Raw genomic sequence first — 144179 nt, 5'->3', positions numbered from 1 at the left:
GGACCCCACACTCATTTTCTGGTTGCTGCGGGCCCCGCTCGACGCTGCAAATACTTCGTTTCATACGGGGCTGTCAACTCCTCGCGGAGGTGAAGCGATTGTAATGGGCAATTATTCAACAAACGCAATAAACAGAGGAACAGATACCATGGTCGCTCAGGACACGTCTACCTGCCTACTTGGAAGAGAGATTAGGGTTTGCTTTTTTTTTTTTTTTTTTTGATGACGCTTCTTTCTTTTGCCGCACCTGCACGCATGCGCGTTATTCTCTAAGTTATTCTTCGGCATTGCTGGAGACTCCAATGAGTCAGATTGTGAGTGCAGCGCCCCTGGTGTTTGATCCTGTGTCGCTCACGTTATTCTTTTCTTTTTTTTATATTTGCGCTACGATGGCTTCCCCAAGCATCAACCGACTTGAGCACGAACAAGTGATATTGCCATTCGGAGGCAAGATAGACTTCCCTCCCGGATCGCGTTCGCGCCACCTAAAGAATCAATGGTGCACAACAAGGGAAAGAAAACTATACGTGATTGAGTCCGAGATCACAAAGCGTTCCTTTCGTAAGTGCTTCTGCCATTGGGCTGTCTTAGCTAATAATTTGTCAAGCATCGGGACTGTCTGCAATTTTCTTTTGTGAACCATTTTAGCGCAATACCTTTTCTTTTGCGAATACGGGCCCAAATGCTCTGTTTACCGTTAAAAGAATTCCTTTTTTTTATCCCTATATGGCTTATAGCATACACCTAGTCATTGAGCTGAGTGGCCTAAAGAGACAGACATTACTTCCACAAGAAATCAAAACGAACAATTTACAAAATCGAAATTTTTCATTGATCAAAACTTAAACCGTTCACTTTAACGAACCTACGTATAGCTATTTATTAATGGAAGCCAGTAATTTCACAGGGCATGTCCACAGGAAACATATTTTGAAATTGGCACCAATTTTGAGGTAAGCGCTGTTAAACTTGGCTTAAGAAAAAGGCACCATTGGTCCAGTTTCATTATTTTAAACAAATCGTATTTTTAAGCACGGGAGTTGAAATATAGCTGGGATACCAGTGGATTTTGTTTCACACTTTGGGAGCTGCGTATCGTTAACGAGGTGTACGTCAGCCTCATAATTCGTTCTATGTGGATCAGTCTTGTGGACTCACCGGCTACTATTCGCAAATTGCAACACGTGCTATCAAGTAGTAAGTTGAAATGTTAATTAGAGGATCTTCGGTAATCACAAGACAATGCATTTAGATTTTTCGTGAAGATAATCTTCGCCCTTTGCAGTTATGGAGCTCAAGACGTACAATTGTGCTACGTGCCCCGTGCGATATAAATGAAATTCTGTTGAAGGTACCAATGAGCCCATAAATTGAAGAAATATGAAAGAAATGCTACATCATCTAAAAGTGATATGCACGCACTCGATGCACTCTGGCTACTGCCGGAATCTGAGCAGAGTAACGCTTCACTCTCTGCCATCACATTGAGAATGGAGGAAGCGAAAAGGGGACTCGCTGATCGTCAGCATAACAGACGGTTCATTACATTCTAATAAGGTTCCTGTCCGAGAAACTACACAATTAAACGTGTTTTAATTCTATTCCACGCCTACACTGTGCCCCCCCCCCCCCCCCGCACCTCGATGGTGTTACTCTATTTTCTTTTATCTATTATCTTCGCTTTTCCTCTTTCCCCTTTGCAGAGTTGCAAACCACTTATTGCACAATTGATTAACCTTCCTGCATTTCTGTTTATTAAGGCAAATGTCTGAAGCGGCTCGTTGCAATGGCTGATACCCGAAAAAAAGCGGCGTCTAGTCCAATGATGCAAAAAATATGATGCAAGAAATATCAGCATCAGGAATGGCTCGTACCCCCGTAAGCAAGCAAAGATGCGATAGCTGATTATGAATGAAGAAACGAAAGAAAAAAAATGGCTGTGGCTCAGCTAATGTTAAGCCCAGGATGCGAAGCATACTAGCCTTTATTTTAGTTGTTGAACCACTGTTTAGCCTGGTGAACTGCTGTTGCTTGGCTATATTTGGTTCGGCTAGACGAAGAAACAACTCATGCGTTACTCTGCTTCGCCTTCAAGAGTGGAACGCGACAGCGTTCCCGTCGACCCGCCAAGGGGTGTAAGACAATGGGCTACGGCGCAGCGACTACGCGCCCCGCATTGGACGCGGTGAGCGTCGAGCAACGCAGCGTTCGGCGCGGCAACGAAATGTGCGCCTGAGCAAGCGACGCACGCCTGAGCCTTACCCCCGTATTCATAAACGCACCTTAACTTGAAACCACGACTTGACTTGATCAATTCCGTCATAAGGCAGCGCCTGACTTGAACGCGAACGAGACGGGCATTGCGTTTCATAGACGCTCCAGGTGCCTTCTTTCGTCAAGTCGTCGCCAAGTCACGGTGCGGCGCATCTGGGAGCGAGAGTACAATACTAACTCGAACAGAATATCTTTACTGCAGTCACAGAAAATTACGCTAACCAAAAAGCGTTTGAAGTGCGCGTTTTGACCACCCAGAAACTCGAAAAGAAAAAAATAACCTCAGAGAAAGTTTATTCCAACGTGCGCAAATGGACGCTAGCATCCTAGCCAATCCACAGCAGCTCCCGCAAGCAGAGAAGCAAGCATGGAGTCAGAACTCGACGTTGCGTTCCATGCCTCTCGAAAACCGGCGCCGCGATTCACGGCAGAAGAAAAATCAATGTTGATAAGCTTCGTTAATAAGTACAAGAAAGTGATAGAGTGCAAGAAAACAGATGTCGCGTCTCTGAGTGCGAAGACACAAGCATGGAAACGGTTGTGCACGGAGTACAACGCCCAGCACGGCGTAACTGCTCACCACTTCAAACAATTGAAGAAGTGCTGGGGAAACCTAAAACAGAAGTGGAAGGAAGAAAAGTCAGAAAAGAAGCGGAAGATGTTGAAGACAGGTAAGCGTTCTCAAAGCTAAATACTACACAGTTATTGCATAATTTTTTTAAGTGAAAATCCACAACAGCTTTTGTACGGCGACTTCATTGAGCGTATCAAACGCCGGCAAGCAACGCGTTCTGCGTCGGAGTCCCGAAGCGGCAGTATGACGGCGTTCGTAGGCAACGCGCTGTTGGACGTGTGTGTGTGTGTGTAATGATTATTAGGTGAAGGGAAGAGAGAAGTGCAGTGCCGTAACTGTCTCTCAAAGGAGGACACCTCAACAGCACTGCACAGGGTAGGGGAAGTGGGGAGAAAAAGATTAAAGAGAGAATGAAAGAGAGCGGGAAAAAAAAAAGACAAGAGGGTTGAAAAAGAAGAAGCAATGCGGGGCTTATCGCCGCGCTCTCAGTTGTTTTTCGACAAAAAAGTCGAGAAGGGCAGCAAACGGCCTCTTGGCGATGGAGGCGTGGGCTGCGGGAAATAGGAGTTCTGTCTCCGTGGTGCAGGGTAGACCCACACGACGATAGGATGTACAGAGCGCGGTGCGCTCAGCGTCGAACGATGGGCATCGCAGCAGGAGATGTGCGAGAGTCTCATCCTCGCCGCATTCCGCACATGCGGGGCTGCCAGTTCCGCGCAGTCTGTACGATCGGGCGGCCGTGCTGTAGCAGCCGACGCGGAGACGGAGAAGAAAGGAGCGGTCCCAGCGGGAGAGGCCGGCGCCAGGGAGGAGGCGAGGGGGTGTCCCCGCCGCAACACGTGAGTCAGGGTGATGCGCGCGGAGGGTGCGCGTGATATTCGTCCTGGCCACGTCGAAGCGGGAGACAGAGGTGGCGAGGGGGAAGCGAGCCGCGAGAGCTTGCTTCGCGAGGGCGTCAGCTGCTTCATTTCCGGGCAGGCCAATGTGCGCGGGGACCCACTGCAAAACCAAGTCGCAGCCCTGATTAACGACATGGCGCAGTTTCGATCCCACGCGCTGCACAAGTGGGAGACCGGCATAGTCTTTCCGCAGCATGTACAGAGCCGCGCGCGAGTCCGTGAGGATCGCAGCAGACGAAGCACCGCACTCGTAAAGAAGGTCAGCCGCGAGGTCAATGGCCGCGAGTTCGGCGACTGTTGATGAGGCAGGGAAACGGAGGCGGCACTGACGCGACGCAGGGATGTCCGGTGCCGTGCACGCGGCAGCAGCGGAACCATCACTGGAGACAGAGCCGTCAGTGAAGACCAGGAGGCGATCACGTAGGTGTTCGTGAAGCAATGCAGCCGTCTCCTGTTGCATGGCACACAGTGCTGTTCGGCGCTTGCTCTTGACGCCCGGGACGCTGGTGTTAACGTCAAGGAGCGGGGAGGCGTGCGGCGATGGCGGCAAGGGGAGCAGTTGCGGCAGAGACGCGATGCGGGCGCTGAAGTCGGTGGCATGCTGACCCATGCCCGAGCCCTCGAGGGTGTGGAGGCGGCACACGAGAGACTGGCCCTGTGGCGACCGTTGCAGGTGCTCGATGTGGTGAAGCGCCTGTTTCCTCGCACGAAGTGAGGGCGGCCAGTTTCCCGCTTCGGCGAGAGTTGCCCCCACTTGCGAGAAGCGGGGAAGCGCGTACATCTGGCGAACTGCAGTGCGGTGTTCGACGTCAACGGCCCTCCAGTTGGCTGCACTGGCGTTGGTGAGCGGGAGCGCGTAGAGCGCTCGCGAAGTAGCGATCGAGTTATAAACTCGGAGCGCAAGATGCGGTGTGCAGCCGCGGCCACGGGCGAGCAGGGAGCGTGCGGCGCCTGTAACTTTCCTGGCGTCCCTGCAGAGCTGTGTGGTTGCCGCATTAAAGTTCAGGCGGCAGTCGATGTGAAGGCCCAGGTAGCGAACTTTTCTCTGCCACGGGAGGGGGCTTCCGCGCAGCGAGAGCGTGGGTACTTCGGAGCGAGCACGGCTAGCACGGGGGTGGATCATTAGCGCCTCGGTTTTAGACGCCGAGAGCTGAAGCCCCACGCTGGTGAGGTATTCGTCCACGGCGTTGATAGCAGACTGCAGTGATTGCCGCACTTGGTAGCCATAGTCCGTGGGCCCGGAAGCGGAAAGAGCGATGTCGTCGGCGTAAATCGCCACGCGGACGTCGAAGGCTGTCAGCTTCGGGATGAAATCGGGGAGCCCTGCAAGCGCCAAGTTGAATAGAAAGGGGCTAAGAACACTGCCCTGAGGAACACCAGCGGTCACGCTGCGGGGGGTGCTGAGCGCGTTGCCAACACGCACTCTGAGTGTTCGGTCGCTAAGAAAGGCCGACACATAGTCCAGTAGGCGGCCGGTGATGCGCAGCTCGCGAAGCGCTTGGATGATGGTGCCGTGCGGGAGGCCGTCAAACGCGCGTTCGACATCGAGCAGCACCAGGTATGCGGCTTCGTGGCGGCTTGCAGCGTGCTCGAGAGTGGCGACAACGTCCGCGATGGAATCAGCTGTCGAGCGGAGTCGGCGGAAGCCACTCTGTTCCGGGGCAAGAGCGTCGAGGGCGGAGGCGATCCATTCGAGTCGGTTCAAAGCCATCGACTCCATAGTTTTGCCGGGTACCGAGGTCAGCGATACTGGGCGATAGGAGCTGATGTTCGAGGCTGGTTTGCCGCGCTTCAGAATGGGAACGACGATCGCCTCTTTCCAGTTGGCGGGGATGATGCCGCTGCGCCAGACGGAGTTGAAAACCTCGAGAAGTCAGGGAAGTTGAGCTGCGTCGATGTTCCTGAGCACTTGATGAGTAACGCCGCCGGAACCGGGAGCGGAGCGGCGTTTGTGCTTGTTCAAGACGATGCGCAACTCGCTGATCGTGAACTCAGCAGAACACAGCACTTCTACATGCTCCATAATTGCGCTCGTTGGGAAGTAGCGCATAGGAGCGAGGCGTTCAACCATGTTGTGCGGCGGAAGTTCGACGCCGGCTGTGACAGGGCACACAGACGGCGGGGCGAACGTATCCGCGAACAGTTCGGCCAACTGCTCGGCACTCAAGCCCTGAGCCACAGCGATGGAGAGTGCAGGGCGGCGGGGGATCTTGGGACTGAGCAGGGCGGCGAGGATGCGCCGGGGCGGGCTTTATCGCGAGTGTCCTCCAAGGAGAGGCAGAGACTTTGCCAGCTCTGATTGCGGCGCTGCCTGGCATGACGACGGCACGCGGCGTCAAGGCGGTTGTAAAGAGTCCAGTGCTCCACCTTGTCGCTTTTGATGGCGCGGCGTTTGGCGCGTCGACGTACCGCGCGTAAGTTCAAAAGTTTCATGTCGGGCGCCGGCGTTCCAGCGGGCACCGTACATGACTTGGTCGCGGCGGCAACGCAGCTTGAGATGTGCGAAAGGAAGTCAGTGTTGACAGGAGGAGGCGTGGCACACAGCGTCCTGAAGAGAGACCAGTCCGTGATGCGGTAGGTGCGGATCCGGTCGCGGCAGAGGCCGAGAGGGTCAAGCGAGATCGGATAATGATCCGATCCTTGCGTGTCAGGGCTGCGTACCCACTCGTAATGGCACCGTTCGCTCACCAGCGATAAGTCTATCACACTCCCGCGCACATTCCGACGCACGAAAGTGGGACTGCCGAAGTTGATGATCAGCAGACCAGAGGAGTTGATAGAGTTCAGCAGGTTCCTGCCGTTAGGCTCACAGCGGCTGCTGCCCCATGCCGTGTGGTGAGAGTTAAAGTCGCCGCACACAACACAGTCACCGTCGATGCGCGTGGCGAGGCTCTCCACGAAATAGGTATCCCATCGCTGCACGGGCTGGACGTACACGCTGGCGACACAAGTGTCGACCCCCCCAACGCGCACAGTCACAGCCACGCACTCCACGGAGGTGGGAACGATGTCGGACACAGAGACGGCGGCTTGACCAAGGCGCGCACGCACATAAACAGACGCTCGAGAGCGGCCGGGTGGGTGGAGTGGATCGCGGCACGGAACGTCGGCACAAGACTGAAGTTCGCACGTGACGGCACTGTGGTAGGCGACGAAGCCCGGAAGGTTGCACTCCCCGTGGCGTACATGTGTCTCCTGCAACGCGAGCACATCGTACTCGTGCAGGAGAAGAAGCTGGCAAAGCTCCGGGTGCCGGCGGCGCATCGAGCGGACATTCCACTGCAGTATGCGCGGCCGACGTTTCGCTGCTCGGCTAGCCATGACGAGGCAGGGACTGCTGTGCGGCCAGGGCCGCGGTGCACATCTGTCGCACCGTGTCGTCCATGTGCGGGGCGGTCTCCATGAGCGCCCGCAGAGCTGCGGCGAGCGCCGCGATCAGGGCGTCCCTCGGGTCGCCAACAGGGGCAACTGCGGGAGGCGGCGTGGTTTCCGGCGCGGCGGGATTGACGCTGCGGCCACGTAAAGCATCGCTGAACGACACGCCAGCTTGTACCGTCGCTGAAGGGCGGGGCACGTTCTGCTGATGCTGACGATGCTCAGGTTGCGCGACGCGAGCTTTGGCCAGCTCGAGCGCCTTCTTCCGAGTCATGGGCTGCTCGGAGGAGGCTAGCAGGATGGCTGCTTTCCTTTCGAGCTGCCAGTGTGGGCAGCGCGGCTCGGTTGCTGCATAGCGGCCTTTGCAGTTTACGCACGCGGGGTGCTGCGCGGCGCAGTCGCTTGTCGCGTGACCACCTCCGCAGCGGAGGCAACGGGCGTCGTAGGAGCAAGTGGCGCCGGCATGGCCGTACACACCGCAGCGATCGCACTGGAGTGGGCGTGGCAGACGAGGTCGCACGAGCCGTCGTTGCTTGAAGAGAAGTACGTCCGTGGGGACGACGTTGCCGGCAAAGGTGACGCTCACGTTTGCGCCGTTGCGGGAACAGGAGAGAACGGGAACGGGAGCCTCTATGTTGTCCCTCAGTGTGTAGTTGTCAAAGGAGCTGTCAACGCCGAAAAGGACGCCGACGCAAGAGTGCTTGCCGAGAGCTTTCGCCTTCACTGGTATGTCCGCGATGGCCCGTACATCCAGCAAGCGGGACAGGTCCGCACCGGGCACAGAGTCTGCCGCAACCACGTTACGGCGAAAGTTGACTCGCACGCGTTTGACGCCATCATTGCGGCAAAGTTGGGCGGCGATAAGGTCACTAGACAGCTTCAAAAAGTTGTTTTTGCGGCCGATGGGACGGAAGAGCACAGTGTCGGCGGCATTGTCAGGGGAGGCATGTGCGTTTTGCGACGCATCCGTGATGAGCTCGGCAAACTGGCGGAAGCGTCGCTTCCTTTTTCGGCCGGGCTTAGTAGGGGCTGAACGCTCAGAGAGCACTGCGGCGGCGTTTTCGTCTGCGGCAGCTGGCGTCTGTGACAGTTGGGGTGCAACGACGGGGAGTGGTGCATTAGAGACGGCGGCTGTTACACGGGTGGCAGGGCCGGATGGAAGTTGGAGCTCGGAGACGGCGCAGGGGGGAACGCTGGGCGGCTGCTTGCGTGGCCCGGCAGGTTCGTCATCCTCGCTCTCGCGGGCGCGTTTCCGAGAACTGGTCAAGTCCATTTCTTCGTCTTCCGAGAGGGGAAGCGACACCTCAGCGTGGGTTTCCTGCACGCAAGGGCCGTTCTCGGATGGCGCCGAAGTTGCCGCTGGGGCTGCCGGTGCGGTCGTAGGCACGGGGGGAACTGCAGGGATCTTCAACGAGGGGGCCTGTACACGTAGCCACTCGCCCAGCATGCGAGTGGCGCGACGCTTGAGGTCCTCCCTTGCCCGGAGCTCATCGAGGGTCGCGGGGCCGAGTGTCAACCGGCTCAAGCTGGCATGGCGTCGATGGCGGACGCGTGGCGGCGGCTCGCCGGGTGGCCGAAACTCCATATTGTGCTGCCGAGGCCTCTTCTCGCGTGCGGGAAGAAAGCCAAAAGCAGCGAAAAGCGCGGCAACGTGCTCCTAAGCGGGCGCAAACATGTGCGACGCCGAAACACGTGGTGGCAATCGAGGCGAAGTCGTCAGAGCGAGGAGCAACGTGACCTTCTCCGATCGCAGCTCAGACGCGACTGCGCTGTTGGACGCATGGCGTCGTAGAGTTGTATACACTCCAGGTGTTATGAAAACCTCGCAGATGATATAGTGAAGCTTTTGAGAAGTCTTGTGTGTATTTAAAACGGTGCATAGCAGGCCCCTGGGACTTCGGAAGCATAGGAAGGAAGGAAAAAGTAGAGAAGGAAAGGCAGGGAGGTTAACCAGTTTAGCGTAACCGGCTTGCTACCCTACACATGGGAGAGGGATGGGGGCGATGAAAGATGGGGAAGGGGGAGAGAGAGAGAGAGCACATAGCACAGCACACAAACATCGTCCGGTAGAGTCCATCAATCTGGCATTGTACGTGATAACACTGTCAGAGCCGCTTGTCCAATCCCGTCTCTTTCAAAAACTGAAGTAGTCCCTTCGTCGCCTTCACCTGCGATGTCTTCTGTCGGCGGCATGTGAAAATCGTGTCGAGGGACAATGGTCTAGTGTCAAGGTGCGCGAGAACGGATGCCAGGGACTGTCGCTGAACATTATATTCAGGACAGTCGCACAGAATGTGTTGCAGCGTCTCCTCGCAAAGACAGGCATTGCAGAGAGCGTTGTCGGCCATTCCAATGCGGAATGAGTAAGATTTCGTGAAAGCCACCCCTAACCATAAGCGATAAAGCAGAGTCGCCTCGCTTCGGCGGAGTCCAGTTGGCATATAGAGATGCATCAAAGAGGGCAGGTGGTATTGACGGTTGCTCTGGTTGGTCTGGCTGTTTGGTGTGCACCATGAAGAGAGCGTCATCTCCTGTGCAAGCACTCGAAGTCTGCTAGCTGCGTCGGATCGTGAAAGCGGTATGGCCTCTTCTTGTGCGTCTTCAAGAGCTGCCCGAGCGGCATTATCGGCGTCTTCGTTTCCAGTGACGCCGCAGTGACTTGGCAGCCACTGAAACGTCACGTGGTGTCCTTTCTCCTGTGATGTATGGAGTAGGCATCTAATATCGAATACGAGCTGTTCGAATGGCCCGCGACGCAGAGCTGATAGTATAGATTGTAGGGCTGCCTTTGAGTCGCTGAAGATGGACCATTGTCGAGGTGGCTCCCGACTGACGAAACGGAGTGCAGCGCGAAGAGCAGCTAGTTCAGCAGATGTCGACGTTGTCGGGTGGTCAGTCCTGAAGCTGATGGTAATAGCTTTTGCTGGGACAACCACAGCACCGGACGAACACTGGGTGTTTGTGGAACCATCAGTATAAATGTGTTCACTGTCCGCGTACCTCTCGTGCAGAAGAAGCAGAGACAGTTGTTTGAGGACAGGCGACGACAGTTCAGACTTTTTTCCGATTCCTGGTACACTGAGATGTACTGTGGGGCTGATAAGACACCAAGGGGGTATCGATGGTTTAGATGCAGCGGTGAAGCCCGAGGGAAGTTTGTCGTTATACTTGACGATAGTTTTTGAGAATGATGCCTGGTGCCTGTCTGAAGGCAGAGCTGCAAGGTGGTGACAGGGGGCCCGTGCCAAATGTCTGATATGCGTTCTCAGGGCTTCCACCGTAATCGGAAGCATAGAGTTTCCTACAAACATTACTAGAGGGAACTCTGGCGCTGCAGTCGTTGTCCTACCATGGGAATGATGGGAAGTACATGGATTTGTCTCATCTTCGTGCTTGTGGATTCAGACGTTCTTGTGGCTTTGTATATTACGCTATATAAATGTTATTGTATATTTCAGCGCAATCTATATTCTTCGAAGTGCAGAAGACGCTGGGAACGCGTAGAATTGCTATTGAGCTTGTCCAGGTGGCCAAATCGAAACGCGCCAAGCGTGTCAAAGCACTGGCATGCCCACGATAAATTCATGGGGGTGTTTCATTCGCTTGTCGATACATGCGTCTGCGGCTTAATTGTTTCAATATCAGGCTTTTGTGCTAGAGTCCCTGTGCTGTAATCCTGTGTAGGGCAATTCTAATGATGTTTATTTCATTATTTATTACGCTGCACACTGCTGAAAATGACGAGTTTACAAAGTCACAAGGCCGTTTGAGGCCACAGGGACGAAGTTTAGGCAAATTCATGTATTTCCATAATTCCTATGCTGGTACAGCCGCTCCCATTGCAGCTCCCGTAGACACTAGCGCCAGAGTTCCCTCTAGTAATTCTTGTAGGAAACTCTATGTTCAGAAGGGTGTGAGAATCCCCTCATAGCACCTCAATGTCGTTGTTGTATGAGTCGCACAAACATGTAAAGATTTATTCCATAATGACGTGTATCTGTACTAAAGGAACACGTTTATGTTTAGGAGGAGGACCAGCCCCTGCCGGCAGGACTACAACGTCGGTTTTGGTGGGAGCTGTTGCAAGTCATATGGCCACCAGAATACGAAATGACGACGACTCGGACGGAGCAGTGTACCTGCCGCCGGTTCAAAGCGAACCAGTCATCCGGCTGCTACAGCTGATGATTACTGGCAACGACGTGCCTGTTTCGCAATACTACGGTACAGTAATACCTACGTTGTGTCATTACGCATTTGAGTCATCACATTCCTGAGCCCAATGTTAGGTGGTTGCGATGAGCAAAAAGCATAAAGAAATTCACTCAATTTTGCCTGGCATATGTCGCATACTCTGCTTCTGTTATCTGACCAGTGTACTGTAGTTCTAATTGCTTTTTCAATTAAAAAGAATGTGCACCAAAGAGCCAGTACTCGTACCATATTTACGTACCCATCTGAATGTTTCAGAAATATTACATCAACTGGAAATCTCTTTATTAGTGATTTGGAATGCAAGCACTTGTCATATGATTATGTGCCGCACTTTCCAGAGAGAGAATTACGAGCTTTGAAACACGTGCAGCTTGGTGAACATTTCATTTTTATTGCCTTATCCTTACGCTTAGCTACCACTTCTTTACAGAAGAGCTGAGCAATCCTGACAGCCGGCTGCAAGATGCAGTAATGGAAACAGGAAATGACGGCACAACCACCCCGCAGCCTCCTGATTCAAATGAAATGCTTGGTGCGTGCGCAGCCAATGATGCCTCAAGCCAGCCACCCCATGCTCCTTGTAGTGCTGGTGCAAACTCCACCAGAAAAGACAGTGCGCCACTCGACGCTGTGCAGATTCCGGTTGCTACTACAAGACCATCTAGTAGCAGAATGGCGCTACTGGAAAAGACACTTTCGGAGGAAAACGACATTCGCGTCAATTTAATGCGCGAGGAGCATGAACTCCGAATGAGGATTTTGCAGGAGGACCACGATGACATATTAAAAAAAAGAAATGACAAGCATAAATTAGAAATGGAGATTTTGCAAGCGCGAAAAGAAGCAGAATTGCGTAAAGTGATGGTATTACGCGAGTAATAGACGTGGAGTGAAGCGAGTGGCGTGCAAGGAATACGGGGGGGGGGGGGGGGGGGGGATGCACTCACGCTACCTCGGGAGGAGAGGGGAGCAAGCAGGTGCTGGCGCGAGTCTTTCATGCCAGATCGCGAAGCACACAGAAATTACTCTGGGCTAGATGCGCTCCTGCGTCGCAGTTCTTACTTTCGAGGCCGTGTGCCGAAGCGCAATCAATCCAGCGAAAACACGGGGAACGCGGTAGGTGGAAATTTAAGACGATGAGCAAAACGAAAATAAGCTAAAAAAGGATTGCGGGGGAGGGGGGGGGGGGGAGTTATACTGTAGAGAATCCCGCACTCCCCGCGTTGTTCATGCCTCTTTCACGAAAAGGGAAACCTACAGCGACACGTGAACCGGATAACACCCACGGCGCTACCTTACATTCCTCCACAGAGTACAGTAGCGCTACCTTACATTCCTCCACAGTAGCACACCCATCTTTTCAATTCTGCAAACTCGCCGCTAACAGACTCTCGATTGTTGCCTCGCCCACACGCCTTACCCCCTGTCCATTTTGAAAGAACCATACCTATGTGCACTGTGTCAAGAGAGCATATGTCGCCTTGAAAAATATAAGTCCACTTGTCGGAACGTTGGCTCCTGTTGTTATGCTGTTACCGAGTTGTTTGGGTCGTTGAAGACAATGAAGCTTTTCATGCTATTTTTTTATTGGAGGAGATCACTGCGTTTTTACATTTCTTTAGCAGAGGTACCTTGGCGGATGGCACAGTGTACTACCTGTTCTCTCGATTTACTTTTACTGCAATAAAGATAAAATATGATATACGACTATTTCTTGAGCAAAAGTACGCTCATTTGTGCCAGTTATTACACGTTGCGTGGGACAGAATGAAAGAAGGACCAACGAAGTGCTTCGTTTTCCTTCCTCTCTCTCTCATCCAATCCCACGCACTGTTACTCAGCTTGCTTCTGTAGGTTCGGAAATAGCTGCAGTGAAGCGTATGCCCTTTGCTGCATACACAAGGTGCACTTATAATCTTCCTGCTGCACGAGAGTGGAGAGCTGGACTAGTTCATACCATGAATATGTGCGGCACACCTAGCCTGCACTATATTAGGTTTACTAAATGTTTCAAAATATACTAGCACGAAACACATGTTTCTGTAAATCGTCACAGCGTGCACCATACTTCAGGAAAAGCTTCTCTGTATAAGAAGCTGCCGCGCCCTCATGCCGGACACATCGACTGCCACACGATCAATAGGTGGGAAATGTTCTCCACAGGTGTTTCGTCCCATGCGTCTGCATCGACTGGTTGACGGATGATGCTCCGGAGGTTCGACTGGCTCGGGTTCTCTTCGAGCCAGTGCCAAATTATGTAGAGCAGCACAAGCGGTAATGATGCTTGTAGCACTGCATGGCCTGTGTTGCAGTTTCATGTCCAAGCATGGGAAGCGTCGTTTCCAAACACCAAAAGCCCTCTCCACTGAGTTGCGCGTCTTGATGTGGGCCTTGTTGTACCTGTAATAAAAAAAATAATGCAATTGCCTACTTGCACAGTGTGCGTGCTCAACACAATCAGCAACTTAATTAGTATACCTCTGTTTGTATTTGCTGCGTCAATATTGAGAGAATAGCAGTGTAGATTAGCTTTCTGATTCAGTTAACAAACGTGCTCTAATTTTAAAAGCAGCTTTTGCATTAGGGACAATTTGGATTTAGTTACTTGCCTTCCTTCTGGAGTATTGGCTGAACCTGGGTCTGCAAGGGGGGTCATTAGGAATGGGAAACACGCATAGCCCATATCTCCAAGAAGAATTCCTGGCACCCGATGTTCTTCATAAAGAACTCGCACCCGGGAGTTGTCAAATATCCGGCTGTCATGTACAGACCCTGGCCAGCTTGCCACAACGTTGAAGAACTGTAGCTGTGGGCCCCCCACAACCTGCAGGAATGTTGCGCTATTATAAGAAACACCAACAGTTGGAAGTACCGCCATCATATACCATGCACCAATGAACATAAAATCACGTATAAAACCTTAGACAGTTGCACATTTAACATACTTGAAGTTAGGCTATCTGTACAATATCGTTCGCAGTTCCCACACTAACTACAGCGAGCAAAAATAATAGGAAATTGGTAGCTATTTGAGCTGGTAGCATATGAAATTGGTTGCTATTTATTATAATACTGTAGCGCTAACAAAACAAATGAGGACAGAAGTCAAAGGTAACACACAGGCGCTGTGTGTTAGCTTGCATATACAGAGTTTCATAAATAAAGGCAAGAGCTTTGACCGACATCGAATAATCACAGCCCTATCTATAGTGAAGCTGTTCCTTTAGAGCTGTTTGAGAATTTCATTTGCCTATATATGGCCTCTGTAACCTTCGCGACATAAATTTCTTTACCGCTTTGGTTCTTGTAGTGAAGCTCGAAAACTGAGCAAGTGCTCATTTTTCCAGCATTTTTCCGGGTGCGAGTTCTTTATGAAGAACATCGGGTGCCAGGAATTCTTCTTGGAGATATGAGCTATGCGTGTTTCCCATACGGGCACATAACGAGTGTTTAGCAATTAGTGTTCGGCCCCTACTAAACTCACACGCTTACAATTTTTTCTGCGCATCACCCCTACGATGTCCTACATTTCTTCTAAAGGTCAGCTTTGCGAATGATTTCTTTTTAGTTTTTTTCACAGCACCGTGACAAATGCATGAAATGTTTTTAAAAACTTGTAGTCGCACTAACAGTGTTGATGTAAAGTGTTCTCTTCCAAAGTAGGAGCGGTATTAGGCAAACAATCTTTATTCATGTAATTGCTACCTTTCACGTTTACTCATGGCCTCCGTAAAAGTTATGTGCTATTTAGGTAAAGTATCCGCCAGCCGCGGCCGACCAGATAAAGTAGCAACGGCGCGCATCCAGCTGTCCGGTGACGGCAGTGGATACCTATTGTGCGGACGACGCCACTTGAAAATACACGCGAGAGCTTGTGCATACAACGAACGCGCGATAAACACAAGCAACCACACAACAGCATCTGCAAGCGGCGTCGCGTCGCCGTATCTGCTTTGTCGAAGCCGATAGCCTGTTCGCCACGCTCTACCCTCACCACGGTGACCTGCATGTCACTCAATCATTTCGTATTTCCCGCGGAGCGTCGGCCGATGTATCAAGGGCAGATAATCTTTTCTGTCTCGAAATTGCGTCGTGCCGCCCATAGGTAGCCGCTGCCATCACTGGATCGAGGGACGTGCATCGTTGCTAATTTACCTGGTCGATCGCGCCTCGAAAGCAAGCTGAGAACTGTCCCCGCCGAAAGAGCATATGTATCATGCTCAGGCTCAGACGCGTCTGGAACGCGGAGATCGTTGTTATCGGCCACTCGACGTACGGCGTCCGAGTATAGGGCCGGAGGAAACGAGAAAACGCTGACGGAATGTATCGCGGAAAAAATCTTACATAACGCCGGTTACTGTACTTTTTCCTCCACATTTATATTTCTGCGCAGTGCACATTCATTCTACTCGCGAAACTTCGATACTGCAATCGTTGTTGTGAAGCACATGTTTAGTTGACACAAAACTATTATATTATTAGAATGAATCGCTTGCCGCCAAAAAGCAGTGCACTTACCTGAACATTCACAGAAAACACACCCTTGCGGTTGCGGTGCACTTCAGCATCGTCACCACCGGGGCTTTTGATTCTCACATGTGTGCAATCAATACACCCGGTCACTCCGGGGAAGTGAGCAATCTCGTAAAAGTCCCGCATCACGCTGGACATTTGAGAGGCTCCTGGGAAACGAACAACCGCTCTGAACAGATGTCTGGCGATAAGCCGAGTCACTTTTTTCACGATGCGACAAACTGTGGGCTGCCACACGTTTACCAAGTTTCCAGCGACAATTTGGAAAGTACCAGCACCGTAAAACCGCAGGGTGACCAACAATTGCAGCATTGGTGGCAGCGGTAGTCCCCTATAGTCGTCGTTCGCTCCAATCGGCAGAAATGCCAATACTTCTCGGACTGTTCCCTTCGTGAAACGCTATCGTGCGAAAAACATGTCGTCTTCATAGAATTCCATTGGGTTTCCTCTGTCGCACAACGATGGCCTTGGTACACACGGAAAAAAATACGCAGCCCCGAATACAGCATCACAAGCTCTGCACGCAAACTGAAAGGCTGATAGTCTCTCCATAAGGCCGCGTCTCCTGAAGTACGCTGCGTCTCTGCGGAACGCTGCCATGCTTACGCCTTCGAAGACCGATTCAAGACTGCTTTCGACCAGGCTTGATGTTTTTGTCGACTTAACCGAGTCAAGCTCACCGCAAGGGCGCGTTTCTAGTTAAGGAGGATCTCTGAAACGCGTTTGCGCTGTCTTGAGTCAATCGCAAGTCAAGTTCAAGTTAAGGCGCGTTTATGGATACGGGGCACAAACAGCTCGTTTCTAAGGCAACACCGCATTCACTAGAGGCGCTTTTGTACCGCTTTGAAGCATCGTACTATTGGCTCAGTCGTAGCGTCTCCGTCTCACACTCCGGAGACCCTGGTTCGATTCCCACCCAGCCCATCTTGCAAGAGTTGAGCCAAAGCCACCTAGAAACAAGCGCAGCTGCTTATATACCGCCGCGACGCCGCGAGCGACGGCGCGAGTTGGAGCCCCGTTTCTCCTCTGTCGTGACGTCACGGTGTCACGTGCTCAGCCTTGAAGGTGACGTCGCGAACTCCGGCGCGAGTTGGAGCCCCGTTTCTCCTCTGTCGTGACGTCACGGTGTCACGTGGTATGGCATAGGGTCACTAAAGGTCATTGAAGGCGACACCGCCACGCCTGAGGAGCTGGGTTGAGCTCTAGTAGTATGCTTCGCATAAAAAGAACGCAAGAAAGAAGGAAAGAGACTACGAAAGAACCTTTAGGTAGTGTACTAGGTTCTCGCATGTGTCGCTGAGGAGTTCGAGCTACAGCACCGTAAGTTTACTTCACGCAGCGGTTCATTATGTCTTGCAATGTATCAATGTATGATGCATCACAATAAGACGCCGCATACGCGAGTGCGGGGCATCAGACGCGTTTTTTATATTTCGGCACATCGAGAACACGTTGCCAAAGTCGACATCAGGTACTTGAATGTGTGTCTCTTGCTTAAACACGTGTAAACGTGGGGGATGCTTCTGTTGTTCGGGCCGGAAGAAGTGCAGCGTTGAAGCCAAGGCAAGTATGACGACGCTCTCGGCAAAGGTCACGCAGAGCCCTTTTGTAACCCAGGATAAATTTTTGACGTCTTACAAAATCTGCGTTAATATTTTGCCACAATAGCAACGCTCAAATTGTTGGCAAACCTTTCCGGTTGCTGCTGCAATCTTTATCCGCAATAACATCACTTCGCGCAGAGAACGTATTTTGGGACGGTTGCATTTGGCGTGATCACTTTCAGTGCGCGCTGATTGCCTGGTCTTGAGCGCAACATGGCGCGAAAGCGACAGTGTTGCCGAATGTGATCGTCCAAAGTTACGTCCCGAGGACAGCTAAAACCGCGCTTTTTCAGAACTCCAAGTTCCTGTAGCAGTTACAGTGGTGCATTGAAACAAAGCTCTCTAAAACAATTTACGGCTATTTGATTTTCAGCCAGACTATAAAGGGTATACCATCGGAAAAGCCAAAGCAGCCTCAAGCATATTTTCAAGTATATGACGCTGTATATCGGCCTAAGTATTATCGGCGCTGGCACAAACTTTTCAGCAAATTCAACCGCTTTCCGCGGGCTCCACATTCCGTAAGAGACAGAATAACTTTATTGAACTGGGGAAATGGGGATAGGGGATTAGGAGCTTGATGGGTGGTGCCCCAAGTCCAGGGCTCCACTGGCTTCTGCCGCTAGCCGAACGTGACCAAGAAGAGCCTTCTGCACCTTCGGGTCTGAGCTGGCGAGTTGTGCCTCCCATTGCTCCAGTGTGTTGGTTAGATTATACCTAACTAAGTAGGCATTTAAATTCGGCGGTCTATTTTGGCATCCCCATGAGATGTGGTACAAAGACGGTGGTGAGTCGCTACACCACGGACAGGCACGCCCGTACATCGTTGGGAAAATTTTGCTCAATCTTAATAAATTTGGGTAGACCCCCGTTTGAATCCTGCGGAGATCTATTGCGTCTTCCCCTTGCAAAGATGTGTGGGAGGCGCCGTATTTTTGCCGCATGCCGCGCTGGTGAGCAAGAATATCGCGTGGTGCCATACGTGCCAGATCGTTATTCTCCTCCGCGCGACGGCTTCCCTGTGAAGCGGCGGGTTGTGAATGGGAATGCGATGGTTGCTCCGCTCGGTTCGTGAGCTCTCGAGCTAGAGCGTCAGCCCTCTCATTCCCCTCCAGGCCTGCGTGTCGTGGACACCAGACAAGTCTGTATGTATTCTTGAGTTCCTGTCCCAGGAGGTGGCTAACATTGAAAGGGAGACGGCCGTTCATAAAGAAGCGGCACGCCTCCTGAGAGTCCGAAATGATGGTGTTGTACGACGGCCCCGTCCGTTCCCGGTCCTTGATTGCCAAGGCGATGGCGAAGCATTCTGCCTTGGAAATAGAGGACGTGATCAGGGAGGCGCTTGAGATTAGGCTAGTCTTGTCATTGCCTATGACAGTAACTACTGCACGCTTCCAGTTGTACTGAGAGGCGTCAACATAAACGGTGTTCCCACATTCCGTAAACTTCCGACTGTGCGCGACAAGACGTCATCTGGGAGGATGGCGACGCTTGACGCATTCGCAAGGCCTGGTGCATTGCGGAAGTGCCATGTCCTGTCAAAGGCTCATCACGTGATGCATGCATCTGGAACTTATGGTGAATTCCACTGTAGCCCGTTTTCTTGCTTCGTGGCAAAGAAATTGAATTACTGAGCTCGATTTAGTGCAAGTTCGCGTTTTCCACTGGTCGATAGGGAACGACCGGGTCCGTTATGGAGCGCTTCTCGTTGATCCGCTGAACAGAGAAGAATTTTACCGGAACTCCGACGACGTGTTGGCGTCCCTTTCGGATTGTTCATGTGGCTTGGCTCTTTTCAGCCTTTTTCGAGGCTACGTTTGGAAACATTGTGGAGTTGTTTACGTTTTCGAAATGGCGTCGTTCAATCCTGCGGCAGTGCTTCTTGCCTTGAGCGATTCTGACAGCAGCTCTAGTTCCTCTGAAAGTAGCGGCAGCAGCGACGACGAGTTCTACGTGCTTTACGAAATGGTATTCATGGTGCAAATGATGAAATCGCGATATGGATGGCGGTTATGGGGGGCGCCCACCTTCCGCTGCACTCGCGCTGCCGGAGCACGTTTATATTTCGCTGGTCAATCTGGATTAGGTCGCTCCGTGACGGATTTTCTTGACCTCTCGTGGATACAACGCCTGGCATTAGATCTACCAGTGGAATTCCCCATTACACGAAGGCGTTGATCTCAGCGATGCATACGACTATCCGAAACATGAGTGAATGAAAGCTCTAGTAGGTATCCCAGATTGACACACGTACGGGAACTTTCGAATAATGAAGGGGCTGTTCTTCTACGCTAATCGATCCCCGAATCGAATAGTTAGCAATCGCCAATTCGAATCTTTACGGGGGTGGTTTTCGAGTTATTTGCTTCGTCAACTGTGCGTGATCAACATAAGAATAACGTGGAAATTGCACCAACCTCCACGCTTGTAGTGAAGCACGAGAAGCTGCTTAGCAGAAAACGCTGCGTCACTCAGGCAACACCTTTATCTAAGAGTGAAGCAACTAGTCCTGTTTCCACTTTTGGGTGGTGCGCAACGCGTGCTATCTGGACTGGCTTGGCGCAGCTGCACGAGCATACTTGCAGAATTGTGATCGTATGTGTGAGTTTCCCATGCCGTGTGGAGTCAACAGGCGCGATAGGGCATGTTTGCCCCGCGTTTCGCTAAATGCCACAAATAGCAAATATTTTCAATTTAAAATGAAAGGAATAAGGTGAGCACTGTGCCCTCCGTACAGTGTACGGCTCAAAACAGCCCGCTTAATCTGCGCTTGCAGGTTATTTACCCTAGAAAAAGCAGCCTAAATATGCGCACTGCCTAGTCATCATAGATTGCTTTCCCTTGAACTTCGACGCGCCCTTGGCCCGCATACTAGCGCTGCCAGTGCAAATCCCGCACCAAAAGAACATCTAAAATTCCTCAGAGACACTGCCCATAATACGGACTTCAGTTAGTTGCGAGCTGTTGTGTGTTCTGTATAGGTCGTATAACCTTCATGCATGGGCTTATTGTTTAATTTTTGTCATCCCACTCATGTCGAGTAGCTAGGTATAAGCGTGGCCGCACGGCAAACCTACGCGCGATTTATTAAAGAGATTCTCTCTCTCTCTCTCTCTCTCTCTCTCTCTCTCTCTCTCTCTATCTATCTATCTATCTATCTATCTATCTATCTATCTATCTATCTATCTATCTATCTATCTATCTATCCATCTTCTTCAGTTTCTCTCTGTCTCGCGAACTTGAACTTTTCCGGCTAATGCGCGATCATTCCAGCACAAATCTCGCTCAGTCGTGGCACTTGACAGTGCGTAATATATGGCACTATCTATAAACGTCGCATTGCGCTCCGCCGCTTGGTCTACTGCTTCACGGTCGCAGGCCAACACGCTTTGCCAGCGGTCTGTCCGTCCTTGCTGCAGCGGTTGCACAACTTCGTCAGCAACGGGATATGACACGCGCTTCTATTCCAATTAAAACGCTGAAAGCGCTTCGTCTGTGGTCAGAGGGGTGCGTCACCAGCGGAGCAACACGAATGACATCTAAATTAAAGCTGACCGGACGGCTTTTGTTGCTTCAATAACGAAGGCCACGAAACGGGCCGAATGTTTCCGCAATTCAGCATACCGCTTGCCAGCGTTCGGCGGCAAGCTACGTTGCGCATTTCGCAGCCCTTCTTTCTCTCTCTCTCTCTCTGTCTTTCGCGAAACGCGCGCGCTCGTGTAACCCGCGTGACGTCGTTTGTCGCGCAAGGTGCGGCCTGCGGGCGGCCCGCCATACACGCGCACACAGTTCGACACGTGACCGCGATATGAGCGCGACAGTGCAGGGATGAGGGCACAGCCACGGCTCCGAGAGGCGATTGTAGTCTCCGTTTCATGCTGAGCGAGTCTTTTGCAGACATGGTACAAGTATGTCCCACGTGTACAGTGTTTCATCTCTACGGCTTTTCCATTTTTCAGTATATTCAGGCTTGTCCGTTTTCTACACTGAGAGTTCCTGCAATTGCCCAATAGAAATCGCTCCTTTTTCTTTCTAAATTCCAAGCACCATTATATTGTACGGAACAAATATTTCTGTCACCATGTATCTTGCCTGTTTTGTGGGAAATTGCGGTTGAGAATTCTGACAGCGCAGTTCGGAAACATCCATACAGCAAACTGAATAAAAACAGGCAACCATCAATATGGATTGCATGTAGTAGCATGCTTAAAGGTATTGCAAATCGGCTAGTAACCATAGGCCTCAATAAGCGCCAGTGTTCGATCCCAATTTCCGCATTTCCTTTTTTTTATTATACCGTGCTTATCCAACAGAAAGGATTGCATGCAACAGCACGCTTAAAGGTATTGCAAACGTACTAATAACGACAGGCTTCGATAAACGCAACTTCTTCATCAAATTATCCCAATTTTTGTTTATTATACCTCGCTTATCGGGTAAGAATATTTGGCAAGCTTTATTTACTCATTTTTTCACTCCCGGTAGCGTCAGCCGCATCAACTGGCGGGCGCAGGGACAGCACTTGCGTTCCAATACAGCCAGTGAATGCTGACGTAGCTGACGCTATGTCACGTGACGCGCAGGTCAGCAACTTGTCTAGTGGGTGTTGGCGTGGCGGTGCGCCCACTTGGCTTCGCCGTTGTTGCTGACAAACGCAATGCACTATCGCGCTAGCATTAGGCGCCGCAACGCGAGACGTCAGGACGAAGCGTTAGTACATCTATGGAGACCTTCTACCCATCCATTTGCTTACCGGGCATGCACCGTTTCTGCCAGCACAGCACGACGGTCCCGATGGCGGCGCCAACGGTGACGTTGCAAAAGCGCCTCGAGTGTGCTGATATGATCCAATGCGACGAAAAGACGCACACTTGAGTTTGGTGAATCAGACGGGCTTCGAATATTTCAGCACATCAAGTGGACCTTGCGAAAGTCGAGTTCGGGACTCGAATCCATCTCCCATACTTAAATATCTTCTGGTGCCTGAGTGTTCAACCTCTTTGAAATAAATTGGATGTGCATCATTGCAGCCTCAACCTCTTTGAAATAAATTGGATGTGCATTATTGCAGCCTACATGCAGAAGGACGCTTCCCATAAAGGCCATTCAGAGCCTCACTGTTACTCAAGCCAAGTGGCTGACGTGTTACAAAATTTGCGTCCATCTTTTGTCACAGTTGCAACAATGCAACACGGATAAAGCTTTTCACTTGCTGCGGCAACCTTCATACACGGAAACCCTATTCCTTGCAGCACAGGATCAAACTACGATTTTACAAAATTCTGAATTGCACTGTTTCATGAACCAAGCTATAATGGGGCAGCCACTGAGTACAGCTTCAGAAAAGGGAAAGTGGTCACAAGTCGGTTTTGAAGTATAAGGCATAGTATAATCAGCACAAGGCTCATGGTCGATGGGACAAATTGTGTAGGATATTCATCCTTTCTCCTTTCTTTTTCTTTTTTTTTTTGCGGAATCCACGTTCCGTCAACTTCTGACGGTACGTGGCATGGCGTCATCTGTGAGAACGGCTAAAAATGACGCATTCGCAACGCGTAGTGCTGTATAGAAGCGCCGTATTCTCACGAAGAATCGTCACGTGACCCACATAGCAGGGCGTTATGTATAACGAAGTGTTGATCTCAACAGTGCATCCGACTATCTGAAGCATGAAGGAATTAAAGTGCTACACTGACGGACAACTCTCTGTGGCCGTGAAGGAAAACCTACGGAGGCAAAGCGCGTACTAGTGAGAATGCTTCTGAAGAAAGCCCCGCCTGTTTATCCCCGTTAGTTTAGGCTGGGGAAGACAAAATATGAACACACCTTATTAGCAAGAGTTGAATAAGACGGAATACAACGCCGAGTGTAAAGGCTTACTTATTTTACTCGTTTTACCTTTTGCGTCTGAGGAAACGCGAAATCGGTCGCACGTGAAAGCTGCATTAATTCAGCGTCTGTTCCGAGCAGCCAAAAGAACTCAAACGCTGCCGGACCGCATGGTGCGGTAACACATCTGCAGCAGCCCATAGCTTTCCCCTCTTATCCTCAAAAAGTTGTCCGTGAGTATAGTAGGTTGATATCAACATGGCATATTTTCGATATAATCAAGCGGTTGTTGTTCTGTGCGATTCCGTCCTCGAATCGAATAGTTAAAATTCGCAAATTAGAATCCTTATGGGAATGGTTCTCGAGTACCTTTACGTCATCGACTACGCAATGTCCATCATAAAAATGACGTGAAATGGCAGAAGCATTGATTATAGCAGCGGTGCACTAGAAGCTGCTTAGTAGGCCAAGTTGCATTAATCAGACCTTATAATTTATATAGAAGTGAATAATCGGCTCCTGTGTCCTCTTTTGCCTGGCGCACGCTGCCTGCCATCTGGACCGACTTGGCACAGCTGTACAAACCTATTTGCACTTGCGGACTTAACGTGCGAGTTTCGCGCACTGTGTGGAATAACAGGCGTCACGGGGCATGTCTACCCCGCATTGGGGTCAATTGCCGCAAGTATCAATTATTTTCAATTTATTATCAAAGGAATGAGGTCACCAAAGTGCTGTGCGTAGACTGTACGGAAAGCGTAGCCCACTTATTCTGCGCTTGCAGGCTATTTACGCAAGAAGAAAAACAGGCTTAACATATGTGCGCACTGAACATACACCACAGGTTGCTATCCCTTGAGCTAAGACACGTCCTTGGCCCACGGACATCAGAGTTCGTGTGAGTACGCAACAGGCGTCATAGGAAAGCTGCCACACGAAGGATAGACTTACAGCTCAACTGCCGGACCATTCGTGAAGTGACCCAAATGAAAGAGCTTGGCGTACTTATCTAAGAGAACGGCAGCGTGAATGCCACAATTCGAAGCTTAAAACCAACCGCTAAGAGCGTGACACGTATTATATGGTGAGTGGGACGCAGATGGAACAGGCTCGCGGAAGAAGAAACTGTTAGGCTGGTGCAAGCATTTGCGATAAGGCGCATCACTTACGGCCTCCCATTCAAAAATTTAACCAAACTAAAATGAAGAAGGCAGATGCCCTTATCAGAACGGAACACAAATCTGCTCTGGGACTCCCGAACACGGTCAGCACAGAACGCCTGGAACGGTTGGATATTTACGACAAATATGAAGGACATGCCGCTTCAGTTCTGATATCGCAGAAAGAACGGCTGAGCTCTACACCCCAGAGCCTCTCTATTCTGCGAAGGCTGGAATACAACACTCGACCCCTGTTCCGCGAAGAGAGAAATAGTGTTGTTGTCTCGAGTTTGAGGGAGCACGTCCACATGTGTCACCCATATCAAGAAATATTTGTACCAGGTACCACGCAGGCCTTAGACAGGCCAGGACGAAGAGTCTGCCGAAGCGATTCGGCAAGGATCTGGCCGCCTACCACACGGACGCGAGTGCAACCACTCGCATGGACTTGCACGCGATCGCCGTAACCAACAGAGTTACCACGATAGCCGCTACGGCCAAGACTATTTCTGTGTGCACAACAGGGGCTGCGGTAATAGTGCTGGCGATACGAGACGCCAACATTAAGGGTCAGTCGCCGCATGTGCTTACAGACTCTCAGGTAGCGTGCTGACTCTTCAAGAGGGGAATGCTACTGCGTAGCGCCCAAAGGCTCACGCCTGAACTTGGACCACGGTATTACGTGATGCCCCCCACACAACGGACCTGCACGGGAACGAAAGAGCAGACCGTATAGCTCGAGGAAGCAACGACCCAGCGGCGGCCAGAACCCTAGAGAAACCTACGTCTGCACTGCGCGACATATCAGAGAATCAGAGGAGGGAGAGACGGACCCAGGGCACTCCGCACTCCAAACAAAACAGAAGGCAAGCACAGGACTGGCTTCGCATACAGACCAATTCATACCGACAAGTAAACCTCTGGCACGAGAAGCACCCGACATATTACACAGACACCTGCTTGTCGTGCGTCGCAAAAGCCACGCTGGCCCACATAAGGTAGGAATGTACGACTAGGACAAGAAACCTCAGCTGACCTTTTCTAAAGGTCACGGACTTTGTACGGCAGTGGGAGGCACTGCTCGCAAGCGATGAATGGAGGAGCCAATCAGCCCTCCTGGATCAACCTCGGCGAGCCGCAAGAGTCCGTGCGGCCCTGTACTTAGGGCCCCACCCAGACCGGACATAACTCCAATTGACTGCTCAATAAAGTGTTTTTTCCACCTCCTCGCTTAAATCTGCATAAGCGTGGAGTTGTGCTTGAGTTGTTTCTCAGCATTAGGACCATACCAAGTGCAACGTTGAAGCCAAAGTAAGTATAACGACGCTCTCGATGAAGGTCACGCAGAGCCCAGCAGTAACTCAAGCCAAATAGTTGACGTGTTACAAAATCTGCGTTCATCATTTTGCCACAATTGCTACGGTGGAACATTGTTGATAAATCCTTTCGCTTGCTTCGTCAGTTTTTATTCGCATAAACGCTATTCCCTGCAGGGGACGTCTTCTAGGACGGTCGCTTCCGGCGATATCCCTTTGAATGCGCGCTCAGTGAGCACAGCATCGCTCGAGAGCGACAGTATCGCCGAAAGTGAGCGTCCAAACATACGCCTCGAGCACAGGTACAAACCGTGATTTTGAAACAAAACAAAGAGTGATGCTTTGAAAAAAAAAAAGCGTTTCAAAAAAGGTTAGGGCTATTTAGTTTTTCAACCAAACAATAAAGAGGCTGCCCCTGCGCATACCTTTGGGAAAACCAAAGTAGACACAAGTGGGTTTTGAACTGCATGACGCTGTATATCGGCCTAGGTATAATCGGAGCTGGCACAAACTGTTCAGCGAATTGAACCGTTTTTCTCGCGCTCCACATTTCGTAGATTTCCGACTGTATGCGACATGACGTGATATGGGAGGATGGCGGGCGACGCTAGACGCATTTCCAAGACGTGGTGCATTGCGGAAGTGCTATGTCCTGTCTAAGGCTGATCACTTGATGCATGCATCTGGAAATAATATACGAAGTGTGGATCGCAGCAATGTATACGACCAGCCAAAGCATGAGTGAATGAACGTACTAGTATACCATATGGTTGTCAATGTGGGTTACCACATTGACACCCATATGGAATACATTCGAATAAATAAAGGGCTGCTTCTGTACGTGACTCAGTTCGCGAATCGAATTGTTAGCATTCGCGAATTCGAATCTTCATAGGAATGGTTTTCGAGTATTTTGCATCGTCAACTGCACATGATCAAACATAAGAATGACGTGAAAACTGCCGGAACATCCATGCTGGTAGTGAAGCACGAGAACCTGTTTAGCAGAACACGCTGCATCACTCAGACAATACCTTTATCTATTAGTGGAGGATCGACTCCTGTCTCCTCTTCTGCGTGGTGCTCAACGCGTGCTGTCTGGACCGACTTGGCGCTGCTGTACGAACATACTTGCACTTGTAAGCGTATGTGTGAGTTTTCCATGCCGTGTGGAGTTAACAGGCGCGATAGGGCATGTCTTCTCCAAATTCGGTTAAGTGCCTCAAATAGCAGTTATTTTCAATTTTAAAATCAAAGGAATGAGGCGACCATTGTACCCTGCGTACAACATACGGGACAACGCAGCCCGCTTAATCTGCACTTGCAGGTTATTTGCACTAGACAAAAAACTGCCTACATTAGGCGCACCGAACATTCATCAACCATTGCAATCCCTTGACGTCCTTGGCCGACAGACCAGCGCTGCATGTGCAAATCGCGCGATGAAGACGCTTCTAAACTTTCTCAGAGACAGTGGTCGGAATCGGGCAGTTTATTTGTGAGTTGTGGTGTGTTTTAGGTAGGTCGCACGAACGTAATTCACAGTGCATGTTGTTTCATTTTTTCATCACACCGATGTGAATGATGATCATATGTTGTGTTTAATGGCGCAAGGGCCAGCTAGGGCCTGTGAGCGCCATGAGATATGGCAACAAATTTTCTATTTCGCATGAACTGAAATAATAAGTGGCAAGTGGAAGATGTACCATGGCTGTATAAGGGCGTAAAAACAATCCGCTATAAATTGCGTAAAATATATGACTATTAAAATCACTACAATGGCTAATGATCTGAGCTATGTGCATAAAAGTTCCGTTAGGAAGACCTAATATAAGAAGAGCTATACAATAGCATTAGTGCCTCAATAGTCCTTGAAGTTAAAAACTGAGAGGCACGTGTTGTGAAGACATTGCACTGCAGCTTCAGCCTATGAGGCGAGGCTGAGCTACAGATAACCAGGCTAAACGATTTGCTTAGTGTCTACGTCTGCTAGAAGCTTTAGTACTGTTTCAAAATCAAAAAGTGGCTCGTGGCTCAGAAATAGTGCTGGGTGAAGGGGAATTGGCTCACGACAAGCTGGAAAAAAGTACTTTTTTTACGGTGGGATTCTATTGCTGGGCACTGGAGAAGAACATGGAGGAAAGTGAGAACGTCACCGCACCTATGACAAGTCGGAGGATTACTTCCAGTAATGAGGTAAGAGTGTGTTCCATAGGTATGTTTAACCTACAAAAAAGCACTTCTTTGTGTCTTGCTGTTTTCTCGTATATCCATTTCCCCATTCTTGGTTTGATCACATGGACCTTATTTGAAACTTCAGCGTCCCACTGCGTTGGCCGATATCTCCTAAACTCATGGCGCAAGAAAGGCTTTAAGGTCAGTGGGCGGGATAGCTATGGGTTTATCAGTATATAGAAAAACTACCAAAGCAGCACTTTCATCGGCAGCCGCATCGCCTTTTATGCCCCTATTGCCAGGTACCCAGCATACTATGATCAATTCGTTGCCCGTGTAGGCTGAGTATAATAAGGCGTAGAGTTCATTGTAAACACAATTCTTGTGTTTTCGTAAACTCATTAGAGCTCCAACGATGCTCAATGAGTCCGTGAACACGATTGCTTTTGTAATATTCATTTTCTTCATGTGTTTAGTTGCCGGAAGGATTGCATATGCTTCCGCGATAAAAATACTTGTATGCGGATGTCGTGCACCGGACGTTGAAAAAGCCGGTCCCAGAGCTGCGTAAGCAACACCAATAGGAGACTTCGAAGCGTCCATTTAAAATTCTGTACAGGAATACTTGTCCCGAAGTTCAAGAAAACGCGAATGTAGACGCGCATCAGATGTCAGTTTTGATAGTTCCGCGAAAGAGATGTCAGATCGTATGGTCTGCCACTACCACCAGTAGGAGCCATTGGGACATTCTCTAGAAGCGGGATGCCTGTTTCTTCTGACAGTGCTTCCAACATGAAGGACACAGAAGGTCTAGGGGCTGGGTGGTGAGGGAACAGAATGGCCGTGGTCAAATCGTGAATAATTGAACGACACGAATGGTCTACAGCTGATTTTACGTTCAAGGCGTAGGAAAAGCTGAAATATGTCCTTTGGAAGTATAAGGACCATTCGTAAGACTCAACGTACAGGCTTTGCATAGGACAAGTCCTGAAGGCGCCTGAAGCAAGGCGGATGCCTAACTGGAGGATAGGACATAGAAAAAGATAAAAAAGTTAAGAGTGGACACTCCCCTACACCCCAGCGGCCCAATCGGCCCTAGCGCGCCTGGCGGTTGGTGAGAGCAACTGGCCTGCACTTCCTGTTTTGGTTTCATGGTGCGAAATTTGGATTACCCCGCGTAACCGACGTTAGGCTGTAGCGGCCGCTTGTCATTTCAGACCACGTTTCATCACCCAAATGGCAACGCTTTTATTTGCCGTTTTGGTTTAGCGATTCCCTATTTGGTCTAGTTCAATATTTGGTGTGAATTGAGGTCATGACGCAATTTTTATTTCGATTAAGTTATAACAGATGGAGATAGAGGTAATCACAATTGACTACGGATTTATCCATTGCGCATGTCTTCTGTGTTTTTTGTACAAGTGGTCATGGGCATCAAAGCGACAGAGTTTCCGCAATGTTTTTATTCCAAGGCAACATAGGCTTCTTCTGTGTTCTGTCATTGTTAAAGCACCACGATACACAGCAGTAGCTGCCGTAGCTTGGACCACTGGACGGCATGGCATCAGCACGGTCTGAAAATGTCAAGAAGTGCACGCTTCGTTAATTACCAAAAACACATGTACACGTCTTAACTGTACCAGGAAACCGCTTTGAATGAATAGCGAACCGATGCACAATATAAAACCACTGGCACATTCTCACCTCTGACCCATAAAACTCAGACTTACAAGGATTATTGTTAAAACCCCGTACAGGGGCGTTCAAAAGTTCCCAGGCCGCTATCCTATGTAATCCCGTGACATCGCGGCCTGTGAACTTTTGGACAAACCTGTATGTACTCAGTATAAGGAGTACATTGATAGGCAAAATAGCAGTTCACCTAAGCGTGGTAAAGATAAATTCGGAACGTCCAAATACGAAGCCTTTGTTCAAATGCGCGCCATTCCACGCCTACGCGCCAATACGTTGTGAAATGTATTCCGCCACGAAAAAATGCTAAGGAACCGAAAGTTACTAGAATGCGCAGTACTTCAGAACACGGCCGCCACAATAAGTACATGCACTAGTCATCGGGGAATTTTCCCCACCGTTACTTTTCTGTATAAACAATCCGCGCGGACGTATGGACCACCGTCCATCCGTGCGCCGTAGATACACACCTCGCTGCAGTAGAAAACGCAATAAACTACGCTCGCTGTTTATGTCACATGCCATTGTTTGCAAGCAATATTAATAAAATTTTCCGGAGCCCTTACTCTACAGGGGGAAACAAGGGCAAGCAAAGCTTGGCTACAGCGTGCCTAACGTCCTGCTTTTCTCCATTTAGGTAGCGCCCGTCCCCGGAACGCCCTTTTCGGTCTGAATCGGCGTGGCGTATTTTGTGTTTTTTCCAGCTTTCGTCAGCCTCTACAACGGGCCAACGAAAAGACCGTCAACCATCACGCGATCACGTAAACGCGGGTTAGGAATTCAATTTTCTCGAAACCGGAGTTTTCCTGAAATGTGCAATTCCTGATATTGACCTTGAGCGTTGTTCAGCAGATCGTTTTTAGTCCGCCAACACTAACTATTTCAATGGCACGCCGATACCGTGGTTACCGCAAACAGCGCTGCGCAAGAATGGTTTACCCTCGCAAACCGAGACGCAGCGTTTCGATGGCGTCTGACAAGCTGCGAGTCGCAGTGCAGTGCACAGCCGTGAACCGGTGCAAGTTAATGGCAGCTTCGCGTTGTTTGACGATTTTCACGGAGCGCAACCAACAAAGATTAGTCTGTTCTCGGCGGGGGTAGCAAGAAAGCACATGGTACAGCCCTCTCGCTATGCGTTTCTTGAGGGGGCATGCTTTTCGCGTTGTTCGCGTCTAGCCGCCTCATATAGAGCCGCAAACTGGTATTTTTAGCGAAACTCGTCGCCCTCACAAGTCAGTTGCTCTAAGCTTCGCTTGAAAACGTGACTCACCTGTCTCAAACACGAAAACACCGCCGCAGCCAACGTTCACGAAACCTTCCCGCTAGCACACCGCTGGTACACGAATCGTTGATTTCTTCTCGATGGACGAATGGTGATTGGTGTTGATGGCAGTACGGATGAAGAACAAAAATCACGGAAGGTGTCTTGGATAAGTTCTGTTTTTATGTATAAAAAACACTTCGAGTTTGGGCGTATAATTATTATTTTGTAGAACGATGGAGCAGAACTCATTACAACATTTTATTTTTTTGCGCCTGCATCCTCTGGCGTTTGGTAAGAGCACTAGTTCGTTACGTAGCCGTGACGTAGTTCCTGAGGCCAGAGTTCTTAGAGTGTCCGCTCTTAGTCTTTTTCTTTCTCTATGGATAGAATCGAACATTTTCAAAGTACTAGGCGTAGCAGAATTCCGTAGTCAATATGGTGATATTTTATTTTGTACAAGCCTATAAGGCATTTCCTGCCGCTTCGCCAGGATGTGCGTGACAAGAGTTTCGGCAGATTCATTGCCTTAAGGCACTTTGTCTCAATACACTTTAGATGTGGCACAAGAATTAGCTTGTCGTCTAAAAGGATCCCTAAAAATTTGTGTTCATGGCTCACAGATTCCCGTTCTCCATTGAGATTTACTACGAGGTCGGCCAGCATACCTCTCTTGTTAGAGAACAGGACGCACGTACTTTTTTGAGCGTTTAATTTAAAGCCGTTTTCGTCCCCCACTTAGACAATTTATTTAAGCAAAGCTGTGCGCGTCGTTCGCACATACTTAGATTACATGATTTGTAACCTATCTGGATGTCATCCATGCGTATACAAAATAAAACATTTGACGTAGTAGTTGTGCGGAAACCCGCAAGGCGGCGAGAAGCGGGTTTCCGCTGAACTACTATGTCAAACTCTTGCCTTTGCTTCGTGTTGTCGACAAGTTCGACTTCGCCCTGCCGTCTGCTAGCCGCCTGGTTAGCTCAGATGGTAGAGCGGCTGCCCCGGAAAGGCGGTGGTCCCGGGTTCGAGTCCCGGACCAGGACGAATTTTTCTTCAACTCTGAGGCTTTTCTTTCGAGGAACCCGTTTGGGTTTCCTTTGTAGCAACTGCTACGAACAGGTGGATGTCTGATTTTCCCTTTATTCAAAGTAAAACATAGTACGTGGTATGGGAGTCTGGATCGAATTCATATTAACCATAAAAAGAGTGCAGCACTGCCCACCACCTAGTAGAAGACCAGACTCCTTCGTAAAGGGACGAGACAAAACGTTGCCAACTCTAACACGGGACAAGCGATCGGAAAGTAACTCTGAGTCACGTTCAGCAAGTTGCCTCGAACTCCCATTTCAGACAGATCACGGATTATTCCAAAGCGCCAGGTTGTGTCGTATGCCTTCTCCACACCTAAAAATACTGACAAGAAAAGTGTTTGTGGACAAAGGCCTCAACGATATTTGTCTCGATGCAGGACAAGTTGATCTGTTGTGCTCCTACCTCTCCTGAAACTGCATTGTAAGGACCGAGTATCTTGTTGCTTTCAACAAAATGGATGAGGTGCCGGTTCATCATTTTCTCAAATAGTTTGCATAGACAACTTGTAGAGCTATAGGCCTATAACTACCGGGTGAGGACGGATCCTTGCCCTCTTCGAGAATAGGAATTACGCTTCCTTCTATCCACGCAGACGGAATGAATGTGTTGAATGAATGAGTTAAAGAGTGACAGTGGTGTTCCGTGGGTTTCAAGGTCTAAGTGCTTGATCATTTTATACAGTATTCTGTCACTTCCTGGAGTGGACTTGTCACAATAATTAGGCGAAACCCCGAGTCCCGCCAATCTAAATGGACGATTGTAATACCCATCTGGAGAAGCTGGGTATAAGAGTGGCCGCAAGACGAACCTCTCCGCGATTAATTAAAGAGCTTCTCTTTCTCCCTTCCTAAGTTTCTCTATGTGTCGCGCTGCTGAACTTTCCCTAGTATGGTATGGTAAAACTTTAATAATTAAAGTCCTGCAGATCGTGAGTCTTCACGAAGCGGGCCGCTCCCACGTGGAAACCGGAAGGCCGAGCCTCTCGGCCGCATCGTGGGCCTGCTGGACAGCCCAGAGTTGGTCAGCCAGAAGAGGACTGCGGAGAACCGCCTCCCATCTGGCCGAGCTGTTAGCGATGATAGAGCGTGACCGAGCACACCGCCAGAGCATATGGTCTAACGTGGCTATATCTCCACAATCGTGGCAGGTAGCGTCGGTGTAAGTATCCGGATAGATTTTATTTAAGAGCGATGGATGAAACTTTCTCGGGTAATCCGTGGTCATTCGAACACAAGTTTCACTCATGCGTGGCAGCTGGTTGTGTGTAATATGTGATACTACTTATGAATGTTGCGTACCGCTTTGCAAGTTCGTCCACGGCTTCACGGTCGCAGGCCGTCACGCTTTGCCAGCGGTATGCCCGTCCTCGTTGCAGCGGGGCTCCACAACTTCGCCGGCAACGGCACATGAAACGCAATTCTATTCCAATTGAAACGCTTTTCGCGCTTCGTCAGTGGCGAGAGTGGCACTCCACCCGCGTTACCAACACGAATGCCATGTAAATTAAAGCTGGCCGAACAGCTTTCGTTGTTTTCCAACGCAGGCCAGAGAAAACGGACCTAAACAATTCAGCAAAACACTTCCCGGAGTTCGGCCACAGACTACGTTACGCATTTTACAACTATTTTTTTCCTCTCTTTTCGCGAAACTAACACGCGCGCTCGTGTAAACCACGCGACCTCGTTCGTCGCCCAATATGTCGCTGGGAGTGTGCCACCATACATACGCGCACAACTTGACACGTGACCGCGATATAAGCGCGACAGCGCAGGAGTGAGGCCACGGCCATGGCTCTATTATAGGCTCCATTTATTCATGCTGAGCGAGACTTTTGCGAGACTTTTGCAAACATAATACAACTACGTACCATGTGTACAGTGTTTCATCTCACGGCTTTCTTTTCTCTTTCTTTTTCAGTGCGAGAGTTAATACCTGAGGGCATACAGGGGTATGGGATGCGGGCGAATTAGCATGATAAAATGAATGAAAAAAAGTTTGCGGATCTAATAAAGTCCAGGAGGGAGCGATAATGGGGTCCCTGCGTCCAAGCAGTGTAATGGCTAGGATTATGCGGCGAAAGTCCCACTGCTGCGAGGGGCCGGAGCCTGTACGGCTTTTCCATTTTTCTGTAGAGTGACGCTTGTCTGTTTTCTGCACTTGTAGTTTCTGCAAATACTCTATGGGAATTGCTGCTTTTCTTCTGAGAACGCGGCTCTGATATATCTATACGTCAAGGCGAATAAAAAAGCCACCCAAAGAAGAATAAGGATTGCATGTAGTAGCACGCCTAGAAGTATTGCAAATTTACTGATAACTACAGGCTTCAATAGACGCCAGTGTTCTATCACAACATCCCAATTTCCTTTTTCTTATTATATCGTGCTTATCTGGTAAAAATATTTGGCGAGTTGTATTTTTCTTCATTTTTTATATTTTCTCTCGCGCTAGCGCGAGCCGCACCGTCTGACGGGTGTGGCACAGCGCTAGCATTTAGCTTTCCAATAGAGGCGGTGAATACTGAGATAGCTGATACTATGTCACACGACGTGCAAATCAACAACTTGTCTAGGGGGTGTTGGCCTGGCGGTGCGTCCACTGGGCTTCGCAGTTGTTGCTGACAAATGAAGTGCACTGTCACGCTAGAATGCGCTACAACGCGGGACCTCATGACGAAGTAATTGTAAACGTCTGGAGACCAGCAACTCATCCACTTTCGGACCGGGCTTGTAGCATTGAAAACCAGCGCGGTACGACGGTTCCGACGGCGCCGGCAACGGTGTGGTTGCAAAATCGCCTCGATCTAATACAATGAAAAGCCGCAGACGTGAGTTCAGTGCCCCAGACTGGCTTCTAATATTTGAGCACACCAAGGGCGCGATCTTGTACGCGTTCCAAAATAGAACGGACCGCCTCCGTTCTAAACGTCATGAAATAGGCGGTTCGCAGTGTTCGCGAGAACGAGAGGAAGCAAACAGCCAATGAGCGAAGTGGAAGCCTGCGTCACGCTTTTGACGTCTGCTTGGGGACCGTATAATATGTTGAGAAGCGTTTGCAACATGTTAAGAAATATTTTGCTATTATGAGTGAGTAGCAAGATGTGTTGGTGTTGCTTTTCAAAAATTCAATTTGGAATGCAAAACGACTGAAACAAAATATTGCGGTTAACGTCTTCAAATGGCGCTAGGTGGTGTCGCAGTTTTGCGAAACGTTTAGTGATGGCGCTAGCTACCACCCCGTTTCAAGCACACGGCGCGAATTTCGAAGCAGTTGGTTCAGTCGTTCAGTTGAAGCCATGGCGCTTAACGTAGAAGCACCGGCAAAGGGGCCGCGCGTGTCGGAGGCTCAGAAGGAGACGGCGGTCGCATTCATGCAAGAGCATCCCCAGCTGGCTATAAGATCCAGCGAGCTGGGGCCGCGCTTCACTGCTGGCGACCGCCGACGGCTGTGGCAGCAGCTAGCCGACCAGCTGAACACGCAAGGCCCCGTCGCGAAAACCACCGAGCAGTGGCAAGAGTGGTGGCGGAAGCAAGTGTTCGAGGCCCGCCGCAACGCTGCCGCACTTGCCCAAGAACAAAGGTGAGTGACCGTCCAATGGCCTGGGCGATTTGTCCTTCGACATTGGCGTGTATTTTCAGAAGCACAGGAGGGGGGCGGCTACATGGCTTCCATGGCAGAGTACTGCAGCTCACCGGGACGGTCCGCCTCCACGGCGTGACCGACCTCCCCTACCAAGAGGTAAGCACACTGCCGCCGTAATATCATGGGTTCCTGAATGGTGCCGGTTTAGAGTTTGCCATTATCTGTAAGTGCTACCTTTAGCAGAACGCGACACCGTTGGTGAACAGGAAAATAGCGTAGGAGAGAATGGAAAAGCAGGTAGGTTAATCAACTAGAATCTCAGTTGCCTGCGTTTTCGGGAAAAGGGGGGTTAAGTGATTAACACAGAATTCAAATGCTTTCACGGAAGTGCACGAGGACGGTAACACATGGGATCATTAAGCACTCAATCATTGCACAATATTTTCGCAAATTAGTACGAAAACTTTTAACATAGGCATTGTAACGAATAGCCACGCTTATGACATTTTCCAGCAGGCTGACGTCCCCACCTACGCGATGGAAGTCGTCGTCCAAGACGAGGCTGCGGGCGTGAGCACAGCGACACGTAAGCATCAGAGGAATGAGTGTTTTAATTATCGCCAAGTGTGTGTGCAGTTCGTAAACATTAATGTGTTTACTCTACAGCGGCAGAGGATCCACCGCGCGGCGCGGCGCCTGCCGATAGGGTGGCCGATGCACATGGTAAGTTATTGATCCTCAAGCTGTTAAATAAAATGAGCTCTTGTATTTTATTGAACTAGCCCAATAAGCCATAACATGGCCATAGCCACTTTTATTCGTACCATAAAATGCAGTGCAACTGTAGAAAATGCTGTATGCTTTCAGTGTTGCAGCACCCTGTTCGGCCACCACGTCGACAGCGACCGCGACGGGTGGATACCTTGACGACGATGTCGTCGCAGTGCGCCCGCAGCCTGGAACAGGGCGACGAGGTGCTGCAGGTTGGTAGGCCCTTTGGTGTCATTTCACATGAAGGACATAAATATTCTTTATGCTTTGTTATAAGTAAATCATGAATCTGAAAAACAAATCAGCTTGGGATGTAAAAAGAAATATGCGTTGTATAGAGGGCTCGGTAACGTATCTTGCCAACGATCAGCCGCCGGACGAAAGGTTGGTTAGCCCTGAAAAGGGCTGTTTCGTGGTGAGAGATGCCTTAGAATAGATGACGGAAGAGTAGTTCCAGCATGTCTTTGTCTGTCCAAACGAAGAGGGTATAGCTTGTACGCGACGCTTGACACTGCCAAAGAATGCCATCAGGCCAGTGGCTCTTCAGCAGAGAGGGAATCGTTGTGCACGTTGCAATTCTTCACAACAGCAGCTTGCAGCCGTGAGCTGGTTGCGAGTAATCAGCAACTGATGCGAGCAGTTCCACCATGATTATTCATTCCAGGTGCTGCGCAGAACCGAGGCCTCCACAACCCGCCTCGCTGTCGCGGCAGAGCGGACGGCAGCAGCCCAGGAGGGGATCCTGGAGCAGGTGCGCGCCATAGCGCAGGACATCGCTGAGCACCTGCAGCAAGCGAGAAGTTAATTTATCATTTTATTCATTTGTTTCACCAGTTCCGTTTGTTTTGTTTATTTATTGTTTGAGTTTCCTTTGAGTAATAGAGGAGGATTTTTTGGTTGAGAGGTGCAATGCGCGCACCCATTTTTGTTCTGTTGTTTGAGTTTCCTTTGAGTAATAGAGGAGGATTTTTTGGTTGAGAGGTGCAATGCGCGCACCCATTTTTGTTCTGTTGTATTTGCCTCTTTCTATTTATGCTTATCCAGCTGCAATGCCAGCGTGCTTTTTTTATTTACACATTTCGAAGGCGCCTAGTCATTCACACTGGAATCGTTACAAATAGTTGTCGATTTCTGTGTATGGGTTTTGTACTGCGATATTTATATTGCTTCACTGTGTTGTAGCTTGCTGCACTCATTATGAAGCGTTACCGCATAGTGTTTGCACTGTGATATTTTCATTTCGGCACAGTGAGGCTAAGGTGCAACGACTACAATGTCGTCTTTTTTTCAGAGCACCAAACTAGTCACTCTTTAAGTTGCATAGTTTCACAAATGAAAATGACCATCATCATTGCACCACACCAGTGATTGGTTTCCTCTAGTCTTCGTTCCAAGGGAGTCATTGCAAGAATAACTTTCACGCGTGACACTTTCTGGGTGCTGTGAGATTGTAGAGCCAATTATTCATGTTTTATGTAACATGTTTCATCACAGCTGGCAAGTGCACTCACCTTTTTACAATTATGATTCACCTGTTGTCTAGCATCGCACTACAATTGCTGCCGAGAAATGAATGCTTCTAGTCAGTGACTCATAACACTGACAAGGGAATGGACATACCTGGGATAGTCATACTTTCTTGCAAGGTCACGTAAATGTGACTGCAAGTTTTACATGCTGTGGTGAAAACGAATTGTGTGATGCTGATGTTGCAATGTTGTCACATGCTTTGCTACCTGAAGCATGTTGTACTACAAGGTTTGTGATGTACTTGTCATCATAGAGTGTGATAAAGTTGACCTATCTATTTTTTGCGCTTTTACGTTAATTTACATCTACCCATTTGGACATGATGTGACGAGTGTAATGCTGTCACTACACTCGGCGTTACATTTTGTTTGTGTTTGAATCCGCATTCATTACGCGTTACTTGCTTGCCTCGCCTGCATATTCATGCTTGCACACAGGTTTTGATACACCTAGCACAAGAGATATTGCCTCACTCCTACCAACGTACACTGAGCGTCAAAATGCACAGGATGCGGCGGTTGCGTTCATTCTGATGTGTTTTATGAACATTTTTCGCACCTTTTGCTAATGGTGACCATGAGTACAGAGTGCCAATCATATGTATTGCTTCCATCAAGTCTGTCATGACTATGATGGGTCAAGCGATGTTTTTATTTCGTATTTCATGTGATATTTAAAGAAAAGGCTGCACTTTCACGTTGCTACCGCGTTTCATGTTCCACTAGGAAAGAAGTACTTTGTGATGTGCATATTGCATAAGACAATGCTGGCTTGGGAGCAGCAGCGAATGCAGTTCTTCACAGATGAAGGGGCATGAAGCATTGCCTTACGACTGCTTCGCGAGTACTACTGTTAATAAGTGGCAGCCTTGGAGACTCTTGCATAGTGACGAGGGTACAATTGTTTCCACGGCCGTGGCATTCTATTTAAAGGATTCTTTGTATAAGTGTACTTCATCATCATCATCCTGGTTACGCCCACTGCAGGGCAAAGGCCTCTCCCATACTTCTCCAACTACCCCGGTCATGTAGTCCCTGCAAACTTCGTAATCTCATCCGCCCACCTAACTTTCTGCCACCCCCTGCTACGCTTCCCTTCCCTTGGAATCCATTCCGTAACTCTTAATGACCATCGGTTATCTTCCCTCCTCATTACGTGTCCTGCCCATGCCCATTTGTTTTTCTTGATTTCAACTAAGATATCATTAACTCGTGATTGTTCCCTCACCCAATCAGCTCTTTCCTTATCCCTTAACGCTACACCTATCATTGTTCTTTCCATAGCTCGTTGCGTCGTCCTCAATTTAAGTAGAACCCTTTTCGTAAGCCTCCAGGTTTCTGCCCCGTACGTGAGTACTGGTAAGACACAGCTGCTATAAACTTTTCTCTTGAGGGATAATGACAACCTGCTGTTCATGATCTGAGAATGCCTGCCAAACGCGCCCCAGCCCATTCTAATTCTTCTGATTATTTCAGTCTCGTGATCTGGATCCACAGTCACTACCTGTCCTAAGTAGATGTATTCCCTTGCCAATTCCAGTGCCTCACTACCTATCGTAAACTGCTGTTCTCTTCCGAGACTGTTAAACATTACTTTAGTTTTCTGCAGATTAATTTTTAGATGCACCTTTCTGCTTTGCCTCTCCAGGTCAGTGAGCATGCGTTGCAGCTGCTCCCCTGAGTTACTAAGCAAGGCAATATCATCATCGAATCGCAAGTTACTAAGGTATTCTCCATTAACTCTTATCCCCAATTCTTCCCAATCCAGGTCTCTGAATACCTCCCGTAAACTTGCTGTGAATAGCATTGGAGAGATCATATCTCCCTGCCTGACGCCTTTCTTTATTGGGATTTTGTTGCTTTCTTTATGGAGGACTACGGTGGCTGTGGAGCCGCTATAGATATCTTTCAGTATTTTTACATACGGCTCCTCTACACCTTAATTCCGCATTGCCTCCATGACTGCTGAGGTTTCGACTGAATCAAACGCTTTCTCGTAATCAATGAAAGCTATACATAAAGGTTGGTTATATTCCGCACATTTTTCTATCACCTGATTGATAGTGTGAATATGGTCTATTGTTGAGTAGCCTTTACGGAATCTTGCCTGGTCCTTTGGTTGACGGAAGTCTAAGGTGTTCCTGATTCTATTTGCAATTACCTTAGTAAATACTTTGTAGGCAACGGACAGTAAGCTGATCGGTCTATAATTTTTCAAGTCTTTGGCGAAACGAAGTGTACTTCGTTTGTGTTTAAATTATCATAATCTATCGGATGTGTGGATTGGGAACATTGACCATCCTTATGGAGGTGCGCCACCCCCCCCTTATGTGGACGCCTATGATTCGCACTAATTGATAGCTAAATGAAAACTCGAGGCTTGATATTGCGCAAGAACCCCCATACGAGCCAAAGCCAGCCCATGCAATGGTTGTAAGTACTTCCGTGTTCAAAATGCTTCCATCGTGTCTTCCCTACAGTGTATCCATTTCTGCTACGACGGCTGCCCATTTAAAACACAATTTTGGAACGGCAGACTGATTATGCACAACACATGGCACTCATCATTACTCCCGACTTGTCAGATTTCAACGAGCTCGTAAACAGTTCCCCGCATGTCCTCTTTTAATCGTTACATTACTTGTTATGCCAGCTTGGGCATTAAACCGAACAATTGCAACTATGGGCGAGTAAAAATGGCAACCACAGTTTGAAGTAAAACATTCCAACGGTACTTACGACCATGACGTTTAGGGCGTAATAACCCTTCCTCGACATGAAGCTCGCCGTGTCAGCCGGGCTGAGTCCCTCTGGCTTCATAATGGCGATCAATGTGCCATCGACGCACGCTAGCACGCCTGGAATGGCGCCGCGTCGCGCAAACGCCGCCTTTGCCTCATCCTTGGCAGCCGGTGTCAATGGAAAGTCCACCAACTTTCGCCGAACAGACACGGAAATGATGGCCTCCGTCACCTCGTGAATGGTGCTGCTCACGGCCGACTGTGCCATGCCTACGTGTTCCTCGCGACCAACGCTCCTCTGGAATCTTCCGGTGCCGAAGAATCGCAGCGCGCACAACACTTTCCTTTCTGTGGAAAGGCCACTGGCTCGCTGGCATCCAATGATAGGGTCAAGCTCGTCGCACAAGCTACGCACTGTTCGTTTGGACAGACGAAAATACTGCCTGAACTCTTCTTCCGTCAAGTCTTCAAATGCATCATCTACCTCGGGTCGTCGTCTCTGCGCGACTACACCAGCCGCACAGGCGACACGAAAAGGCACGGCAGAGAAAAACGCCATGTTCTCCAACTGTTGGGAGCGCGGAGTCGGATTGAACCGGATACGAAAGATGCTAACTGTCCCAAGTACTTACGTTCTAATCCAATCCAAGCCGTCTGGTAGCCGTTCTAATCCGTTCTATCGCTCCGGACGGACTCTCCGTCCGTTCCGTGGCGTTCGTCCGTTAGCAGACGACACGGAATAATTATGAGCAGCAAGACGTCACGGCTCACGTGACAATTGACGCCATGGCATTCGTTGCGGTTCAAATTGACCAATCGTGTGCGGCTCGATGGAACGGACCACCTCCGTTCTATTTTCGAACGCGTACAAGATCGCACCCCAAGTGTACCTTACGATAGTCGAGTTGGATACTCGAATTTGTTTCCCATACACAAATATGCTGTGATGCCTGAGTGGTTCACCGCTGACGGCCACTTACCATATGTACCGATGGAGCCAAGGTATGCAGAAGGACGCTCCCAATAAAGGCCATTCAGATCCGCGCTGTTGCTCAAGCCAAATGGCTGACATGTTACAAAATCTGCGTTCATCTTTTCTCACAGTTGTAACACTGGAACTTTAGGGATAAAGCTTTTCATTTGCTGCGGCAACCTTAATACACGAAAACGCTATTCCTCGCAGCACAGGGTAAAATTGCGATTTTACAGAATTTTGAGTTGCCGCACGGCTTCTGAACCAGGCTATGATGGTGCAGCCTCTGAGTATAGCATCAGAAAGTGGTCGCAAGTAGGTTTTCATGTATAAGGCCCAGTATAATCAGCAAAAGTTTCGGCGGCGCTGGCGCACGAACTGCTCAGCAGATTCGCCCCCCCTCCCCCTATTTCTTTCGCGGTGTCCACGTTCCGTCAACTTCTGACTGCACGCGACATGACGTCATCCGTGCGAATGGCGAAGCTTGATGCATTCGCACCGCCTAGTGCAGTGCGGAAGCTCTTTGTTCCGTCGAAGAACTAGCATACATCTAGCAGTTATATAATGAAGTGTTGATCTCAACAGTGTATACGGCTATCTGAAGCATGAGTGAATGAATGTACTATACTCGTGGACAACTTTCGTTGCGAACGAAGAGAAAGCTACAGGCGCGTGCTGCTGCACAAGTGTTACGGCGCCAAGTAGTCCGCCAACGTTTGACAGTGCTTTTGGTTGCTCGTAACAGGCGCTGAATCCACGCAGCTTCCACCTGCAACGGTTTCGCGTTTGCCCAGACGCAGAAGGAAAGAGCCGCAAAATAAGTAAATCTTTGCACTCGGAGGAGTGCCCTGTTTTAATTAACTGTTACTAATAAAGTGTTTATGGTTTAATTCTCTTCCCCAGCGTAAGCTAGCGTTGATTAAAACGCCAGACTCATGTCGGAAGCGCTCTCAGTTGTGCGCGCTTTGCCTCCGTAGCTTTCCCTTCCTCGCCACAGTTTCGCACACCATGTGGAATGACAGGTGCCATGGGGCGTGTGTATACACCGCATTCGGGCTAAATTACGGAAATAGCAATTACATATTTTCAATTTGCGACCTTGTTTCCCCCTCTTTTTCGCGAAACTAAAGCGCGCGCGGGCGCTGGAGCAAACTACGTGTCGTCGCTTGTCGCACAAGATGTCACTGCGGGTGGGCCGCCATACGCGTGCGCACAACTTGACACGTGACCGCGATATAAGCGCGACAGCGAAAGGACGAGGGCACGGCCACGACGCTAAGAGGCAATTGCAGTCTCCATTTGTGCATGCTGAGCGAGCACTTTGCGAAAGAGATAGCGGTTCGTTGTAGCAAGCGCGTCGGATAAAACACGTACGCAGGGGAGAAATGAGGAGAAAACTGCTCAGGAAAATGAAGTCGAAGAAGGTTTGCAAAGCGCCTTGCTATCGTGACTTCTTTTTCCCCCCTCGATATTCTTGACGAACAAGCAAGCACCATTAATCAGCATGCGCGGCGGCTACATGAACAAACTATGTCATTAGCATAAGCAGCTAGCTGACCACGGCTCGAGCCATTTAACTGACGCTTGGGGTACGACGCGAATGATTCGGAAGTGCTTACCGGCTCCTGGAAAGGAGTTATTTTTCTGCAGAATCGCTAATGAAAGCGCAAACTATAATAGCAATTTGATTACGGCAGTGGTAGTGGCAGGATCCTTTTGAACGCGTCACAGATAGTCATATTTCATAATGGCGCGTATAGTTTGCTATTTTTCTGGGGAAAAAATGGTAGTGCCCCGATAACCATAAAAAAAACAATAGAAAGGAATTTATCCTAAGTTGATTTTGGCAATTTAGTTAGGCAATATCAGGTTATTTCTATCGTTAAGGGAAGTTTAGAAATAGTAGCGTAAATTTCGAGGAAAGAAAAAAAGAATTTTAATACTCTTTAACCCAAGGTTTTCTGCACACGGCAGACATCTTTTGTGATCAAGCGAAAGGGAATTTTGCGCATGCTCACAGAAGTGTAGAAGCCCCATACCGTTATTGACAATGGCATAACACTATTTTATTATTCAACGTTATGAACTTATATATAATCCACAACACTTGTTCATATGCGACATTCGTCTGGTTAACTTTATTTTGTTTTGATTTAGAGGTCTTTTGTAATCCACGTGCGTTTGCATCTCTGTAGTACGCGCACGTGTGTTAAATAGATAAATGGACAACGTGAGTATTTGTTGAGTGCGCCTTGGGGTAGCCAGCTCCTGCATGTAGCACCCCTTACTGCTTTTTTAAAGTTATTTAGCATCAGCTTACTGAATAAGAAACCCAAGTAAAAACTTGTTTAGAAACCAAAAAAAGAAACTACTAAACACAACAAGCGGAAGAGAAAGAAAGAAAGCGATGATTGTTCTGTATAGCCCTTCACTTTTTGAATTTAGAGATTATGATACAACTTGGTATACGGCCCAACGTGAAACACTCGTAACTTAGAAAACATAAACAGGCTCTGTGTCATAACACGTTACAAAACGAAGTGTTGACCTTAAACTAAAGAAAGTAGCCCCGGGGAGAACCGTGATATAGAAAGCGAACTGAGACCGTGAACTAAGCCTTGCGCTTACATCTCCTGCCGTCGCTTCGATTACGGCAATATCCCCCGTATTCATAAATGCATCTTGAAGCCCGTGCTTGACTTGATTTAAAGGACGCCTGTCGTGAACGCACCAAAAGAAACGCAATGAGCGTCTTGGGCGCGTTCGCACCAGGCGTCGTTTATATCACGCCAAGCACGGGCTCCAAGTTAAGTTGCATTTCTGAATACGGGGGTAAAAATTAGTGTTTCATTCGCGCTTTCTTTCACATCGGTACTTAGCGCAAAGCGAAGGTTTTAGTAGGCGGACTTGCTCTCGGTCGCTCAAAAGTGGTCAAGCGCTTTAAGAAATATAAAAACCGAACATGATATAAAATTTTTGCAGCATGCAAGTACTCCTAACAGAAGAGTTAGGAATAAGGAGCTACTTGAAAAGCCATTATGGCTCTAACCTAATAGTGGGCCCCAAGAGAATACTTTGTTATATAGATTACTTCGCAACACTGCCCGCTTTCATGAGAGATCATAGCAGGAAGGTCGTGCACAGAAGCATTCTCTAGCTCAGGATTTTGCGAAAAAGAAAAGAAAAAAACAAATCATATGTCAATATTTTGAACAGTTATGAGGTGTGCACGTAACATGAATGCAATTGCTGCAATATATTAACCACTGTGGCAGCCCTAACACCTGTCTAGCGCGCCTGGGCGACTACACAAATCAAATGAAAAAAACTTTCGCAGCCCATTTGAATACAAGCGTACGATCACAAACGCGAAAAGCACAAAAAAGCGAGGTAAAGACAAAGAGTAAGAAAAGAAAGGGGCAGGTGGAGTGGGTAAAAAAAAAACAGATTAACTTGTGTCATATGCACTAAAGCCTAATTGCAATGTACGTCAAACTACGAATGCACCACGAATAACACGCTATCAAATAACTTAACGAACGATCAAACAAACGTTCAAGATCATCTAGAAATAGACTGGTCGTTACCTTAACTGAGCTGGATATAGTTTCTTTTTTTTTTTTTTTACAAGCAATGCCAGAAAAGCACCTAATGACGCGGAATTCTTTACATGCGGTTTTGCGTTGTTCCGTTCAGCAGTCACAAAATGAAAGTATGCGTTTTGAAAACACCTTGAACTGGTAGAGAACTTGGGAAGCCTTTGTGAGCGGTCTGCCGCGTTGGCCGTGGGTTAGCGATAGAGCGGAACCGCGAAATCCTGTGGCACGAATCGAGGCCACAGGTTTTCCTTACTCCCAGTCAGGACTAGTTTGCTGCGGTGCCAGTATCGGGGGAAGAAAAGAGCGTGTAGTTCCATTTCGCGCGTTTCGATGCCGGTCTTTTGCCCATTTGCGGCTGGCTGGTCTCCATTCCGGAGGGGCGCCAAGCGAGAACAACGAGTTGCCGGCGGCGAAATATTCTCCACGCCCACTTAGGTTGTTGTGCGTGAGCTAGTGTACCAGTCGACGCAAACAGCACTCTCCGAGGAAGCCAGCTCAATCATTTACCGAATGGTCTAGGCGGAATCCCGGCCCTTGCGCCGTTGTATATAATTTGCAAGTACATGGTTCTTGTCTTTTTCCCCGTTAAAAATGAATGCTCCCTTACTGTTACGTTATTGCGGGACATTTCTTTTTTTGTGCGTGTTGGCACTTTGATCTCGTTTATTTTATTCCAGATTCTCTTATTCAGAGGCATGCCTGGCAGCCGCGAGGCCCAGCAATCATAGGCGATGCAAGAAAAACACTACGAGGCAGAAGTAAACCAGGCGTTCGCACGGACGGTGTCTTCTTGTCGGCCTCACTCTCTCTCTCTCTCTCTCTTTGTATATATGTATATATATATATATATATATATATATATATATATATATATATATATATATATATATATATATATATATATATATATATATATATATATATATATATATATGTATATGTATATATATATACTGCCCTAGCTAATACAGACGTAGTTTCTAATATACGCGGACTGTTTTCCGGGAATAAGACAAGTGACTGTTTTTTATAGCCTTGTTAAGAAACCGCCAACACACTTTTTAGTCGCTGAGAAGCAGTGAGACAACATAATCAAGATCTATCTTGACTATTTTGTTACAATTGTCGAGATGTGAATTATGAGGTTCTAGAGAGTTGTTAGAGAGGTCAAGAATGAGGCGTTTCCAGCAATCTGCATGCGTGCTTACTTTTTTTCTAGCTAATTAAAAACAGCCCGCGAAGTTTGAAAAGAAAAAAGTACCAAGTGACTGCACACAACGCGCGCAGCGGATAGCAGCTCCAGCTGGACGGACAGCCGCAGTGAGATAGCAACGAACTGTTCATCTGTCACTGGGCCAAGTGGGGCCGATAATATATCACGATCATGCTCTTTCTACGACGCGAGAACAGATCCCAGGGTTTATTGTGCATCAAGATAAAAAAAAAAGAAATGATGTGGCACCCTGAACGGCGATTCCGAAATGAGCAGCTTGCTGTCCCACCGAGGCTGTTTAGCGGGCACAGCTTTTCAGAGGGGCATGGGTGCACAGTCACGTGGTATTTTCCATATCTCGTGGGCTTTGTCGATTTGCTGGAACAATTAAAACGCCCCACCTGTATACTTTGGTAAAAACAAACCATTGTGTACGTGTCTTACGATTCTCCACAAGCGCTTAATTGACGTCTGAACTATCATATAAAAAGTTGAATAATTACTTTCAATCAAATCTCGTGGTGTCGCGGACTACAACGTTACTAGGAGGGTTTCTCAGCAAGGCTGTAAACGACTTTAAACAACTCTAGGCGCATTTTGCTCAGCAAGAGAGAGAGAGAGAGAAAGGACTATTCAGGTTATGCACTGAGACTGCGACGAAGAAAGCGTGCCTGTGCACGCTTTCTTCAAGGGGAACGATCACCACGGGGAACAATCAACAAGGGGAACGATCACCATGTCGACACCGGTGACTTTCGTCGACTCGCGCATATGGTCCGCACGCGCTTGATTCTCGGTGGTTGCTTAAGAAGCTGCGCCGTGAAGGAGACCGTTCGAAGCCGCTCGAACACGTACACACACACGTGGTCGCGACTCGAGTTTCACGCAATCCTCCAGTAATGACGGACAGCAGCGTCACTCACTTACGTGCGCGTGACGTGTACTTTACTGTGTAGTGTTTCAAGGTCCCGGTCGTCGTTAAGCCTTTCGTGCAGAGACGTCTTCAGGGCACAACCTCTCCGTACACGAACACTTTTTTTTTCTTGTCATCGCCCCGCTTTATTTTTTTAGTTCCTAGAAGCCGGGCATGCGAGCGAAACGCCGTAAAAAATACGTACGTGGACACGCAGATGGCGTTGCCGTATCGACGCTATACACACACACAAAAAAAAAAACGCACAGCGTCATGGCAGTTACGGGTGATGTGTGTAGGTGAACGAAGAAACGAATCGAAAAGGTCGTCTTAACGGCCCTTTCTTTCGGCGGTTGCCCAGCTCTTTGCGCTGCACTCTTAAACAAAATTACACCCTTTGGACCGTATATTGACACGCAACGATAATCGTCATCTGTCTTGCCCGCATTTCCTATTTTTAACGCTGCGAACCCTATGCTTTCAAGTTACGAACGGCATGCGCGTTATTAGCGTGACACAGGAAAGTAACGAGCGCGGCGTTTTCAAGAAAAGAAACGCAAGCAAGACAGATGACGAGCGTTGTGGGGCAAATGTACATCCCAAAGGGTGTACATTTGTTTAAGAGTGTGGGTAATTTATGTGATCTTTCAACTACGACAGCATATTTAAGTGCTCGAAATTGAATTTGTTTTGCCCGTGCTTCGCTGCCAACGACGACGACCGTTGTCGTCATCAGTGACGCGCACCGTCGATTTATGTGGTGTAGCTGGTCACCTAGTGGTCCCTATAGCGTCGCTATTTCCACGAAGTGATGAGAAAAAAAGAGAGCACCCCACTAGAACATTCACGGGAATTTTCACCGATGTCAGTGAAACAGAGGGCATTTGGGAGCCGAGCACGCTGACCAGTGGGCTATCGCATAACATTTCTTTTTTTACTTCAGTGCATAAAAATTGTGTATCTAACGCACGGCGAACACTATTTTCATTGCATTAGCACACACGTACATACACACAGAAAAAGAAAGCTGACACAATGATAAATAGTCGAATGAAACTTCAAAATTCGGGCGTGGGAGGAAGCGCGTGTCCAGAAGCGCAAGCCGCTCAGCAACTGAAACAAAGGTTTCGACAACGGTTAAGCGCTTGCGTAGCAACAGTGCTGGGCAATCGGCGCAAATGATCGGCGCTCCAGACAGACTCTGAGAGCAGTGGCATCTGTGCGCGTATTTCGGAGGCCAACACGAGCAACGGTGCCGAGGACGAAGATTACGTGGCATCGTTGACATGCAGCTCTGCTGTTTGACTCTGTTAACTCACTGCGGTCAAGTAGACAACAATACAGTCGTCATAGGATTGCTTAGGAGACCGAGGTGTGGTCATACAAAAACTGTAATAATGTAAATTAAGAAAGAATGTCGGCCAAACCAAGGCGCTCTACTGATCGGTTTCAGCGAAGCTTTTATTGGCGTTTGTGAAGACGCGGCTGTTCCTGCTTAGATGCCATTTGTGAGTAGAGACCGCATAACCGTGTTGGACACATTTTCTCTAGGAACGACCTCGCTCAACGCAAGCTTGTCGCGCTCGAGCATTCGCATGCCGTGCACGACGGCAAAGGAATGCCGGTGATGTAACGACCGCTACAACACCACCACGATGGCATGAAGACGACCGTGTGACCACGACGCGACGACACCGACGCACTGGCGGCGACGGCGCGAAGACAACGGCATGACGGCGCTAGAATCATTATGGAGAACTCAAGAGGATGGAACGAGCCCGAAGGCACGATGTATACACGACGACGATGCTAAGATTACTATGACACGATGACGACGACATGACGACGTTGTAGGGATGGCGACGGCGTGGCGACAACACAATGCGGTTGCTAGGATGACGTCGATTGTACGACGACATCACTCGAACGGTCTGTGACGAAGGAAATCGTTCAGTCGTCGAGCATGAAAGAAAGAAGCCTTCAACACGGTCGACTACCCGCTCACCTCCTGCTTAAAGATTGATTTGCACGAAAGCCATTGAAAAAAATAGTGTAAGGGGACCAAATAACTCGAGGTCATCTCAAATGCCAAGCTGCAGTCATGTCCGCTAGGAAGGTGCCAGGACATGCCCCTCCCCTCCCCTTCCACCTCGACGATAGAAAAAGTATTTACACAACTCCTCGAAGCATGTTGCACTGATTACTACGCCACGCAACCTTAATACCACAAAATAGAAACGCAAATAAACATGATGCACCACAATTATTGAAATTATGTATAACAAAACAGTAAAGTGACCCCCGTAAAGAAATAGAAGTAGCATACGCCTCTGGCCCAACAGGTGCGAAAAGAGGTTGAATAAAGGTATGCTTTTTTACTAAATAATGCCATAGACTATTCTACAGGGGCAGTATGAGTGCTAAAGTCTGTCTACATATGTAGAACTCTACAACCTGCATTACAATGCCCTCACATAGGAAGTTGGGTACATCATAAAATAAAAAGTTAAAACCTATTTGTTTTTTTCCACGCTACTCATTCTCTACACCTACGCAACTATATCTATATTTAAAATATTATATCAAGCGTTTTTTTCTTTCAATTCCTATACTGAAATATTACATTTTAATACGTCTGCACTCCGCCCACCCGACCCGACCCGATCCCTAAATATTCGCCCTATAACCACTTGGTTGTTCTACAGTTACACGTAGTGTTTGAACATAATCATTTGAGCAAAAAACCAGGCGTGTGAAAATAAAATGGTGGTCTCCACTGCGGGAGAACACGCATGCGGTGTAAATGAGCTGAAAGCCAATGAAACGGCGTAAATTTGCAGTTATTCTGTACTTTTTACATTTCCATCTTTTATTTCATTTTTTCATTCGGTCTTATCTCACGCACGATTCAGGTGCAACACCTTGACAGTCGATGGAACCGCTCGGCTCCACGCCATCATTCTGAGACGCCTGCAGCGTAATGCTAGACATTGCTATGGCACTGAAAGCTTCGTTTTCGGGATGAACTGACTTTTATGCGAAGCATACTAGCTGCACAACCACGCTCTTCCTTGCTGCGCCGCGCGCGGCCGCGTAGCTACCATATGACGTCATAACAGCTGCAAAAGCGGAGGCTCAACTCGTGCGCTCGCTTGCGGCCGCGTAGCTACATAGCCAGGTCTCAGCTCGTGCGCTCCCCTACGGTCGCACAGATGATACTGCGGCCTAACTCCCGCTAGGGCACTGACGTCACAACAGCTGCAAGCCGGGCTCAACTCTTGCAAGATGGGCTGGGTGGGAATCGAACCAGGGTCTCCGGAGTGTGAGACGGAGACGCTACCACTGAGCCACGAGTACGATGCGGTACAAAAGCGCCTCTCGTGAATGCGATGTTGCCTTAGAAACGAGCTGTTTCTAAGGCTCAGGCGTGCGTCGCTTGCTCAGGCGCACATTTCGTTGCCGCGCCGAACGCTGCGTTGCTCGACGCTCACCGCGTCCAATGCGGGGCGCGTAGTCGCTGCGCCGTAGCCCATTGTCTTACACCCCTTGGCGGGTCGACGGGAACGCTGTCGCGTTCCACTCTTGAAGGCGAAGCAGAGTAACGCATGAGTTGTTTCTTCGTCTAGCCGAACCAAATATAGCCAAGCAACAGCAGTTCACCAGGCTAAACAGTGGTTCAACAACTAAAATAAAGGCTAGTATGCTTCGCATCCTGGGCTTAACATTAGCTAAGCCACAGCCACTTTTTTTTTTTCTCGTAACGGTACAAGCTTGAGCCACAGCAAGCCTCGTGTGGTGTTAGTCAATACAAGGAACAGAAAGGAGAAAGATAAGATCTTCGCCGTAAATTTAATTACTGGGATCCAACCAAGTTTCTTAGAAAAAGTCCCGGAGGCACCAGTTTAGCTGGACCGACCCGTCAGAAGGCTTAAAAATGGCAAGAAGTGCGTATTTCAACACAATGAATTGCTGACACGAACGATATATATGTGTGAAACGGTTATGAATGAAGCGGTGATAATTGAGCATACACTCGGCTTGGCAAGCTAACCCTAAAACATTAATTAAAGGCGCGGTGCTACTGTTCGAATGTAGTTTCATGATTTTAGGACCAGTGTCATATTTGCAAGTTGCGCGACAATAGAAGTAAAAGGGTAATCGGGAACCTTGTGCAACTCGTACGGCTTAACCGAAAGAGAACAACATTTAAAATACATGACATTTCGGCATTTAACGAAATATCAAAAATGGAAACTTGTCCGTGTGTGCGAACACAAACTTGGATTTCGGCACATGAAAGAAGCTATCTCGTCCACGATTCTTCCCAAAGACAGGAACGGCGGAAGAGGAGGTGCTGTGAAGGTGGCCAACAGAAGCGACGGTCAGCCATCTTTGGTTACCGTGGAGACCCCGCTCGAACTCGTATGGGTGATGACGCAATTTCTGGACGTTGCCTGTGATTTCGATGCTTCCTAGCACCTTCCGAGAAACCCTACTTGCTTCAGGGTTAATTTCTAGCAATTACTTTAGTGCACATTTGAAAACATCTAAACTGTATCATAATTTTCAGCGGTGATCTTTAACTACTCCGGTAATAACTGGGAAACGCGGTCCGTCAACTCCTCGAAAAAAATGTACGTGAGTGTTGCAGATTGCTACATATATTGAGTGTGCATCGGCAAAATTATCAGGTAGTCAAGTCCCACGCCTGCGCGGCACAGCGGAAGCTGGAGAGTCGCAGCGTAAGCTGGAGAAGCGGCATTATAGGAGTTCTATTTTTGGCACCACGCACTGCACGGCCTTCGCGTCGTCTTCACGAAAATTATCTGGACTGTCCGCCCGGTGTCGACGGCGAGTCGCGGCTTGTCCTGCTCTCTGCACAGCGGTCTGCTTAGCCCGATGCTGCCCGGCTGCAGGCGCGCGCGTAGCTCTACGACTCGCCTCCACAGCAGCGGTCCGTACCTTGCCAGGAGGCGCCGTAACGTGTGTCGAGGAGTAAACGCAGGTATGCAGACTACGTGGCGCACGCGTTCCATCACAGCGCGGCCGGTAGTTCAATATTCTGAAAGGCGCCAAACACGGCGACACACACGTACTGCATCCTTTGATTCCCTGCCCTAGTCGGGGCGATCGAGGGAGGTTCCTCCGAACCTCAACGAGTCTGCCCACGAGGCTGCGCGTGGCTTTATTGACCGCGTTGCATTTGAAGACCAAATCCTGGCCGCCCAGGGCGGCCGCGATCGGGCCGGCCGGCTAGACCTGTCGGTCCCGTCGTGGGATTAACCGGGTGTTCGTTCTGTCGCGTTTTGCTGGACCCAGTAAACGTTTATTTACTCACTCACTCACTCACTCACTCATTCACTCTCACCCACTCACTCACTCACTCACTCACAGCGCGTGACCAGGCACGCTGCGATGGTAATGAAGAGGAAGATGATGATGATGAAGAGCAGGATGAGGAGGATTTATCGGCATCCCCTTTCAACCAAGGCAGTGACAAAGAGCCACCCTTACTACTTCATTTATTCAGGTATGCCACACATGTTTTTTATTACAGCAATATTTATATATCTCCACAATCTTCTTTTTCTTCCGCAACACCTCACCATCTACCTTGTACCGCTAACTATGCCACTCCTACATGGCGTGCCGCCTGGCGTAATAATATGCAACTGCGATGTAAAGGCCGCCAGTACAGATGCTACGCGGCGCGCATCTGACATGGCAAGACGTGAAGGAAGGGAAGACTAACTTAAGCACTTCTTATTTTCATCTTCCACTATAGAAGACGCAGTCGCTCACTATTCATCGTAAGCGAAATGGTTACCATGTGACACGGCTAGCGCACAACTATCTGTAAGCGCTGGTTAGAACGAGGGGAAAATTTTAAGGATGTTTTTACTCTGGTTTGCAAGCATGGCGTTCGAGCGAGACCGTGAGGCGGCAAACACACTCCTAGTATTGCAGATAGGCATGAGAACTCAATTATACACCTTTGGTACCTTTGATGTACCTGTTGCAATGGCCTCGATGGAACGGTAGCATGCTTCTGGGCCTGTTCTATCCTTTTCTCTCTCCTGCGCTGCAACAGACGTGGGGGCGCTGAAGACCGAACTCAGGTCTGGAATGTAAATTGTAAAGACCGAATGTAAATTGGCCATTTAAATTAAACGGACATTTAAAGGCGAGTTGCACTCCGACTAATTAACACGCGCGAGATAACCTTCTTCCACTCGTTTCATCTACACCAAGTTCAGTCTTTCACAAACGCCACCACTTCCACACACGCACACACGAGTGCATACGACAGTCGATAGAGCAGGTTGCTCGCCATATTTAGAGTGATTGCAGTGAACCAAAGTTTATTTTCCTTTGGGAGAAGGTTCTTTTTTTTTTTATTGTAACAGTCCGCTAATACGGCGCGCACGAGATCCACTGTCCCTTGTTAAGCGTTCCTCGCTCGCTACTTTGGTCGGGTTCCTGCGTACGTGAAGAGACTAAGAAAAAAATTTAATGGCGCATGCAATCGCCCTTCGTAAACCTCTGTCGGATCAGGCTTCAAATGTTCACGGTCAGCAGAAGTGTTTTCGCCAGTCTCGTCGACTTGCTTTGGCAGCGAACACGACATGACGGAGTCGTTCCGCGACGAGTTCCTGTCAAAAGTGGCAGACGCGCTGGGATAACGAAGTTGTAGAGAAGCGTGTAAACGCTGTAGCTAAAAAAAATAAATTACTGCGTCCTCCGAGGCCACCTGGACAAATACCTCAGGACAAAAAGAAAGAAAACACGCAAAACAGAAGAAGCACCGGGCAGAAGGCGATCCAACGAAGCGCTAAGAAATGCGAGCAGCAGATGAGAAAAAGAGTTCGATGAAGCAGAGCGCCCTATCCCAGAGGAAACTAAAGGTTCTGAACTAGAACCTACAATATCTTTGAGAGGTACAGTCCTAGAAGAGGCTGGTGCAGCTGTTTTGAGCGTTACACGCTCAGACGAGAACACGGTGAGTGGCTCCTGAGTGGCTTCCATGCCTGAGCTCCGGCCGGCCGGGGTCAGGAGGAGCGAGCAAGAGGAAACGGGAGTCACGTAGGCGAGGGTGAAGAACAGCTCTTTAACTTGTAACGGTCACAAAGCCTTTCAGGTAGGCGTCTCGAGAAATACTTTTTTTTCTCTTTTGGTTTTCTAGTACTCCTCGTCTGCCTGCTTTCGGGTTTGTAAGACGTCACCACGAAAATCCGTCATATATAGCGTAGGTAAGCCTCAAGGCTATATGAAGTAGGTTTGGCTCAGTGCCCACAGCGCATTTAAGTTTTCTGTCCCTGAATTTGTCATTTCAAAAGTTCAAAAGTTCCAAGTTCCATTGAGGTAAACATGTGCAGTTGCCTCTCCGGTGGTCACTACACTGTACAAACTCTCCGTGGAGCATGTCACTTGCATCCTCAGCACCGAATGAGTACGGGCTCTGCATTTCTCTGATAATGCTCAGTTACCACGCAGCTTTACCATGGAACAGTTCAAGGAAGTCGCTGGTACTACAGGAGCTTGCAACCATGATTTCCAGGCTTCGTGCAGAGGCTGTTTCATGTTTGTTTGCTTCTATTTCTCTCTGTTTACTACCACGGCAGTACTTATTGAATTAAGATTTCCTGCGTCCATTCGCTCTCTGCTACGTCAACGGCCGTCTTCATTCCCACAAGGTTGTTTTGTCATCGTGTCGTATTCCCGGCTCGTCTCTATTTTCTGCTGCATCCACGCCGCAAGGCGACGAAGAACAAAACACGAAAAAACAAAAATAAAACTCACGTCCGTGCGGCAATATGTGTTCAGAAGACGTAGCATCTTGTAAAAACCCTGTTACGCCCCACGTGACATTTGGCGAGGAACAGCATATGCATTACGAGTCTACATAACAGTGGAAGAATTTTTTAACACATGCTGATTTTGTGAATGAACCAGAGTAAAAATACATACAGAACAAATAAATACAAGAAATATACATACAAAGTCGAATCGAAAAAGGAAAAACCGAGCAATGTTCTAAATTAGCATTTTATGATTCAAACAAGAATGATAATACCTTAACGCAGTGGTTCACAAAGCAATATAAAAGATAATATATTAAATTACCCGAAAAAGCCCTCAAAGTATACTCCATATACAATGCTATGAATGTGTGAATAGTTTAGCGCAGGAGGGGTAAAACTTGAAGTAACTTCTTTTTCTATGTTTCTTTTGACAAGGTGTTATTCCGTACAAGAGTGTTAAGGTAACTTGTAGTATACAGTAACGTAATATGTGGTAGCACATTACCTAACTGTATGAGGTTGTGAGGTTGCCGCGTAACTATATGGCGTATATAAAATGCTGCATTATCACACTTTTTATTTTGTAGCATTTCCTTTATTCGTGCGAAAGCCCTGGGCTGCCTCTCGTCAGTGCTTGCAGTGCTCTAAAGATTCCGGCACATGAAAATCGCGCCGTCTCGCATTTTCAAATCAGGCCACTTTATTCAAGCGTCATCACCTGAGAAATAAAATGATCGTGGTTTTGGGCTAAATGCCCCACGACAGCTCAGCGAACCCCACGAACCATATAGCGTCGTACGCAAGTGCAAAGCAAACACAGAAGAAACACTAGTTACGTTTAAAAAGAAAACAAGAAATTAATAAACACGTGAACAAAGAAGCCACTAACAAAAGTATATGATGTTACACTTCGAATGCCGCACAATACAGAGCAAGCTTACGTTTCTTCTCCTCTTTTATTTGATTTGCATCATTTTAATCTGAAATAGCGATCCCTGCTAACCAACAGTTGGGCTGACCTTTCCTGTTAATAACATTTTTTCACCTTTTTTATCGCCACACCCAAACCCACTAAAAGCTAAAGGCGACGAGTACTGATGCTCGTGTTATCGGCTCCCCGTTCAATACAAATTTGCTTTCTACTTTTTTTTTCATTTTACGTTAGAACAGTGAGAGTTGCGAAGAGATCAACCAATAGTGATTGGTGAAACAATTAGTGACTGTTGCTCGGCAGAGCACAGCCGCCTCTTTCATAGCATAATATGGACACACTTTTCATAAAGCCGATGCAAACAACTGCATTATCCGCACCCCTTTGAGCCCCTATTGAGCGTGGCGTAGGACAGGCCTAGTAAATCGAAGCTGGATGCACTTCGCAGGATTGTGTGAAAAAAAAAAAAAGAACGATCTATGCGGCCATAGCTAAAAATGAACGGGCCGTTTGAGATTCTCGCAGAAGTACGACTTTTCCCTGCCCTCTGTGAAACGAATCGAACAATGGCCGCCTAGTTTGAGCTTCTGATCAGACAAAGTACTCAGTGCGAAGCGGCAGAAAGTCTTTAGAACTAGAACAGACGCTATTTGGAGACGAAAAAAATCAGTGAGGACACTTTGCGTTGGTTTGTTTCATTTTTCTGCTGATGCGTATTCTCTATTACATGACTGAGTAGCCGTGGCATCCTGCCACATTGTGCAATGTCGCGAGTGCGACGACCCGGCGGTCACACTATGATGGGGGCAGAACGCAAGAAAAAAAAAACCTTCTGCGCTGTCCTTCAGTTGTGGGCAGTGGAGTCCTCTAGGGGCGTATCGTGAGTTTGTTGCGATAATTAAACACAAACGAACCTTCTTTGTATTCACTATTGGGGAACTGCGCAGTCGTCATCAATATTGCGAGCTTAAAGGGTAACGGTGTAGACAGGAGAACGCCACAAAAATGACGCATACAACGTGTAGCGTACAAGTTTAACCACTGGGTTCTCGTTCATTTGCATACGTGGCTAACCTTTAATGAAGGCCCAAATTTTCACAATATCGTAAGTAATCGCGGTGCTTTTTCATCGGAAGAGAACGGCAGGATTCTGCACGGGGCTAAGACGCTTCGGTCATGTTGGGTTGAGCATGATCGTAAGATCAGTGGTGTCTATGTTTGTGCCGGTGATTCACACTTTTACTTATTATGGGTAATGTTATGCAGTCTGTAAAATGAGACATGGCGTCGCAATTAGATGGTGTTTGTTCCCTTCTATATGTTGTACTTCGACCATTGTAAACATTTAAATGGCGTAAGACTTTATGCATGCCATTAGCATTGAAAAGACAAATTGCCGTAGATTTGTGTACATTTTTGATGTTTATCCAAAAACTTAAAAGTAATTACAAAAATTTTGCGAATTTGTAGGTCTTTCTTACAAACAACAGCCGCAAATAAACTGCAAGAACTATGAGAAAGTGAGTGAAGTGTAAATAGAAAAGTAATTCTTGAAAAGAGCAACAACAATAAAAGAAACAGAAGCTATTCATTGCGAAAGACACTCAAAACGAAGAAAAATTGATGCAAATTTAACAAAGTCAACTCGGAAGCGATATCAAAGGCTATCGATGAGGACGCTTATTTAGGGCATGAATTCTCGATGGCCACATACAAAAAATTAACGTAACAAGCTGGGCGAGTTAGTAACTGAACATATTCCTAGGGAATGGGCAGCGCAATCCCTAGGAAAGCAGTTGTTAGTCAGCGCTCGCATCGTCCACTTCCTTTTGTCCTTCGTCCAGGTTGCGCTCGCCACCCCTAGGAATATGGACATACAAAGAAAATGTGTTCGACGCCACGTAATTTCTGAGCCATATTTTCTTGCATTTCCTCTACCAGATGTTTTTGCATAAGTCAAAACTACGAAACTCAGACTAAGCTGTGTTCCAGCATAAAACTCGATGTGGACAAAGGAACGTAAAAAAAAAAACGGAAACAGCCAAGTGTCACGCGGCAAACTGTCTGGAGGCTTTTTCACGCTTTTCAAATCTGAAAGCGCCTACACAATAAAACTGTGCGCCAAACCTGTAGGGTGCGTAAAATTGGCCTTATCTATACATGCCTATAGGAAAAGATGCCTACGATATCCGATGGACATGATCTCGAAGGTGAGCAATAAATTTGAGCCATGGCATGCAATTTCCGGGTGCACCTCGTCTCAGAGTTTCGTCGTCGGAGAATGCTATCCTTCGTTTTCAGTTCTTTCTTCTTTTTTTTTTTTGCGTATATCCTGCTGTTTCGTTTCTCCTGGAGCGCTCCTTCTATTTCAGTATAAACAGAGAAGTGCAATCGGCTGCGTGTCTAGGATACCGCTCCTTCCCCATTTTGCCTTTTCAACTTCGAATGCACGCGAAACGCTCCACGACTTCGAAATAAATCCCTACACAAGCACAGACTTCCAGCGCTTCTCAATGCTGATAAAGTGGCAGGTATCTTCAAGTAACGAAACAAACAAGCAAAATACGTCTTGTTTTCGATTTGTATGTGAGAAATGTAGAACGCAGAGGCAAACAAGAAGCAGATGAAAAAGAGGAAGAATAACAAGCATGGTTAAAAAGGAATCAACATAAACAAGATGCTTATAAAACAAAACAATGTCATAGAGAAGTGGGGCTTCCACGACTTCTCTCCTCTTGATAGGCCGCAGCATGGAAATATTTGCTGAGCCGCCTTTGATTTCCATTGGGAAAACAAATGAAAAGGTAATCCTGCTAACCTTTCTCCATGTTAAGGATAATCCACCGTATTTTCATGATTCATTTCTGCTTTAATAAATGAAGAAACTCAAATAAGGAAAGAAGAATGTCTACCCCCCTCCCCCGCCCCTAGATGAGATACCCTGTACCTTGATGCTTTGCTTTAGCCTAATTCTTATTATTGTTTAAGTTCTTTTCATTTAGTCTTGTTTATGTCTAGTTTGCTGCTATATATATATATATATATATATATATATATATATATATATATATATATATATATATACGTTCGCTTTCTTTTGCATTCTCAGTTATGTTTGTTATTATATTGCTACCTTTCCTACTGGGAAGCAGTCAGATATTTCACCTAACCCTCACATTGGTAATGTGCATCATAAAGAAGCGTTGCCGCCATAGTGAACTAATAATCACAATCATTATTAATAATAATAACATTTTTCCTCGAAGGTGTCTGTATAAGAGAGAAGCGTCGTGAAAAATGTGCTTAAGCCGTTTAGCAAGATGGTATTTATCGAATTTGCTCAATATGCTTAAGGAAAAGCTCATATCAAGCAAGAACAGCTGATTGTTCAGGTTGGGTTTCATTTTGGTGTTTATTTCATTGCCTTGTACTCAATGCAGAGACTGCGACTAGCTTGCTCTTTGTTCATATCAGAGCTGTGCGGCTGCCAAAGTGAAGTTTAGGTTTTCTTTTAGCAACCTATAATTTTCTAATTATCTTTCACTTAGCATCGACCACACACTCACGTCTTCGTAGAACGCATTGGGCTGAGTTCTGCAAGGTTAATTGGACACTGATGGGCTACCGCTATCTACAAAGCTCTTCTTGTTTCCTTTTTGTTTATTTCTAAGCAGCTCAGGATAAAGGTTCTTGAATAAAAAAAAAAACAAGAAGAAATGATGACACACGGTTTCTTAGTTTGATGTCGCGTTACCTGGCCGCCAGAAACACCAAAAACTCTGCCTATGGTTCCTTATCGCCTTTCTTTAAAAAAAGAAATTCTACAGCGGTTGCGAGGAGGCATGCAAGGTAGGTTTGAAAAAAACTGGAGACGATTATTTGATATAGTACCGCACTGCAATGGCCGGCTAATAACTAAGAGATCGTCTGAGCAGGCGGTAAATTTAAAAAAAAAAATAGGCTTAAGCATCATGAAAGGTGTATCCGACAAACAGAAGCAGTAAAATTTATGCGTAACTTCACTCGGGAAAACCTGATAAGTGTACGTCTGCGCACGCAAGTGTTTCTTTGCTTTCAGTTCGCATACGAGAAAATCAAAAGCGATGATGTGGGGAGACATTTACAAGCAAGCTATGTCATAAAAAGTTACCTGAACCAGATTTAAATGTCTCTGAAGCACGGACTGATGTTTTCGTAGGGGCACCTATTTCTGCCGAAGCAGCCCTCGCCGTTCTTCACGCATTGGTTTCACGTTGTTAGGGGAGTAACGTGGAATGACAGCCCCGGTTAACAGCCATCTCACGTAACATCACTCGACTGACCACTTAAAGCTAGCACAATAGATATGAGAAGCGCGTGTTTCACAATAATATGGGACCCTGTCGAAGTATCGGGTAGCCTGTCCGAGGCAGATTTAATTTGTCCGCTATTAATGCTACCGACGCTGCCTATGTTTGAACTAACGATACCAGGAGTGTGTGATGGGTACTTAACGGACACGGGAACAGCGAAAGCGAGACACTCTCGAAAATCAGAAATGTAACGTCCTATTCAGAGGAACACGACGTGTATTCGTGTGCATGCTCACCCTTGACATCATGTTTTCTTTCTTTCTTTGGAAGCCTTATGAGCACACAACCTAACTTAAGTGTCTGCCGAAGTTTCTCATTCTGCATCATCAGACGCATGCAACTTTGTTAATTTACGGGACAACAGGCCTGAAACCCCGGCTCTTAACTATTGGGACTATATGGACACAGAGCAGGAGGAATAGGAAGCCCGTTGAAATTTGGTTGAACTAGTGGCCTCACATGGAGAACGGTTTATCATGAGTGCAGCTAATTATGTTAGCCCAAGCGTTCCGTTTTTTCGCGTCTGCGAAAACTTGTACTCCTTAGAAGAGGGAATAAACTTCGCAGTAAGAACGGCATGTCAAGACGGGATACAAAGTATGAACGACAGACACACACTGCGCTGCTTTTTTTTGTGTGTGTGATTTTGTGATAGTGAGCCAACTAGCACGTCAGTGAATCCGAATAAACTTCGTGACGGCTAATTCTTCCCGCTAATTGTTTGGATTCTGCCGGTCAACATTTCGTGCTGCTCGCAATACTGGAAGCCTTCCCTGTTTTCGCTAGGAAAGGGCGGATGATTTGTACAACCAATGTCATGTAATTAGCAATTACGACGTACCCAAAACAAGGTTGTTCAACGCTCGCTGCACGATAATTAATGCTGACGCTGCTACGATAGCGTGCTGGATGCATCAGTCTTCGAGTTTCGGGCGAGAGTCTTGCTTGAAGGGCGAAGAAATGGACATCACCGCCAGATTTGCGAATGCACGGAAGCATTCATCCTCATTAGGGGTGCTGTTCAAGAGTTTGCTTCATAGGAAGCGGCGTAGCATACGGCTGCAATTGCTAGGCAAGTTGATGAGGTTGTAAATGAGGCTACACCACATAACAGGCGTTAGCGCCACCGCTACGCTAAGTGCAGGGTGTGGCGTCAGTCGCGAACAGTGACGTATCGCGCTGCTCTTGCTACTTGTTAATTATTTATATTGACACGTGTACTTATATTTATCGGGCGACCACGTTTCGCCGCCTAACAAATCTTATCGCACAGCGCGGGACGCGCTTGCATGTATCTGAAGTTTCTGGAAAGTTATCGATGCTTCTACCCGGCTTTCTGTTGTCGCCGAACCTTGTGTTATCCGATTTCATCGCGTAACGCGAATGGTGTAGAACTTTGTGGAAGGCACGCGGGTCCGAACGATTAGTCTGGAACATTCGACGATTCTGTATAAAAGCCGACGCGCTTGACCCGCTGATCAGATTTCCGACGATCGCCGACTGTGTTCGCCGCTTTCGTTGTGCTATAAGTGTAGCCTGTTTTGTGGGCACAAGTTCGCCCAATAAAAGTTAGTTTTCTCGTTCACAGTATTGCTACTGTGTTCTTCTACGTCACCACCACGTGACATCTGGTGGAGGTGCTTTGCGTTCATGTACCGGACGCCCCCACAAAGCCGTGACTCAAGCCCTCACTCGGAAGACACCAACGTCGCCAAGAACCAGCGAGGTAGCCGCAGGCTGCAAGGACTGCCCCCGGAGCACGGACTTTTGCCTGAGACGACTAGGAAGATGGCCACCACGTCCACCCCAATGGCAGCCCCAGCGTCACCCGTCGTGCTGCAGCAGCCCAGGGAGCCTCCGACGTTCCGCGGTTCAACTTTCGAGGACCCGGAAAGCTGGCTTGAGACGTACGAGAGAGTCGCTACCTTTAACAACTGGAACAGCGACGACAAACTGCGATATGTCTTCTTCGCTTTGGAAGACGCGGCCAGGACGTGGTTCGAGAACCGAGAAGCCACCTTAACGACCTGGGAACTCTTCCGAAGCGGCTTCCTGCAGACATTCGCAAGCGTCGTACGCCGAGAACGAGCCCAAGCGCTATTAGAAACCCGGGTGCAGCTCCCTAATGAGACGACCGCAATCTACACGGAAGAAATGAGCCGTCTCTTCCACCACGCAGACCCTGACATGCCCGAGGAGAAGAAAGTCCGCCTGCTGATGCGTGGTATGAAGGAGGAACTTTTTGCCGGAATGGTACGAAGTCCACCGAAGACCGTCGACGAGTTTCTTCGCGAGGCCATCAGCATCGAGAAGACACTCGAGATGCGAAACCGGCAATTCGACCGCCGCACAAACTCGACAAACTACGCCGGAGTTCAATCGCTGGCCACCGACGACCTGCGCGAGACTATCCGAGCGGTCGTGCGGGAGGAGCTACAAAAGCTATTCCCACCATCACAGCCTCAAGTGGCTTCGATTGCCGACGCCGTCCGTGAGGAGCTCCAGCAACAACTTGGAGTATCCCCTGTATCGCCGCAGCCTGAGCCGCAAGCGATGACCTACGCCGCCGTCGCACGCCGTCAAGGTCCCCCTACGCGACCGCGCCAGGGCCCTGTCACGCCGCAGTTCCGTCGTCCGCCGCCGCCAGCGCCAGCACGACCACCCGTCGCCCAGCGGACCTACGCGAGGAAGACGGACATTTGGCGCGCTCCTGACCACCGCCCGCTCTGCTACCACTGCGGAGAAGCGGGGCACATCTACCGCCGATGCCCATACCGGGAGATGGGACTGCGAGGTTTCGCCGTTAACGCGCCGCGGCCACAGATTGGCGAACGACCTCGCGATATCGCCGACTACCTCGCCGCCACTCAGTGGAGCCCTCGACGAGCTTCCCGTTCGCCGTCACCAGGCCGCTACCTGTCGCCGCAGCGCCGACCATACACTGGCCCAGCCCGGGGCCGGTCCGTCAGCCCATATCCGGAAAACTAAAAGCAGCAACCGATGGAGGTGCGGTTGCTGTTCGTCGAACTGACGAAGATCCTCCGCCGCCGACGAAAACGACGAAGAAACCATCTCGACGACTTCATGACGACACGCCGCCGTCCCGAAGAAGTCGGGAAGCCAAGACTACACCGACGAAAGACGACTTGACGACGCGACCTTCCAACTTCAGTTCAACACGACGCAGCCGTGATCCGACGCCAAGACCTAACTGTAACGCAAGACAGAGAACCACCGACCTCGACGTGCTTCTCGACGGCCACGCAGTCACCGCCTTAGTAGACACAGGAGCCGATTACTCCGTCATGAGTGGACACATCGCCGTCCAGTTGAAGAAGGTTAAGACTGCATGGGAAGGCCCTCAAATGCGGACCGCTGGAGGACACCTGATTACGCCGACAGGAATGTGCACGGCAAGAATTACCATCCACGACCGGACTTACCCTGTCACCTTCGTTATCCTCCAACAGTGTTCACGAGACGTCATTCTCGGCATGGACTTCCTCAACCAACACGGCGCAGTCATCGACCTGAAGTCGAAGTCAATAACGCTGTCGGAAGATAATGCGATACCGCCGGAGCGCCCTCGTAGTCACCACGCCTTGAGTGTGCTCGAACATCAAGTGAGCATCCCGCCTCGCTCCAGCATTTTAATTTCGGTCAGCACCGAAACACCCACTGACGTAGAAGGCGTCATCGAAGGCGACCAACGTCTACTGCTAGACCGTGAAATTTGCGTCGCAAGAGGGATCGCTCGACTGCACGGAGGACACACGAAAGTGTTGCTGACAAACTTCAGCCAGGAGTTCAAGCACATCAACAAGGGCACGACGATCGCATTCATCGAGGAAATTCAGGAAACCAGCGATGCCTTTGTCCTCTCGGATTCTGTTGCATCTACCCCGACGACCGCAGTTCCCGAGCCAGACTTCAACATAAATCCAAGTCTCCCCGTGATTAAGCAGCAACAGCTCAGAAGTCTGCTTCGACGATACAAAGACTGCTTTTCGACGTCATCAAGGATTCGACAAACACCAGTCGCAAAGCATCGCATAATCACCGAAGAGAGCGCTCGACCTCTCCGCCAGAGCCCATACCGAGTTTCGACGCGAGAACGTGAAGCTATAAGGCACCAAGTCGACGAAATGCTGCGCGACGACATCATCCAGCCGTCCAAAAGCCCGTGGGCATCTCCTGTAGTCTTGGTGAAAAAAAAGGACGGAACCCTGCGTTTCTGCGTCGATTATCGTCGTCTGAACAAGATCACCAAGAAGGACGTATACCCCCTCCCACGGATAGACGACGCACTGGATCGGCTCTGCAACGCTAAATACTTCTCGTCAATGGACCTCAAGTCTGGCTATTGGCAAATAGAAGTCGATGAAAGAGATCGCGAAAAGACGGCCTTCGTCACCCCAGACGGCCTCTACGAGTTCAAGGTTATGCCATTCGGACTGTGCTCCGCTCCTGCAACGTTCCAGCGCGTGATGGACACAGTTTTAGCAGGATTGAAGTGGCAGACCTGTCTCGTTTACTTGGATGACGTCGTCGTCTTCGCCGGAAATTTCGACGATCACCTGAGGCGGCTTGCGACAGTACTAGAGGCCATCAAGTCATCAGGGCTCACTCTGAAGCCGGAAAAGTGTCGATTCGCTTACGATGAGCTTTTGTTCCTAGGCCACGTCATCAGCAAATCAGGAGTACGCCCCGACCCACAGAAGACAGCTGCCATCGCAAAGTTCCCGCAGCCAACCGACAAGAAGGCAGTGCGCAGATTCCTTGGCATGTGTGCCTACTATAGGCGCTTTGTCAAGGACTTTTCACGCATCGCGGAGCCGCTAACACATCTAACCAAATGTGATGTCGAGTTCAAGTGGGAAACGCCGCAGGCCAAAGCATTTCAAGAACTCAAACGACGCATGCAGTCGCCGCCGGTACTTGCACACTTCGACGAGGACGCCGATACCGAAATCCACACTGACGCCAGTAGCCTAGGCCTCGGTGCCGTCCTAGTCCAGAGGAAAGAAGGACTTGAACGGGTGATATCGTATGCTAGCCGGTCGCTGTCAAAAGCGGAAAGCAATTATTCTACGACTGAAAAGGAATGCCTCGCCATCATTTGGGCTACAGCTAAATTCCGCCCTTACCTCTATGGCAGGCCATTCAAAGTCGTCAGCGACCACCACGCGTTGTGTTGGCTAGCTAACTTAAAGGACCCTTCAGGACGGCTGGCGCGGTGGAGCCTCAGACTACAAGAATACGACATCACTGTAACATACAAGTCCGGAAGAAAACACTCAGATGCCGATTGCCTATCACGCGCCCCCATTGACCCACCGCCGCAAGATGACGAGGATGACGACGCCTTCCTTGGCATAATAAGCGCGGAAGACTTCGCCGAACAACAACGAGGGGACCCGGAGCTAAAAGGCCTAGTCGAGTATTTGGAAGGGCACACCGATGTTGTCCCTAGGGCATTTAAGCGTGGATTATCTTCGTTCACGCTTCAAAACAACCTACTCGTGAAGAAGAACTTCTCACCAGTCCGCGCCAGCTACCTTCTTGTTGTACCGTCAGCGCTGCGTCCAGAGATACTGCACGCCCTACACGACGATCCAACCGCTGGGCACCTCGGATTCTCCCGGACGCTGTCGAGAATACAGGAAAGGTATTACTGGCCGCGTCTGACCGCCGACGTCGCCCGTTACGTCAAGACATGCCGAGACTGTCAACGACGCAAGACACCACCGACAAGGCCAGCAGGATTACTACAGCCGATCGAACCTCCTCGCCGACCATTCCAGCAGATTGGGATGGATTTGTTGGGGCCGTTGCCGATGTCAACATCCGGGAATAAGTGGATCGTCGTGGCGACGGACTATCTCACCCGCTTTGCTGAAACTAAAGCTCTACCAAAAGGCAGCGCAGCCGAAGTGGCGAAATTTTTCGTCGAGAACATCCTGCTGCGACATGGTGCTCCAGAAGTCCTCATCACCGACAGGGGAACGGCTTTTACAGCAGAGCTCACCCAGGCCATTCTGCAGTACAGCCAGACAAGCCACAGGAGGACAACTGCCTACCATCCGCAGACGAATGGTCTCACGGAGCGCCTCAACAAGACCCTCGCCGACATGCTAGCAATGTACGTCGACGTCGAGCACAAGACGTGGGACGCGGTCCTGCCGTATGTAACCTTCGCTTACAACACGGCGGTGCAAGAAACAACACAGATCACGCCGTTTAAGCTGGTTTACGGCAGGAACCCGACGACGACGCTCGACGCCATGCTGCCCCACGTCACTGACGAAGAGAATGTTGACGTCGCTAGCTATCTCCAGCGCGCCGAAGAAGCCCGACAGCTCGCCCGCCTGCGGATCAAAAACCAACAGAGGACCGACAGCCGACACTACAACCTCCGACGACGCTTTGTCGAGTACCAGCCCGGTGACCGTGTTTGGGTTTGGACCCCTATACGCCGACGAGGACTGAGCGAGAAGCTCTTGCGTCGCTATTTCGGACCATACAAGATCATCCGACGTATTGGCGCACTGGACTATGAGGTCGTGCCAGACGGCATTTCGCTGTCACAGCGGCGCCGCTCACGACCTGAAATTGTCCACGTTGTGCGACTCAAGCCGTACCACCAGCGTTGACGAACTTTGGGACTTCGCGTAACTGACCTTTGGACTTGATTTCTTTTCGTTGTTTTGTTACTTATGTTTAGTAAGTGTCCTTTTGTGTTTCGCTCTCTTATATTTGTAGCATCGGGACGATGCTTTTTAAGAGGGGGGTATTGACACGTGTACTTATATTTATCGGGCGACCACGTTTCGCCGCCTAACAAATCTTATCGCACAGCGCGGGACGCGCTTGCATGTATCTGAAGTTTCTGGAAAGTTATCGATGCTTCTACCCGGCTTTCTGTTGTCGCCGAACCTTGTGTTATCCGATTTCATCGCGTAACGCGAATGGTGTAGAACTTTGTGGAAGGCACGCGGGTCCGAACGATTAGTCTGGAACATTCGACGATTCTGTATAAAAGCCGACGCGCTTGACCCGCTGATCAGATTTCCGACGATCGCCGACTGTGTTCGCCGCTTTCGTTGTGCTATAAGTGTAGCCTGTTTTGTGGGCACAAGTTCGCCCAATAAAAGTTAGTTTTCTCGTTCACAGTATTGCTACTGTGTTCTTCTACGTCACCACCACGCTATATCATGCTAATATCATGCTAATGCTGCCAGAGCACTTTACCGCGAGCATTCGTTTACGATCTCTTGGGTCAGACCTTCGACAAAGCACGGAATCCCGGCGTTCAGTTTGTAATTAAGAGAATTACTCCAACGAATAACCCTTTATTTGTTTTCACAGTCGAGAAGTGTTTATAGGAGTGAAGTTTCAACTTATTAAAAAGGAAATTTGACAAAGTCCTCGTCAGGAAATATCAGAAAAGCTCAGGCTGAGTTTTATGAAGCTTTCCAACGAACAATCATTTTCTGATGGCTCTGCAATTTCGCGATGATGCATGGGGTCCAAGTCATGGTTGTCATACTTTAGAGTTTAACCTAAACTAATTAACATACGTAATTAACCCGCGCTTCTCGAACCATCTATTAAGACTTTACATCGTTGCATAAATATAGCAGAGGAAAGATTCGACGCTTCAGACAAAATTCAGCAGATTACTATTAGCTCCTTAATTATCGCAGTCGGAGTATTGTGCGATATCTTGTGCTGCGACACAGCCGTCACTGTAATGAAATAATTTACCTGTAAATAAAAGCATTTGCCATGAGATTTTTAAGCGCTTAAACGACAGGCGAACTGCAGCTCGCCCAGGATACGAAATACGCGTTTATCTCACTTTGTACCCACTCATTCAATAATTTATAGCACTCAAAGTCGACAGGCAGTGCACATAGAAGCTTGGTTCAGTGTTCATCGAAGAGTGCGCTCTTTATACCGAGTTAAGAAAAATTTCTCCGGTACACCCCTTCTCACTTGAGCATCTCAGAGGTCGCTACTTTCCACAGTCGCTAAATTCAAGCGGTGCTCGCAGATGTTGCCTCTCGGCAAGCAGTTGTGCTCGGGAGCCAGCTGAGACATATAGGGTCCCTCGGATCTAGCATTACGTTGTACAGCCCGTGTGACCCTTGCATGTGTGCGCTTTACTTGGCAATTGTCTTTTAGCACGGTACTAGATCCGTTCTTGCTTACGTCATTCGGCCTTCGCTTACACCGAGACAGCTCGCTGCACAAGCGCAGCCAAAAATAACACCTTCTTGTCTACAGTGACCATGTGGGACAGGTACTGTGACTGCGGAAAGAATCGAGGCAGCGCTCTTCTTTTTCCTTCATTGGCTACATATATATTCTTTGATTTATGCAACATAAGGTTAAACAAATAGTGAAGACGTTACGTACGCTGGCATGCGCGAAAAGGAAGTATTCAGCATATTTCTTTTCTACTTTTTTAAGACTGAGGTCCCGGCGTTGCCTGATTAGTTCCGTGTGTCAACACTAGAGCCAGAGAGTTGGGTCTCACCTAGTCTTAGCGTAAGAGCCGGGACAGACACAGCACTGCAAGCGCTGCCACTTACTTTCTTTCTTTTCAATCTGTACGCCTTAGATATAAGCTAGCAGAGAGCTAAGGGACCACATGTCTTTTCAGGGATGGATAACAGGCCATCAGAGACCAAGGTAGCAAATTATGTGCAAGTGGAAACTCGTGAGAGAGTCGTACGTTATCTCCTAACAAGACCGATTGCCTTGTGGGGCCCTCGTATGAATTTGTCTGTCTCCACAGATCAGTGTCGTATAAGAAAAATGCAATTATGTTACTGTGTATTAAGAGGCAGCTTTCATGTGGAGAATCGGCAGATAGATATCATACCGACCAACCAGCCCACCGACCACCTCAGTGACTACTCACTGACTCAAAAGAAAGAAGCTGCTGTAGGGCCTGTGTGGCTTGGACAGGCGTAAGAGGACCTGTCACGAGGAAAACACTACAAGTTGCGGCGTCAAAAATATAACTGCTATCACGACTGAACTGTCAAAAACACTAAACAACGGCTACAAGCAAAACTCGCAGTTTGCCATGTAATCTTGCGCCGCATAGACCAAATATAAGCTTCCATTAGCAATTTCATTTCTGCATCGCTTCAAGTTATTTTGCTGTTCCCTTCTGACAGTTTGCAATACTTTGCTTAGCAGATGGATAATAGAATCTGTACTGTCGCTTTTGGTTTTTTAAAAAAACATGTGTTCATTTTGAATATTCGAAAGCAGCTAATAGTTCTTTTTCGAATGCGAATAGGTAGTGTACAGTATTAGAATGCCTATCGATTCGTATTCAGTACTTCGAGTGTACGCCACATCTACTCGAAATTGTTTTTGGAAAGAAGTTTGAGGCAAAAGGTTGTTCTTCACGTCTCGCCGACTTTTATTCCAAAGTGCGTGGCTTAGAGTCAATAATTAAAATGTAAAAAAAATACAATTCACAACTAATCGCTTTCGCAATGATCGTGGGAACTGGGATGCCGGTTCTCCAAAAAGTTTTTTTTTTTTTTTCAGTCAGAGACGATCATTTTCTCTCGAATGGCGTAATATTAGTCATCTAAGATAGTAAACGCACCAGCGCGCGCTATAACCAATTTTCGTCTCAGACTACGGACAAAGAGAGGACGAAAAACGGAAGAAAAAGGCTTGACAAATGAGGACATTAAGGAGTTAACGAAAGGATGCCCGTGTAAAGGGAACAGGGCCCTGTTATATACGAGGCAGACGTCCGGCCTAAGGATGGTTGCCTGCTTCCGTGCCGCTAAGACTTTCCAATAAGGCTTTCCTTGCATTTTCCGAGGCTTTCAACCCACGGCTTAGAGCAGCGTCCTCAAACAATGGCGGCCTAGCGCCGCTTCGTAGACGAGCCGGACAATGTGGTGAGCAAAGATAGATTAGAAAGTACGTGTATCTCATACCACCACAGTCATACGTTGGGGAGGAGGAACGAATGAACGAAAAAAAATAGCAACGGTGGGAGCACAGGAGAGGAGAATGAGGCGTAGAGTGTATGGGTCATAGAACTAACTTTAAAAAACAATATAAGGAGAACACTAAACAGAGCCAACTAAGTTTGCGTCTGAGGACAGGTTATTTACAAACCCGGGAATGAACTAAAAAAGGAGAATAGACGATGTTGGTCAGCCATGAGCTATGCGAAGAGATGTCAGATGGCAGTAATCTAATAAAAACAACATACAGTATACGTATTACATCAGGAGAAGGATAATTCACATAAACGTGTGAAAGCCATTGTTAATTCCAAAAGAACTTTATTTTTTCTTTTGATTTTTGGAAGGCAAGTGTCTGTGAGAATGCGGCCTCAAGCTTGTTTGTGATGGCCGTAACGTGATGGCTAACGTGATGGCTTTGGTTCTGACCGAGACTGCATGTGCCTGGGCCAGAACCAATCATAATGAACCAACCGACTTGCAGTGGCTGAGAGAAAAACATGCTTCCCAAGCCACACACCTAGCATGCTAGTCAAATGAGGGGGCTGACGCATGAAATGGCCCACCCACTTTAAAGCCTTCTGTATAGCAGTCCTCTGCACTCTGCTTTATGACGTCAGGCTACCTAAACCAAAATTTTCATTGTCTAGCCCGGCGTGACGAAAGCCGTGGCGTCAAAATCACGGCGGCTTACTCGAGAACATCCCCATTAGATTCTATGGCAGTCGGACATGGAAGCATGGCGCCATGGATTGAAGTGCACAGGCATTGTGCTATCTAGGAGGCGTGTCCATATACAGTACGTACGCAGCAGCACACACAGTAACAAGTGACCTGAGTTGTTGACGAAACAGTGCTGCCAACGTAGTGGTTTCCAGAAACCACTACGTTAGTCCCGTCGTTTTCTTCCGCTGGTCTATGTACCATTTTCTGTTAGTATGACACTTCCCTCTAACATAACAGCAAAAATAAAGAAATGACTAAAGAGCAACGACAGCTATGAAGCAGGAGGAAACGAGCGCGTCTGGCTATCTCGTTTATGCGCAGGTTTATTGTAAAAATGCGTTGAACTCATCGTGGTAGCTTAATGGCTACCAGGTTGCGCTGCTGCTGCAGCTGCAAAATTCGAGGTCGCGCCTTCGATGCCGAACGTGGCGGCCGCATTTCGATGGGGCGAAGTGCAGGAACGCTCGTGTACTTAGGCTAAGGTGCACATTAAAGAATCTCAGGTGGTCAAAATCTAGGTGGTGAATATGCCCCGCTACGACATACCTCACAATTAGATAGTGGCTTCGGCATGCAAAATCTCCAGAATTTATTACAGCGAAACCTGTATATGACTAGCCTTCCGTAGTTTTATTCGGCGTCTGGTAACAGAAAAAATCGTCACGTGGGCCGATCCTGGTGATATTGCAGAAAGAGTCCAAGCTCAATGGCACATACCGCTTTTGGCTCGAGAACCTGTAACGTGCCCTTCAACTATTCTTGTCCCACGTGGGACCCCAAGAGGTCCCAGACACACGGGTAAGAACAAATGTTCCTGAAAAAAAAATTTTTCGTTCAAATGTTTCAGTGCCGGCTCCAACCGCGTATACGTGCTAGTGCCACTGCTCGCGCGTTCATCGCCGTCTTCTTCTTCCACAGCTGGCTCCGTTGCCGCTCATCATTGCAGCGCTGAACTCACTTCTCTTCTGTCGTCGTAATTGGGAGGCCGCCTCTACGGGGGTATGAGCCATTGATTAAGGGAGTGTGAGCCATTGGACAACTGCGTTATCGATGGGGCGGACACGTATAGTTTGTGCACCCCAAGCACAACAACATGCGTAGGAGGAGCGCCGGAGGGAACACCAACGAGAATGTAAACGGCGGCGCGAAACGACCACCAACGAAGAACGTTACCGCGATGCTGAACGAAAACAAGAATCGCGAGCCCGGGCAGCTCCGAACGAGCAACGACGCCAGACTCGCAACGCAAAAAGTGACAACCATTCCACTCTGGGAAGATGGAATGGCAGCGAAAAAACTTTGATTTTCCTTTGAGAGCTTTGACTGTCGTCAGCTTTCGCTGCCGTTCCATCTCCACAGAGTGGAATGACTGTCACTTTCTATATTTTAAAACAGGCTGGAAGATAGCCCCGTGTATGTGTGTAATAGGGGGGGGGGGGGGGGTGAAAGAGAGAGATGGAGGCATTGTATGCATTTTATTTCAGAATAATTTTATACGTCAATTGTTCTTTTCTTGAGAAATATGCGATAAGTGTCTGAAACGTTTGTGTCATCTTTCGCTGTGTTTCTGTTTAGTCTTTTGAGTATCTGTCTTGCTTACGTCGTATTGCAATGTGTTTCTTTTACTTTTCTGAAGTTGTGTGACTTGCGAATTGCCATGTATCATATTGGAGCTCACGTAAAATTTACATGTCGCCTGTGGCATATAAAACAAGTACTCATTGAACTGGATTACACAGAGAGGCTGACATCACCTGTCAAAGAAATCAATATGCACAGTGAAGAATTAACAAAACCCTACTAATCAAATATGTAGTAAATAACTTTTAACCCCATATTGCAATTTACAAAGTAAACACATTGAGTTCCTAAGGCAAACCCACTTGCAAGGAATTGTGAAACACGCTGTACACAAATGTTATACGACGTATGCGTCATACGTCTCTCTGCATGCAGGGCTCGTCACCATCATTATCCTAACAGAAATGATAGACCACCTTCGTTCTTGAAACATCGCTGCTTCGACGTTTCACAAAGTGCATCCGCCTGAACTTGTGACTGCATTTCGGCATAACTTACAAACAGTGTTTCGTACACAAACACGATCATTACACGACAATAATGTTGTGTGACCTGTACGGTGCACTGACATTGAATGAGATTGCGCGTAGCATAAAAAGAAAATTATGACAACTAGTTACATCGCAATTTATCAGCACATATCATTTAATTACCCCGTTCACCATAGCTTTACCTTGCACAGATTCCGATATGCGATTTGGAGTTGCCTAATCTATATTTTTTCAGATTCTTATTTTCAGAGCTCGCTTAAACTGGTGTACAATACACTTCAAGCTGCCAAGCACTGTCATTATAAATAAATAAATAAATAAATAAATAAATAAATAAATAATAGTAACCACAATAATAATAGTTAACGTGTAAGTATAATGCAACGTTCTAAAGCACCAGCAGCCATACTAGAGGGATTTGCTTTTTCTGTTTCCTAATGGTGAAGCTTACACGCAACACAAGGTGTACTAACCACATACACAACTCCGGCTACCCTACCGAGGTCGATTTCGTGTAGGGAAGCAGCTCACGAGAAAAAGGACCTCGCGACGAGAACCTAGCGCTGTGTATAGCACATTGGAAGACCTAGCAGACGTAGATACCGATTTCACATTCCAGACAGAGCGTCAAAGTTAGCACCTCTTTATGAAATGTTAGTTTACGGCCGCTTTAAACATTGGTTCCCTCACATCCTTCCACCACACGAGCTCCGATATGTTCCATTGAGATGTGGCTAAAAGCGGTTAGGCAGCAAAATCCTCTGAACTAATCTTGTCCGTCTGGCTTCGTGACGCGTTTTTAGAGCTGCTTTATTTCTTTGTGTCAGATGTAGTGGCCGTTGCCGGTAGAAAATACAGCTATACTAAACTACCTAACTTCAGCAGTACTCTTTGGGAAAACTTGCGATTCGTTTGTGAGTAAACGGGAACGTTTCGGCTTCACGTCTTTTATATATTCAGTTCAGACCCGATCGTAAAAGAGCTCGATCGTAATCGGATTTCTGTTTCCATAAGTATTAGCGATTTCCACGCCCAAACGAAACTCTTTGACGCCCTTCCGTAAGCATGACGGTAAGAAAGATAAAAAAAACAAATGCACAAGAGAGGTGAGTTGACCTCCTGACATGTCCGATACAGACAAAGGCGTCTGCTAAGCAAAGGCAACGTAAAAGCTTTTCTCGAACATGAAAAGCATTGTTCAGGCTTTCGTGCACTTACGACATACAACTCCGCGCACTCAAGTATTCTATGTAAAAGGCTTGTTTTTTTTTATTATTATAGCGCAAATGAACTGGGTGTATACCGAGGGCGTGGGAACTATAGCGGCAAAACACATCATGTCAAAGTTTTTTATCCCGCAAGTTTCGTGCTGCTGTGCATTACGAAGAGTTCTCGAAGGTGACAAGGCAGAATTTCTCGTGTTTTGTACACAAATATCGCAGTATGCGGCAATTCTACCATATGACGTGAAAGAACATCGCTGAGAAAGATGTCACCGAATTTCGCTTCTCGATTCAGTCTCGAGAAATCGAGAAATGCTGAAGAGTTTTGCTGAAGAAATGCGAGCGATGACTGCGCATCTCTATTTATGAACAGTCATTGGTTATTTTCCATCTTTCCTTTAAAATGTCTCACGCCTTACGTCAAGACGCGCGTTTCAAACAGTATAAAGTTACTTACCTTGGGCATGAGGAGGGGGCGTATAGGGGCACCGTGATTGTTCGACCTCTTCTTTCAATATCTGGGTCGGATATTCGATGGACTTGTGCTCGCAAAGGTGCTGATGAACATGGAATGGCTCATGTCAGCATCTGCAGGTATCTTTGCTCTGCGTAATAAAAGAAAGTAAATTGCTACACAAATACAGAATATATAATGTCTGATAATAGGTATAGCTCTACAACCACTAATGTCTTAATAAAGCAGTTAGATATTTTCAGCAGATTATTTCTTATATATCCCTTTATTATATTTACTCAATTGTTGTGTTTAACTGGGTGTGTGCCCCCATCTCTGGCAAGTTTTCAAGAATAGGTTAAGTACCAATGGGGCATATCAGGTAAAATTCTTAAACCGAATTAGATACGTGCCACATTATCTGTGCGTGTACACCTCTCATTACCATTCCTCCCTCCAGAAGCACCACCTTCGACTTTGACCCCCCCCCCCCCCCCCCCCGAGATCGCTCCGTAGACGTCTCACACTGTGCGTCAGCCTGATCTGGTGTACGCATATTGTCATAACTTCTGATCTGTGTAGTGCACAAGCACAAAAATTGTACAATACTACACTTGGGAAATTCGTGGTGGATAACCCTAAAAATTAAATGAGGTTACACGTTACGTAACAGGTAAGATAACACAATTGAAAGCATCCTAATTAGTTGTAGAGGGTTTTCATGCACATCGACTTGAGTAAATCTTCGCTTCACAATGATTCCAGGCTGTACGCTTGATCTGCATATGTTTAGTAAGCTTATTCAAACAAGATTTCTTGTATTACGCGAGACATGGTGAAAATGGGGCACGACAACGAAGAGCACGTGAACAAAGCGCTAAAAAGATTTGGTTTCGTGCTTGTGGTCAATACATATAGTTCAAGTAAAAAAAAAGACGCACACACAGCCTGACTGCACTAGAGCAATATCCTCTGTCACCTGCGGCTACCGCGGAAGATATAGGATTTAATTTCTTGACAAAATAATAGGTGAGCAGCTCACGCAAATTTTGTTACTACTGTTCATCTTGAATACCTTATGATCTCTCTAGTCAACTTGTGCATGTTCTTGCATGGAATTGGGCTCGGCTGTAAGAATGAACCTAAGCCTAAAGTACCGCTGTGCATTGATGTTTCCTTGGAGTAATGCGTTTTGCACACAGATGCTTTAATTTTACAGGAAACGTAATTATCCGACGTCACCCAAGCACACCGATTAACTGAGTACCTTTAAACAGCCGAAGCGAGTCGGTGAAGGCACATTACATTGCCAAAAGATGCATATAGGCTTCGAAATTATTCACTTTTCAAAGTTCATCTACAATGCGTTTGAGGACATAGCAGTGACCCTGTAAATGCCATGGCAGATAGCAAAACACACTAAAACAAGACGAAGAAGCATCCCCCGATTCCTATTATACCGTACTCATTTACCTTTAGCCTAGCATTCAAACACTCAACTCCGCGAATTACATATGTGCTCTTACTCCCCCGTGCCCACTTTCTCTCTCCTGTAGCTTCAAAAGGGTGGAGGAAGTTTTCCTGAGAAGGCGATGGGCTGGGGCAGCAGCCATCGTTGCCATCACCAGCAAGTGGAAGCGCTTCATCAAGTATGACGTGACCTGGTCCAACTATGCGACCCGGGCACAAGACATCCACGTGTGTCAACTGTTCTAGACTTGTCAAGGCACCCGACACATCCGAGAGCCCTTGCTCAGACGGACCGGTCATCGCTGTGACTGGCATGCTGACTTCAGCAAGTGGAGTGGTCATGACTGCCCACTGCACAACCTGACTAGACTTCCTGCCCGATGCGGGGTTCCATATTTCCTTGAAAAGGCAAATCCGTAGGGCTGATCTATCTAAGCCGTGAGCCCAGCGTCACGAGTAATGGCAGCATTCTTTCTTTGTTTTGTTTTTTCATAACTTATTGGTCAAAGGGAACACCAATATCCCGTGGTAGCTTGGGCGTTCTTCTACATAACCAGCTTATTCGTTTTCCACGGACAAGCTGACTAGGGAAACCACAGAGGCACTAGAGATACCAGGCGCTCTTTTCTTTCCGCCGCCCGGCATTCAGACATTCCTCAACTGCTGACTGCTAAACTTGTTAAAGTTCCATCACCAATATCTTCGGCGACTTCGTTTGTACTAAAAATTATCTCTGATGTCGTATTTCTCATCCTCCGTTTTAGGGTGGAAAACCGGACATTCGGAATCATTCCTCCTTTTTTTACTTTAACTTTCTCTGAACTTGCAGGCTCAGCTCTTTCCAGCTTCTCGCAGTGAGTGCACTGTAGTTAGCCGTGCTCAGCCTGGTTAACCTCCCTGCCTTTCAGTTATCACTTCCCTTTCTCTCTACTTTCTTACTGTCTGTCGAACCTGGAGAGAAAGAAGCAAAACGTGTGCAGAGCTTCTTTTCATGGTATAGAAGCACGTACGGCGACTCCAGAATGGAGCCTCAGCGCGGATAAATCAGTTTCAGACTCGCTATTGAATTTTCCCCGAAAAGCATGCGCATCTCGCGATGGTAACAGGAGCATGAAGATTTAAAAAAAAACACACAAAAAAAAAACGTGCACTGTGATCTGTCGCATCGAGTGTACTGCCAAAACCCTCGAGGCTTAAAAAGCAACATGCGAGCTTCCGCACGTCGTGTTGTGAATAACGCCGAGTTTGAGTCGACCACGCCCAAGCTTGAACGAGCTATGCTCCGAAGGCACGCGGCTCTTCACAAAGCTTCAGCCGCATCTTCCGACATGTTTTTTTGAAGCCAGAAGCCAGCACCTGCTGTCAAAAACACTTCCGGGGTGCGAAGAAACTGCCTAGCTTTTCTTTTTTGACACCCTAATGCACGGGTTTTGTAGTCGCGGCCAGGCAAAAGTTGTAAACATTGTCGTGGTCAGCATTTGCTAAGAAATATCTTTTTTTTTCTTTTTGTGTAATCTGAATTTGATTTTATTAGTCCATCACTCTGCCTTGGGGGTATGACACCAACGTGAACATCTAGAACGTCAGTTAAGGATATGAGTCGATAAACCTTAACGTTTATCAGCAGAGAAACGTCCCTCTTTTAGAGTAGTGTACCAGTGTGTAGGCCAGACGCGCAATCACCAACCAGTGAGCCCATAGTCATAGAACGCGGGATGACAGATTGTATGCGACAAGTTAAATTTGTTCGATGCTCACGATTCAGTGAACAGGTCCAGAGTAATCGCTAACAGTGAAACAGAAGCACGATCGCTTTCTCTGTCTTTGATGTGTCAATACATGTCTCGCTACGCGTTTTCGTATTCAACCAAGTGTTAAAAGATTGAATGAGTAAGGATGCTCCTCTAAGGAATCTTATTTTGTTATCGCCATAATGCTCATATTCCCTCCTGGCGAAAACATTCGTTTCGTTCATTTGTTACTGAAAACAGCACAGAATGACACCCTCAGTTGGCTGTCATTATTTCGATTACTGATTTATTTTCTGGTTTCACTGCTGCAATGCAGACGCACTTACTGCCTCTATATTTGCTCTAATGTCTTTCTTTGTGTTGCACTTGAGTATACTGCTATTTATCGGGCTATCACGAGAGGTCACTGTGTCGAGCTACACAGAAATAATTAAACAGTTCGAAATAAAAGAGAGCGCTTTTTTTTTTATTTACAAAGTTCTTGCGTCTCCATAATGGCATTACTGCAGGGGGGGAGGGGGCGTAGGGTGCATATACCTATCCGGAATAGTTTAAACACATTGCTAGAATAGAAAACAAAAACAGAATGAAGAATATAAAGAAATGGCATATCTCTATGGAATTCTTACAATAGGCAAATAAATGGCAAACCGATGAAAAATTAAAATACACGTCACAAGCCATAACGATGAAAAAAAAAGACGCTGTTATCAGTTATGTTTACTACGTCTTCAGGGAGTTGGTTCCCTTCTCTATTTGTTATTAAATAAAGGCGTTAGCAAAACTAGTGTTTTTTAACGTAGATGTTACGTGATGTTTGCTAAATTATCAAAAAGATATGTTAGTAATAGTGGTATTCAGAACTGCTTTCAAGAACTACACAAAGAGGAAATTAAGTGAGGCAGTCTATTTCATTTAGGGAAATATATATATATATATATATGTATATATATATATACACTAAGGAAGCTGATAGGGCGCTAGAACACTGCATTAAGCTTGATTGGCACTTTGCCCCATTATGGAAGGAAAAGGTTACGGTTTACGTGAGTAGCGGCTTAGTAGTCCCGCAACGCCACAAGATCTACAGACACCGGCCACAACAACATTGTAGTTCTCGCACTAAGTCCATGGGACATCGTGTATTACTACAGAGCATACTCGATACTTCATAACTGTTTGCAGATAATAAAGGCATACGATGCATCCTTCGTGAACCATACAGGGATTCTAGGGACCTTCGGTGGGGATTCATAAAAAAATAACGCAACAAAGGCAGAAAGAAACTACAAAATTTGGAGCGCCAGTCTGAGATATACGTATTTTTCTTTTTTGTACAGTGATGAACATTTGTACCTCCTTCTTTTTTTTAATTAAATCGACGTTACCCATCTGGCAACGTCCAAGTCACTGCAATGTATATGCCTTAACAACGGAATTCCCCACTTCGGAATAGCTCGCGTATGCACCGAAGAACTTTCGCAACCGTTCTGCGTTTTCACTAACAAAGCACCGTCATTATAGATGCGCTCGAAATGCAGTGCCATTCTTCTGCACTTATAGAGGAAAGTGGGAATTCCAAAATGGTATCATTTTTCGGCCGGTTTCCGCACTCAAAAGCAGGTGGGCTTGAAACACTGCTGTGAGCTGACCAAAAACCATGTAACTTATCAGTATAGACCATACGTCGGTCGCTCTAACCACTGAATGAAAATCACAGAACTGAAAGGCCACATATGTCTTACTTCTAGAGCCCAGATAATCCACATGCACGTGCTGCAAGTTTCGGAATTCGCTGCACAGTGAACTTCCGGGGCTATTAATAAAGTTAAATAACGAAAAGAAAAAAGATATAACTATGACAAAAAGGGGAATCACTGTGCTTTGTTCTCGTTGTGCGGCATTCGGTGCAATTTTTCACTTGCCTTTGATCTTCCTATTAACAGATGCGGTATATTTAGCTGAGGTGCCTTTCTTCAATATTTCGTCGTGCTCTCTAGTCGTGTTGTGCAACAACGACCGATGAGAGGATTTGTGTGGCATTGCTCTCGTTACAAAATGCAGTACGTATTTTATTGTAAATGCTCAATGCGAAGCATTATTTGTCCCTGTAGGCGACCTTGGGACACCTGCGTAGTTATCGCGCCTGTGAAGATATAAGCGGGGAAAGGAGCGCATTGCGCGCCGAATGCAAATCGAGACACAATAGCGCCATTGTAATGGCATCGTCATCGCTGTCATCCATTGCGCTTCTTTTGTGATTCGATTGGCGATTTATGAGTCGCCGTCGTCGATTTGTGATTATTTCGGGATTATTTCGTTATAACGCCGTCCAACTATAATCTTCACTGTCGTCAAGTCGTCACCGTCATGCTGCCACGCCCGTACAATCATTTTGACGTTGTCGTCCCACACGCACACTCACTCGGACTCAGAATTTCTCGTCTTGAACATACACCTTGTGCCATCCGGTAACACTTTCCGGAGGCCCGAACCAGGCTAGATAGCTGGCTACCTGAAACGTGCTGCACCTAATAAATATTAGCGCAATGCATGGGACTCGGGTAACCTTTATTAGCTGTACCCTTCTTCCTAGAGTGTACAAAAGAATGTCCTGCTCAGTTCCTGCATCGTGCCCTACATTGCACGGGGGCCAGCGGCGCGATCAAGCTGTCGCTGCTGACAGCGTTCACTTCTTTGTCGTGTTGTCACGAAACCAACATGCCAGGCGTGAAACATTATTACAATGTTACTCCCGTTCCAGCTAGGGTTCCACTGTGTAATCGGAAATTATTAGCAAAAGCTTTCCGCTTACTTAGCTGCACTTATGTAGAATGACATCAGGAGTGTAATACTCAATTATTTTGGCCCATTGTATAGCAGCGAAAGCTCTTCTACACTAACAATGTTTCGCAATAACATTGCAAAAGAACTCACGGCATTTTGTGCTCCGAAACTATTCGGAGGGAGACCCTTCAATTGAGCGCGAATAGTCTTTCCCGATTTCTCTGCAAAGGCAGCGACAAGCACCGAGGCTTTTTCGCGGGAAACGTCGTTGCCAATAATGGCAGTCTACACAGCGGGTACGTCCTATGATTCTCATATTGAATTAACAATACAGAATGTTCAGACAGACAACGGGTGTTGAAACAGGCATGGCAAGATTTTTTTTCTTTTTTTGCATTCATTGTCTGGCAATCCACTTTTGCTTTTGCGCAGCCCGTTGAGCTAGTCCCAAAGACCAAGCAAGGGGCACACACTTCTCGGCACCAACCTAATTATGGGCCTCCGCGCATCCCATGATGCACTACAGAAGTATTCACACTTCTTTCTCTACTTCAAGCTCTCGGGTTCATCCGGCCTTGTCTCGATGTTTGAAACGACGGAAAGAAGAACGTCCAGAACCGAATAATAGGGCCACTATCGCCAGTAACTAAATAAACAACACAGAAATACGATGGTATCTCATGCTCAGACACTCTTCTCTCGTGCATTGTGCACTGGCATCTGTGCCAGTGAATAGCCCAGCTTTCGTGAAGCCATTGTACTCCACAAGGACATGGCCAGGAAGGCGAAGTAAATCCTATAGATGGAGGAACAAAAGGTTGGCCATCAAGTTTAATGAAACCATCAACACACGCACTACACTATATCATAAACCCGTCTGTATCCGTATAGTTTTGTGGCTGGTTTATGGGTGCATTCAATTAGTTCAAATTGGGAGTGTTTGGCGGTGAAATGCACGCGCCCTGGCGAAACTAATTCTATAGATGGAGGGACAAAAGATGGGCCGTCAAGTTTAATGAACCCATCAACAGCCGCACTGCAGTGTTATCACTAAACTCAAACGTATCCATATATGTTATGGCTGGTTTATAGGTGCATTCAGTGAGTTCAAATCTGGAGCGTAACGAAATTCGTCCCACCTCAGAGAGGTGGAGGGTCGTCGCGCCAAATCAGGTTCTTTAATGGCAGCCGATTTCAAGCAGCATCTTCTTTGGCAGGCTTGTTACTGATTACGTTTTCGTGAATTGGGAATAACGACACTTCGCAGCGGGAAGACGGAGGCTTGCTTGTTTCTTATTTCTTTTTTTGTTGTGGATGCGAACGCGTCAAACAGGCCATTGGGGGGAAAAGTCGGCGTCTGTTGTGTGTAGCAGCGAAACGGCTGGTAAAATTCCTTTGGCGGCAGTGCCACGTCACAAGTGCGCCTCGACTGAACAGGGCGCGGGAGAAAGGGGACACCCACTGATTTGCTAGAGCGCCAGGTGTTGGATGAGGGGAGGGGGCATCGCCGCGACGCCACGTCACCCTCGCTCTCGGAAGCCTACGTTACCCGTGCGCTCCTTGCCGGCACATGCTCTCGCCTGCGTTCTAAAAGCGCCATGGTAAGGTCAAATCAAAACACGCCAAGCGTCTCAATGTACTCGCTTGCCAGCAGGGAGTTCATAACTTTCAGGATCGCTCAGCGGCGTTCAATCGGACAACATTGTATTCCCATTCACAACTCACAGAAAGTGCTTAAATTTCTTCTGATTTCTTTTTCTCTTTTGTTCGGTTAACATGCAAGATTGGCACTATTATTCGATTTGCCCAGCCTTTCCTTTTTTTCCTGGCTTAGGCTGGGCTACATAAGTGTATCCTTATAAAAAATTTTCGCAGTACCCATTTCACCATGCGCGTCGACACTAATGAGTACAGCATTTAGGCAACTATCTGACAATCACTTCTCTTCACGTTGCGACACCTAGCAGTAGCATAGGGAAGTCCGCGTGTGGCCTCCGAGATGCATGGTGCTCCAGAAAGTACGAGTAGGTGAGACCTGTTCGCTCGCGACCCGCGCGCATCCGTGGCGCAGCAAGCAAAACCATCGGGCTCCTGTGTCGAGGAGCCCGTGTCACGCGTATTCGATTCAGCCCAATGCCGGATATATTTTAAAGAATTTTTCATGAAGTACGGTACATACCCATTGTGAGGAATTGACCAAGAATGGCCACATGCCCAGTGATGCATACCAAGTTGCACATACCCATTAGTCCACGATGGTGTCTGTGCGGGCAACAGTGGTTCAGTGATTCACAGTATTCAGTGACTCGTACTCAGCTAGCCAAGTTGGGTCATCAGAAAGGTTAGCTGCGAACATACCTCAAAAATTTGTAAAGATCTCGAAGAGTGCAAATCGCATTGAAAATAATTTAGAAAGTATGTATGCTATATCCAAAAGACCCTGTTGCCTTTGTTTAGATCTGTGCTTTTGTCTTTATATATTTATGCCTTTTTTGCTTGGCGAGTCTGTTTTACCCGTTGTAGATATTGGGGCCCACAGACACTTCTGTATTGTATTTGAATTTTTCAAAAGGTTAATGAGACTGATCTCCGCGAGTCATCTAAGCTGTTTAGGCAAAGAAACACAGATGGCACACAGCAAGTAAGTTGTCAAACTAACTGTCCGAAATGGAAACGATAGGCTACACAGTGTACTGCCCGTCGCACGTCCTACTTTCATGGTACACCTTTGCGCACGGTTTCCCTCAAGTGATCAAGATAGCACGAAGATCAATTATCCGTTCTTTTGCACCGAGTGGTGTCTGTTACGCTCTCGTTTATGGCGTCACTTCGACGTGGACGAAGTATGTAAAGTGCTTGCCAGTAAAGTCTAGTTGACGCAATCGATTCGAACTACTTGATGCTTGCACTCTCAAAATACACATGAGAGACACCTAAACGCCTGAGAAAACATTGCTATAGGCTAACGTAAAATAATATAGAAAAAAATTGGGGAAGGACAATCGGGAGAGAAGACCGCAAAGTGTGCTTGTGTTTCCAAACCTGGTAACGCTGGACTCACCGCTAAAGGCAGAAACCTTTTACTTGCGAAAAGAAAGTGGAAACTATTAAAACACTGGGACTCCAATGACCAGTAACCATAGTTCAAACGCTGGAGCCTTTAACTAATGCTTTTTTTTTACAGTCACGGTCTTCTATACGGACAATTTAATTACGGCAGGTTTCAAAATGAGCGTCATGTTACCACAGAATCTTACCAAACAAAAAATTGCCGAGATACTACGCAATATGGGAATCTAAGGTAATGCGAAGCACTCCACTCCACAACGCATGCTACGAAATGTTTTAACATTTTCCTTTCCTATGACTTCCCCTGCGTATTGTTCATTTGATTGAGCGTTTTATTGCAGTAGCAATAATATGGACACTCCAAGCAAATTTCCGCCGTAGGCATCGGTGTCGCCGTGAGGTTCCGTATATAATTAGGTTTATATGTATGCTAATGCTATGTCGTGCTGTATAACATGCGGTACATGTGAATTACCGGACAGGCCGCCATGGTAATATGAACCTGGCAACGTTTAACGCTAGAACGTTATCTAGTGAGGCGAGTCTAGCAGTGCTATTGGAGGAATTAGAGGGCAGTAAATGGTATATAATAGGGCTCAGTGAAGTTAGGAGGCCAAAAGAAGCATATACAGTGCTAAAAAGCGGGCACGTCCTGTGCTACCGGGGCTTAGCGGAGAGACGAGAACTAGGAGTCGGATTCCTCATTAATAAGAATATAGCTGGTAACATACAGGAATTCTACAGCATTAACGAGAGGGTGGCAGGTCTTGTTGTGAACCTAATAAGAGGTACAAAATGAAGGTTGTACAGGTCTACGCCCCTACATCCAGTCATGATGACCAGGAAGTCGAAAGCTTCTATGAAGACGTGGAATCGGCGAAGGGTAAAGTCAAGACAAAATACACTATCCTGATGGGCGACTTCAATGCCAAGGTAAGCAAGAAGCAGGCTGGAGACAAGGCAGTGGGGGGATATGGCATAGGCACTAGGAAAAGCAGGGGAGAGCTATTAGCAGAGTTTGCGGAACAGAATAATATGCGGATAATGAATACCTTTCTCCGCAAGCGGGATAGTCGAAAGTGGACGTGGAGGAGCGCGAACGGCAAGACTAGAAATGAAGTAGACTTCATACTCTGCGCTAACCCTGGCATCATACAAGATGTGGACGTGCTCAGCAAGGTGCGTTGCAGACCATAGGATGGTAAGAACTCGAATTAGCCTAGACCTGAGGAGGGAACGGAAAAAACTGGTACATAAGAAACCGATAAATGAGTTAGCGGTAACAGGGAAAATAGAGGAATTCCAGATCAAGCTACAGAACAGGTATTCGGCTTTAACTCAGGAAGAGGACCTTAGTGCTGAAGCAATGAATGACAATCTTGAGGGCATCATTAAGGAGTGTGCAATAGAAGTCGGTGGTAACTCCGCTAGACTAGATACCAGTAAGCTATCGCAGGAAACGAAAGATCTGATCAATAAACGCCAATGTATGAAAGCCTCTAACCCTACAGCTAGAATAGAACTGGCAAAACTTTCGAAGTTAATCAACAAGCGTAAGACAGCTGACATACTAGGGAAGTATAATATGGATAGAATTGAACATGCTCTCAGGAACGGAGGAAGCCTAAAAGCAGTGAAGAAGAAACTAGGCATTGGCAAGTATCAGATGTATGCGTTAAGAGACAAAGCCGGCAATATCATTACTAATATGGATGAGATAGTTCAAGTGGCTGAGGAGTTCTATAGAGATTTATACAGTACCAGTGCCACCCACGACGATAATGGAAGAGAGAATAGTTTAGAGGAGTTCGAAATCCTACAGGTAACGCCGGAAGAAATAAAGAAGGCCTTGGGAGCTATGCAAAGGGGGAAGGCAGCTGGGGAGGATCAGGTAACAGCAGATTTGTTGAAGGATGGTGGGCAGATTGTTCTAGAAAAGCTAGCCACCCTGTATACGCAATGCCTCATGACTTCGAGTGTACCGGAATCTTGGAAAAACGCTAACATAAGCCTAATCCATAAGAAAGGGGAGGCCAAAGACTTGAAAAATTATAGACCGATCAGCTTACTGTCCGTTGCCTACAAAGTATTTACTAAGGTAATTACAAATAGAATCAGGAACACCTTAGACTTCCGTCAACCAAAGGGCCAGGCAGGATTCCGTAAAGGCTACTCAACAATAGATCATATTCAGACTATCAATCAGGTGATAGAGAAATGTGCGGAATATAACCAACCATTATGTATAGCTTTCGTTGATTATGAGAAAGCGTTTGATTCAGTCGAAACCTCAGCAGTCATGGAGGCACTGCGGAATGAGGGTGTAGATGAGCCGTACGTAAAAATACTGAAAGATATCTATAGCGGCACCACAGCCACTGTAGTCCTCCATAAAGAAAGCAACAAAATCCCAATAAAGAAAGGCATCAGGCAGGGAGATACGATCTCTCCAATGCTATTCACAGCGTGTTTACAGGAGGTATTCAGAGACCTGGATTGGGAAGCATTGGGGATAACAGTTAATGAAGAATACCTTAGTAACTTCCGATTCGCTGATGATATTGCCTTGCTTAGTAACTCAGGGGACCAATTGCAATGCATGCTCACTGACCAAAGCAGAAGAGTGGGTCTAAAAATTATTCTGCAGAAAACTAAAGTAATGTTTAGCAGTCTCGGAAGCGAACAGTAGATTACGATAGTTAGCGAGGCACTGGAAGTGGTAAGGGAATACATCTACTTAGGGCAGGTAGTGAGAGCGGATCCGGATCATGAGACAGAAATAATCAGAAGAATAAGAATGGGCTGGGGTGTGTTTGGCAGGCATTCTCAGATCATGAACAGCAGGCTGCCATTATCCCTCAAGAGAAAAGTGTATATTAGCTGTGTCTTACCAGTACTCACCTACGGGGCAGAAACCTGGAGGCTTACGAAGAGGGTTCTACTTAAATTGAGAACGACGCAACGAGCTATGGAAAGAAGAATGATGGGTGTAACCTTATGGGATAAGAAAACAGGAGATTGGGTGAGGGAACGAGCGCGAGTTAATGGCATCTTTGTTAAAATCAAGAAAAAGAAATGGACATGGGCAGGACATGTAATCAGGAGGAAAGATAACCGATGGTCATTAAGGGTTACGGACTGCATTTCAAGGGAAGGGAAGCGTAGCAGGCAGAAAGTTAGGTGGGCGGATGAGATTAGGAAGTTTGCAGGGACGACATGGCCACAATTAGTACATGACCGGGGTTGTTGGAGAAGTATGGGAGAGGCCTTTGCCCTGCAGTGGGCGTAACCAGGCTGATGATGATGATGATGATGATAGTGGTGGCGCGAGCGAGAAGTTTCTGCGAAGATATCCAAGTGTGCGATTAGCTTTGCTTGTTATAAAGTCGATATGGTACTTCCAGGATAAGTTATCGGTTATGTGGACGCCCCGATATTTGTAGTTTCTTATGCTCCCTAAAGGAATGTTATCAAGTAAATAGGCAGGACAAGCGTCATTAGTACGGGATATTCGCATCGATTTACATTTCTTGACGTTAAGCTACATGCGCCATTTCATAGTCCAGTTATGCAGTGTGTTTAAATCGTCCTGCAGAGATGAAATATTAGCGTCATTAGTAATTTTACGATATATTACGCAGTCATCTGCAAAAAGACAAATTTTAGACGAAGTGTTATCAAGTAAATCGTTAACGTAGATCAAAAACAACAGCGGTCCAAGCACAGACCCTTGTGGAACACCAGATTTGACTGGCCTTAGAGTTGAATTAACTTCATTGGCGCTTACAAATTGCATGCGGTGTGTTAGAAATGTTTGTATCTAATTAATTACATTATTATCAATGTTTAGTGCTCTGAGTTTACATAGCAGTAATGTGCGGTGTACTTTGTCAAAAGCTTTAGCAAAAACAAGAAATATACAGTCCGTCAGAAAGCCTGCGTCCAAGTTGGAATGCAAGCCGTTAGTAAAGCAAAGAAGCTGGGTATCACAGGAGAATGTTTTACGAAAACCACGTTGGCTAGATGTAAAAAAGTTGTTAGATTCAATATGATTGATTACCTGAGAATAAATTACGTGATCCATTATCTTTCAGAGCACTGAAGTCAAACTAATGGGCCTATAATTAGAAGGGTTATGCGCATCACCAGATTTATGAATCGGAATTATCTTCGCCGTTTTCCAATCTAAAGGCAATGTGCCGTTGTGAAGCGACAGAGAAAAAAGTAATTGTAAAACTATTGAACAATACTCACTAGTGCTGTCTAAAAATTTAATGTTAATTCCATCAACATCACATGACGATTTTAATTCTAATTTATTTATAATCGATTTGATGCAGTTGCTATTAAATGCTATGGGATCCATGTGGGGGTATATATTGGGTCGTATTTCGGGAGTAGTAGCATGCGAAGACGGCGAAAAGGAAAATGCATTAATAGTCATTACAAGTCATTTCAGTCATTATTAGTCATTACTGCTCACTACTAAGCATTTTTAGTCATTTCTAATCAATAGTGGTCGTTACAAGCCGTCGTGAGACATATTAGTCATTTCGTAGTCAGTAGGGGTCATTTTAGTCGTTACTACTCATTACTAGACCTTTGAAGTCATTTCTAATCAATTGTGGTCATTACAAATCGTCGTTAGACATACTGGTCATTTCCGAGTTATTAGTGGACAAGTCACTAGTAGTCATTATCAGTCATTATTAACCCCTATCAATCTCTATTATAACATTATCGTTTACTAACTGTCACTATCAGTAATTTTTGATTCTTTAATCTGTGTTCCTATGGCGTGACGACGCTTCGGCGGACACCTCGGCGGTCAGGTCTGCTGACACCAACTTCGCCATGAGCCTAGAAAGGCTTTCGCCTTAAAAGCTGCAGCCGTGCTCGCGGCTTGGTAGTAGGTGCAAGCGTAACTGGTCAACTCCTGAAGTCGACGGTGTTTGTCTGAGGCCGCGAAGCAAGCGAACAAGGAAGGCGTCTCGGCCCCCGTGCTGTCTCCGGTTTCTCTGCAAATTTTCTCTGCACATTTAAATAGAAAAATGGGGAATGACAACGCAGAAATTTGAGGGTAAGAATCGTTCAGCGACCTTCATACTATATAAACCGACACTTTCAACGCAAGATCTGGCACTCATATACCTGAAGATACGCTGCTGAAATGTTTGCTATCAATGGATAACGAAAAAATCTATGAAGAACCAACCCCACTTATTATTCAACAATACGTTCAGCACACATTGGGATGTGGTTATTTACGGCACTATATTGCCGCCTGTAATGGGGGGTGCTCCCTCTTACTACCGTGCCTTGCCCGTACGCAGAAGCCGACTGGCACTTCTAGCTCCACTTCCTCAAGCAACGCGTTCGCAACCACGTGAAGCGCCTGCTGCCGTCTCTGATCGCAGGCGCTGCGACCAGAAGCTATAGCAGCCATACGCTTGCTCGTCACCGGCGTTCACGAAGTGAACACCATTAGCGCGCACAAGCAAAGGCCCTATGTAATGTGTTTGAGACTATACCAATATTTTCAATTATTTTCTATGGCAAGTCACTTAAGTCTAACACTTGAAATGAATAACTCTAAACGACGGACATCACTTGCTCGCGAAATCAAAATGCATTATCACCAACTATGCGGTAATTCCCTAATTATCTTTTGAATAGCTAGTTTAAGCAACATATTGCAGTTTAGGAACTGGAGCAGTGGAGTTTGTATGGCGCACTCGCCACCTAGAAGACGATGTTCCTCTGCCAGAAGGCTGGCGACGTAACGCGGTTGTTCTTATAATCGTATCTTTCCATTTGTCTTTTTTTCTCTTTCCCACTTTTCTATTAACCATCTTGGCTAACGTTAGGTGGCACACCCTATTGATATACATAGGTTACGGCAATTTGCAAAGTATGTTCCTCTACGAAATACACTTACTCAGAAACTGTCCCAGTGCTTGTCAAAGAATGCGCGGGGGGGCGGGGGGGAGGGGGAGACAGAACGGAATAATTTTCGCTAAACCGACCTGCTCACCCTTGGTCGAATTTACAGAAGAGCGCATCTACTTTGCGGATACTCGCACTTAGTGCGCAGTTTTTCGAGTGTAAAGGTACACTCGTATGCTCCGAACAGCTTATATTTATTTTTGCAAAGGGGAGCGCAAAAGCGGAGCGGAAAATGATCTCCCTTTATCGCACCGCTTCTGCGCTCCCCTTTGCAAAAATTTTGCCAAACCAACTAGCCCAACAGCTTACTAGTCTAATGCTTATATTTAGAGCGTTTATCTGCCTATGAAAAGTAAATTTTTTATGGAAATGATATGCGACACGTGGAACTCTAGATCTTCTCAAGACGGGGTAAATTTCTCGTACGCTGGCAAGGACGCACGGTTGCTGTTTCCGTAAATAAGGGGGAAATGGGACAAGCAACCTAAGTATTCAGATCCGCTGTTTCGTAACCTAGCACTCAAATGCAATCTTGCGGCCTTCTTGCTCGAGTTTCAGCAGTGCTCTCGCGAACCGTAGTTCCATTAAACGTCAGCGATGTAGTGTTCGTGCGGGAAATCTGACATCTCCAAGCAAGAAAAAAAGAAGAACTAGGAGAGAGACGATGATGCCTAGCAGCTACTTTCGGCAATCTTGCCTACTTTGTCGTCGCCAACCCACCACTTTTTCTCCAGGACCTATCTGCACGATGACTCTAGCGCACTAAGCCCTCCAGGACTGCCGGGCCTTTACGAGACGCACTTTTTTCGATACGCTGTAGCTATCGGTGGCGCCCTCGTCATAACTGCCCCTCGTCATGCCCTCTCCGGTCTGTTCTTGCCCGTAGTCCGGGCGCTCAGTGTAGTTCACCTGTCGGTTGCGCATACGTGGTGGGGGCATATTTCTGATCACGCTTTCCATTATATTTTCAAGACTACGCTCCAGACTGGTCACATGTGGACGGGCGGAGCTCGAAGTAGTTTTCCGACGAGATCATGACGAACGGATTAGGGATTACCTTAAGATAACTCGCAAAGGAGAAGAACAAAGCGCAAAAGTACAGAACAAGTAGGAGTGAACATGTCCCGAACAGCGGCATTACTTTCAAAGAAGCCGCTTCATTAAGGCTGTGCGAATATTCGAAATTTTGAATAGGAAACGAATAGTCTTCGTTATTGAATTCGTATTTTAGTTGACGTTCTTGTTTTGGATGTCATTGAATATCAGTCCAGTTCCAATGTTTTAGGGACAGGGAGCACTGTTCCAGTCCGCGTGAAAAGAAATTGATCCAACTGAAGACGTTTCCAAATGATTCTGTTGGAAAACCACGGTCGTAGTTCATATAAACCGACTCTTTAGCGAACGCCCTAGACAATTTCTGCACCTTAGTTTCCCGTCATTAACCAATCTGGCCTCGCCTTAAGCTGCCTTTGAATTTTTTCTCTTGATTTTGGCAAAGCGATTGTTTAGCTACTGTCGCCAAATTTTAATATGTTTCAAAAAATGTGTGTTGATTTAATTTTGCGCTTAGTTCTACGAACGAGCACTACACTCTGTTAAGTGGATCTGCTGACGCGGTGTTTACTACTGCCTTCGTCATGGTACACTAAGTACGGTCACATTTTCATCACTTGTGATTTAGAAGCTTCTCGGCTGGAAGGAATTTCAAACGTTAATGGCACTAACGATATCAAGTAAAGTACGTAAGCCTTTTCTTGCTAACAGGGTGCACGCAAGCTTTATCTTTCCCTTCGTTTAGAAATGCTAAGTATTAGATATTCAAACGCCTTATTTTTCGAATATTCCTATTCTACTCTATTTGAAAATTTCACTATTCGTGCACCCCTACTTTTTATTCAAAAGAAGGACATCTACGAAAAAAACACGTCATGAGGCCGAACCAAACATGATCCGTTGGTCGGCCCCACAGACTATTAGCTGATCTCCTGCGCAACTTCAGATGAGTTATATTGAGTGCACTTCTCCACCTGCCGGGTTATCATTCTTCATGTTTTCAGGGATTTCTTAAAATCGCCTGTTGCAGATAACATCATTCCTGCCCTTCAATGGATTACTCAGAGAGGCTGATATTACTTGCATGAGAAATCAGCACATACCCAACTAAACAAAATATTACTGATTAACCTTTTATTTCATTAGTTTACGACACATACTGCAATTTACGAATCGTAGCCGGTGAGTTTGCAAGGCATATCCACTTGAAATGAATCTACAGGATGACATACGTTTCGAGATATGCGCCATCAAACTCGCTATAAAAATTCACTGTTCTTCCACTTACTTTTGCACCAAAATGCACTTTTATGCAATGAAGCAGAAAAGTAACTGGAACGCCCATGTATTTCGTCCGACACATTGGCAAATTTTATCTCAAAACTGGTCTCATCCTGGAGATTCATATCAAGTCGACACATCTCACAAATTACCATTCGTATGTTGCGATATGTACCGTAAGGAACTTAATTAGGAAGTTGATTAAGAAATATTTGTGAATGTGTTTCGATTTTCTGTGGTTGCAGTCTGCCTCTTCGAATAATCCAGCTCAAGCAGAAGAATTACACAATCTTACATAGACAATTTTTAAAAATTCCTCAAAAATTAAATATGATCACCCCGAATTTTCTGTTTATATAGTAAAACTGTCACTGTCTCCACCGTGTTGCGGCCGCATATAATAATTACTCTTGTTTTCACGCTGCCCGCTGAGTAAAAGCGAGTTGAGGTTTCCTTTGTAGCAATTGCTACGAAAGGGTGGATGTCTGATTTTCCCTTTCTTAATTACTTCTCTCCACCTTGCGGGCTTCCGCAGAACTATTACGTCAAGCTCTTGCCTTTGCTTGGAGTTGTTGACAAATTCGACTTCGCCCTACCATCTGCTAGCCGCCTGGTTAGCTCGGATGGTAGAGAGGCTACCCCGGAAAGGCGGTGGTCCCGGGTTCGAGTCCCGGACCAGGACGAATTTTTCTTCAACTGCGAGGCTGTTCTTTCGAGGAGCCCGTACGGGTTTCCTTTGTAGCAATTGCTACGAATAGGTAGACTCCTGATTTTCCCTTTCTTAACTACTTTACTCCATTTTGTGGGTTTCCGCAGAACTATTACGTGAAACAAAAGCCACTTTGCGTTATTGCACCGAGCCAAATAGACATATCACAATCTATTGACTTCGCTAAAAAGTCTGACTAATGTAGCATAACGGAACATGCCGCTGCAACATCCTTAGCTCACTTGCGAAGCATATGCATAGCGATTCTTTTTCCGATAGTGGACGTAAACCCGATAGTGTTGAATACCACGCAGTCATTGTTACGCACCACTGTTCGGCCCTCCGGACTAAATAAATATACCTACTGGCCACACATGTAACATGATTACGCAAATTGGAACGCAACGTCGAAAGTGCGACGGTCGTATTTATTGCCATAACTCCCGAAGTTGCTGATTTCACAGACACGGGCAGTCCTGGAAGGAAGTCTGCTGCTGGTCCTGCCAGCTTGCCCAGATGCAGTCGTTGACTTCGGGCAGACCCCTCTCATTTATGACGTGGTACTTCGGTGGACGTGCAATTCCTCGGTATACTTGGAGCTTGTCCTTGAGTTTGGAAAGGACCTGCAATCCAGTGGGAGTGTCTACAATTGTTTCCTCAGACGACAAACCCGCACAGCAACGCATATCCGTCGTTTTAGCGGCTAACTTGCGTTAACATCCCGTTGAGACGATTTGTTTCATATGCTCGAAATGGTAGAAATACGTTTGCATGGACTGCGTAATACCAGTTTGTACAACCGGATCCTCCGGTTGACTTGCCACTATGCCTGCTTATCTAGCGCTCACGCACATTCCGTAAGACTCCCCTAGTTACCGAGCTTCCTTTCTCATTTGTGCTGGTGTTCGAGTTGCCTGAGCTGAAAGACCGAACCACGAAGTTGAATCCCCAAGCTGGTGCATCAGAGGCACTGGTAACACGTTTCTGCCGTATTGCCCAGCTACGTCCACACAGTGTCTGGCAAATAGGCGGTATCTGTTCCGACTAGCCTATCAACAATATTGCAAGTATTAACGGACTACAAGACGGCGGGCCTACAGTTATATTGAAAACGGTTTTGTTTATTCCAGCGAGTTTCTTGAGTACGTCCGCTGCCAAAAATGTTTTACCAGTTTTGTTATGAACTGTAAGCCGTTGTATTTTCCGGTTCAATATCGGTTCTGGTTCAGGCGCATTCCCAAATTATTTGTCTAGGTTTGAGTTGTGCCCTGAACTCCATATCGAGTACGGTTTTAGATTCATGTACGGTTCGAGGTCATGATATTGTGGAGTTTACGGGGGAGGATGGCTACTGTGACTTAGTTATGAACAAGAATGTTTTGCATAATGTAAGAAAGGTTAAATTATAACTGCTAGTTTTTTTCACATCAAAGGTACCGAAACTGTCTATGAGCCGCAGCAGCAAGGAATAAACCAGCAAAACGTAGCACCACCCGAATGCAGAAAGAAACTATATTTTGTAGAAACAGGCTCCCGTTGTGTGATCACTGTAGATAGGTGTGTGGGTGTGGACGGATTGACAAATAAATTGAGGGACATCATAAGAGTATCAATTTGTACACGGTGGCAACGAATGCCAAAGGACTGGTTATCTGTATTTCTTATGCATCTATTTTTCGTTTTAAGTATCAGTGGTTCGATGCCTACTGTCATCCCTCATTCCAATGCGTGTTTCTTGCTAGCAAACTAACCAATCTGAAAGAAATTTCTTTTCTCGAAAAGAAGAAGGTGATGTTCTTTCCATTTCAAAAACAGTCAATAGCAGTTGGAGCGGCGCCGCTTAATAAGGTGCGTAATTTGACGGCGAGGGTGTGCTGGTTTCTCAATACACTATTTACGCAGACATCGATCCTGCATGGAAAAGCCAGGCTGACTACCTGTTAAACCCGCTACCAGCACCGTTGTCTTACCGAGGGCATCCGCAATGCCAGGTTATGAAACTCGCAGGGGTCCTGCGACAGGTCGAACAGATAGTCTCCATTCTGAAGCCCGACGTACGTTGGAGCCACGCTTCTGTAGCTGCATTTCACCGCGGCTCGCTCTCGCCATCCCCAAGGCGCAGCGAAGCCGTCGCCAAGACTACGTAATTTTCCCAGGGTTCGCCAGGTCAGCGATGACTTCATGCGGGAGTCGAGATAGACTCGCGCAGCGTCTGAGCTCCTACAGAGAGGAGGCGCCTCTCCGGGTGTGGGCAAGTGTCGCTGTAGACCGGGGTCATCGAAAGGATATCGCGAGGTGTTGGACGCGGGATTGCTGACCACGACGAGCTTGAAGTCGCCGTCGCGATAGGCTGCTAGGCCAGATGTTTGGTCAACGTTGACGAGAAATTCTTGACGTGGCCACTCCACGAACTTGTTGCTTTTCGCCGACAAGAGAGACGGCCACAAGTCAATGCCATCGATGCTCCCCAGATCTGATACGCTGCCTCCTGGCCGGGAAAAAAACCTTTTGTGAGTCATTTCCTTTCAAGGCTAAAACAATCTTCGATTAAAGCTCTTTCCCGTCAAAGTAAAAAAATATACCTACAGTAGGAGGAACGCAATATATGTTTCCGCAACCTGCATTTAAACGAGAACACTCAGTATTGCAGACAAATAAACAACACAAGAAAATGTACTCGTTTACAAATTTTGCAATCGTACTGTCCTATGGTCCACTAACGGTGCAATATTAACATGGAATTAGTCATATATATTGATAGATAACCATGTAATTTACACTTGCACTCTTTATGTTCTTGAATTGCTGGAGATGGCACAGATTACTAAGGATAATCTCGTTTTTGGCAATGAACAGATGAGAGAGTCCGATCGCTCGCTTTAAAATATATATAATGCAAATATAAACCACGCTACTTATTCTAGCCACGGTGGTCACAGTTGATTATGCTATCGCTACTAAGTAACGCATGCCGACACAGAGCACACTGAGAATTGCACGTCCAATACATAGGTCGATTAAATATGCCTATGGATTGCGCAATCTCATTATCTCAGTATTTGCGCCATTTTGATTACAAGAACGTCACACCGATATAGAACAGGAACCGTGGCTTATTGTTATATTATAGTAACATCCAGAAAAACTTATGATAAATAGGTGCACTTTACTATAAATAGCAGGCGCAAAAAATATCGACGCGCCCTCACGTGCGCATTCAGTCCCTTCATATAGGATGCTAAAGGAATGGTCGGCCAAAGTGAAGTATATTCCGAATTTAAAAATTCGCAGTTTCGTGCAAAAGGCGAAGCGTCGATTGCGATAGAAAAGTAGTAGACAGCTATACGAAGTAAGGACAGTAGCTTCATCGGTCATGTCAAGTCGCAAGCATTCGCTTACTAAGTGAAATAACAGGCATTGTATGAGCGCGCAAAAGCAAACATTAACACGTCGCACTCGATGAGCGCAAACACTCGCTGTCAAAACGCTGGTGTGAGCAAGCGCGGCAGCAGCCGCGAGCGAAGTGACGTTCCTGCAGTCTATCGCTTCCACACAACAGCGGCGAGAACACAGCGCGCACAAAGGTATGAGCCTCCTGCAGATCTCTTAAGATACGGCGCGTGCAGACCGCACGCGGCCGTGCGAAGTAGCCAGGTGGGGCACTGGCATAGCCAGGTGGGGTACTTATGGGGCTTCAGCCACCCCGTCCCCGAAATTTTTTCATGCTTCCATGCACCGCCGATCCAAATAACCCCTGGCACCGGAAATCATTCTGGATTTTCTCTAGAATATATTTTTTTTTCGCGCTCGAAAAGAAAATTCGGCACGAACATTGCGAAGTCGGGCTGGATTTCGCGGCAACGCCCATGCACCGGGAGTCGCATAACGCAAGGAGCCCCGTCCGAGCACAAAGTTTCAAGTGTTTGAAGGGCGTTTTGATGGCGAGCGACCTCGTCGCGGCATCTTGCGGAGTCCGCGGAATAGACGGGGCGCATGAATTTCAATTTCGAAACTTTATGGGTATAAGGGACTCAAAAACTTGATGCGAAAGGTGCCTTGCCATTATCAAAGTCGGCGTCAGATTTGTAATTCTGGAACTTTGTGGGTTTAATGTTCTTATAAACATCTGACGCCAAAGCTGCATTGACTTTTCTAAAGTCGTACATCGCACTACACAACGAGACAAGCTAAATCAGCACGCTGTCAGACAAGTTGACAAAGCACGTAGCGAGGTCCGATGAGACGAAGCGTTGTGGTGGTTCAATTGTGCCGTCATGTCACAGAAAAGAACATAAACATTTTTTTTCACCTGCGCCAAAGCATCCATGTCAAGATGCTAAAGCCAGCAACGCTAACTACGTTCTTATTCATTTTCTTACTTTGACTTTTATTCGCGAGGACACATTGAGCTTCTGAAATTTTCTTGTTCTCGGTATCTGCGGCCTGCCAGAGCCACCTTTCATTTTTCTCGCATGTTTTTTGCTTGTGATGCTCCGACCACCGCGCGGCGCACTGGGGTGCGCGCTCGTATTTCTCTGGCCGAGTTGACTTTCCCCTGGCAGAGTTTGGACGCTTTCTAGCTAGCAGGCAAGAAAAAGAAACAACGGTGGCTCGCCGCCATCACTGGGGGGATTCGACGGATTGCAACGCGTTCGCTTGAGCGCCACCTCTCCGAGAATTCTTCACTCGCCGGTGTAGGATACCGAGCAGTATGCATATGGTTATCAGTGGCCCAAGCGTCTCAGGTTTTCTTCGATATTTCTTCAGTAGCCACATTAAGAGGAAGCTTTAGCTCGGGTGCTCCTGTCTAAATACATGTAAAAGGAGAATTCGTTTTTCTGGGCAACCACTGCACCAAACTTGATGAGGTTTATTGCATTGAAAATGAAAACATAAGATCTAGTGACTGTTGGTTTCTAATTTCTTATTTAGGTCGCCAATCTTTCACTAAAAATTGGCAAAAATCGCAACTTTTCAGTAAACGAAACTATCAAGTTTACAGCTCTTTAAGAGCAATGAAGAATTGCGTCACAATTCTGTAAATCACGAACAAAATTGATATGTTACACATGAATCTGAAAAAAATAGCAATGTCTAAATACACCTATTGCAGGACCCTTGTACACAATGTAACAAATTTATGTAACCTATAAATTGACATATAGAATGTGACTGCTTTGAATGATCTAATGGATACCGTTTAAAGAACCACGATATCTCTTCTTGACGGAGAACTAATAATTTGTAAACTTCGTGCTTCTATTTCTTCCGAATTTTAGAATTTTTTAAAAGTCTTTCAATGAAATTCAGGCGCTAACTCGAAGCTCTCCTTCCAATAGACACTATAATTGAACGGTCTCTCTCAAATGCAGCAAATTTCATTCAAATCGGTCCAACGGTTATCTCAGAAAAGCGTTCTTTGCGTTTTACTTGTATTTGAATAGGCTGCGTCGAAGTTTAGCCCGCGCTCAAGCTTCCTCATAAGTGCCTAAAGTAGGCATTCGATTGCGGCTGTAGGGGTTGAAGGGACGGACTTCGGGATGAAAACAAAACTTGGGAGGTTTATTTTACATTATATACAGAGAGGTGAGAGTCAAGTAACAGTCGTACAGTCATTATGGGCCGGCAGCAACGGGGACGCTGCGGCCCGCGGCAAGAAGTTCGAGAGAGGTGAATCAGGGAATGCTCTGGTCTCTCTGGAATGCTTCTTTTTAAACCCTTCGAGGACTGGAAGTCGCGTCATGTTCGGCCAATGGGAGGGCCCGCTCCGATGACGCCACCTTCGGCCAATGGAAGGCGCCCGGGCAGTGGTGTCACACCGGCGAAGAGAGTCGCCGTGGTCCCCCTTGCTTGATCGCTTGATCCCCCTTGCCTTGCTGACTAGCGACTCGCCGTCACAAAAGCCAGGTGGGGGCGACGCTGCCAGGCCTTCCCGGTACATCGTAGCCGTCTTGTTTCGGGACCCACTTTCCTTGCAACAATGCCGGGCGATCCCTTCGTTTTCTGGAAAACTCAAGCAGAGAATAGCTACCGGCGGCGTACGAACTTGTTGGCGCGTGAACTTGTTGGCTCGAGCGATCCTCTGGAATGTGCTGCGATTCGATGTGGTCCGGAGGAACTCGAAGTAGGCGCAGGAAACAGCTCCATATCTAACACAGCCAACATGCTTTCCTTTGAGTGTTTTTCATTTCGATGCCCCCGCCCCACAAAAGAAAAGGAGACATTCTGGCGTCGCAGCGAGTTGTCTCATTGTAAAAGTTCAATTTTGTTACTTCTTCATTTGCGGGACGTAATGAGCCACGGCACGGTTTTGTTGCCGAGTGCTCTTATTATATTATTGCGGTAGCAATTATATGGACACTCCATGCAGGCGCGTTCCGGCCGTCGCCCTCATGTTCCGTATAAAGTTCAAGGGCGGTAAAATTATGCAGATTCCACGCACTGTGGGAAGCGATGTAAGCGAAGCTTGACGTGCTGGATGCTTTGATTGACGATAATTAGCGGTGATGTTTACAGTTAAGCTTCATTTCTTCAACTTTTACTCTAACACGAGAGTGGTGAGTTAATGTTAAACGTACCATGCGTGCACTACTGCTGTTTGTCTGCGCAGTACACAGAAAACACAGGGAGAGGTGTTCGCTTAAGGCGTTGTTGTGCGCCATATTTCGTAATCTCATATAGGGTTGAGCTTAGTCATTGCCTCGCATGGCGCACCGCTTTGTGGCAGAAGTATTAAACTTGAAATGGGCTATGGGTTTCTACGTGACAAAGCTACACTTGGATTATGAGGCAAGCCGTAGTGGCGGTCTCCGGATTGATCTTGAGCCGACGATGGTGGCTCAGTCTTGTGTGCGCAAGGGCGAAAAAATGGGGAGGAAGTTCGCGGCCTTCCGTCGCGCGCGATATATTAGGGGGAGTGGATGGAGGGGGTTGAAGCGGCTTAGGATTCTGTGATCTGTGAATGATTGCTTGCGCAACATGTTTATTTCCCTCGTTTGACACATTATATACAGTCCTTTTTCTTAGATACGTAGACTTATCGGAGACTTAAACGTATATTTTAAATATCTTGTTGCGAGGTTTTATGTATACGTGGAGTGAACTTTGTTTCCAGTGACACTTTTTTGCCATTTATCTAGCTGTATCTTCGCATTTGTATATTCCATTGTATCTTCGCATTTCTAATTTGTGAGGGTGAGTCGAATGAAAGTGAGCCTACCCACCTCGTGCAGTTATGGTGCGGTTCATTATGCGCGAGGCATCGCGTAGCACACAGGCATCTCTCATTTACAAAAGTTACACGCAGGTGTGAGGATAAAGGTTCTTTAATGCTCTCATACACTGGGTTGAACATGATTGCGTAACATAATGGACACTCCAAAAGTTGTACAGCGTGATGTCGTGAGGTTTTTCACATCTGAAGCTGTTTCCTAAAAAGAAATCATTCACCGTATTGCTGTCGTGTGCGTTGAACATTGCATTTCATTGGCCACTATGAAGCGTTGGAGCAAAGAGTTCAAACAAGGACCTGAAAGTTGCAAAGACGATCCAAGGCCGGGTCAAAGGCACCGTACAATCACCCCCAACACAATTGCAATGTTGATGAGCTCATAATGTCACGTAGTAGTGACGTTAAAGAACACAGTAGCAGTACTGTGACAGACAAAACTAGCTTTTATTGGGCGAACCTGTGCCCACAAAACAGGCTACACTTAAAGCGCAACGATAGCGGCGAACACAGTCGGCGATCGTCGAAAATCTGATCAGCGAGTCAAGCGCGTCGGCTTTTATACAGCAGTCATCGAATGTTCCAGTCTAATCGTTCGGACAGGCGTGCCTTCCACAAAGTTCTACACCATTCGCGTCACGCGATGAAATCAGATAATACAAGGTTCGGCGACAACAGACAGCGGATAGAAGCATCGATAACTTTCCAGAAACTTCGGATACATGCAGGCACGTCCCGCGCTGTGCGATAACATTTGTTCGGCGGCGAAACGTGGTCGCCCGATAAAGATAAGTACACGTGTCAATAAGACAAGAACGAAGGATAAGCATCGATGAACTGGCAGAGTGTGTGAAGTTCGGTTCACGCCATAATTCATGAACGTCTCGTTTATCGGCTCTTGTGTTTTCGAAATCACCGCCAGAAGACGGAGAGGTTCGGCGCTGCCTGGACTCATCTGATCCGGTATCACAATCACGGTGACGACTTCTTGTCTGGAATTGCGACCGGGGACGAATCATGGTGCCACTACTACGAGCCTGAAACACAACGGCAAAACTTAGAGTGGAAACATTGGAATTCACCACCCCCAAAAAAAGCAAAGGCCGTCATTTCTGCCTGAAAGGTGCTGACTTTTTTTTTTTAGACCGTCAGGAGCCATTACTGATTGAATTTGCTGAACCTGGAGAGACTATCGATCATTTCTGATTTTGCGAAACGCCGGATCGCAATCTACAACAAACGATGCTGAACATATGCGAATGGGGTCATCTAGCTCCACGACGATGCCCGTCCCCACGTCGCTGATGTGGTTAACACAAAACTGGCAAACTTCAAGTGGGAAACGCAGCAACATCCGCCATACAACCCCGACCTGTCGACCTGCGACTTCCACATTTTGGTGGAACTAAATAAACAGCTCAAAGGAATCAGATTCATGTCGGACGATGACGTGAAAGGGTCAGTTACTGACTTTTTGAAGCAGCAAACCGAGAAGCTTTATGAGACGGGAATCACGCCACTCGTGTAAAATGCTCACGTAGACAACTTTTAAATAAGGTACCCCGTTTGTCATATATTCGCATTGGCTCACTTTCATTTGACTCGACCTCGTATATTTTGCATAATTCCTGCTTTTTATATGTGCTCTCTGTTGCGACTATGATTTTGGTACTACTACTCACTATCCGCGACATGTGACAGCTGCTTCTGCGCAGTACGTTGGAACAAACGACAGCGTCATTGAGATATTTCCCTGGCCGTTGCATATGTACAAAAATGTGAACAAGGTTCTTGAATAACAAAGTTTCATTAGAATGTGTTCTCAACTTGTTCATTTCATGGCCTTTACATTTTTCATATCAGGGGCATGAAACTGTTTTGCTGGTTTCTAATTGGTTTGTAAAGTTCGTGTGATATTTTCTTTACTTATTAAATAGAGAAAAAATATAGAACCATTGATATGAGTAATTTTGGGCACAATTTTTGGAATATACGAATGCGTATTCTTTGGCGAAAAAATACATATTGTACCTGTCTTGACAGTGCGTAGCATTCATGAATTCGTTTGCAGCACCTTTGGCAATGGCGGTGCAGTTATTCATGTATTTGATTCCTCGACAAATTCTAGAAAGAGTAGGCCGAGCAGTCGTGAGCCCCTTCTCCCCCCCCCCCCCTCCCCCCGAACGAAATTTCTGGCTACGCCACTGCTGGGTGGAGTCGAAGCCTCATCTGCCCCCTTCCCTGCCTCGCTGTCTTCCCTTCATACGCGGCGCGCGAGATTGAGCCGCGGTCTGCAGTTCCCCTAGCTCCCGGTCGCGAAATGCGCAGTTGCTGCGCGAGCACAACGCCGCCGCCCCTGCCTTCTTCCCTTCGATCCTGCACGGCCTTTCGCGCCACGGATGAGAACGCGTTTTCTCTCCGCTTCGCACGCGCCAGATTGAGCCGCGATCGTCGGCTTTCCTCGCGTGCTTTCACTCGCAAATACAGCATACGACGCGCGGCGACGATGTTAGAGCCCTTGCACTTTATACGTAACATCGCGGTGACGCAGACAGCGACGGCAAAAATGCGGCTCCAGAAATTGCTATCACAATAAAAAGACAGAGAAATGGCCCTGCTTCACTGGAAAATATATGAAGCTAAACTGGTGTACCAGCTGCCAATGCTGACAATATGAAAGTACACATACAGATCAGGATGAACAGGTACCCCAATATAGCGTAGATTCGACGATAAGTGCGGCTTATTAGAGAAGGGAATTATGTTGTAGCATATCTTCAACAATTTGGCGCTGAAATCCTCGCGCCACTGACCGTTATTGCGACGTCAATGGTTTTAATGTGAATCTGCGCTCCCATTCTATACAAGAAAAACCTAGAACATTATCTAGGTTCAACTTTCTCTCATCCAAAGATATAGCTCAATAGCTTATTAATAAATGTGACCAGCGTCAATCAGATATCGCCGCAACTAGCTGAATATTACGGAGGCAGTGCAAAATTTTCACAGCAGCATACGCATCAAGAAGTTTCACTTGTACATCGTTTTATGGTGGTATGACGCTCGTCGAAGGTCTGCATATTATAATCTGGCATGCATTACAGCTTTGGAAAAGGGTCGCGGTTCTTTCATCTAATAAAGAGGGGAAAAGGAAACGTTGCTGTATAGCTGTGGCAATTCTGACAAAACAGTGAATAGGTGCTGCCTAACGGGGTGCTTTACACGCTCTTGTCGGCTGCTGGGTATGCATGCTTACAGACTGGCCTCAATACATCTTGTGGATTACTAATATGCATGTGTGCCACGTTTCACTTATGTGCACAAGAAAGTAAATCAGGGGTGTCATTTATCTAGACTCCGAGCGTAAGCAAAAGCTACCATGTGCGCGCAGTTACTGAAGAGACTGTGCTCGCAACGCTAACATTCACAGCTCGTGTTTTTCCCCTTTTGGTGATTCCTGTTCCTTGTCACAATCCGAATAAGGACGTGGCGAAAATAATCTCCGAAAACTCCCCATTCGCTCTGAGAACGCTCCGCCATTGACTCTTGTTGAACTATTTCTCATGCACGCCACTGGGCTATACTGTGCTAATGTGCTCGTTAGATTAAACAGTTGACATCAATATCATTTACGATTAGTCTAGGGTCACAGAATTGTCACCATAGTGGTCTTCTACGCAGACGCTGGCCTGAAAAACATTGTCGCAAGAACGCAAATGGCAACACGAATGTAATTTCAGTCTACCTTTACCTACGCCCCTGTGGTGCCTTTCTATAGACTATAGTAGGCAGTTGAGTTCTCCTTCTCGCGTGACTTGTGTCCGTGCTTAGTGCGCCTGCCTTTCGATACCGTGAACCCTTGCTTACTTGCTCAGCTTTCTGTCGTTCCAGGCGCCGTACATGGATACTCAGCAGGCAGTTGCGTAGGCAGTGGCGTAGCCAGAAATGTCGTTCGGGGGGGAGGGAGGGGGATTCATAACAGCTCGGCCTCCTGCTTATAGAATTTGTCGAAGGACCAAATACATGAATAACTGCACTGCGATTGCCAAAGGTGCTGCAAATGAATTCTTGAACGCTACGCACTACCAAGACAAGTAAAATCTGTATTTTTTCATAAAAGAACATACTCGCATATCCCAAAAATTGTGCCCGAATTGATTTATAATAATGGTTCCATGCTTTTTTATGTCTATTTGATATGTAAAAAAAAATATCAGACGAACCTTACAACCATATCACTTGGAAACCAGCAAAGCATTGCATGCCGCTGATATGTAAAATGTACCCGCCGCTTTTCGATGGAGGTGAAATACAAACACACCTGTGTACTTAGATTTAGGTGCACGTTACAGAACACCAGGTGGTCCAAATTTCCGGAGACCCCTACTACGGCGTGCCTCAAAACGAGAAAGTGGTTTTGGCACGTTAAATAAAAAATAAAAATGTAAACGCCATAAAACAAACAAGTTGAGGACGCATATTTTAGTGAAACGTTGTCATTCGAGAACCTTGTTTGGATTTTTATATATATACAACGGCCAGGGGAAAATCTCAATGACGCTGTCCTTTGCTCCAATGTATTGCGAAGAAGCAGCTGTCACCGGTCGTGCATTGTGAGTAATCGCACTGGCCATACAGAGGCCATATAGAGGCCATATAAGCCTTATGATCGGGCGAGGAGAATAGGGTGCGCGGTGAGCCTTTCCTCCTCTCTGGCTTGTGCGATCCGGCGCAGCGCTGCTTGAATGCATTGATGTGGCGTGTTGCGGAACGACTTCGAGATGTTTTAGATCGTACTTTGTGTTATTTACGCAATGTCCGTTCATATAAGGTCCTCAGGGAAGCCTTTCGGTGCTTCGGTAACTACAGTAAGCGGAAATATCTTTTGGGGGCGCAAACATGTGACGCACATTATCAGCGTTTAGGTATGTGTAGTGAACTATTTTGCGTGTGTCGGTTTTGATTCAACGAAGAGAAACGATGTCTCTGTATTACCAGCATGAAATGGTAAATCTGCTCACTATCTGATCGCTTGGTGTAGGGACTAACACATAAAACATAAGAGCGCATGCTCGTGTGCGGCCAACCTAACGCAACTACAAAACATCTAAGCGGCAAGCGCTATCAAATATTTGTGATGCAGCGGCATCGTTATTCCGCAGTTCAAGTCTGGAAGGCTTTAAAAAAAAAGAAACTATGTGGTTTTACGTACCAAAACCACTTTCTGATTATGAGGCACGCCGTAGTGGAGGACTCCGGAAATTTTGACCAGCTGTGGTTCCTTAACGTGCACCTAAATTTAAGTACATTGGTGTTTTCGCCTCCATCGAAATGCGGCCGCCGTGGCCGGGATTCGATCCCGCGACCTCGTGCTCAGCAACCCGACACCATAGCCACTGAGCAATCACGGCGGGTGTCTAGCAGGCTTGAAATCACTATATGTCTAGGCTAGCCTTTCTGCATGAGGCCGATGGCTCTGCTCAACGAAGCGATCACTATGGTTGGTGAACCAGCATGATAAATATAGAAGCTACGTGCTTCGGCATTGCCTTTTTGCCCTGTAAAGCCATGATGTATAATAGGGATAGCATAAAGAGAATGCGATGGCTATTTTTGAGGACAAAACTTCCGTAATACGTGTGAGTGCGTCATAGAGAAAGGAACGAACACAACCGAAAAAAAGAAAATTTTATCCTCTTTCTCGAAAAAGCTTAGAGAAAACGGGCCAACGCCGCAATACGGCCTCGCATAATCACGCCGCACAACGTTTATAGATCTATAAACGTTGATGCAGTATGCTTCGGCCATGCGCTATATAGGACAACGATATCGGTAGTCTAGTACCTATCGATGCTTAGGACGCTCGCGCAGTTCCTAAACAGTCGCTTTGCTTGACAATCTTAATTCACACTAAGAGATCCTGTTATTAATGACCCAAACTATTGTATTCATGGGTGGAAACCTCATACACCGAACCAAGTAGTAACGCAATGTAATCTCCAACTAACAGTTTGAACGCTTGTCAAAGTATAACAGCACAGCTCCTATCGTAGTCGAAAGGTACCCGCACTGTTACGATCGTCGCGTATGTTTCATGCCTCCTAAACCGAATCTTAGAACCAAAGAAGAATACTGCTATAAGGTGACATTAGTGAATGGAACATTCAGAACAATTGATCTCCGCGGCTGATTGTAGGCTCAAATGTGTGCGCACACATCGCGCTGCGTGCTCCGTCCGCCTGAACGCCAGCAGAAAGTCCGGCCATGCCGACTTAAACCACTTCAGTACGTCTCACAGAACCGTTTTCCACGTAGAAGACGCGCGTCATACTAAATAGACCGCACGAGCGCGAAAACAAACGCCAGAAACTACCGCCAAGCGTATATCTGCTATGCAAGACGGAGTGCCCGCCCAAGCCAGCCTGCCGACTGCCCATAGATGGCGCCACTGCGTGGAAATATTGTGGCGCCCATGAAAGAAAGGTCTATAGAAAGCAGGCGTTCTGCTAAATATACGAGGCCAAGGGAAATGAAAGTGAGCCAATGGGAATATACGACAAGCGGCGTGCTTTATTTGAAAGCAGTCTCCATGAGCATTTAGACATTTGTCCCACTGACTAACGAGTCGCGCGATTGCCGCCTCATAAAGCTTCTTGGGTTGCTCTTTCAAAAAGTGGGTAACTGACTCTTTCACGTCATCGTCCGACACGAACCTGGCGCCCTTGAGCTGGTTATTTAATTGCCCCAAAATGTGCAAGTCGCAAGGCGACAGGTATGGGCTGTATGGCGGACGTTGAAGCGTTTGGCACTTGAATTTTGCAGGTTTAGTGTTAACCACATCAGCGACGTGGGGACGGGCATTGCCGTGGTGCAAGATGACCCCATTCGTCTATTTTTCACGTCATTTGTTCGTGATTGTGACACACGGCCGATTCGGCATTTCACAATATCGGAAACGATTGATAGTCTCTCCAGGTTTAGCGAATTCGATCAGTAATGGCCCCTGACAATCAAAAAAAAAAAAATGTCGACAACACATTTCCGACGAAAATGACAGCCTTTGCTTTCTTTGGGGGTGGCGAATCCGAATGTTTCCATTATAAGCTTTGCCGTCGCGTTTCAGGTTCATAATAGTGGCACCATGATTCGTCCCCGGTGACAACTGCAGACAAGAAGTCGTGACCGTCATTCTGATACCGGATCAGATGAGTCAAAACAGCGCCGAACCTCTCCGTCTTCTGGCGGTGATTTCGATAACCTTGGCATCCATTGCGCACACAAGAGCGGATAAACGAGACGTTCATGAATTATGGTGTGAACCGAACTTCACACGCTCTGCCAGTTCATCGATGCTCATCCTCCGTTCTTGTCTTATGAGCTCATAAATTTGCAATTGTGTTGGGGCTGATTGCACGGTGTTTTTTACCCGGTCTTGGATCGCCTTTGCAACTTTCACGTCCTTGTTTGAACCCGTTGCTCCAACGCTTCGTAGTGGCCAATGAAATGCAATGTTCAACGTACACGACAGCAATACGGCGAATGATTTCTTTTTATGAAACAGCTTCAGCGGTCGTAAACCTCACGACATCACGCTGTACAACTTTTGGAGTGTCCATTATGTTACGCAATCATGTTCAACCCAGTGTATGAGAGCATTAAAGAACCTTTATCCTCACACCTGCGTGTCACTTTTGTAAATGAGAGATGCCTGTGTGCTACGCGATGCCTTGCACATAATCAACCGAACCATTACTGCGTGAGGTGAGCAGGCTCACTTTTATTTGGCTTGCCCTCACACATTAGACATGCGAAGATACAATCGAATGTACAAATGCGAAGCAACAGCTTGATAAAGGGCAAGAAGTGTCACTGGAAACAAAGCTCACTGCACGTATACATAAAACCTCGCAACAAAATATTTAAAATATACGTATAAGTCTCCAATAAATCTATGTATCTAAGAAAAAGTCACTGTATATAATGCGTCAAACGAAGCAAATAAACATGTTGCTCAATCAAGCATTCACAGATCACAGAATCCTAAGCCCCCCCCCCCCCCCCCCCCTCCATCCACTCCCCCTAATATATCGCGCGCGACGGAAGGCCGCGCACTTCCTCCCCACTTTTCTCCCTTGCGCCACCATCGTCGGCTCACCCATGCCACCCCCCCCCCCCCAACAGTTTCACTCGCACATACAGCATGCGGTGCGTGGTCATGATTTTAAAGCGAAGCTTTGTTTGCCTCTTCGACTTTCCCACTGCTGCTGCTGCGGCGGGCTGCAGCTGTCGCGCACACCGGGTCGGGGGTTGGTTCAGAGCGTGTATATAGATGACAGGCGCGAGTGAGAGAAGAAAGGCGACTGGAGACACTCGTTTTCATCCCACCGCGTCGAATGTGCACAATGTCTTCTAGAGCTCCCTGGCCGTCGCCACGTTAGCAGCTTGACAGCTGTAATTATCCGCGACTCCCCTCAGAAGTATTGCAGAAACTACAGCGCTTCCCTTTCTACAAACGTGCGAGGCCAGAGGGGACGCAGATAGAACTGTAAAGAGGAGAACGAGAGGGATGAGAAGAGACAGTTCCCGTATACGAGAGGGTGGGGAGGTGACGTGAGAAGGCAAGGCAACCCAAGTACTATACGACAGCGGTTGCGGGGAAACAGGATACGCTCAATTTCAAGGTACTATAGAGTACGTTACTACTATTTCTGAAAAATAAACGCCATCCAAATATGTCAAGCGGGCAACATACGCAGGGCGTGCAGAAGCAGAGCCACATTAATTAAAGCGCACCGCAGGGTCCAGGAGACACTACGGAAGCGGTCGACCATCAAATTAACACTTCTGTGCTCGCCGCGTTAGCTTTGCGGCTATGTCACTGCTAGAGGTCGTGCATTTGATCCCAATTGCCGCAGCCGCATTTCGACAGGGGTGAAAGGGAAAACGCACGTGCACTTTGATTTTGGCACACGTTAAAAATGATCACGGTATCAAGATTAATCCGGAGTCCGCCACTTCGGCTTGCCTCATAATCCAAGTGTGGCTTTGTCACGTAGAAACCCATAGCCCATTTCAAGTTTAATACTTCTGCCACAATGCGGTGCTCCATTCGAGGCAATGACTAAGCTCAATCCTATCAGACATTATGAAATATGGCGCACAACAACGCCTTAAGCAAACACCTCTCCCTGTGTTTTCTGTGTACTGCGCTGGCAAACAGCAGTAGTGCACGCAAGGTACGTTGAACATTAACTCACCACTCTCGTGTTAGAATAAAAATTCAAAAAATTAAGCTTAACTGTAAACATCACCGCTAATTATCGTCAATCAAAGCATCCAGCACGTCAAGCTTCGCTTACATCGCTTCCCACAGTGCGTGGAATCTGCATAATTTTACCGCCCTTGAACTTTATACGGAACATGAGGGCGACGGCCGGAACGCGCCTGCATGGAGTGTCCATATAATTGCTACCGCAAAAATATAATATGAGTATCCGGTAACCGAAGCGTCATTACGTTCCGCAAAAGAAGAAGAATCAAATTCGAACTTTCCCCATGTGCCAATTCACTGCGACGCAACAACAACGTCTGTTTATTTTTGGGGAGCGGGGGCACCGAAATGAAAAAAAAAAACTCATAGGAAAGAATGTTGGTCCCAATCGAATGGCTGGACCTGACGGAATAACTAACAAGATATTAAGAAATCTGGATGATGAATCAATTTCTTATCTAACTGAACATTTCAATGAATGTTGGAGAAAAGGGGTATACTCATAGGAATGGAGGGTGGCGAATACTATCATCATACCAAAGCCAGGAAAACAACTCACTCTGGACAACCTCCGTCCTATTTCCTTAACGTCATGTCTAGGCAAAGCTATGGAACATGTCATCCTAAATCGACTCACTAAATACATTGAGCAGAACGACATCCTCCCATACAACTTGATCGGCTTTCGTCCCGGGCTGTCAACTCAGGATGCTATGCTGCTGAACAAACACCAACTTATACAGGTCAGCCCAACGCATACGAAAGCTCTTTTGGGATTGGATGTGGAAAAAGCTTTTGACCGTATAAAGCATAAGGCAATAGTTGGCGTCCTCTCGGAGATGGTGTTAGGTAAGAGACTTTTTAACATGATTAAGGACTTTCTTAGAAATCGAACTGCACAACTCATGCTGGGTGAGCTTAATCAGAAGCTAAGAATTTGGGAAATAGCGCCACTCCACAAGTGGCTGTGCTCTCACCCATGCTATTCAATTTAGCAATGTCCAAGGTTGCAAGAAATATGGAGAAAATTGAGGGTATTCATTATGTGGTATATGCCGACGACATAACCATATGGAGTGCCAAGGGTAATGTCGGACAGACAGAGACCAGATTACAGGAAAGCTTATATGTTGTAGAGAACACACTGAAAGACATGGGGTTGAAATGCTCGGCAGCCAAATCAGAACTCTTGATCATTAAACATCGCAGAAACGGTCGCAAACCAAGAGGTTACATTCTGGAAGATGAGCCAAGAGTGTGCTTATACACTCATGAAGGATCCGCTGTCAGGCTAGTTGAAACAATCAAGGTTCTTGGGTATCACATAGACGGAAGCAACGCTAACTATAAAACAATACAACTTATCTCGAATAAGACAGATGAAGTCATTCGGTTACTAAGGAGAATTACCAATAGACACAGAGGCTTAGGAGAAGACAGCGTTTTGGGGCTAATACACACCTTTGCTCCCTGTCACTTCACTTATGTGGCTGGATTATTCAAATGGAAGCAGGCAGAACTTAAACTTCATGTGATGCTCAGGAAGCTCGTTAAAGTAGCCCTAGGGATACCCAGTAACGCTGCAACGGACAAACTCATGAGTCTAGGGGTGCACAACACAATGGAAGAGATCGCGGAGGCCCTACAGCTAGCGCAACACAAAAGATTGACAAAATCACGAGCTTGGAGGAACATATTACAGGAAATAGGTGCAGAACTGAATGCATCAAGGAGCCCAATAGAGGCTGAAGTAGAATTAAGGACTGACGTTAGGAACAATATTAGAACCAACCCTCTCCCCAGAAACATGCATCAAGAATATAATGTCGAAAGGAGAAAGGCAAGAGCTAAAGCACTCTTGCAGGAAATAGAAGAGCGGAACCAATTGGCAGCTATAGTTGATGCAGCCTGGGTGAAAGGTAAAGAAGCATATACGGCCATTGTCTCAAATTATCAAGGGAAGGTGCAAGATGCTATCACTATTTTTACCAAGGACCCCATGGTGGCGGAACAAGTGGCAATTGCTCTAGCCATCAGGTGTAATAAGTGGGCCTGCATTTACAGTGATTCGAAATCCGCTATAAAGTGTTTTGATAAAGGCTACGTAGCTGGAGTTGCAGCTAAACTTTTTGAAAACATTGGTGTCGCGTGGTTAGTGCCGCGCGGGGCACGAGCACGCAGGGACGGACCGATACGTACCGCCTCTTGCTTGGACGAAAAAGGGAATGCCCCTTCTTTATTGGGCCCGAACGTATATAAAGCAGACACACACAGGTCACAGGGGGCGCCACACTCTGGTGGCAGCCTAACAAACGGGGCTGAACTGTGGCGACCTCTACATCTCCCCCCTTGAAGCATTGGAGGTTAGACGGGAGAGATTCAGGAAGCCAAACACGTCAAAAGTTTCACAAGTTCAAACGGCGCGGCGGAACAATAGGCCGGCCGTAACGTGTTCCTGTCACACCGTCACTGCGGTCCCTGGCTGCAGGGGACTGTTGCACAGACTGTCCGAGGGGGACCGTTGATTCCACGATGTTGGCAGGCCGAGGTTCCTGACAGCGAACTTGCTGCAGTGGTGGTGGTTCCTCTCCGGAGGCAGTAGGCCCAAAGGCACTAGGTGACGCCGGTGATTTACAGTGATTCGAAATCCGCTATAAGGTGTTTTGATTAAAGGCTACGTAGCTGGTGTTGCAGCTAAACTTTTTGAAAACATTGGGATTATGAGAACTGAAATCCGATGGTTTCCTGCGCATATGGGGAAAGTGGACGAGACTCGGATAAACCTCAATGAGGTTGCTCATGACTTCGCGCGAGGACTTGCTAACCGTGACAGTCACAACCGAGCCGTTCACCATCAAGCCAGGGAATCTACAGATCATTTAATAACATACAACGACATTACCAAACACTACTATTTAGGACGCAGGCAATTCCCATTGCCACATTCAAAACTAAACAGGGCTCAGGCAGTCTCGCTGCGCTTATTGCAAACAGGCACATATCCCACACCATGCACCATTAATAAAATATATCCGGAGAGGGAGATTAAGATGGACTGCAACGATTGTAATGGCATCATTGGAATCAGACATAAGCTGGCGGGGTGTCCCGCGACTCTCCGCAACCTCGTTGAAGAATGGACACAGTCGGAGAAAAGGATTCAAAGCCCATTGTTTCAGGACCAACTAAGGGCCGTCCAGAGGGCCCATGATGTCGCTGAAAGGCTTGGCCTGACAGTGCCAACGTGGGAGCGGCCCGCCTTGGCTTAAGAAGTCGAGCCTCCGGACCTCATAACAATAAATGTTTTCACACACATACACACACAATCGAATGCCTACTTTGGGCACTTAATGTGGCTACCGGAGCAATATCGAAGAAAACTGAGACGCTTGGTCCACAGGTAATCATACGCATACTGCTCGGTTTCCTACACCGGGGAGACAAGACTTTCCGCAGAGGTAGCGCTCAAGCGAACATGTTGCAATCCGTCGACTTCCCACAGTTAAGGCAGCGAGCCACCATGGTTACTTTTTCTCGTCTGCTAGCCAGTAATCGTTCAAAACTCTGCCAGGCGAAAATCATTTCGGCCAGAGAAAAACGAACGCGAAACCAACTGCACCGCGCGGTGGTCGGGGCGCCACGAGAGAAACGCGTGCGAGAAAAACGCAAGCCGGCTCTGGCAGCCCGCGGGTAGCGAGGACAAGAAAATTGAAGAGGCTCAATATGTCCTCGTGAATAAAAATCAAAGTAGCAAAATACATAAGAACGTGGTTACCTTTGCTGACATTAGTGTCTTGACATGGATGCTTTGACGCACATGAAAAAAATGTTGATATTCTTTTCTCTGATATGACGGCACAAATGAAGCACCACAACGCTTCATCTCATCGGACCTCGCTGCCTGCTATGTCAACTTTTCTGATAGTGTGTTGATTTAGTTTGTCTCGTTGTGTAATGCTATGTACGACTTTAGAAAAGTCAATGCACCTTTGGCGTCGAATGCTTATAAGAACATTAAGCCCACAACGTTCTGGAATCGAAAACCTAAAGCATGGAAACGTCACTGCACCTTTCGCATCAAAAGTTTATTAGAACTTTATGCCCATAAAGTTTCGGAATTGAAATCCTTGCGCTCCGTAGATTCCGCGGCCTCCGCGAGAGGCCGCGACGACCTCGCTCGCCATCAAAATGCTCTTGAAACTTAGCGCCTGGATGAGGCTCGTTGCGTTATGTGACTCCCGGTGTATGGGCGTCACCGCGAAATCCAGCCCGACTTCGAAATTTTTGTGCCGAAATGTCTGTTCGAGCGCAAAAAAAAAACATTCTAAACAAAATCCAGAATGATTTCCGGCAGTACGAAAATATTTCGGAGGGGGGGGGGGGGGCGGGGGGGTAGGTCTAAAGCCCCATAAACCTCTTCCCCTGGCTACGCCCCTATCAAGTGGTAATACTACGTATAAAATGTACGATGTCTACGACTCAGCAGCAAAGAGTCATAACTGTCGAACAAGCGATTTGCATAAGTAATAAGATGGTGAGACTTGAGAAACGTCGAACCTACTTTTAAAAAGCAAAACCAACGTGCAATTCTAAATCAATAAAACAATAGAACTCCTTCACATGTATAACTGGCCTTGAAGAATGCGCATGTACAAACAGAAGCGCTGGAACGTTACATGAGAAAATTATTCATTCCTACAATAATTTATTCACTATTAATTAGTTTGCTTAACCAGGCATAATTGAAATCTCGCACTTGCGTACGAAAACAATAATACAGCATTTCATATGTATTACCAGCAGTTCTCTGAGCACTAATGTATCAAACTCAGCATAGCGAAAATGATACGTAGGGCTTTGTGGGTCAAACAGCGTGTTGTATTGGTAATCGTGGTGCATTGATTCGATGGCTACACGTGAATATGCATCAAGGTTAGCCTCCCTGAACACTAAGTCTCATTGAACAATGGGGGCGTGTGCGTTTGTGCGCTGTGCCCACTTCAATTCAACTTGGGTGTTCATTTCGATACTGCTCGAGGGGGTGCATCAGATTCGAAAAAAATTCATCGACGATTACGGCACTCCCGAATGCGAAATTTGAGCCCAGCTCTACGCGTGTTTTCATTTCGCGATATCCCCTTCAGTCACGGCGTGCACGTTTGTGGACGCGACTTATTTTTGCCATTACTCTGCCGTGGTTGCAAGGAATAGACAACCAGCACTAAGCATTGAGTAAATTGAACATTCTGCTTTCCTGAAGTGCACCCACTTCACTTCTGAGAGAAATTTGTCGCTTTAGACGACTGCTTTGATTAAGGCGCTACCGTGTTTGGCGGGACATTTAAAGTGGGGCGTATTCGTAGCAATTTCGAAAGATGTATTTCCGTTTTTGCAAAGCTTGTGCCAAATAATTAACCTGTGCATGTAATTCGAGCGGGTTACTCAATATCTTTAATGAAGAGACGTAGCATTACTGACTGTACAATAAATCACATATAGTTACCATGTAATTATGATAGCTCTTTATAAAATGCACAATCATTCTCGTCGACTTGCTTTCTATGTAACCTCCAGCACCTTCGCATAAAATCATGTCGATTTTACACATTTATCGACAGTCGAACATAATTCGTGACTGAAGGGGATATATTGGCTGACGCGGACAATCTGTCTAGTGCGGCGCGTTGCAAACACAGCGAGGTGTGGCGTGACTGCCTCGCTAATTGGGAGATCGCAAGAGGTAGCGCGTGGGTGACGCGTGGAAGCGATTCACAGCAGCCGCTGCAGACAGACCTCCGCTCATGCAGCGCTTCGTTTCTATACAGACGACGCGCGATACTCGGGGGCTATCTCGCCGCCATCACAGCCGCAGAGCCCGCATTGCGTGGCACTACGCTTTTCTTCTCACGCTTTCGCCATGGCCTGCACCTGCGTTTTCCTTCTCATGCTCTCTTCTCTATCCCCGTTTTTCATCTCCCGTTTGGCTCCGTGTTCGCTCTTTTATCCTTCTCTGTGCTCGTTCGCTCGGTTACGAGGGGCGCCGACGCTCCCTGTAGGAACGGGCGCGTAACAGCTGCGCTCTAAAATAACGGCCTAGCCTTCGTACCGGCAGCCGAGTAGAGCGTGGGCAGCCAATCGACGACGTGCATCAGCCGCGGCAGAACCACGTGCGGTCCTGGTTTGAGCAGGGGGCTCCACACCAGGGCCGGCACGCGAACGGCGCCCTCCCAGAGAGTTCCCTTGGTCCCACGCAGGGGCCAGTTGGAACCAGTGTTGGAATAAGTGCCCCATGGAATGGCGCCGTTGTCGCTGGTGAACACCAGCAGGCTGTTGTACAACATACCTCTCTTGTAGAGAGCCTCGATAACTCGGCCTACAGACTCATCTAGAGCATCCACAGTGCCTGGAAAGAAGAGCAAAATGCAACCAACGAATTTTTAGGTTATGCAGTCCTTTAGAGCTTGTCCTAAACGATTCTCTCAGAAGCGCTAACTAGCAAAGAAAAGAAATATTATAAGTTGCGGGACTGTTAGCTCTGACATTAAGCGCACGATATGGCGAGGCGGCGTCCAGTTAGCTATTCCTCCGAATCCAGGAGGCCGCACCACCTTCTTCTGTGATCCACGGAAGCAGAAGTTCCTGTGTCATTACAGCTCAAAACTATCGAATTAAAAATTACAGACCTTCTGCGACCACTCGACAGACAGTAGCACGCACTGTCGTGCTTATATGCATCAATTGATACAGACACTGCCTCCTCGCGACTGAACTGCGACTGCATTGCAACCTTTAGCGATACGCCCTTGGCGCGCAGCTTTCCGCCAGAGCCAATTATTACGGGTACTGCTGGTTACAGCATAAGAAGCCAACAAACACTGACACCAAGGGCAACATAGGGGAAATTACTTGTGCTTAATAAATGAAAAAACAAACGATAAATTAATGGAAATGAAAGTGGATGAAAAAAGAACTTCCCGCACGGGGGGAACGATCCCACAACCTTCGCATTTCGCGTGCGATGCTCTACCACTTGAGCTACGGCAGCGCCGTTTCCCCGTCCATTTTTTGGGGTATTTAGGTTTCCTTGTAGAACCCTGGGAGTGTTAGCTAGCGCCACCACTCACAGACCTTGACGGTGGACGTGGAACATCCTTTCTTCCGTAGGCGTGACGAGAACGCGATCTTTTTGGCTGAAGGAAAACCGGTCAACAAACCCACACATGCTACCTGAAGGCATCAATGTTGCCGGATTCAAGACACGCATTATATAATAAATGGAAAGAAAGGGGGTTAACCTAGGGGCCCGATTTTATTAGTCATATAATAGGAAGCCAACAAACACTGATACCAAGTTACTTGTACTTAATAAGTAAAATAATGAAGCGATAAATTAATGGAAATAAAAATGGATGAAAAAACAGTTTTCCGCAGGTGGGGAACGATCCCACAACGTTCGCCGTCAAGGTCTGTGAGTGGTGGCGCTGGCTAACACTCCCAGGGTTCTACAAAAAAAAAAAACGGTAAATACCCAGGAAGGTGGACGGGGTAACGGCGCCGCGGTAGCTCAATTGGTAGAGCATCGCACGCGAAATGAGAAGGTTGTCGGATCGTTCCCACCTGCGGCAAGTTGTTTTTTTTCATGCACTTTCATTTCCATTAATTTATCGTTTGTTTATTTCATTTAACAAGCACAAGTAGTTTCCCCTATGTTGTCCTTGGTGTCACTGTTTGTTGGCTTCCTATTATGTGACTAATAAAAATCGGGCCTCACGGTTAACCCCTTTTCTTCCAGGGTACAGCTGGTTGTAACTTCGCTGATGGGTATTAGTGTACCAGGATTTCTTCTTGAGGAAACAACCATGGAGCGTATGCTTCGGCAGCGCGCATCGCAATATGGCCGTCTAACTCTCACCACTATCGTTTAATCCCTCGCATCACAATACGAAAGTGGAATTCTCACAGGCCTGGCACGGCATGTTGTGAGGGAAGAGCTCCAGAGGTTACAAGCAAGCAGCGGGACACAAGCTGAATATGACAATAATTAATGATGTCGTTCGTGACGAGAGCCAGCATACGATACAATCGCTCATCCTATCAAGCCGAGCCGCCCCCCCCCCCCCCCCTTAATCACTTATACCGAATCGGTGCCAGCGCCCACTTCAGAGCATATTCAGCCAGACGGGTGTTTGCTCCGCTCTTTGAGAATTTCTTATGGAATACAACCAAACGTTCTGTTAAAATTGTGTAGTCTTTGTGTGCTTTCAAATTGGTGATTATTCATTCGACCTGCGGTTACTGAACTTATTTTAACAGATAATTTCACCTTCTACAGCACTACGTCCATAGACGTTCTCAAAATTTAGGATTCATTGTAAATTAAAACAATGAATCCATTTCTGGGCGGAGGTGATTCCCCACATTGGGCTGGAGCCGCATGCTCGACAGACAACAAGAACAACACGCCTGTTCAGGTGCCTTTCGCTGCTATTGAACTTCTCTTTCGTCTTCTCTCCCTACAATACAAAGCATATTTGCGGCCGTAAGAAGCTAAACCTTTCGAAGCTGTCCATGGACTAGGCGTCATCTGACTAACAGTGCCAAGCAATGCAAGCACTCACAAGATGATGCCATCTTTTATCGAAGCTTCCTACAAGTCTCCGCCTCAAAGAATGGAGACCACCAATGTGGCAGCGTGGTCTGTTATAAGAACGCCCGAAGCCCAAAACAAAAGGAACGAGGAAAGCATGGTATGTTGCCACTGTCTTTTTTTTTTGGGGGGGGGGGGGGGGGGGGGGGGGACAGTTATAAGTTGATACCATTTTCCATTAAAGCCCTTTGCAACGCACCGTTGCGTGCGATGTATTTCCGCTTTGCGAAGTATACTTTACTGCGAAATAGCAATAACAAATTGTCCAACTTATTGCCGTGACTCAGCGGATTACCAGTAACCGCCATATCAAACATTGTTTTCACTGTCCGCTGGAAATGTGCCAGTTTGTACGAACAGGCCTGTGGTGGGAGTGCCAACACTTCGTAGGGGAGCGGCCCCGTTTTCTAGGATGGTTTAACCACATAAGATGGTTCAACCAACCAGTCCAATTCAGTATAGCCCTTTCCTTTTAGTTTCGGACTAAGACCGCCGCTTAACGCCCCTAGCTGGGTTGGAGGCAATCTCAGACGCGCTACCTGTGTTCTTTTTCATATTGCTTTCGCATTGTTGGATGGTGAAATAAGCGCGAGTTTACAAACGCCTTCATAAAAGGTTCACTCTCTTAGTCATTTTGATGTCCGTCGGAGACGCTAGTGTACAGCGCTGTTGGTCATATGAATCTAAATTATATTCCGAGAACTTCATAACTGGTATGCGAACTTTTAAATTATCGACATAAATGCTCGGTCTACAATAGAGGCTGTAATAATAAATATCCGTGCGATTCCTTTCCAAGAAGGTAGGTGTTATGGTTCCTATTATTCCGAGTTCAATAAAAATCACGCTACATCTGAAAAACTACTTCGGCAGTAGACATTTTCATAGAGAGTGAACACCGCCCTGAAACGTGGTTTCAACGAATGATCGATGCTGCACGCATACAAGGTATCAAAGGGTAGTAAGCAACGGAGACGGACGGAAGGCAATGCTCTTGGCTTCCACTTCTGCCAGGAGGTCATGTCTGCTTTGTCTGCGGAAGCGATTGAGCAAAAGGAGTCATGCGACACACCCACAAATAGTGCATGAAAACACTTTTGAAGATCTGCCTGTTTTCCTGTCGAAGTCAGGCTTCGTAAATAAAGTGCGAGGAGGTTTTCCGCGAAAATTGCGACGCGTTCAAGACGATCGTCGTAGATGTCGACTCTCAACCATAACCTTCACTAGCGCGGGCTAGCTTGGGGCACGTATTGAATTCAAAACCGCTGAAAAGAATGGAGCAAAGCAAGAAGATGGACGAGAAAACGCTGAACTGTAACCACGGTGTAAAATATACAGGCGAGCCGATCCTCAAGAAAGCGACTGACTTGGCCGGCCCTCGACCCTTGGTCGTCGTCGGCGACTTCAACGCACCGTACGGAATCTGGGGTTACATCTACGACACTACCAAGGAGCGCAACCTGTGGCAAGTTTCCAACGAGATGGACCTCACTGTGGTCACTGACAAGGATTTTCCTACGCGCACCGGCAACTCTGTCACCTCAACCGGGACTCGGCACCCGACCTCGCCTTCGTCAGGAGCGTCGAGGACGTGGGCTGGGAGAACAACGGCATGGAGTTCGGCAGCGACCACTACATTCTCGAGACCAACTGCAAGGTGTCTCAGAGTAGGGTCAGGGAATTCACGTACAGTGATTGGGACAATTTTTGCAAGATTCGCGAAGACCCCGGAGACCCAGGGCAACCACCACCTTCGAAGAATGGTGCGAAGGCATCCGCAACGACGCTTCCGCGGCCACCAAGAAAGTGGAAGCCAATCTCGACGTCGAGCGAATGGACAACAGACTCGCCCACCTGATAGAGGCCAAAAATGCCCTTCTCCGCCGATGGAAGGGTCAAAGGCTCAACTGCAGACTCCGAAAGAAGATCTTGGAGCTCAACAAGGTCATCGATGACCCCTGCAAATCACTATGCCAGCAGCAGTGGGACAAGCTCTGCGACTCCATAGACGGACAGGTGCGCAACGGCAAGTCCTGGGGTATGCTGAGGCACCTTCTCGACGAAAGCTGCTCCAAGTCAAATCAGAGGCATACGTTGACCCGGGCCCTTCACGAAGCCGCCAGTTCTTACACGGTCGATGGACTCGTCTCAAAACTCATACAGAAGTACCTGCCCGTCCGTCGCGACGGGGATCCCGCGACCCAACTTCCGCTCTACCGAAGCCCTCCTCGCCCTGAGCTGGATGAAACTTCTCCGCTGCCGAGGTCAGACAGGCCATCTTCATGCACAACCGCATGTCCGCGCCAGTTACGGAAGGAGTCATCAACAGAATGTTGAGAAACCTCGACGACCCGCCGATCGGCTTTCTGCCCGACAAGATCAGCAAGTGCTGGAAGAGCGGCGTTGTTCCTGCAGAATGGAAGGTGGCCTACACGGTGCCATTCCCAAGCCTAACAAGGCCCAGAACATCAAGAAACTCTGGCCGATTTCTCTAACCTCCTGCTTCGGCAAGGTCATGGAGCTCGTCGTTCTCAACAGGCTCAACGGGCACCTCGAAGAGAACGAGGTTCACACGTAGAACATGATCTGCTTCCACGCCTGACTCTCGACGCAGGATGCCATGAAACTAATCAAGCTTCAGATCGTGGAAGGCCCTTCCAGAAACGTCAAGGTTCTGCTTTGTCTGGGCCTCGAGGAGTCTTTCGACAACGTGCTCCACACCTTCATCGTAAAGACCATTTCAGACCTAGGTCTCGGTTCCAGATTCCACAGCTACGTCTGCTCTTTTCTAACGGACAGGAAGGCCAGGCCTCGCATTGAAGACTTCCGCTCCGAACATGTGCCCCTCGGAGGGCGGGGCGCTCCTCAGGGCGCCGTCATCTCCCCCACACTGTTTAACGTCTGTATGATTGGTCTTTCCGAGAGGTTAGCACGCGTCCAGGACGCCAAGCACACTATCTACACCGACAACATCATCTGGTGCTCCGGTGGCTGCGAGGGCAGAGTCGAAGAAGTCTTGCAAGAGGCGATCGACGTGATCGAGGAGTATCTCCGCCCCACTGGACTTAGATGCTCCCCCGCCAACTCGGAACTTTTGCTTTACAGAAAGGAGAAGGGAGGCAGACCCAAAGATTGGAAGCCAGTCTCCGAAAGCAGCATCAGCCTTTTTGAGGACAGAACACAGAAATAATGCATACAGGACAGACACCGAAACACACAATTGAGGAGGAGGAACAGGGCCCAATGTAGTAGAAATGACATCAATTAACAGACTAAAGCCCCAAGCACACGTACACGTTGGCACGCGTCCACTCGCGCCGCGCTCACTCGACGTCACGTTGCGCCCGACGGAGGAAGAGGGCGCGCACCCAAACGATGCACGACTTGCCGCGCGTTTCGTCGCGGCGGCGCAGTGTTGCTAGGTTCCTGTGTTGAAGGCAGCCCAGCCTTCGCTTAACGGTTACATTAAGCAGTGTGCTAAACATGGCAATAAAACATAAGTTTTAACTTACAATTTGTTTTATATTTTACAAATTATATTCAGGACTCCTAGTGGTTCAGTCAACTCACATGCGACTTAACACCGAATATTGTGAACTAGGTGAAAGCTGCAGGAGCGTCGGCATAGCATCACTCGCGTGCTATGTGCTCTACGCGTGCTAGATGCTGTGTCAGTTCCCGAACTTCGGCGATGAACATTTCATTCTTAAAGCAGCCGTTACGGCTGAAGACAGCGGCAGCCAGCATAAAATACCAGTACCCGCGCGGAACTACGATCACAACGCACGCAGCATGCCCGGGCTTGCCTGCGCGCCGCGCGAAGAACGTTTCCGGAAGTCACGTTGGCTCGCCGTGGTCACGTGAAGCGCGTCGGGCGGGTGACGCGGGCGGGAGCTTCTGGCGCAGGCGTTAGAACCTAGCACTGCAAGGTCTCCACGCCGCCGCGCGTCGACACGCGATGCAGCCTCCGCGCCCGACGCCGTACGCAATCAGACGCGGTGCGGCGCGTACGGCCGCGCGCCTGCGCGTACGTCTGGTTTAGACTCTAGATGGGCTAGTTGGTTGCTGGCTTGATGTAACATGGTTATAACGGCGAATTTTGAGGATATTCCACAGAAAGAATGCACGCAGGACAGACGCCGACGTCTGTCCTGTGTGCATTCTTTGTGTCCTGTCCTTAAGGCGCGCCGTTATAAGCATGTTACATCGACCCAGCAACCAACTTGCTCATCTAAGTCTGTTAATCATCATGCTCTCTGGCAGGTGCGAGTGGCCACTGTCTGAGTGATACGCGGCAGCCATCTTTTATTCTTTTCGGAACAAGGCAGCCTGCGGCTATTTAGAAAAAAAATATAAGCTTCGTTCGGCATATTAGAGCATGTTTAACGCGTGCACGTCACATTGACGCGGTAAGTTTTCGCGGTTTTGTGACGTCGTGGGACAGGCAAGTGAAGTGGGTGCAGCCAGATAACTTTTGACGAATAGCCGAGGGCTAACGGCGAAAAAGCGTCGAATGAGAAATAACTTTTTCTTTTGTTCGCTCCAATCATGCATAATTAGTGTGCACACGTCCTATCAGATGGCGAGCTATGGCGATTTTCGTGACGTCCCGTGACAGACAGGCGAAGTGGGGGTGATATAAAATGTTTGGACCAATCACGGAAGGCTGATTGCAGAATTGGAATAGAAAACTTTGGAATAGCTTTACGTTATAGAGCCCCTGTACAAGGTGATTGCATATAATTTCGTATCAAGCACCACTAACGAAACCGCATATCTGCACAAACATACAAAAACTCGAGCTATTTATCAAGACGATTATCGGAAAGCGTGGTAACCACATGCAGTGCCTTTCTTTGGTATGCTGTACGCTTCTCAGCTTTCGCGTCTTCTTTTATTTGCATGCTTTCCTAGGTACCTGGAATAAATTATTGTATTGCTGATATCTAGAACGCACCCGTTATCTTTGCAGTGCAGCGCCGGGTTGCTCTATACTCCAGTTTTTAAGGAATTCGCGTGCTCTCCTATAGCGTATAACGTATCGAACGGCTATTTCTATGCAGAACCTGCCGCTTGGTAGCGGGACGTCGTAACTACATCAGTGACACATGAAGCGTACTCTCTCTGATACTTGTTTGTGGAAGGAAACTTTGCACAAACTGCTGTTTATCTTTCATCCATACGTGCTCGCAGACATTTTTTGTTATTATGGCAATACAGCACAGATTATCGATGTATCTGCACCTCCAAGTAAATGGACATGTTTACTGCACTGCAGGTACAATATGAACAGCGGCTTTAGTCTCGCCATTCAGTCTCGAAATCATTACCCAGGAACGCCCTTTCTCACGCTGAGTTTAAACATATCTGACACCAAAAAGAGCCCTGATAGTACTCGTAGCGTACTACAGTCCAAGTAACGGTGCAGTAAGTGGGTGGACGTGTTCCGACGTCCAGATTGCTAGCAACATTGCGGCAGAACCCACTTCAGGATGACTGTGGGCGGTAATCTGATTAGCATGCAGCCAGTATCGGCACACCGTATTACCGAAGCCTGCCGACGCGTTTATTGAGGTGGTCGTTCTCAGGCTTCCTAGTTTCTAGTGCATTCGACATACACTGCCTCCAGTATCGGCCCATTTTGCTGACACTCGCTTCCCTAGGTAAACCATGAGCCTGTCGGCATGACGACGGCGCAGGGACGACGATGGAATTACCAATGCGAAAGAAATGATATCACTAGAATGAGGAAGACGCTATCATGATCACAGCCTGACGAAAATGCGCTAACAATTCTTAAATGATGACGATGGCATAACGACGACAGCCTGACGGCGAGAGCGTCAGGAGGCCAATGGGATGACAAACCACGATGGCATGACAACTGTATCACAAATGCTTTATGACAAAGAAGAAACCACAAAGCGTTCTCACGGCAACTGCATGACGAAGTTCGACTGGCGATGATGGAACGACCGCGACGCCATGGCGACAGTGGTATGAGAACGAATGCATGACGACGACTCTCTGATGACGACACAGTTGACATGACAACTGCGGCATAATCACGATTGAATGACGACAAAATGATTGCGATAGACAGAGATAAAAGGGATCCGAAAGGCAAGGAAACCAACCAGAAGAGATTCTGATTGGCTGCCCCGTACTGTGGTAGGGGTAATAAAAATTAAATACGGAAAGAATAGTGGAGAGGAATTACAGGAACTGAGAATGTCCATGGAACGACGAAGGTGGTATGACGATCTTGAAGTAGTGACAATGGGATTACGTTTGTGAAATGATGACGATCATAAGACGACAGAGTAAAGACGAAGGCATGACAACAGTGGTACGACGACGATGGCATGACGACGAGGGCATGACAAAAGTCGGGTGACGAAGTTAAAAAATAAATTATAGGGTTTTACGTGCCGAAAGCACGATCTGATTATGCGGCACGCCGTAGTGGGTGACTTCGGAATAATATGTACCACGAAGGGTTATAAGTACACGGGTGTTTTCGCATTTCGCCCTCATTAAAATGCGGCCGCCGAGGTCGGGATTCGATTCCGCGACCTCGTGATTAGCTGCACAACACCGTAGCCTCTAAGCGACCACGGCCGGCGTGACGAAGTTATAATAACGATGGTGCAAGGACCACGATGTTGTCCTGACAAAGGTATGATAAGGAATACAAGGCGACCACTGTACGATGACGACGAAATGAGGACAAGGGCATAACGACGATGGCGTGACGACGACGGCATGGCGAGAAGCGAATTACGAAGCTGAGTGACGAGATTGGCACGACCACGACAACATCACGACGACGCTATGACAACAAATGCATAACGACTGTACGACGACAATGTCGTGACAACGACGGCTTGAAAAGAGTCGGGTGTCGAATGACGACGATGCAATGACCATGGTGGCATTACGACTACGAGCACATACCTAGTAACACAAGCAATTAGACAACATGAGATACGGGACCTACGTAAAAGGCTTGACGACTATCCCATGACGAGAGTCAGATGAAGTTGGAGCAACGGCGATGGAATCACTGTGACTGCGTCATGATGACATGATGACAACGAGTGCCTCACAAGAGTATGACAAGCATGGTATGACGACGACGGCATGACCAGATACGCATGACGAAGCTTGAAACAACGAAGCAACGACCACGGTATCATCACGAGCACATACCAATTGGCCCACGCTATTCAACAACTTGCGACACGGGGTCAGCGTAAAAGGAAAGGAGACGATGTCATGACGATAGTTGGATGACGAAGTTGCAGTGACGACGATGGAGTGACCACGAGGACGTCACAGCGACATCATGACAATGAAAGCCTAACATGTGTATGATGAGGAAACATGATGAGAACTACATAACCAGACTCGTATAACTAAGTTGGAGGCCACGAAGGAGCGACCACGACATCGTCATGAGCACATACCATCGGTCCAAGCTACTCAACAACTTGGGACACTTGGACGGCGTCGAAGGCTAGGCTTGACGGCATGCCAAGAGTAGAATGAGGAAGCGCGATTGAATGACCGCGACGGCATCACAACGAAAGCATGACAACGTATGTCTAACGAGCGTGTGACAAGGATGGCTTGAGGACGGAGGCATAAAGAAAGTCGCATGACGTAACTGGAAACGACGAAGCAGGCGACCCCGAGCACATACCTGGTGGCTCAAGCTATTAGATTACTTGAGCGAATGGATCGGTGACAACGACAGCATGACGAAATTCTGATAATCAAGTTCCAGTGGCGATGATAAAATGACCACGGCGATATCATGACAATCCATGGTACGACAACGAATGCATCTTGATTACATGACGAAGATGACGTGACGACGGTGTCATGAAGGGAGACGGATGACGAAGCTTGAATAACGACAATGTAACGACCATGACGACATCACGACCATGCACATACTTTGTGACAGAAGCCATTACCGACCTTGGGCTAGTTGGCAGCGCTGGATTAGGGGCGGGGGGGGGAGGCTAAGGGGGCTGCAGCTCAGGGCCTCACCTCGGACAGTAGGCGAAGGGGGCCCATTTATTCTAACCTGCTTAGTATATGGAACCATGGGCAACGGAACTTCGAGCGACATGTATGAAGTGAGAAAACCAGAACGAGCAGACGGGGCCCCCCACCTAATCTAACAGCATGCGTTTAGCCTAATCATTTGGGGAGAGCTTGTCCTGCTGCAAAAACAGGAATCCCCCGCCACCCCGGCGGAGCCCTCTTTCTTACGAAGCGAGGTGCGTTTGCTTGGAAGAGTTTTCGTGGTTTCCTGTCAGTCCGTCTGTCCAGTGCTGTCTGAAGAGGAGGGGCAAGGAGGAAACACCTAAAACATGTAATGTGGAATGAAGACATAATCTCCCTTGCCCCTCGTCACCACCACGCCACCCTCCACCTCTCAAATTGTTCAGCCGCTGTCCTTCTCATAGAAAGGATGTGCTGCAGTACCCAACAGTGCCTCCCATACGACTTTTCTTTACCGTGACGGTAATTTCGGCGGGGGAGGATGAGTCCGATAGCAGATGATGATGAGTCTGATGGCAGAGTCTAGGCAGGAAAGGAAAGAAGACGTCACACGTGCTTTTGTCCGCGTACCGTGGGGCATAGAATGTTCACTGTTCAGGCTAGGGTTGTGGAAAAGTGAAGGAGGAAGTTGGAGAGCTGGACACAAAGGCGTGTCTCCAGGGCCCATTCCTGCCTAGTGGCTGCGCACCCTCGCGCGCGCTCGACGGAAAAAGTAGGTCAGACTGGTCGCCGAACTTTCCAGAAAGAAGTAGAAAAAGATGACTCAGAGGCGACGGAGTGCGTGTAACTTCACCCGCGCTAGCAGTCGCCCTCTCCCCTTCGTTCTCGCGCTCGGCGTCGACGGGGCGCAAGAAAAATCAAGAGCCGCCCAGAACAGACGATTGCTCCTAGCCAATAGGAAGACGAGACCGCAACGGGAGAATGAGTAAGTTTGTACGGAGAAGGAGGGAATTTGTACAAGGAACTCTATGCGTATGTGAACGCCTGCTTTTGCGCTAGTAACAGAGAGACACGGCGCGCACCTATAAAAGGAAGCTGATCGTGGGCTGCAATTCAGCCCCGAGCCGTCGGTTAAGCTTGCATAAGCCCGCCCACTAAGGAGCTCCCGAGGGAGACACCACTCTCGGCCAGCCACGCACCATACAAGCAGCGTGCGCCAGTCATCGGGACGGTCACCGTTGGACACCTGCGGTCGCGTCGGACTGACGAAGTGCCCGGTAAACAATTAGCATCCGTTCATGCGAAAGGTCTCGGTCGGAAGCATCAAAGTGGTGCGTCTAAACGAAAGGCGAAGTTAGAAAGAGAAGAGTGTGAGAAGAAGCTACCAAAGATGACAAAGTACCTACTGAATGCAGCTTCCGCGGAGCAGTATGATCGCTCTACCCAGAGTCCGTGTCAAACTCCGAATAGTACCGACTGTGCTTCTGTAGAGAACTTTCCAACTCCATCACCACGGTTTCCTGGCAAGAAGCAAGGTTTGACTCATCTTGGTTGTCTGGATCCTGTAAAAACGGTGACAACCTCGGTCGTCCATATTTCTGAGCAACCGACGCTAACCGAGCCCTGTCCTATTCCCGAGTCAGCAACGTCTATGCTACTTGGCCAGGCCCCTGCCACAGAGCCCCAGGTGTCCGGTCCGCCACGTACGATTTCTACTACTGCTGATCAACAGGTGCCAAACCTCCCCAATGAGCCTCCTTCTACTGACGAGCGCAAGGAAACAACATTCCAAGACCCGACTCACTTCTTTCCTGTTAGTTTGGCTTCAAATAATCATGTTCCCACCCACAAAGTGCGCCTCGAGAGGACGAATGAGACGGCTTCTCGTTGCGGCAACAGAGAAGTACAGACACCCCCGCAGCAAGAGGTACGTTGCGAGATTCTCTGAAGGGACCCTGCAAAGTGACCGGACGTTATTACTGACAGCTTTCCGAGTGTATGCGTTGAGAAAGGGCCATTGTCTTTTAAAAATCGTGCAGAAAATTTTCCGTTTTCCGAAAGGCAATACAAAACTCAGAAACGCTATATGTCACCTCATCTTTTCGTGCGAACGGCTGTAAATGGAGAGGCGTACGAGCGACACTGGTTAATGTACTCGGAGTCCAAAGGTTCCGTTTGCTGTTTCATGTGCAAGCTATTTTCGATTTCAAGCAACCCCAGTGCTTTCTCCACGCACGGCTTTTCTGATTCGAAAAGAGCAGAAGAAAAGGTTTGCGCACATTAAAATAGCGTCGAGCACCGGAACTACGTGGCAGCATGGCTCGCCCGCTCTAACTCGAGCAGCACAATTGACAAGGAGCTGGTTAAAGATCTTGTCACTGAGACCGCTTACTGGACAGAGGTGTTGAAGCGCGTATTCGTTGTAGTTCAGCTTCTAGCTGAGCCCAACCTAGCGTTTAGGGGCTGTGAGGAGATTTTTGGTTCACCGAGAAATGGCAATTATATGGGAGTGCTAGAGTCCATTGCCAAGTATGATCGCTTTCTAGAGGAGCACATCAAACGCTACGGGGGCAAAGGAAACGGTCACCCATCGTATCTGTCAAAAACCATTTGTGATAAATTTATCGATCATATGGCAAATGCTCTACAAGGAACGTCTCGTTGACGAAGTGAAACGCGCAAAATACTTCTCTTTAACTGTTGATTCGACTCCACACCTTACTGACGTTGACCAGCTGTCAGTTGTTTTACGATACTATTTAAATGGGAAAGTGTGCGAACGCTTTCTTGGATTTGTTCCAATTGAATCCCATACCGGCTTGTATCCTTTTGATACCATGTTGTCCCTGTTTACGACCAATGGCATCTCAATTGATGATTGTAGGGGCCAAGCTTATGATAATGCGAGTAATATGTCCGGAAAATACAAAGGACTGCGAGCTCCAATCAAACACCTGAACGAATTGCCAGTCTACGTCCCGTGTGCTGGTCATTCACTGAACTTGGCGCGTGTAGCGTTGACAGTTGCCTTGAGGCAGTGAAATTTTTCACTGTAATTCAGAGACTATGTGTGTTCTTTGCCGCCTCACCTAAGCGATGGAGGCACCTTTTGGACAGCTTGGGTGGAACTGGCCAGCAGCTTCTTTTGAAAAGTCTCTCTGAGACCAGGTGGTCAAGACACGCTGAATCCTGTAAGGCCATTCTGAAAAATTTTTATGCAGTCTTGTGTTGCCTTGATGCTACATCAAAGAACAAGGAAGAAAACGCTGACACTAGGAACGAAGCGCACTGTCTCTTCAAGAAAATGACAAAACTAGAGACTGCATTCATGGCGATTTTCTGGAGTGAAATCTTGGAGCACTTTGACAAAACGAGCGTAGCACTTCAGAAGCCAGGCCTAGACATTTCAACTGCTGTAGACCTCCTGAGCTCTCTAGAAGGCTTTGTTAATTATTTGCGACCTCTCTTTGATACCTTCGAAGAGAGAGCACACACGCTAAGTACCAATCAATGTCATCAGGATGAGGGCAAACGCATCGTTTTGAGTAATCACCCGGACGGAAAAAGCGATAGTGCGCTACAAGGTAGAAAAATGTTTATTGTAGAGACCTACAATGTTGTACTTGACAGTCTATGCACTGCTTTGCGAGTGCGGAAGGCTGCCTACACTGAACTCTGCGAAAGGTTCAGATTCTTAAAACTGCTGACAGAAGTTGGGAGCGAGGCCTCTCTAGCACAGCAGGCTGAGAAGTTGGTGAAAAACTACAAAAATGATTTGGAGCGAGCATTTTCCGCTGAAATCGTCCAGTTTGCGAACTTTCTGCACAACTCTTTGTGCCAGGACACGAGTCCCCTGGAAATAATGAAGTTGCTGCACGAAAGAAAGCTTATTGATGTGTCTCCGAACCTTTCCATTGCTTTGCGAATGTACTTAAGCATACCCTTGGCAAACTGTGGGACTGAACGATCGTTTTCCAAGTTGTCGCTGATAAAAACTCGCCTTCGTTCGAGCCTGCTTGACGACAAGGTGAACTCGCTTGCTATCATGTCCATTGAAAGTGACCTCCTCCGCGATCTATCCGTCGAACAGACTATATCTGATTTCGCCAAAGCGAAGGCGCGAAAGATGCCATTTTAACGCGAAAGATGCCATTTTAAAAGAGGACTGTTTGCGCTGTACATGAATAGTTTCAATAAGTTCGTTGTGTCGCCTCCCAGCCACCACGTTGCCAATGAAACGCTGAGCTGTGTAATTCCAGATATGCAAATCTTCGTTGTTCGTCTCTTCTTTGTTCTGCTTGTGATATTTAGCGTGCTTATAAAGAACTGTATTTTTGTTGTTTTTGATAGTGCCACGTTATTTGATGCCGTCCTTGCTTGTCTTACCTTTAACGAACATATTTTCAAATAATGTGTTGTAATTACAGTTAGTAATTTTCATCTGCGTTCTAGTGCATTTTTATAATGTTTGTATTGCCTTAAGTATTGTATATGTCTATTGCATATTTATAGAGTAACGTGATAATGATTACTACAGTCTGATGCTTGAATTTTAATAATGTTTTGGATACAACCATGCGCCTCCTCACGGGATTAAACTTAGTGATGCAAACAAAGCCTAGCTTCAGAAGGATCGACATATGAGCTGTGTTGTCTTTTCTACGTTCTTGTTCGTCTTGAGTGCACTAAACTTTTCCTTAAAGCCTAGCTATTGCTGAAAACATAATGCACATTAATCACAATGTGAACATATGTGTTGGTGTTTACAAAAGCACGCGTTTCAAGCAAGTCTTTTTTGTTTTCTTTATAATAATAACAATAATAATAAGGCCGTCGATCGCACTTCGTTCTTTCTAATTTGGTGGAATTAAAATGAAACAAGGAATATTTCCAGTAGCGTAGCAGGCAACAGGGGGGAAGGGGGGGAGGGGTCAGTATAGGGAAAGGGGGCCTGCATGCGCATTAGCCCAGAGCCCCCATTTTTCTTAATCCGGCCCTTCTAGTTGGTCGGCCTAAAGAGCGTGACGACGGCGCCATGACGAAAGCCTGATGACCAATCTGTGATGCCTATCATGCAACGGCGACGGCAGCATCACGACTACGAGCACATTCCTTCTTGTGGCAGCTGGTAGGCAACTTGAGCCACTGAGTTGGATTAAGACAGACAGACAGACAGACAGACAGGCAGACAGACAGACAGACAGACAGACAGACAGACAGACGGACAGACGGACAGACGGACAGACGGACAGACAGACAGACAGACAGACAGACAGACAGACAGACAGATGGACAGACGGACAGACGGACAGACAGACAGACAGACAGACAGACAGACTCAAAAGGCCCAAGGTAGGCGAAATTGCTAATTGCATTAAATACGTACGCTTGGTCTGTGAATGTTTCCAGGAAGAAAATTCTCTGTGCATCCAATGAAACACCAGATATATACAGTTCTGACAGCAGGTTCCCATCTCGTCTCTAATGGACTCTTTGCTTTGTATAAATACAGGGACGCTGTTAGCCTCTCGGTGTTCGGCATGTTTCGTGTCCGTCCACGAACAAAAATTATCATCATCAGCAATGGCGCGTACCCTCTACGCAAACAAAAATGCAATGGCTCATCCCACTCCTAATGCAGATGCTACAAGCACTCAGCAAAGTGAAGCGACCAGTGTATACATTCATTGGAATCATGCATACAACGTACAGAACAGCGTACGTTTCAATGAAGAACAAGCTAAAAATTGACTGACGATTACGCTTCTTGACAATGCGATCTTTGAGCGCAGCTGCTGCCCTATTTCAACGACAGGCAACCGCATACAGAACACGCAGTGCCGAACGTAGGCGGTTCTGCGTTTCGGATTGGGCAGCACACGCCGCGAACCGCCGCTACAGAGTCGGCGCTCCGGCGACGCGCCGTCTTATAATGGGTCACCGCCGCGCAGAGGGGGAAATTATCAATTATTATTTAATGTTTCTTCTGAGCTGGGATGAGGAAACCGATGAAGAACGGAGGTATTGAGTAAAGGTCACACATTCATTCACTCACAAACAATGTCACCGCGCAAGGTTGGGGTGGGAAGTAGAAGTAAGGGGACGAAACGCCGTAACTGCCTTTCGAGTCACCGCAACGGCACTACGCCAGGTAAGGGGAGGTATAGGGCAAGAGTGGAGGCGGGAGAAGGGCAGCCAGGCGAAAGCACTGCCAGAGGCGACAAATGCCACTGAGGAACGCGCCCCACAAACGGGGAAGCGAGAGACACGGCTGAGAGCAGTACAGCCACGCGACGCGCAGACGGAGGAGCGGGGAGCCGTAGATCACAGGCGAGGCGGCAAGGAGCGCCCGCCACCGGCACCGCGGCAGTGCCGCGACAGCGATAGAAGTGACGGCGAAGGTGGAGTGGATGGTAGCGGCAAGAGTCATCGCAACGGCGCTCTGCGGAGGAAGGGGGCGAGAGGATAGATGGGAACACATGATCCGGCCTTGATCTGCCCACCCTGTCACAGAACTCAAAGGTAGAAAACTCACGCCGCAAGACTCGCGCCGCGTGCGAGAGATGGCAGCAGGAGCGCGCGCAGGTAGAGCAACGCGCGGATGATGACCTTGGTTACGACGAGGCACGACGGTGAGGCCAAGGGCGACGCGAAGCGCGTGAACGGGCGCCACAGAGCTGCACTCTAAAACAAGCACCTATCATCACCAGCAATCGCTCATATCTCCTTAAGCAAACAAAAATGCAATGACTCGTACCACCGTAAGGCAAAGGCTACAAAGCACTCAGAAATGTGAAGCGAACGTTGCATACATTAAGTGAAATTACCAATACAGCGCACAGAAAAGCATATGTTTCACTAAAGAACAAGCTGGAAACAAGCATCCGAACCATTAGTAACGCATCACATACCGCCCTCAGAAGTTGTAGTGGTAGTTTTACAACAGCTTCGCTGGGCACCGACTTTCGCAGTGCAGGTATGTCGAGTCAAATTTTTACTTTTACTAAGAGCGAATTCTAACGTAACAAGGCGCACATGTGAAATAACTGGGGACCTATAATAGTCAAGAAACTGCACAAATACAGGAAAACAGCGTGAACATACAAGACACCACTGTAACCTTAAGCTGCATTCCGCGTTCTCGAGCTGTTTCTTCCCCGGACAAGCAACCAATAAAATAACTGATATGACCAGCGTTGTGTCCTGTATACATAATGCTGCTAGGTAGAACAATCGCTTGCAAGGGTTGAGAAACGTAACTGATGGAAATTTCAACGAATTTCTGCTTTTTCCTATACAGTTTAGTTCGCACTCAGCGCTAGCCCTGTTCGGCCTGTTTTCCAAGGTTGTCTTCATATCATCAAGGCTACGTGAATTTCTCTTAATATTAGAGTGCCACACAAGAGCAAGACTGAATCACACCGCAAATGTTTCTGTCGTCGCCTACCTGGCGTTGTTACTCACCCGCAAACAGTGTCCTGTTTCTGTCACCAATGTATGGGAACTTCGCAAGGTTCTTCTCCGGCGCATCTGTCGTCAGGTTGACTGACTGTCCGTGCGCAGCCAGAGTGCTCAAGTACATGAACATAGGCTGCGAAGACAGAGAAACACGGGAAGTACTGAGTTAACTTTAACAGGGGCCATATTTTTAATCTCGGCTACAGTCAGAACCCCGATACCACTGCTGTCCACCCTGTCATAGGACTCAAAGGCACAATGTTAGAAAACTCACACCAGTCCTCCAGCATCAAAGCTTTTTCCGCGAAGTATGCTTTGTACGAAAAAGCTATATAAGCTCTTCGTTGCGGCGATAAAAGAATTTCCAATTTATTGTTCATTTTCTAATGCTAAGCCATGATGCTAGTTTACGATGCTTTGAGTTGCAACGGTGAAGCGGCGGGGGTTGATCACTGCATCTCAAGAACACAGCTATGCCTTGCCCCTGGATCACAGCATGCTGTGCATTCATCGCAAAATGGGGAACTGTTTTTGGAACTGTTGTTCTTTTTAGTGCATGGTAGTCCCCGCAAGGTCTCTAGTCCCCAATTTCCTTAGAGACCATATGTCGTGGTGACGCCCAGTCGCAGGAACTAGATCGCGCGATGTCACGGGCATGTGCTCGAACTCCGCTCACGCGGTTTTTAGTTTTTCAGGCGCCAGGCGACGTAGACACAAATGCGCGGGGGGCCGCTTGTTATCGTATGGTGGCGTACATCGTGTTGCGCAGGTTGCGTCCAATCTGGTGGTCTAGTGAGGCTCAGGAATTGACGAAGCAGAGCGGCGACAGGTCAGTCGGGGACAGTGGTCAGTCGTGCAATGACAGGCCCATGAGTAGAGGCGATGCCTGCGACTCACATATGAAGAAGAAGAAGACCGAAAAGACAAGAAAAGGAGGGGGGGGAAGAAGAGAAGCAAGTAGTCAAGATGGATTCCTGTAAATAAATTAGTGTATTTTAACTCGTACTTTATATTTGGCGCAGCTGGTCATGTGGCTTGGAGCAACGTTGCAAAGAACAGATGGACAGGCGACCATGAGGACATACCACCTAGATGGCGAAGACCCAGTGCTTCAGGAATCAGCAACTTCATCGGAACTGCTTCGCATCATCACTGAGAAGAGTCAACTGAGCGAAGCGGCCCTCGTCGGGAAAGGTGCGGTAGGCACCGATGCTTCTATGTCTGAATTTGAGATTATGTTTCCAGGACATTCAGGGATACCCGAGACTGAGCACAAAATAATACCTTGTCGCAAGCGCTATTGCAGCAGCAGACAACGCAGTATGAGCAACAGCGACTGATTCTGGAAGCAGTTTGCGACTCACTAAGAGCACAGAAACCACATAGAGAACAGATTAGGCCTGATAGTTTCGATGGGGTGTCCAATGCAGCCAACTTGTGACTAAAATTTTCTGAGTCCGCATGTGCGCAAAACCACTGGACGTCATTAGATGAGAAAGTGTATGACATGCTCCGTTTTGTACCTGCCAATGCCAGAAAATGGTGGGACATGTGAATCGCAAGCCAATGCCGTGATTCATGGCACAAATGGAAAGATAGTTTTTTTTTCGCTTTTGAGCGAACTGCGGTTGAAAGTTGGGACGAGGCAATAGGTTTCTGACACAGAGAAAGGACAGTCATAGATTATTTTTTCGAGAATAGATGATTACCTAACATCGCCGACTCTAGTTTACTGTACCCTGAAATCCTTCCGCTGATAATTCAAAACATGCCTAACGAATGGCAACGAGAGGTTCATCTACGCCATCCAACCTCCACGGATGATTTACTTGCTTCCTTTAAGAATGTGTCCAGCGATTGTCTGATTGATGGTCCCATCGAAAGGCATAGTACTCTACGACTGAGTATTGACGCACATGGCGAAACGGTAGAAAATTTCAATACCGAGACCGACCATAGTGAAAAGATAGAAAATGTATACCTTTTGAAACGAAATCTTGTATTTGTTAAGATGATGGTAAATGGAAAATGTGTGGACTCCCTGGCTGGTACTGCAGCATACGTATGCCTGGTGAATCAGGAACTTGTCCAACCGAGCAAGGTTTATGAAGGAGAAATAGTTAGTGTTCAAAGCTATGATGGAAAAACAAGAAGGTTGCAACACTGGAGAGAAGTAGATGTTGGATTTGGTGGACATGACCTGAAAGTAGATGCCCTTGTCATGCAGGGTGTTGACTACGTGTTTGTTTTACCCAGACCTGATATGAAGCGATTCAAGATGAATATTTCTTGGAGAGACAAAGTGACAATCGACGGATCATTTAAGCCTAAGTTGTGTGGAATTGAAAATTCACATCGAAGAATTAGAAATGCTGGGGAGATACTTACAAATTTTTCCGAACTTATTTGTGTTGAGACATACCCATCACCAGCAGATGTACTCGAGGTACCGTTTAAGCTTCTTGACGTCACAGTAGTGCATAAAAAGCTGTACAAGAAGAAGATCAGGCTAAGGGATGAAGTTGACCAAATGTTAAATGCGGGTATTACAAGGCCTTCAGCATCCACCTTCGCGTCACCATCCCCCACAGTACCGAAAGACGATGGCTCATTTCGCGTTTGCACAGATTACCGGCAGATAAATGGACAGACCGATTTGTTTCCTTTTCCCATGTCCCGAATATACGAGACCTTCAATGAAACTGGAGGATCAAATTTTTTCTCTCGCATCGTCCTCTGTAAAAGATACAGGCAGGTGCCACTGCAAGAAGATTACAAGCAGTACACTGCTTTTTTTAACGCCTTTCGATGTGTACGAGTACAACCACTTACCATTCGGTTGGAAGAATTCTGGAGCTTAGTTTCAGAAATTATCAATGGCATTCTTGATGAGTTCCTGGGAAAGTATTGTAACGTATACATTGATGACATCATCGTATACTCACGTACAAGAGAAGGACATGAAAAACACCTTTCATGCGTGTTAGATGCCCTCAGCAAGTCAAAGTTGAAAATTAACAAGACCTAGAGTGAATTTTTCAGACGAATGTTGTCTTTTTAGGAAGAGTTTTTGGCGGTAAAGCTAAAACAACAAAAGAGGACTTTGTACAAAGGATTAAGAAGCTCCTCAGGCCATATGACATACACACACTCCGTGTTTCCTTGGAATCGCCGGTCGTTTCCATGCGTTCATTAGGGATTGCACTAGAAAGACACGATGCCTCACTAAGCTGACGCAAAGGGAAGTGCCATTTATGTAAAGTGAAGAGTGCAAAAAACCGTACCATACCTTATTGAAGCTATATGGCCGGATCCTGTTGGCTGCGCCAAATATTAAGTACGCGTTTCGATACACTCCTTTATTTACAGGGAGCTGTCGTGACCACTTCCCTCTCTTCTTCCCCCTTCTTGTTCTTGTCTCTTCAGTCTTCTTTTTCTTCGTCGCCGGAACATCACATGACATATGAGTCACACTGTCGAGAAATTGTCGACGCTTGACATTAACCACGAGGTCATGGCTCCGATGATTGCACGGCGGATGTCGGCAACAAGAAATACCCAACGGAAAGCTCGGCGTAATCTCAACTTCAGGACGAGCGATCGCTGTGTGTAGGTAGGAATTCTTGTGCCATTTACCACCTGAAGGTAAGAAGTTGGTGGCTATTTACGATCCGTGCGCTGCTCTGGGACGATAGTGACTTCAACGCGCGGGTCGACCAGGAACTGCTGTCCTGTGGCACGCTCGCAGAGGTAGAACAGGCCACTTGCACTTTGGGCCGGAGCACTCACCGCGTCTGGAGGTAGGACGGACCGTTCCCGTGCCACGAGTGGACGCGCAGACAGTGGCGCCCATCCCTCCGAAACATCCCGCGCAAATCTCCCGGGCCCTCTCCTGTGGTGGCCGGACCCACTGAGTCTGAATGAGCGATATGCCTTCGCGCGGGCGGAAAGGCGCGAAAAACTTGAAGATTTATTAAACAACTCCATGAAGTATCCACAAGCGGACACACACATGAAGCGAAGAGAGACGGTACTATGGAGGCGTGCACAGACGCACTCTCTCTTGTCCCCACATTTCCAACACTACATACAAGGTTTGCCTGGTAAACCTGCTTGCATGGCATGTGGCGGCTTCCCGGATAATGCTCACATTCTGTGGGATTGTCCGGCGGGCCGTCTCGCTATTCAGGCTAGCCTTGCCAAACTCGCACCCACCCGTACACCTACGACACTTGAGGAGTGGCTGGCGGACTCCTCCTCCTACTACGTATGTGCCATGATCGAGCTCATCACGACGCTCGGCTTGGCAGACAACTAGAACAAAGCGGGCGAACCTGGACCGGGGTTCTTGAATAAAGTTTATTCTCTCTCTCTCTCTCTCTCTCTCCGAAACAGCTATGGCACCAGCACACTCCGGGTGGAGTAGGAGAGCGTGCACGGGAGGCAGGTGTGCAGCGAGACATGCTCCTGCGCCGTCGACGATTCTGAAAAGGCAAACCGCACCGATGTTCTGCGACGCAGACAGTGCGCTCAAGGCGGTCGCAGAGGCTGTCAAGCGACAACGGAGTGGCGGAGGAGCTCGACGATGACTGGTTCCTCGCATGTAGGAGGAACTGGGTGTTGAACGGAGGTGAGAGCCGAGATTCATGATGCAATAACATTCGTCGCCTTGTCGGCCAAACAAACAAGGTTGGGCAGGCTGACGCTACCATCAGCGGTAACGACCATCTGTACGTCCTTTGGCAGGCTCTGCAGGAACTGGCGTAGAAATCTGTGTTAGCCGCACTCAGGCCCACCAACGAACGCAAGGGCCGAAAATGTTGCGACTGCCGATGATCTCTAGCAGATCTGCATACGTCTCGTCTGGCGGGACTGTGTCATTTCTGATTTTTCGAAAGAGGTCCCAGTCCACATACTCGTATCTCGCGGGTGGTCTGGGTTTGACACGCAACAGAATTTCAAGTATGTAATGGTCACTGCCTAGCCCCTCCTGGAGGTTGTCCCACGTGCCTTCGATACCTCGGAGGAAGGTGAGATCGGGGGTCGTATCTCGACTGACCGAATTACCGGATCTGGTGGGGAGCCTTGGGTCTGTGACGAGTATTAAGCCGAGCTCTGCAGCGTTGAAGGCTAAGCAACCAAAGAAATCATCACGGATCTTGAAGTTCCTAAAATGGACTCGAGACTCGCTCACCTTCTGGAAGCCAAACACGCCCTCTCAGCAAGGTGGAAGACCCAAAAGCTTAATCGTAGACTAAGATCCAAAATCGCGCTTCTTAACAAGGAGATTGAAACCTATTCGGCCCAGCTCGCGCGGCAGCAATGGGATGAGACGTGTACCGAAACGGACGGGCGTATGCGAAGAGGTAGCAAATGGAGCTTATTGAAAAGTCTTCTCAACGATAAACAGTCTAAGGTCACCCTTAACCTTGCAACGGATAGGCTCATTAAGAAGCAAATTGCAATCGGTCTCACCGACATCGAATTAGCCAACAACTTAGCTCATACTTATCTCCCCCTCGCTAAAGATGCGGATCGCCCGGTAGAGCGTGTGAACTACATGGGATTCTCGGCACCTGATCTAGACGAACCTTTCACCGTGTCAGAGATCAGACACGTTCTCTTCAATCTAAACGGCAGGTCAGCCCCGGGACCTGATGGAATCACGAACAAACTTCTCAGGAACTTAGATGATAGGGCAATCGAGATAGTCACGGCCAAAATAAATGAGGTATGGAAAAGTGGACAGGTCCCGATAGAATGGCGTACCGCAAAAGTGGTACTCATACCCAAACCAGGAAAACCCCCACATATAAATAATCTGCGGCCTATATCCCTTACATCATGCATCGCCAAGGTTGCGGAGCACGCGATACATAACAGGATAACCGAACATATTGAAAACAAGGAGCTCTTTAGACACAACCTAATTGGCTTTAGACAGGCGTTGTCCACACAGGACGCTATGCTTTTGCTTAAGAAAGCAATCTTTGATAACCCTACTCGCGACGTGAGAGGGATCCTCGCACTGGACCTCTCCAAGGCCTTCGACAGGGTCACGCATAAACACATACTGACGGAGATTTCGTCTCTCAACCTGGGCCAGCGGTTTCATGATTACACCAGATCTTTCCTCGCGGATCGCAAGGCACACCTCCGATTAGGCATGGTCACAGGAGGACCCTACGATCTAGGCACCTGCGGCACCCCGCAGGGCTCGGTCCTGTCCCCACTCTTATTTAATATAGCCGTGCACAAGCTCTCCACTCGCCTCGCTGCAATCCCAAACGTTGGTCACGCCATTTATGCGGATGATATCATGATCTGGGCACCGGGCGGATCGCTAGCCATGCTCGAACACTCGTTACAGAGCGCGTTGGAGGCTACTGAAGACTTTCTTTCAAACACGGGCCTTGAACTCTCCCCCGCTAAATCAGAGCTATTGTTATACCGCCAGTCCAGACAGGGGGTCAGAAACCTTGCGCCTCTGGAAACTCTGCTGATAGAAATTCGAGCTAAAAATGGGCATCCTATACCGAGGATGGACTCGGTGAAAATTCTAGGTATCCTCATTAATGCCAAGGGCTGTAACTCGACGGCCCTCAACAGGCTCACTGGACAGGCTAGTAATGTCCTAAGACTTGTAGCCCGCGTCTCAAATCGAAGCGGCGGTCTCAAAGAGGACAATTTGCTCAGAGCCTATCAAGCATTCTTCTTGAGTCATGTTATCTACATCGCACCGTACCTTAATTGGGGTAAAGCGGAAAAGGCCAAGCTCGACTCCCTAATCAGAACCGGCCTCAAGCCCGTGCTCGGCCTTCCGCAGTCCACAAGCACTGAGAAGCTGCTGGAGCTAGGACTCCATAACACCATCGATGAGCTAATAGAAGCTCACACAGCGGCTCAGATAATGAGACTTTCATCCACTAAGCCAGGGATTAAGATTTTAGAAGAAGCAGGAATCCAACCCAGACATGAACCGGCGACCAAAGTTAGCTTGACCCGGGAAACCAGAGCTCGCATCATGGTTGAGCCCGTTCCGCGAAACATCCACCCAGTGCATAACGAGGGTAGGAGATTGGCGAGAGCCAAGTCCATCCTTAAAAAGATAAATCAGAAGAAACTAGATGCCCTCTTTGTCGATGCTGCCAGATATGACAGTGGGGATAAGTTCGCTGTCTCGGTGGTAGACGCGGCAGGCAACCTGGTCAATGCAGCCTCTGTTTATACGAAGTTTGCCCATGTGGCGGAGGAAGCGGCGATCGCTCTGGCTTTTCACAGCTCAAAAGTTCCCGCTATCATCTTCTCGGACTCGCGCACGGCGGTGAGATCCTTCTCGTCCGCTATCGTATCGGAACAGGCGAACAGTATTTTGCTTAAAGCACTTCAAAAGACTAGGGCGAGCAGCGAAACATACCACATCTCGTGGTTCCCAGCCCATCTAGATAGCTCAGTTAACCCGCTTGGATGTAATCCTAACGAGCAGGCCCACCGGAGAGCGCGTGATTTCACGTACCGCGCTGTCGCGGGTAGCCAGGCTCGTAACGAGGTCAACATCCACAAAGATCCATTATGTACTTTCCATGAAATTGTTTCCCATTATCGACTGGGCAGGAGGACATTTCCACCCCCTCACCCTAAATTGAACAAACCTCAGGCTAGCACACTCAGACTTCTGCAAACCCGTTCGTATCCCTCTCCTCGGTCTCTTAACAGGATAGATCCTGCCCACTCACAGTCGTGCCCCAAATGTGGTCATGACTCATGCTCTTTTGAACACATGCTCTGGCTGTGCCCAGCCCTTAACGCCTCTCCACCCATCACGAAAGAACAATGGCAGGAATCGCTCAAGAGCAGCAATCTCCACATGCAACTCCAGGCTGTCCAGAGGGCCCACGACATTGCGGCGGAACTTCATCTCCCGGTCCCATCGTGGGTGGCGCCACCGACTTGATCTTCGGGAGCCTTCGGTTTTAGCTCCCCAAGATCTCAGTCCCTCAGGACTCAAATAAAGTTCTTGTCATGTCATGCCGATGATCTCTGGTTTCTTCTGTGGAGAATAACTGTTGTAGACTACTGCGTGACGACGGCGCCGTGCGCTGTAGCATTTGATATCGTCATATTGCGTTGCCGAAAGCGGTGCAGACCAGATATCGTTAACCTAGGCTATGGCAGCTGGGGACAGCGCATAGGCGACCAAGTGGTACTTGTGCATGCAGCTGGGCGCGAATGCCGCACACGGCAAAGTTAGAGTCTGCCTGGAAGAACCATGTTGCCGGGCTCTGTTCCCAAAACGCCGGCAGTCGAACGGTGACAAAGGCAACTTCAGTGGGGTCGATAGTGCGTTGACCCTTCGCGGGCTGTGTTGGCTGCTCGGTCGACATGGTCCCACAAAACCCAGAGGAAACGTTCGGGTCCCCACACTACGGAGCCTTGGGTGGAGCGGGGCATGGAGAAGGTACGCCAAGCCGAAACGAAAACTACATTTTTACGGCTGCGTCAGTAGCTGCGTGGAGAGCCGGCGAACCATAGCGCGAGCGCATGAAGCGCCAGCCACTGCGTCTCTGCTGCTGCGACGATGACGCTGCCTTGAACGAAGTGCAGCCGCTACACGACCACAACAATACAAAGCGTGATCAGGCATGAAGATGCACGGCGAGTCCGCACCCTGTTTTCATTTCATTCGTGCGGGTGCTCTCGCATCGGTGGCATCGCGGGCATTGGGTACGCGTCGCGTTTTCACTCGCTAAAAACCCGACATGCGGTAACGACGCAATTTTGTCGCATACAGACTCACTGTCACGCCTAATTTATCTCTGACACGCAGTAGCCTCTAGAGTGCTGTTTACGCGCGCAGTGGCACAGGTGTCGCGCTCTTGGTGTCGCTGTCATTGCTTCCCCCTTCGACCGAGACAATAATTAATAAAAAGACTGCATATTTATGGAATTGTAATTGTCAATGTGCAACGAGGATGCCACTGATTCTTAAAACACACGCTTCATTTTTGTGCTATGACTGATTCCTCTAAAAGAGGGAGAAACCTTTTTTCCTGTGCTATCTAGTGACCTTCGTTGTCCGCCATCCGGTAGCGCCACAGCCCGTTCAAAATGCCAATCCTCAGGCCCATACACTGGCCAAGAGGACAGTCTTCTCCCTGTACCATACAAACAGTACTTTCTTTGCTGAGAGCGGTCAAACTATTGTTTTCTTTTTCAGTTCTGAACAACAATGTGAAACGATTGCCCCGGTGAAGTTCCGTTTATGCGGGGATACATGTGCCGAAAGAATAGAGTTCAAAGGTGCACATGATGCTCTTTTGAAAGGAGCAAATCATGCATTGCCGACACCACGCCTAACAGACCTGAATGTTAAGGTTCTTCCTACAAAGTTTCCACTTGCACGCATACAAAATGTTTCAAAAAGAAAAAAAGAGCCATCTAATTATATAATTGTTTTAGTGATGCTACCATTCTCGCAATTATCGATAACTTTGATCCTCGTCGCCTGTGTGAGCTCACTGTACAGGCGTTCCTATGCAGCAAACTCACTGCTTACTGAATATTGCCAACATTAGGAACAACCTGCACCACGGCAGAGTCATACTAATCACAGTACCTACCAAACCCAGTAAAAGCTACCTTCGCGAGTGAAAACGCACAGAAATGGCAAAACAACTTGGAGGACGCTCAAGCTTTGCCTTTAAGAGTAAAGCGTGATAGCATCCAAAGATCCCTGGCTGCTTTTTTTTTTTTGCTTCCTGGCAAATGCAGCTTCGGTAAGCCTAATGTTCACCGGCAAACGCTGGCGGCGAAGGCGAGCTTTCTCGTATAAACGCGGCCTCTTCCGTGAGCCAGTCTCGTGTTATTGCTTCGCACTTCTAATATTTTAGTCTGAGAAGATCTAACACAAGAGGTATGCGCTGTCGGTGTTTTTCTTTCTGAGCTGTCATTCTCAATATTCCGATGAATAACTTTGTCAAGAATGAAAGACAATGTATCCGCAACTTTGTTGATAGAAGAGTGGTTGGGTATGCGTGGTTCGAAATTCTTTCTGGACGCCGGACGTCGCCGCTGAATTTTCTCAGACACGGGGCCATTAAAGCTATCGCGTTAAAAACATTACGGCAGAATCCATCTCACGACTACTGTCGACGGTAACGTGATTAGCATTCAACCTATGAAGCAACACAGGGTATTTCTAAAGTCACGGTTATTTATAATGTCTAGTGGTCATTCTGAGACATCCCGTTGCTTTGGTTACATGCGACCTATATACACGGTCTCTGGTATCGGCCCACTTCGCTGACTGTCACTTCACCCATCACGTATAAGCCTGACGTTATGATGACCACTGTAAGACGACGACGCCATAACGACGATGGAATAACAAATAAGGAACGATGTCGATAGAACAACAATTACGGTGTGAGGATGACGGCATGACGAGAATGACATCATATTCTGAAATGACGTAGATGGCATAATGACAGCAGCGTGACGGCAATAGCGTAATGACGATCGGACGACGACGACGACGGTATGACGCACCGGATGAAGGAGCTGAAATAACGGCAATGGTACGACCATGATGACATAACGACGA

At 47.6% G+C, this 144179-nt stretch overlaps 3 protein-coding genes across 3 annotated transcripts; all 3 read right to left on the bottom strand.

Moving 5' to 3' along the window:
* Positions 1-13406: 13406 nt before the first annotated feature.
* Positions 13407-16197, bottom strand: LOC140216028 (putative nuclease HARBI1). The gene is made up of 3 exons (XM_072286312.1): positions 15856-16197; positions 13947-14161; positions 13407-13737 (listed from the first exon to the last, which is right to left on the bottom strand). The coding sequence occupies exons 1-3, from the start codon at positions 16180-16182 to the stop codon at positions 13407-13409; spliced, it is 873 nt and encodes a 290-aa protein (XP_072142413.1). The 5' UTR covers positions 16183-16197.
* Positions 16198-37007: 20810 nt separating this feature from the next.
* Positions 37008-41181, bottom strand: LOC126526245 (putative nuclease HARBI1). The gene is made up of 2 exons (XM_072286236.1): positions 40621-41181; positions 37008-37136 (listed from the first exon to the last, which is right to left on the bottom strand). The coding sequence occupies exons 1-2, from the start codon at positions 41179-41181 to the stop codon at positions 37008-37010; spliced, it is 690 nt and encodes a 229-aa protein (XP_072142337.1).
* A 52233-nt stretch (positions 41182-93414) lies between these two features.
* Positions 93415-141960, bottom strand: LOC126539705 (arylsulfatase B-like). Its single transcript, XM_072286235.1, has 5 exons — positions 141784-141960; positions 133583-133709; positions 115562-115858; positions 94927-95444; positions 93415-93579 (listed from the first exon to the last, which is right to left on the bottom strand). Exons 1-5 carry the CDS (start codon positions 141958-141960, stop codon positions 93415-93417), a joined length of 1284 nt encoding a protein of 427 aa, XP_072142336.1.
* Positions 141961-144179: the final 2219 nt, after the last annotated feature.

Source organism: Dermacentor andersoni, chromosome 2 (assembly GCF_023375885.2).
Source record: "Dermacentor andersoni chromosome 2, qqDerAnde1_hic_scaffold, whole genome shotgun sequence".
NCBI classification, from domain to species: Eukaryota; Metazoa; Arthropoda; class Arachnida; order Ixodida; family Ixodidae; genus Dermacentor; species Dermacentor andersoni.
Note: the sequence above shows the minus strand (reverse complement) of the source record. Positions and strands in the feature narration are given on the sequence as shown.

Coding starts and splice junctions, on each gene's coding strand:
- LOC126526245 (XM_072286236.1), bottom strand. CDS start 41,181: ATGGCGTTTTTCTCTGCCGTGCCTTTTCGTGTCGCCTGTGCGGCTGGT. Junction 37,137..40,620: donor ACGCCCTAAACGTCATGGTC/GTAAGTACCGTT, acceptor CGCTTGCTGCAG/GTGCTCAGCGATGTCCTGCG.
- LOC140216028 (XM_072286312.1), bottom strand. CDS start 16,182: ATGCTGCAATTGTTGGTCACCCTGCGGTTTTACGGTGCTGGTACTTTC. Junction 14,162..15,855: donor TGTTTTCTGTGAATGTTCAG/GTAAGTGCACTG, acceptor ACATTCCTGCAG/GTTGTGGGGGGCCCACAGCT. Junction 13,738..13,946: donor GCCAATACTCCAGAAGGAAG/GCAAGTAACTAA, acceptor TTTTTATTACAG/GTACAACAAGGCCCACATCA.
- LOC126539705 (XM_072286235.1), bottom strand. CDS start 141,960: ATGTCGACCGAGCAGCCAACACAGCCCGCGAAGGGTCAACGCACTATC. Junction 115,859..133,582: donor AAACAGGACACTGTTTGCGG/GTGAGTAACAAC, acceptor TCTTCTTTCCAG/GCACTGTGGATGCTCTAGAT. Junction 95,445..115,561: donor CACGCTCTACTCGGCTGCCG/GTACGAAGGCTA, acceptor TTTCCCGGCCAG/GAGGCAGCGTATCAGATCTG.